The sequence below is a fragment of the Rhinolophus sinicus genome, linkage group LG12 (genome assembly GCF_036562045.2).
Source record: "Rhinolophus sinicus isolate RSC01 linkage group LG12, ASM3656204v1, whole genome shotgun sequence".
In the NCBI taxonomy this organism is placed as follows: Eukaryota; Metazoa; Chordata; class Mammalia; order Chiroptera; family Rhinolophidae; genus Rhinolophus; species Rhinolophus sinicus.
Genome location: NC_133761.1, coordinates 1,710,550 through 1,848,660, shown reverse-complemented (window position 1 = coordinate 1,848,660; position 138,111 = coordinate 1,710,550). Strand labels below are relative to the sequence as shown.

The following is a 138,111-nucleotide window of genomic DNA, read 5'->3' as shown; positions in this document are numbered from 1 at the left end:
TGAACCTGGCTGATGGTCATCCAGCACGGCCCCAGTTGTAATGGAGGAGAGGACAGGTGCTATGGGAGCGTGGGGCACAGGGGCCGCCTTTGCTCAGAGAGGGAGAAAGCTTCCTCGACACGATGGCAGCAAGTTGTGTCTGGGAGGATGAGTACACGCTCATAGGGAAAGGCAAGCGAGGAAGAGGGAACAGCAGGTGCAGAAGTGGGAAGGAACTGGAGTGTAACCGGGGGTGGAGATCAGACAGAGATTCATTAGACAGGCAGCCTGCCTGCCCTGGGCCCCCAGTCAGATGGGGAAGGGCCCAAGTCCTTCTGCAGGTGCCTGATTCTAACACGTGTCCCCAAGGCCTGCTCTCATTCTGCAGGGTGCAAGCTGAGCCCAGAGAGGGTGCCCACTCACCCTGCGTTACACAGCAGAGGAAGCTTGGTGAGATGGGAAAAGGCAGCGTTCTGCATCTGGCCTCACCACTATGGCCGCAGCAATTAAGGCAACTCCTATGACTGGGGGCTCCAGCCTGACACCACTCTCAAGTCTCACCAGCCTTGGCCCTCTTGGGTATCACGTGGTACCACTGGGATGGTGGGGGGTCTTCTGTGATGCCCCGAGAAATACTTCTAGTTTTTAAATGGAGGGCAGTGCTTAACCCAAGCATCGGTACTCTCAGGCCCAAACATCTGACCTGGTCCTTGGTGGCGTTTCCCGAGGCCCATGGATACTCATGCCTGTTTACTCACCGTAACTAGAAACCAGCCCCGCTCCCGTGGCTCCCCTGCTGAGGCTGGTCTGGGCTGAGCAGAGGTGAGAATTGGAGGTAAGGCGCACCCTCAGATCTGGGAACAATGGCCAGGTCTGTAATTAATATTTCAGCAACACTGATATCAACACTTTGCATCTCCCAGACTCTTCCTCGTCTGGTTTGTCCACTGTGCTGTTTGTAAGTGATGTGACCTTAGTCGCACCTTGACGAGGAGGGAGACACAGCTCGCTGCTCTCTCTAATCCGAGTCCCACCTTCTCTGCTGCTGAATCAGGAGCTTTAAAAGTTTTTAAAATTAAATTTATTGGGGTATCATTGGTTGATAACATAAATTTCCGGTGTACAACTTTATAATATGACATCTGTATACCCTATTGTGTGCTCACCACCCAGAGTCTGGTCTCCTTCCAGCACCATATACCGTGTTTCCCCGAAAATAAGACCCAGCCGGACCATCAGCTCTAATGCGTCTTTTGGAGCAAAAATTAATATAAGACCCAGTCTTATTTCACTATAATATAAGACCGGGTATAATATAATGTAATATAATATAATATAATATAATATAATATAATATAATATAATATAATATAATATAATATAATATAATATAATATAATAAAATATAATATGATACCGGGTCTTATATTAATTTTTGCTCCAAAAGACGCATTACAGCTGATGGTCCGGCTGGGTCTTATTTTCAGGGAAACATGGTACTTGACCCCCTTTACAAGGTGATCCTACAAAGTGTTTGCTAAAAATAACCCTGTCAAACATTCATAGATGTGGCATGCTATTGTAGACCTTAAATACTTAATAAAAATGAGAGCGTACCCCAAATAGATTTTCACAGAATATGAATTTTTTAAAAATCTGGTTTTCAGTCTACACAATATCCTGAAAGACCCAGGTGCCTGGGCCTCCACCATGCCTGCTTCTTGTCCCTCTCTCCCACCTCCAACTCAGCGTGAGCTCTGCGGTCAGCCAGGGCTGGGTGCCAGTCCCTGCCCTGCACCTTCAGAGCTGACCAGCTGGGGGCTCCCGCTGCAGTGGAGCCAAGCCGGACGGGCGGTCTGTCTCCCACCTAACCCTGTGAGCCCTGTGTGGAAGTGTGATTTCTCCCATTTTATAGAGGGGGAAACTGAGGCTCAGTGTGGTCCCCCACCAAGGCCCAGAGCAGTGTCTGAGCAGCAGGCTGGCCGACCCCCAGTGTTCCCACCCTCCCCTGCTCCCTGCCCAGCAAAGCTGAGCTCCCTCCATGCCGTGGACCACACGGGGCTTTCTGTCCCTCCCTACCCAGGGAGGGCTGCAGACCCAGGCCTTACAGTGGCAAGGCCCCTTAGGAAGGGACCAAAGGACCTAGGGGCTGTCCAGGGCTGGGGAGTCTTGTTCCACCTCTCTCTCTCTCTCTCTCTCTGTCTCGTTCCTTGTGTGGCCTCAGCCTCCTGAACCATGGGGTCCCTGAGGCCCCTTTGACTGGGAGGTGGGGGCTGTTCTGAGATGGGGAGCCACAGCTGGTCCTCAAAGTGCTGCCAGGCCCGGAAGTCTGAACGGAAGCCTACTTCCCAAGGAAGGGGGGATGCGATGGAGGTGGGAGGGGTGGGGGCAGAGGCAGGAGCCGGCATCAGTCCAGGGCAGGAAGCAGCCTCCAGGTCCGTGGCCCGGTTCCCCCTCTGACCACGCAGGGAACTTGGACCCACAGGCTCCTCCCCTCCCCAGCCTCAGCTTCCTCACCTGTCAGATGAGGTGGGCGATCCCTACCTCCTCACGGCTTGAACAAGATCGCAGGTGGCACAGGGCACTGAGACTCTACACTCTACCAGAAAGGACGCAGATGCGCTCCGATGCGGCAGCGGCCGGCTTCCCAGGCTCATGGCAGCGTCCCACTGGGTGAAGGGCTGCTTCCTGGGGGGCTGGGGCAGGTGGCCATTGGTAGGGGCCTCAGTGGTGCTCTCATCCGTGAGTGGTGATGGGAACATTCATTTATTTGAGTGGTTGGCGTGGCCCAGGGCTCAGAAGACAGTAGCCTTTGCCAAGGTTGGGCCACGGGCGCCAGGGTGGTGGCGCCAGGATGCCTCTCCTTGGGAACCTGGTTGATGTCCCTGAGATCTGGGTGCCAGGCCCTGTGCCCAGCTCCATGGACCCACCCTCAGGGAGTGCCAGTCTGACAGGAGGGAATGGGACTCACTATGATGGGGCCCCGGGTGGGTGGGCAGGATTTGCAGGCCCTGCCTGGGCCCTGGGGGCGCTGGAAGGGGCAGAGGCACAGCGTGGCCCAGGGCACGGAGCTGGAAGGGGCAAGGCCACGGAATCTGCCTTGGGGCCCCCAGAGAGAGCCAGCCCTGCTGCCACCTTGGTCTTAGGACTCTCAACCTCCGGAAATGTGACAGTAAATGTGTGCTGTTTAAAGCCACTAAGTTTGGGGCTGCTAACCGCAGCCCCAGGAGACAGAGCTTTCCTGGGCCCCTGCCCAGCAGCCATCAGGGAACAGGATGGGTCAGGCCAATCCGGGACCCCAGTGTTGGTCACTAGAAGCCCTTAGATGGTCCCACCCACAGGCATGGCCCACGGAGACAGGTGGACATGGGCTCAGGCTGGCATAGGGCTGGTACCCGCCCCCTCCCCCCACCGTTGCACTCAGGCACTTCTGGAGGCAGGTTGCCTGTGGCCCCCAGCCCCACGTGTGCCTAGGGTCCCTCCTAGAGTGGCAGGTGGGGGGTGAGGTGGAAGTAGCTGGAGTCTGCAGGCCAGTCACTGGGGAACTTTAGGGTCCCCCTGGAAACACAGCCAGCAGGGATGGCTGAGCCCAGCGGCTCACATAGAAGTCACTTTCCGGTGTTGCCTCACCTTTCAGGCAGCCCAGCCATTAGCACCGGGCTTGTCCGGAGGCAGTGCTGGGCGCGGCGCGTCACAGGTAGTACAGACTTGACGGTCACTCAGTCTCTTCAACAGTCCTGTGCAGTGTCATCATCCCTGTTTTCCAGATAAGGAATTTTTTAACAGGCTTTTTTATGGAGGCGAAATTCATGTAACATAAAATTAACCGTGTTAAGGTGAACAGTTCAGTGGCACATGGTAGAGCCACAATGTTGGGCAGCCACCACCTCTATCTTGTTTCAGAACATTCCGTCCCTTCGAAAGGACACCCCATACGCGGTAAGTGGTCACCCTATCTCCTCTCCAGCGCCTGGAAACTACCAGTCTGCTCTCCGTCCCTGTGGATTTGCCTGTTCTGGACATTTTGCAGAAATAGAACCATACAATACACGGCCCTTTGTGTCTGGCTCCTTTGCTGTAGCCTGAGGTTTTCAAGGTCCGTCCTTGTCGCAGGGTGTCAGCGCCTCCTTCCTTCTTACGGCTGAGTGGTACTCCAGTTTGTGGTTGTCTGCATCTGCGGATGGGTATTGAGCTGCTTCTGCCTCGTCGCTGCCGTGAATGGTCCTGCACAGGTCCTGAAGCAGCGGGGAGGGGACTGCCCGGAGCTCGGGCTGTTTGGCTGGGAGCCTGGGTTTGAACTCCTCTTTGCTGGGTCCGGCTGTGCTCTCTCCCGTACTCCTCGCTGCTCCAGCCTGGCTGGCGCCACAACTGGGGACCATGACCTGGTGTCTTCTGCACCCCCAGGGTGAGCCCCGCCTGAGTGTCGGGATGGGCTGGGGAGGCGTGAGCCAGCGTGGAGTTCCCTTCGCACGGTGTGAGCATGTGAGATTGTGCAGGGACTTCCTGCCTGGGGTAGCAGATTCATTAAGTCCTGCAGAACCCTGAGGTCTCAGAACCTGGGAGTCTCAGAACCCTGGGGTCTGAAGAGTCAAACACTGAGCGTCCAAGGTTTCAGGAGACAGAGAGTCCTGAGCTGGGGACGTGCCCCACCCCTGCGCTGCAAAGCCCTGGGACAGCCACCATCACCCGCTTGAGGTGAGGTCTGCTGGTCCCTGTTCTGCTAACTGTCCACATCCAGCCAACCCCTGCCTCCCTCCTGGCCTCCCATCCTGCACCCCTGTCCACGCCCACAGGCCCTTCTCTACCCCTCCTTCCCCAGCGACCCCTGCCCATCCCTGCTACCCCATCCCGTACCCGCCACACCAAAGCAGGCCTGGGGACAGCCGGGAAGGCCTGTAGGGAGGACCCCAAAGGAAAGACCCCGAAGGATGTCAGGGCGGGGAGAGGTGGCGGGGCCCCCCGGGTGTCGATGCCCTGCTCTAGGGAGGGGTGTGTGCTGCTCTGACTGGAAGGCGATTCTGTTTCTGCTCCTCGTGCCCCAACCCTGTCCTCCCACCTCAGCCTGGGAGCGGGGAGTCCTCTGTGGGAAAGGACAAGCTCTGGGCCTAGAAATAGCCAAGTGTGGACAGAAATAACCCTGGCCTCCAAAAAGAACATGGAAAATTAAATAGGGAACATTAGCATTTGCCGGCACTTTCCACAGCCATTGTCTCGTTGGGAAGGTGGCATTTTTATCCTCAAGTTTTAACACAGGGGAACTGAGGCCCAGAGAGGGGAGGTGACCTGCTCAATCTCCTTCTGCCAGTGAGCCCAGCCTTTGATCCCCGTGCTTCCCAGGACATGGACTGTACCTCCTTACCTCTGAGGCGCTACCTCCACAGTGCCTGCTGCCAGAGATGCCCTCGCTTGCTACTCTGAGAGGCAAACTCCTACGTATCCTTCAAAACCCAGCTAAAAGTCACTTCCCCTGGAAAGCCTTCCCCAATCCTCTGGCAGGCAGTTGAGCCCAAGCATGGATCCCTACCAGAGTCTCACCAAACTGAATTGGAGCCGTGGGCTCACTGAGACGGGATTTTTGCCTCATTCATTGCTGCATCCTCCAATTCTATGCCAAGGAGTGTAGTAGGTGCTCAGTAAGTGCTTGTCGAATGATCAATGGACTGTTGTCACTAACACGTGAGTGGTGGTAAGTTGAGTCCCTGTCCCCCTGCATTTTTATCACAACAACCTGAGAACTTGGCATTAGTATGGCTATTTTACTGATGAGCTCAGAGGTCACACAGCAACTAAGGGCTGGACCTGGGATTTGAACCGAGCCCCACAAGCATGGATCTTTCTGGAGAGCTCACTTATGTCTGGCATAAGACTTGGGTGAGACTCGGTGGGCAGTGCTTCTGGACGCCCAGCCTGTCCACTCCCTTCTTCCCTGTCCCTTGGGCTGGCTCTCAGGGGTGGCATCCGAACACGCTTCCTCATGCTCAGTACCCCCTCTGGGGTCTGACACCATCTGCTGAGGGCTCCTCCCAGGCGTGGGGGACATTTTCTCCCAGGAGCACCACAGCACACATCTCAGCAGGGATTCTGTGAAGTGCTACCTGCAGCCACTCAGGGGGACCCAGGAAAGGGAGACAAGGGCGTGGTGAAGCCGGCCAGAAGTCCACGTTTGCGGGACCTGGATGGCTGTCTTAGGGGGTGGTTCTGGGCTCATCTATGAATCACATTTGCCTCCCTCAGGCTGGCTTCCCGCTACTTGTCCCCTTTGAGGGGGTCCTTGGCATGCAGAGGCCTGAGGCTACTCCTGTGAGGGGGGCAATGGAGGTGTGGAGAGGCCACGGAGCAGAGAAGAAGGGAGTGTGTGGAAGGTTCTAGAGCCATCACAGTGAAGAAAGACGTAAGAGGATTTCAAGGTTCTGGTTTAAAAAATTAAGGTTCTGGGGCTCCAATGTTGTTGCCATCTCTGTGGCCACCCCAGTTCAACAAAGGCCTAGTGGCTGGGGAGGAGGAGAGCAGCTTTGGGGACAGGGACAGGCTGTGGCGGGGGACGGGCTTTGGTGGGGGATGGGAAGGACAGGATAAGCAGCAAGATAACAGCATCCCAGAGGGAGAAATGGGGCTGGAAGGTGCCCAGTGGATCCTGGCTTCTGCTCTGGGAAGGGCCCACTGAGAGGGTCTCAGGGCACAGCCGCCACACTGCTCCCTGGGGCACCTTGACGGGATCTTCCTGGGGTGCCCCAGGGAGCATGTGGGGGGAGGCCAGTCCCACCCGGCCACTCCAGGGATCCATGGGCTGAGCTGGATGGAGTTGGCCTTGTGCCACCCCACCCAGGATGCCCTCCTTAGGTGAGCCAGGGTGGGAGCTGCCTCGTGGACGGAAGGTGGGCCGATGGAACCATAGGCAGTGTCAGGCCAGGGACTATTAGAAACTGTCTCTCTCTCTGTCCCTACAGGCAAGGCCTGTCCCCTCTGCCTGATAGGACAGGCCAGGGACCACTGGGTGACTCATACCCAGTCCAGCTTCTCCTTGGTGTCCGACTGTCTGTCTCCTGCTTCCTCACCACCTGGTTTGGGGTAGGTGCCAGGGCTGCTGTTGGAAATTCAGGGCACTGCTTGTCAGGACATCCCAGCCCTTGGGCGTGTTTCTCTCCTGCTCACAGTGAGCGGCTCAACTCCAGGCTCTGTGACTCAAGGCAGGTGTCCGACCTTCTCTGGGCTCAGGAGATGGTGAATGAGGTGACGTCAGGCCCAGTCCACAGCCCATGAGGAGGCGCTGGCTCACCCTCCACCCTCCCCTCCTGTTGTGGTCACCTCACCCAGCTCCCCTCTGGCAGGTGGGGAGACCAAGTCCTGGCATGAGGGGCTGCATTGAAGTCAGCAGAGTGGGAAGGGCCTGCGTCTCCCTGACTCAGTGTCACTCTTCTCCCCAGGCAGGCCAGATCCTCAGCTCCTCCAAGCAGTTTTCCAGAATTGCCAGCTCTAGGGCTGCCCCTCCAAGGGTCAGGGGGCAGAGCTGAATTGAAAGGTCACTGCCTGCCCACCACAGTTTGGCCGCCTCTCCCAGGCCAGCAGCGCCACCTTGTGGCTTCAGGCCTCCAGACACCCTGGCCCAACTGGCATTCCCAGATCAGCTGGCTGGAGAGGCTGGGCCAGCCCTGGAGGGGCTCCCCAACATCACTGGCCTCTCTGAGAATCCAGGAAGCCTGCACCCAGGACCGAGCCCAAGATGTACCCCCAAGCGCTGTCCCTCATCAGGTGTGTGCAGGTTCCAGGGGAAGCTCAGAGATGGGGCTTAAGCTAGAGGAGTGGGTGACAATGGGGGAGGGTCTCAATCATTGAGACCATGTGGGGAGGGGGCAGATGTCCTGTAGGGAGAGAGACCTCAACTTATACCTGGCAGAGGGAAGGTAAAGGACGCTGTTGAACGAATGAATGTGCTGGGCCTTCCTGGGGACAGTTGTTTCCTTCCTTAGCTCAGTTTAATCACTAGAGCGCTGACTGAGCAGCATGTGTACCCCCCGCACACACGCACAATACACATGTATGCACAATGTGCACACGTGGCAGACAAACACATGCACACTCGTGGTTCATTCTTACAGCCGGACTTCAAGGTAGGTGTCAGTTATCCTCCCTTGACAGAAGAGGAAACTGAGGCTCGGGATGGCACATGTCTTGCTCAGGGTTGGAGAGACTGGTGTGGCCAAGGGGGCCCGGTGTGGGTGGGACACGCTGCTGCCCCTGCCTGAGCTCAGTGCCTGCAGCGCCCACCCTAGGCTGGGCTGTGACACCCTCTCCGTGAGCCTCTGGCATTAGGGTCCCAGGAGCTGCCCCCAGCAGCCCCCCTTGGCTTTGCTCTGGAGAAGACGGGGTGAGGTGGGACGTCAGACCCCTGGACCTCACCCACGTGCACTACAGCTTGACCCTCGACCCCCCGCAGGCCACTAGGAGGGGGCACCCATGGAAGGGTGGGATGGAGGACGACCCTCACAGGTCCCAGGACTCCATGAACAGGTCTCCCTCCTCCCCCCTCCTGCTTCTGGGCTGCCCTCCTCTTGGCCCCGGGGCCAGGCAGTTCTGGGTGGGGATTATAGCTTTTTCAGGTGGCGTTGGCTATCCTTGGCTTGGTTCCACTACATCTCTGAGCCCCCGTTTTCTCCTCTGTGAACTGGGAACATAGACCCCTCAGGCGTGGGGGGCCTGCCCCTTAGGGTGTGAGGACATGGTGGTCACTGACCCAGGAGTGTCTTCACAGCCTTGAGAGTCCCCCTCACAGCCACGTCCTGGGCTTCCCTGGCCCCCTGGGGGAGGGCCCAGAGAGCCTGCTGAGGGGACGGGAGGAATGTGAAAAGGCAGGGGGGCCACAAGTGTGGGACATCAGGGTGGGACATCCATCTCTACAAGGCGCCCCTCAGGCACCAGAGGTCTCCAGGAAGCCGGGGCAGGCGCCACTGTGACATTTCCTGCTATTAATGGAGCTTAATCTAAACAGGCCCTAATATTTACCTCCAGACGCCTCCGGCCTCAGAGGGTGCCAGACAGCGAGAGTGATGAGCCCGTCCCGTCAACGCATCCCCACCTCAGCTCTTCCCTGGGCCAAGGACGGTGCCCCAGCTGTGTGTGAGGCAGGAACTGGGGGCTAGAGGCCAAGGTTTGAGTCTCCTGGATACTCAGTTTCCCCACCTGTGAAATGGGGTGACAATCCTGACTTCCAGGCTTATAGGGAGGTGCAGAAGGGACAACTCAGTGACGCTCTGGAAGCCCACAGGTAGTGCTGCAGTCCTCCCTCTCCCTTGCGTGCTGGCTAACTGACCATCCGCTCCCTCTCCCTCCAGGACATACCTTTGGTGATACGACAGGACACTGTGGGCATTCCGGCTGCCCTGCCCACATCCATGTCCTCTCCCTGGGCAGGTGGAGTTGGGACCAGGATGGGGTGAGGACCCAACATTCTGCAGGTCTGTGCCCCCAGGGCTTGCACCCACACCCAGCCCAGAAGGCTGCCACCTGCACCCCCTCCACCCTCTGGGGGGGCATCAAATCTGCCTATTAGCGATGGCGAAACTATGAACCCACCACCCCAGCCCTTCCTGGGAGCCCCCGCCTGTCCACAGCACAGTTGAGTAGAGGGGGGCACACATGGCCCCCACCTGGCTCAGTGCCCCACCGTGACCCCTGCCCACCAGCTGAGTTGAGGTCACAAAGGGAATCAACAGGTTTAATTTAGGATGAGGACTTCTCGTTAAGGAGACTGTTTACATCAGATATAAATACACAGGCCGTCTCACGTCACTCGGGCTTTTGGAAAATCCGGAGGGGAGGCCATGAGGAGGGGGATGCAGAGATCTCACACCCTGGCCCCCGTGGGACCCAGGACAGTGCTGGCCTGGCCTCTGGGACTCAGGAGGAGGAAGCAAGCATCTGTGGGAGTGTGGGCGCCCAGTCTCCAGCAGCTGCAAGGTCAATGAGAGGAGTGGGGTGGGGGCACTGAGGCCCTTCTAGCGAGGGTTCTGCATAGGTGGCCATCAGACTGAGTTCTCAGAGGTGTGAGGTCGGCCCCATTTCCCACCCCAGCCCCGGAAGCTTGAATGGTAGAAGGCTCCCCCTGGGCTGGGTGTTCTTGCAGTCTCCAAGGACCCCAGGTTGGATGGTTGGATTGCAGACATGGGGACCAGAAGCACGCAGAGGCAATCCTGGAGTCCAGGTCAGAGGAGGCGATCAGAGGCCAAGCCAGAGAAGTGCTCCCTCCCCAGAAAAGGTGGGAGACAGGATGAGCCAGGTGACAGCCGCTGGCCAGAGCTCCTCTGCCCTGAGGGGAGAATGGCTCCAAGTGTGGGGATGGCAACCGTGGGCCCGCAGGCGTGAGTTTGAGCTGCTGTGTGTTTTTGCTCTTGGCTTTCTCATCAGTAGGATGAGGCCATGAGCCCTGCCACCCTCCTGGGGCAGCAGGCAGGGCCTCTGGGACCGTTCTTGGAGTGGGGGCTTTGGGAAGGTCTGAGCAGTTTCCGTGGGACAGGCACGGGGGTGCTGAAGGAAGTGGGACTGATTCTGACCCAGCCATTGCCTGGCTGTGGCACCATACTTGCTGAATATACCCTCCCGCACCGCAGAGGGGTGGGAAATCGCCTTTGTGGGCTGGTTGCACCTTCAGGTGTCACCCCAAATATCCAACTACTGGCTCAGAGCAAGGCAGCCTCTGGGCATCATACTGCCTTACCGTGTGACTCATGCACACCCGAGTGGGGGTCCTGCACTGAACCCCTCACGTCACTCATGTAACACTGTGTCCCGACATTTCCTTTCTGTCCTTGTTCTCTGTTTGTGGGGGAGGGATGAAGAAAGGGGAACAGGGGACAGGGAGGGGAGGTGACCTCTTCAAGTTGACTTTTTAACCCTCCGTGGAATCCCCAGTACCTAACACATCTTTGTCTCTTTTTCTGAGGACCTCTTTGTGGGGACAGAATGGCCCAGGCAAGGAGCTCCTGGTTACCCCTCTGAGTTTTCAATGGACACAATATATACTCTAGGGATAGTAAATAATCAGCATTCAGACCACCACAGCCCACCTAGAGCCTGTGGCAGACATTGCTAATCAAGCAAAGCACAGTGGCTTTAGAATCTCCCTAGCCATCACCAATTGATCAAGGTGAAACTGATTTGCCACCCAGGTAGAGCTGGCCCTGACCGGGAACGCTCGGCCCGGTCCTGACCTTTGGCCCCCTTGCCAGGTCCCGGCAAGACTACGCCTCAGGCCCGTTAGTCAGGGCCTGTGTGAGGGCGTGAGGGCCGGTGCTGAGGATGTGACAGTGGCCTGAGCCCTTGGAGCTCTTGCGCACGCTGATCACATCGCCAATGCCGGGCTCGCACTCTGTTTCATGCCGGCGGAAGAGGCCGCGGACGGTGGCCTGGAAGCCGCTGGTGACGAAGCAGTAGACAATGGGGTCCATGCAGCTGTTAAGGCTACTGAGGGTCACGGCCACGTGATAGGCCACCAGGCTGGAGTGGCGTGGCAGGTCAGGCCACAGCGCCACGGCCACCTGGCGGGCATGGAAGGGCGTGAAGCAGACGAGGAAGATGACGAGCACGGTAAGCAGCAGCTGCATGGCCCGCACGCGGCGCTGGCGGCCCTGCTGCAGGCTCGGCCGCGACAGCGCGCACATGATGCGGCCCGTGAACACGCTGATGACCAGCAGCGGCAGCAGGAACTCCAGCACGGTCAGCGCGAAGATGCGGCAGCAGGGCCCGCCGCCGGCCGTCACGCCCAGCACGGACAGGGTCACCGCGCCGGCCGCCAGCCACACGAAGGCACATGTGGCTCTGGCGCAGGCCGGCTGGCGCCAGCGGCGGGAGCCCTCGGGCCGCACGATGGCCAGGTAGCGGTCCACGCAGATGCAGGTGAGGAAGAGGACGGAGCAGTGCATGTTGAGGAAGTAGCCGAAGACGTGTGGGAAGGCACAGCGCAGGCAGCCCCGCGTGCCGTAGAAGACCGCGAAGCGCGTGGGCAGGGACAGGCCCACCAGCAGGTCGGTCACCACCAGGTTGATGGTGTAGATGACCGACGGTGTCTTGGCCCGGGTGCGGCAGCAGAAGACGTAGAGCGCCAGCCCGTTGAGCACCAGCCCCGCCAGGAAGATCACGCCGTGCACGGCCATCAACGCCAACCACAGGCCCGGGAAGGTGGCGTGTAGCTCCTCGTCCAGCAAGGCGAACAGCTGGAACAGGGCCGTCTCCGGCACGCTGAGGTTGGCCCACGGCGGCACTGCCACGGTGGCGTTGGAGGCCACACTCGGGGGCCCCGTGGGAGACTCGGAGGGCATGATGGAGGCAGGCGGGCACAGGCCCCGGGCCTGGGAGGAAAGAGATGGGGTTACCCTGGGGGTATTTGAGCTCTGCCTGCAGGTGGACCTGGGTGGTCTGCCCACCAAGCGCCTCTGCCTGGCCGGGCCCTGGCACTTGCCATGTTGTGCTCTGGCACAAGGTGAGGCCTCGGCACCTGCTCCTCCCTGTAGCAGGAGAGGAAAACCCTTGCCACCGTGCGGAACCACCACCAGGACTTAGAAGACAAAGGTGAGGGGTATGGCTCAGGTAGGAGGGTAGGGCCAAGTGTGTGCTGTTGCAGCTCTGATTCCACTTCCTCCCTTACTCTGTGCAACCTCAGGCAAATCACTTAGCCTCTCTGTGCCTCGTGTCCTAACCTAGGCATTTGGGACTGAGGAGCTGCGAGGATTCACTGAGCACAGCAGCACCCAGCACATACATGGTGTCAGATAAACCAGTGTTCTGCTCAGACAGAGCCTGGCCCATGATCACCCTGCCCCGATGCTCACCCCGCTGACCCCGGGCCCGTGCGTCACGACTGCTGTCCTCCAGGCCACCCATCTGCTCTTACCTCTTCCAAGCCTGGCACCCTGGATGAGCGTCCTCACAAGGGACTTTTCCCAAGGGGCAGGGATGGGGGGCTGAGAACCAGCCTCCCTGGGCGCCCCAGCTCCCTCCTAGCCCTGAGAGACAAGCACCCTTATCTTGGAGGCAGGCACAGAGCGGCTTGCGGGGGCCAGAGCCTGGAGCCAGGTCCCAGGGGCAGCAAGGCCTGAGTGGGTGTCAGTTAAATAAACGCTGTGCTCCCGGCCCATCCACTCCCAGTGGCCCAGACACTCTGGTGGGGGCGGGTTGGGGGCTGGACGGGGGCTTCCCACTGTTTATGTTCCTGCTGAGCTGTTTAACTTGCTGAGATTTATCCCTTTATTTATAAATGAAGGGTTAAAGGCCCCCAGCCCCACCCCGGCTGGGCCTATCCTCCAAATAAGGACATTTCTGGCTTTTTCAGGAGAAAGGAGAAGGCTTTGGGAAGAAGCAGGGAGGCGGGCTGCAGTGTGTCCTCCCCCACCTGCAGGGGTGGAGGGAAGACCCTTCCCCCTCCTGGGGAGGAGGTCAGTGAGGCACGTGCTGTGAACAGGACACTGCCCACTCCCCCGGGCCCGCTGCGTGGCCTCTGCTACAGGCTCCCTCTGGCAGCTCCTAGCCTGTGGAGCAGGGACTGAGTCCTGCCTGCTGGGGGGGCACCAAATGCCCAGCCTGCCGGGGGTCTGGGCACTAGTTGAGGCTCAGGTCCCAATCTGGCCTAGAGGGAGGCATGGGCAGGGCAGGCAGCTGCCTCCAGCCTTGGGCTCAGAAGGGTCAGTGCCTGCCCAACGTCACCCAGCTGAGCCTGTGCCTCTGCACCCTTGAGGCCGTGGGTGGGGTCAGGTGCCGCCCAGGCCTGTGACCAGCCCCTCCAGCCACCCCCAGCACACGCGGCCCAGGCCTCGGCTCACAGGGACCTCTGGGTGGGCTGCCTTCCACTGGGTACCCCAGCCCCTAACATACAGGGTGGACGGATGCAGGTTAGGGAGCCGGGGAGTGGGAGGGACACCTGGGGCAGGGAGAGGCCCCCTGGGGTGTGAGGGGCCACCTGACGAGGCTGGGCATGGGGGCTGGGAACCTGAGGCTTGGGGAGAAAAGGTCCCGGAAAGGAGAGGGATGACTCCTAACGTGTCCCTTCTCTACTATGAAAAATCCATGTGTGGCAAAACACAGGAGTCCAGGAGCCAGCCCGGGAGACGCATGGCACACAGTTTTTGGACTCCTTTCCACGTGCTTTTCAGTTTTCCAATGTGTCTGCACTAGGCCGGCTTCAGTGTCACAGAGACAAATAATAAATATCCCAGAAAGTTTCCTCTGGGAGAAAGGCCCAGGGTGACGCTGGCTGCAGGGACCCTGCCCTCCCAGAAAACTCCCCAGGGCCAGCCTTGCATGCTGGCCTGCAACTCAGTCACAGTGCTGGGGGTCCAGGCCAGGGCTGCTGGGGGCGGGGGCTACACAGGATGCTCAGGACACCCCAGAGGTGAAGAGAGAGATGTCAGCCAAGCACATGCTGATTCTCAGCTCTGAGAGTCTGAACCCTGACCCCAAACAAAGCTGACGCCTGATCTCAGTAACGTGATGAACCTTGATATCTGTGAGCCCGGACCCTGGTCACAGGCTGAGCCCTGATCCTGGTCACAGGCTGAGCCCTGATCCTAGTGACACAATCAGGTTAGTTCTCTGTCACACTCTGAGCCCCGATCCCAGTGACAGAATGAGGTTAGTTCCCGGTCACACTCTGAACTTCATCCTAGGTCATATTCTAAGCCCTGATCCTGGCCTCAGTGTGGCCCTTCCCTGACTTTCCCCATCTCTTCCCCTGTTTTCTGCTCTATCGGGCTCTAGCTCTGTTATAAGACCACTGCCACCCTACCCCATGGGGCCACCCACACCCAGCTATGCCCCTCATCTCTCACAGTCATTCGTACTGATTTAAGTTCAAGGACACCTCTCTGGGGCATCTACTCATGGCCCTTCCATTTTGAAACTGAAATGGGGAGACTGCAGGCCTGTACCTGGCCCAGGGGGCTGGGCCTTTCGGGCAGGTGGGCTGCTGAGAGCCCTGCAAACCCACCCTACTGGGCTCTCCCCTCTCCGGGGCAGGAAGAAGCAAGGTTGGGAGTGTCTGGGCTGAACAGCCCCCCTCCTGCCTACCCCTGCATGGCCTCTGGAAGGTCATTTCTTCTCTGGGCCTCAGTTTCCCCCCTGGTCTCCAATGCCTCAGCTCCTACTCCTCCACACCCCACAGGATGGCCCCCTACCAACCCCTAAATCTGCTTTAGTCAAGAATGTGCCCTTCTGGGGGGCCCTGAGCCCTGGGCAGAGGCCCCCATCACCTTCCACATTCCCAGCATGCCCCTGGTCCCTCCCCTCCCACTGTCCACACCCCCATGGGAAGGTGGGGCCAGGGCGGTGTGGGGATGTCACAGGCGGCCATGGCCAGGCCGTGGGTGTTGTGGGGAGGGTTTGAACAACACGAGGAACCAGAGGAAGTGTCACTCTAAGCCTCAGTCTCCCTGCCCGTAAGGTGACGTGATGACAGCACCTTCTCCCTGCAGTTTCCCAGAGGACTCACGGGGCTGGCTCCTGCGTAGTTGCAACCCCTCCCCACCCGGTCTCCAGACCTACTCCACTCACACAGGAGGAGTCTGAGGCTTTGGGAGGGACAGGGTAGGACTCAAACCCGCATCTGACTTGCCACACCCCATCTCTTCCCCATTCTCTGCTGAATACGGGGCTGTCTATCTCTGGACCCAGGGCACGGCCAGACCCTTGGTCCTGAAAGGCAGGTGGGGCACCCAGAGAAGCAGCCCCCTTTGCTGGCAGCACATGGGGGCACCCACTCCCCACGTGCCTGTCTCCCAATTGGCCTCTAAATACAGCCTGGAATGAGGGGCAACAGGAGAAAAGTTCTCCTCTGTGGGGCCAGCCTGGCGCAGGCCCACCCACCCAGTCTGAGGGGGAGGCGTGAGCCTGCCCTGGGAGCCAGTCTGAAGGAGCAGGAACAGCCCTGGGAGCCAGTCTGAGGGGGGTGGCATGGCATTGTTCTGGGAGCCAGTTTGAGCCCTGTCCACGCCCCTTCCTGGCAGGTGCCTTGGGTTTGGCCAAAGTGGAGCAGACTCGAGCTGGGGCCAGCGGCGGTGCCCAGTGGGCAGAAGCCATGCCCTTGTAGTGACTGGTGCGGTGCTGGGAGGCTCGTCACTTCACCAGCTAGGCACTGCCCACTGCCCCAGCCTGCTCTACCTATCCACACTCAGGTACTTCCCTGAGCAGAAAAGAGGGGTGTAGTCTGCTGTCCAGGGGCTCAAGTCAGTGGGGTAGGGAACTGGGTGGAGCCAGAGAGAGTCCTGGCCCCAGCCCGGACTGTCCTGTCCAAAGCCCGGCTCCATCTCAGAACTGTGTGACCTTAAAGCTGCTGAGCCTTGGTTTCCTCACCTGTCACGTGGGCAGAGCAAGAACCCACCTCTGAGGCTGTATGGATGCTTCCTCCTGAGAGGGTTTCAGTGAATGGGGGGATTGGAGACAGGGCTGAGTATGAACAAAGGAGGGGATTAAGGAAAGGGGTCCCCTTTGGAGGAGGGCAGCAGGATGTCGGCAGGGGTGGGCATGGGCCAGGCCTCGTAGAGTGGGTGCGTCCTGGTCCTGGGTGGGGCTGAACAGCTGGTGTGCAGCTGCAGGAGGGAAGGAGGCAGGGGCGCAGGGCTGAGCACCCGTCAGCCCCCACCGGCCAGCTGCCTTCCACTCCCCCACTGGTTTTTAGCTCTGTGGAGGCCCCTGTCTCCCTTCTTTCGTCCCCTCTTGTATCTCAGAGGACATAAGGAGTCTCAGGGGCGGGTCAGCAGCCTGCCCGGGCCTCAGTCTCTCCAGCTGCATGACAAGAAGATGACTGAGGGCACCTCCGGCTCTGAAGGGCTCTAAGCCCTGAACATCCCCGTACCTTCAGGACCAACCCTGGCAGCACTGCCTGTGTCTCTGGACCTTCAGGCACAAACCCTTAAGACTGTTCTAGAAGGCTCTTCCAGGGAGCAGAGCAGAGGGATAATGCTGGACTCCCGGGGGCTGAGGGGCTGGGGCAAGAGCCAGGCCCAGTGCTTCTCAGGGAAGGAGGAGGCCCTCCCAGACCTCAGGCAGGACTGCCCAGCCTCCCTCCACCTTTTGTGGAATAGTCCTTCAGTGGCTTGGCCCAGCTCACTCCGCGAGCCGGGGGCTTGGGCTCCTGCTACACTGAGCCCCAGGCTCCCCCCACCCCCGTCAGCTATCAGCCAGCCCGCCAATCACTACCAGCCTTGGGACTTAGCTGCTCACCTGGTGTGGGAGTGGCCCGAGGTGGAGGGCGGGGCAAGGGTGGAGGTTGGGTGCTGTTCGCTGCGGCCCGATGCATGGTGAGGGTGGCCCTGACCCCACCATGTGCAGACCTGGAGCCCCACACGTCACAGGCTTTTTGGAGCTTTGCCCACTGCTGCAGGCGACCGAGTCTGCCTCCCCCGTCAGACTGAGCACCTTGAGATGAGGCTGCGGCGCAGGGGCGGGGGAGGTGCAGAGTGCCATCTGTCCCGCCAGCACCCAGAACAGCCGGGGCACACAGTGGCTTCCGTCTTTCTCTTTGGCTGATGAACGCGAGTGAGCCAGTCAAGGCCTGCAGGGTGAGGCCCATTTCTCACCCTGGCATTCAGTGCCCTCCCCACTTGGCCTGGCCCCTGGTAGCCTGGTGCCTGCCTGGAATCGGCTTCCACCTCAGCTCCATCCTCACTACCAACCAGTCCTCCCAGCTGAGCCGGGCTGACACCTCCTCTAGGAAGCCCCCCCAATCATTTCCCTCCTCTCACCTTTGGTGCTCATTAACAATATTCGATTCAAGTCTCAGAGCCTTAGTTCCCTCACCTGTGATGCTGGGACTCATGTTTGTTGAGTGAATAACTGAGCAAACCAGTGAATGAAATCTGGCAGAGTGGCTGGAGTTGCCGGGTGCAGTATGTGAGAAACAGCAGATGTCCCCACAGAAGGGGCATGCTAATGATAGTAACAGTGCTAGAAGCTCGTGGTTTCCCCACCTGAAGAGAAGTCCTGCCTGGGCCCACCTGCCCATTTTGGGGGATAGTTCCGGGCATCCAGGGTGCTCAGTACAGGACTTCTGAGAGCCTCTGTGAAGCTCTCAAACCCAGGAATCTTCCCAACGGGGAAGAACGAGCATATTTTCCCAAGTCATTTGACCCTGTCCCCTCCTGGGGCCTCCTCTCTATCCAGCCTTATGGCTACACCAAATTGGGGGGGGGGGTTGTGCCCCGCTGCCTCCACTCACAGCTTGCTGGGTCCCTGCTGCGTGACCAGCAACGCAAGGCCAAGACCCTGGAGGCACAGGGTGCTGGGACCTGCCCACAGAGACTGAGGGGAAACCTGGGCCATGCTGACCTCACCTCCTTGGCAGGTAGGGGTGTGTCCTGACCTCTCCTTGGCTCCTCCCGAACCCCTCTCCCCATCCCTGCATGTTCTCTGTGGCTGCCCAGCCAATCCCACAGCTTGGCTGCCTCCCTTCCTGCCATATACAGGACGGCAAGGGAGCCTGGCCTCAGCCATGGGGCAACAGGTGGCTGCTGGGAGTCTGGCCCAGATCCCATGTGCTGCCTACAGCTGCCCCCCAGGGCCAGGAGGGGCAGGCATGGAGGACAGGCTCAGCCTTTCCCGGACCACGGGTCCAGGTGCCATGCTGGACGCTGTGCAGTCCTGGGCTCTACAGACGAGTAAGCAGAGGCCCAGAGAGGTGCGTGACATGCCCTGGGTCACACAGCATGAAATTTGTGGAGCTGGGCATCAAAGCCAGTTCTACCTGCTCCCAGGCCCAGGCAGGGGTGGGTGGGACCAGGCAGGGCAGATGGGCATCTCTAAACCTGGGGTTTGTGCACAAGGTGATTCTAGGGCACAGACTACCCATGTGTGCTCATGCCCCTGATGGGGTGGCCCTTGTGGCCTTCAATGGCTAAAATAGCCATTACTGATTGGGTGGTTGGGCTCTTTGAGACCCCCAAGAGGGACCAGGCTGGCCTGGGGTCACCCAGCAGGCCCCAGGTGGTGCCGGCTGAGATCTAGGTCCCCGTCCCGGCCAGGGCTCCCTTCACCCAGCTTGGGGAGAGGAGGCACTTGTGGGTGTAGGTGCAGTGCTCTCAGAGGGTCACCTGGACTCCGTCACAGCTGACTCTGCCTCACATTTTACCATCTGATGAAACGTGAGTTTCTCTGGGAGGGGCAGCCCCAGGCATCGCTGTCCTTGGTGGTCCTGTGGGTGCTCAGACAACCCTCTGTGCCACCTGGTTCATCCCTCACCTCGTCTTGACCAGGGCAGCTGCGGAACGCCTCCTCGCTCCACCAGCCCAGCCTGTCCCGGGGCAGCGGACGGGGTCCTGGCTGCACCTGCCTGGCCTCTGCCTGGCCCTTCTCCCGACAGGTCCTCAGCCCCGGACGCTCAGGCTTTGCACGTGCTGGTCCCTCTGCCTGGCGGGCCATCTCTGCCCATGTCACCTGCTGAAGATCCTTGAACCTGCAGTCACCACCCCACACACAGTCCTCCCTGAGCTCCTCTGACCTCCTGCTGCCCTGGACACCCTTCCCTGAGGCAGAGCCGGAACCCCACAATTCATTGTTGGCTCCGAGATGACCTCTTCCAGGGTCTCACTGACCCCTCCCCAGGTCCCCCCAAGTGGGTGTTGCCAGCCCCATTCTGCCCGTGAGGAAACTGAGGTACAGGGAGGTTAAGAGGTGCATCTGAGTTACCCAGCTGGGGGTGGGAGCTGGGGTTTGAGCTCTGCCTTGTGGACCTTCCGGCCTGCAGCACAGAGAAGGGATCAGAAGCCGGGGGCAGCAGCTGGCCCAGGCCTCAGATCCAGGAAGCCGCTGGAGGGGAGGCGGCCCTGGGCAACCCTCTGGCAGAAGCACTTGGGGGCCGGTGGGCAGGTCCAGCAGCATGCCCGAGGGCTGTGAGTCCAGCGGCCGTCCCGGCCACCCCGGCCACCCCGGCCATCCCTTCCGTTCCCAGTCCTGCCCAAGGCTGCACAGCTGCTTCTTGTCTATCCCGCCCCGCACCCTGGCCACAGGCCAGTTCCCAACCCTCCCGCCTGCCCCCCCTCGGGACAGTGTTCCTTCTCACAGGGCAGTTACAGCCAGCGAGAGGCAGGCAAGGGCAGTGCCAGCTCCAAGGTCCATGCTGGGGGCCGGCCGGAGGGCCCGAGTCTCAGTTTCCCCACCCCTAAAAGGGTGGTGGAAGGGCAGAGCTGGAGCACAGGGCCTGAGCTGTGGAATGGGAGGGCTGGCTCTCCACAGGGGGTGTGCCCCCACACACAGATCCTGTCCCCATGAGCCCCTCAACCCCCAGCCCTGCCCCAGCCTGGGGGAAGGTGGTGGCCGACGTCCCAGAACTCGTCAAGTGCCTCTGGGGTCCCCCATCCTTGTGCCTTGACAGGTGGGGAAATCAAGGCCCAGCTTTGGGCACCCAGCGGACGGTCACTGCTAGTGCTGAGTGAGTGAATGAATGAATGAATGAATGACATCCAGAGAAGGGGCTTGCGGGTCCAGCAGCACAGGTGGGGCTCTGGGGCAGGGGGGACACCGCACAAGCCCTTGGGAGCTCTCCCTCCCGCTCTCGCACCCAGCCTGGCCAGCTCTAACTGCCCTTCCCTAGGGGCTCAGTTTTCCCACCTCTACAATGGCTCCCCACTGTGCAGAACTCAAAGCCCCTTCCGCAGTTATCCGGCCCCTCTCCCCCTCCCCCTGCCTGCATGGGGAGTGAAGACACCGGCACTGACCAGCTGGGGAGGCCAGGCCAGCTCCAGAGGACTCACCTCACCTTCGCCCACCGGTGGCTGGAGACAGAGCCCGCGCTGCCTGAGCCTCCCGGGGCAGCTCTGTGGCTACTCGGTCAGGCCGCCCATAAGCGCCTTCCTGGGGCCTGACGTCAGGCCGGCGCCCGGGTCTCCTTTTGGGCAAAGGCAGCAGAGGTGGGGGCGGGGTGGGGGCGTGGCAGGGGCGTGGCGGCTCATTTTCCTGTACTCCCCCTCCCCAGGGCCCCCTGAAAGAGCTTGGGTCCAGGGCCCTAGAGGAAGGAGCTTAGGGGCTGCAGAGTCCACAGCCCCGCCTGGCATTGGAGGAAACTGAGGCACGGAGGGGTGGGGCCAAAGCTGCACCGCGCAGGAGGGGAAGGAGGAGAGCTGGGAGGGAAGGCAGCTCCAGCCCTGGCTCTCTGTCCCCGCAGTGACCTGTCTGCGGAGGCCGCAGGGGCCCAGGAGAGCACAGCTGGCACTCACTGTGGGAGGTGGGAGCACACACGGGTCCAGTTTTCAGCCTGTGGGACATGCTTCCGGCTGTCCCTCCAGGCTGCCCCATGCTGGTCTGGGCTCCCGCACTGCTCTGGGGGTTCCGTGATTTGCATGTTGTGGTCCTGGGTGTGCCCGTGCACATGGTATCTGGGCCTCCGTTTGTGCCCACTCGTGTGTGTCCCTAGGATGGGTGTGGCATTGCAGGAGCGCACGCATGCCTGAGTGTGTCTGTGAGGCTGGAACCAGCCTGGGACCGTGCCTTACCTGTGAGTGCTAGCAGCTCCGGGGGGACATGTGGGGGTCAGGTAGCTGGGAAAGACCTGGACCTGACAAGGGCTAGTGGGGTGTACAGGTCAGTGGCCTGGTCCAGGAGTGGCGCTGGGAGACATCCCTCCCTCGATAGACATGCTGACCAGGGTGAAGGCTGGTGGCCAGTTCAGGTGGGTCAGGGTTTCAGGTCTCAGTGAAGGTGGCTGGGGTGAGACGGGGTGGGGGCGCAGGGTCAGGCCCTCAGCCCAAGTGCCCTCCCTCCTCGTCTTCTGTCCCTCTGCTCCTGCTCACTCACACATTTAATCCTCCGACATCCTGACCACTGGGGACATAGGCACAGCTGCCCTGCCAAGGCCTTGGACCTCTGGGAGCTCAGTCTGATGGGGGCCGTGGTTGCAGTGTCACCAGCAGGAGGAAGCAGGGGTGCCCAGCCCAGGCCTGGCCCAGCCTGCTGGGGAGGGGCATGGTCAGGAGGGCTTCTGGGCACAAGGCAGAGGCGGGGTAACAGCGAGAAGGCGGCCTGGACGGGCGGCGGAGGGCAGAGAGTGGCCGTCTGGACAGCAGGAACTGCAGACTGGGGGTCCCCAGCAATGGAGGGCAGAAGGGAGCAGTGAGGCTGGGAGTGAGCAGGAGACATCGCACTGGGTCTCAGCTGGCCCTGTGGGTACCAGAATGCTGGACATGGCCCAAGGGCAGTGGGGAGCCATTGAGGATTCTGGGGAAGGGTGGTCCTTGGAGCAGCTTCCCTGCCCCCCAGGCTCCCTGCTAATGCAGGGCTGAGACCAGGGGTTACTGTTATCTCCTTAGAACATTGTCATAACTTTCCCAGAAAGGACCCCATCCCGCTCAGGGAGGTGCAGGAGCCTCTGGCTCACCCGGGCCCACGCCCCAGGTTGGCACTGACTCCTGGCTGGCAAGGCAGGGGCACCCAGGGTCTTGCTGGGGGAGTGTGGATTCTGTATTGGCCAGGATGTGGGTGGGGGCAGGAGGGCTGAGCCAGCGGAGGCTCACATTTTATGAGCTAGACACGGCCCCTGAGTCACAGGCAGGGCTGGCCAGGCCTTGTGCCCACCGTTGAGGGCCGCAGTGGAGCACCACGCAGGCTGGCTCCCAAAGAAATCTTGGGGAGTTTCTCCAGAAGACAACAGATGGCACCAGACTGCTTGGGCAGCTGGGTGACAGCCTGGGTGGGCCTCTAGGACCCCTCCCATAAGGAGGCTCTTCTCTGTAGGACCTAGGTTTGGGGGTGGGGAGGCGTTAGAGCCCAGGAGGCTTGAGGGAAGGCTTGGGTGACCCTCACACAGCCCTCAGGGGAGACAATGACACAGGGACAATTTCACCCTTGTCACCTCCACAGCCTGGGTGGGGCCAAGCTTTCTGTGGCTAGGTCAGAGGTCAGATGGTGGCTGGGTCTGGTGGGTCTGATTGGAGCCGTTAAAGGTGTGGCTGCCCCTCGGAGCCCAGGCTGGTGAAGAGCCCTCCCTGTGCCCCCTACTCTCAGGGCTGGAACTGTGGGGTTCTGTCCCCAGGACTCACAAACGACAGGAGTCTGCCGTTCTGAGGATTAAGCCACAAATAGCAGCCGAGTGGGGGCCGAGTGGGGGCTGGCAGGGTGGGGGGGCAGAAGCAGGGGACATTCGGTGACAGCCAGGCGGGTCCTGTCACCCTCCTGGTGCCTGTTGCTCCAGACCTCATTTGTCCTCCTGAGTGGCCCTCCGGGGAGTGTAAACAGTGCCAGGACCGTAGACACATGTCCTGCTGTGTGCCCAGAATGAGGCTGGCCGAGGGGGCCTCCTGGGGCAAGGGGGTGCAGGCCAGGTCTTCAGAAGGACTCAGCCCACTGCAAGGGGTACGGGGAGCCCCTAGCCCTGGGTGATCCGGAGAAGACAGGCGGCAGCTGGGGCTGAGTGGGCAAGAAGCCCCCCTGGGGCTTCCTGAGGGGGCCATGGCCACGTGCCCCTTCTGCATTCTGGACTCCCAGGAGGGGCCTCGGTGGGCTGGGGCAGGCAGGGCCTTTCTCTGCCCCTGGGGAGAGGTGACTCTGCATGTCTGGGAGATTGGGAATGGTGGGGCCCTTGGGCAGCCCTGGGTTTGAGCTTAGCTGGACCACTCATTTCTGTGCATGAAGTGGGGACAACAGGCTGTGAAAGGCCCCAGGCCACGTTCTCCTCCTCTCAGGAAGTACCTAGTCCTGCATGTCTGTGGGACACACATGCACACACGCCCCTTCCCAGCCTCCTGGCAGTCAAGTCCTCCAGGGAGGTGTGTCTGCAGCCCCCTTCCAGGCGGCTGGTCCAGCCTAGGCCACGACAGCATGAGGAGGACGTGATCCCAGGCAGGAGCTCACTCACGTGAGCGGCAGGAAGTCCTCCCTGGGTCGGTACCCCAGCTGGTCCTGGCTGAGGGATCGCCCTCCCAGGGCTCCTCCTGGTTCTGCCCGACTGGACCTCGGAGGCCCCCGAGTTGCCCTACCATTGCAGGGTGAGCAGACTGAGGCCGGAGTGGGGCTCAGGCCTCCAAGCTTAGCAGCTGCTTCAGCCCTTCTGGGCCCCCCAGAGTCTGGGCAGGTGCTCCCCTCATGGCCCTGGCTGCTCACCTGTGATTGGCTGGGCGGGCAGGGGTGACGTTGATCCTCCCAGGTCCCCTGAGCCCACCCACATCCCCCAGAAACGGCGGGTTTCCCCTGGGGCAGAGCGGACAATGGAACGGTTTAACTGGGACTCCCGTGTACCCGACTGCAGCTCTGCACCTGAATTAGCTCATTTCATGCTCCCATCCCCGCAGGGGGAAGGGGAGCCCCGCTGCCCCTGAGGACTCAGGATGGGGGTTGGGGAGCTCTGGGCCCCAGCCTTGGGTGCTCCTATCACCTTGGGACCTCCTAGACCTGGGGCTGAGGAGGAGACAGCACCTCCGGGTCTCTGCCATGCAGGGTCTGCTGTGGCGACCTGGTCACCAGGGAGAGGATGACAGGAGGCCTCTCTGGGGCCTGAGTCTGTCCCCTACCCTCCCCCACCCCCCATAGCCTTTTCTGGATGCTTGGGCCAGGCTGGAGGGGCTCTGGCAGGGCTGGTGCAAGTGCCGTGTGAGCGAGCAGTGGTCTGAGGGGCATCTGGCCTGGGGACGTGGTGGTGTGGGGCCTGCTTCTCCCCGAGTAAATCCCAGGAGCAATGATACAACCCTGCCCGTTGTGACCCCACTAAATGGATCCATGCTTGGTCATGACCTGTGATGATTGGAAAACACTGGTGTAGAGGGTCAGTCACTCAGCAAGTAGTAACAGTTGCCATTGATTGAGCACTTAATATGTGCCAGGCCCAGGGGAAGCACGTCAGGTGTTCCCCAAGCAACCCTCAGTGAGGGCACCCTTGTTCTCCTCTTTGTTTGACAGGAGTAGGAGGCCCAGAGAGGTGGAGTCACCTGCCCAAGGTCACACCGCTAGGAAGGGGTGGAGTGGGGTTTGGACCCAGGTAGCCCAGTCTGGCCTGCAAAGCCCTGAAATTGCCTTGCCAGGCTGGCCTGCTTTCTCTCCAGAGCTTCAGGAACCCATCCTCCAGGCACGGTAGACAGGACCCCACACCCTGGGAGCTCCTGCAGAGAGTGCTACGTTCCAGGTCGCTCCCAGGTCCAGGCCCCTGTCCTGGGGCAGCTGACCGCCCAAGTCCTGGAGGCCAAGGCCAGCCACCAAAAGCTGCCCAGGGCCAGGCTGGGCTGTGGTTTCCTCAGCAGAGCCAGACCGGCCCATCCAGGTCAAGAGCCGGCCACGTCCCCCACAGGGCCTCGGGACCTGCTTTCTATTTTAGAGTGTCTCGTGGGACCGGCACAGCCGTGCCTCTCAATGTCTGTCTGCACAGCAGGCTTTCGGGGCGGCCCTGCAGGCCTGGGTTTGCTGAGCTCACTGCCTCGCCGCCCTGGATGGGGAACAGGGTCAGTGAGGGCGTAGCGTCCACAGCGACCCAGCAGCAGCAGCTATGTTCTCTGCACAACCCAAAACGGCCTGGATGGGTACACCCTATCCCCGGGCTGCTGCGTGGACGTCAGCCCTGGGTGGGCAGTAGGACTGGTGACCTCTGAGGAGTGGGACCCGGAGATCCCAGGCTCTAGCGGTCACTGATTCTAAGATGTTGTGACTCCAGACTTCTAAGATGTTGTCCCTTCCAAGAGCCTGGGGTCAAAGTTTCCATGACAGATCCTCCCTAGGCATTGGCCACGCTGTATTCACTACCCTGTGACAGAAACTTGGCCCTGAGGCCTTTCCTCACTGTCTCTGGGGACACCCTGCTCGTTCCCACCTCCACACCTTTGCTCCACTGTTCTCTCCCCCTGGAATGCCCTCCTGTTTCTTTCTAGATTCAAACCCACCCTAGCTTCAAGGCTGCCTCTTCCATGAAGCCTGCCTTGACTAGCTTCTCTCAGCCCTGAATTTGGAAGGCAGTTTGGGCCTGGATCATTTGTCTGGATTTCCCTAGGGCCAAGTCTGTCTCTAACTGAATGTTCAGCTCCTCCTGGGCTGGGCCAGATTTTACTTGTTTCTTCCTCTCTGATGCTTAGCATACGTGAGGGTATACAGTAGGAGCTCAATAAATGCAAATGCCCACTCATTTTTAAAATTGCAAGCACTTGGACCCCTTTCCTGCCTTACAGGCTTCCCCAGAGAGCCTGCAGGTGGTCTTTACCTCTCTCATGAACAGGAAGTTCTTCCTAGTGTCTAACCTCCTTCCCTCTGGCTGCAGCTTTGACTTTTTCTTGGCCACTCACCCCACTTTCTCCTTCGAGGGGCCAGGTGGCCACCTCTTGGTTGGGGAAGGGGTTGGGGTGGGGATGGGATGTACCATCAATATTGCTCTCCCTGTACAGGGTGAGGGGACTAAGACCCAGAAAGGGCAGGGGCTTGAGCCACCCGGCAAGTGGGAGGTGCAGTCAGGATTTGAACCAGGCACTTGGGAATGTGACCCTACATTTCTCTGCACCGAGCCCCTCCTGCAGCTGATGAAGTATGGGGGTGTCCCTGGGGAAGCCTGGATTGGCCCCTGCCTCCTGGGGGTGCCCTGGACACATCCCAGCTGGTCTCCTTCCTGACCTTGGTCTGTCGATTTGGGCAGTGGGGGCCAAGCCCAGCCAGGATGGTGGGAGGACGTCAGGTCATTGTCTATGGAGGACCAGCCTCCTCAATGCCTGTCACCCTCAGGAGCGGGCAGCTGGTGGGAACGGGAGGAGGGAGCTTGTTTCTGTTGGCCAGGACGGTGGCTTTCCGGAAAGCTGGTGCCAGTTCTCTGGGTTGGTGGAGGGCACTGGGAATGGCATCAGGAAGTGGGCGGGCACTGCCAGGCTGCAGGCTGGGTCCCACGTGCCCCCACAACCCCCTACCCAGGATCCTGAAGCCCAAACTTCTCTGAGATGGGAAAGCGTGTAGGTGAGTTTGACACAAGCCCCTCTGCCATATCCATTGACTGGACTGGCTGGAAGGTATCTGGGATCTTTACGTATCCAGCGTACTGAGAATGGTCAGCATGCTTGCTGGAGCGGGGCTACATCACACACATCACACACGGCATGTACCTATATTGCCTATATTGTCTTTCTAAAATCTGAACCAGAAATGCAGGTGGCCCATAGGTTTCACAGAAGCGGCTGTGGATCTGACGTCACCTGCATTTTATGTGGTGGCGCTCTGGGGAGTGATGGGGTTAGTGGGGTGTACCCTAGGGACTGGGATGTCTGCTTGTGCCAGACCCGAAACTCCAGCCTTGCTGACGGGGCACAGTGTGAGGTTGTCCCCCACTAAGGGAGTTCCTGTCCCCAGAGTCGTGTGTTCTGTACTGAGCCGTCTTCCCAGAAACCTCCAGGGGAGCTCAGCCAACTACCCCTGCCAGGTATTGCTGGGCACAGACCCTCTCTGCTCTTGGCCCCAGGGCACGTGCCCAGGAGGACCTGAGCCCTCTCCCTCATGTGGCCCCTCCAGGGCTGGCCAGGCCCTTGGAAGCTTTGGTGGAAGAGAGAGTATGTCAGACTCAGAGTCCAAGCCCTGGGCTCAGGTCCCAGCTCAGCACCTGAGCAACTGTGGGAACCAGGACTGAGGCTTTGTAGCCCCGAGCCTCAGCTTGTCCACGTAGAGTAGGGAAGAGTGATCCTGCTGCCCGGCCAAACTCATGGGGCTACATGGCGGGTCAGAGGTGAGGCCTGAGTCAGTGCTCAGAGTGGGACCAGGATCAGGGCTCAGTGATGACCAGGGTCAGGGTTCACTGTATGACCAGGACCAGAGTTCAACATGTGACCAGGATCAGGGCTCAGCCTATGACCAGGATCAGGGCTCAGCCTATGACCAGGATCAGGGCTCAGTCTGTGACCAGGGTCATTCTCTGGCTGGAGTTAACACTCAGGGCACTCCGCCTGAGTACATGCCACCCCACCATCTGACCCTGGCACCTCTTAAGAAACGTTCAGGTCCTCACACATCACAGGTGGCCCTGTGAGCCCTGTGCCCTGCCCGGTCCCTGTCCCAGGGAGGTTTCTCTTTCCAACGAGGAATGGGGAGGTGCTAGAGATCCCTTCTGAGGCCCCTCCCCAGCTCCCCTCTTTCTCCCCATGGGGCTGGTGGTGTCTGGGATCCTCCAGTGCAGGGCCTGCTGACTACTTCCTGCTTATGAGACATGTCAGGAGGACAGAGGCCAGACCTGGAAGGTGTTTAGATGGGCGGAAGGGGCTGGGAACGGACTAAGCTGGGGGAAGGAGTGAGAGAGCCAGTGCGGGGGTCACGTCCTGCTTGTAGGCTGTCAGGGTGGCTGCCCTTGGTCAAGGGCGTTTTTGATGGTACGCAACCTGACCTGGTTTCCATGCCTGCCGGGGTGACCTTGGGCAAGTCAGTGGAAGGAATGAAGGCTGGGCTGGCCTTCTGGGCCTCGGCTGGGCTCTCCCTCCAACAAGCTGGACTGCGGGCTCTGGCCTCTCCTTCGCTGGCTCTCAGGAAATGAGCCGGTCCATCCTGGGGGCCCATCCTAGATGGTGCACTTCAGGCCCTTCTTCCTGGGGGGTGGGGTGGGGTGTGTGTGTGTGTATGAGAATCTTGGATCCAGCAGGGAAATGGGTCAACAGATCCACAGACGCAAATGGACGCGATGATGGTAGTGATGATGATGGTGGCACTGAGTGGCCAGTAAGATGGTGATCATAGCAGCAGTGGCTGGCATTCACTGGGCACAGCCAGAGCCCCGGCCAGCTGCTGGGTCCAGGCTGGCTCCCCACAAGGACCCACAGCACAGGTGCAGCAGTTAGGAACGCATTAGCTGCCAATGAGAGGAAGTCCCAAGGGGATGAAACAGCAGGGGGAGTGACAATTAGCACAGGGCAGGGCTGGGCAGGAGCCAGGAGCGGCTGGTTCGGGAGCAGCTTATGACCACCAGGCTCTTCTCCTGACAGGACAGGGGGCCCCTGGGAAGGCAGGACCTTGGAGACAGGACATATGTCAATAATGTCATGATAACTTTATATGGTGATCACTTCATAAGGCGTATACACGTTGAGTAACCTGAAACTCATGTAATATGGAATGTCAACTACTATAATAAAAAAAAATTCTCCGGAGAAGGAAGCTCTGAGAATCGCCTGTTCATTCAGCTGCGAGGCCTGTCCCACATCCGCTGATTCAGGGTCCTGGGTGGTCTCAGCAGACCCACGAACCCCCAGAATTTGTGTGTGAAATTGTCCGTTTGTATCATGAGGACCTGCCAGAATGTCCCAGGATCCAGGTCCATGCAGGTTAGAATATGGTGTGGTCTGGCCCCCTCTATGCGGGCAGGCAGCACCCCTGCGGTCACACAGGGCGTTGGAGGGCCACAGCCAGGACAGGTTTGGGAGCACCTCTTTGTCCCTAAACACTTTGGGGGCTGATTTCTGTACTCAGCCTGGTCCCCCAGGAGGTTGGGGAGACTGGGATGGGGCCTCAGATGAGTTTTTGACAGCAGTTTGGGATGACAGATTTGGACTCTAATCTTGGCCCTGCTGCCTCCTACTTGAGGCACATCACTTAGCCTCCCGGTGCCTCGGTTTCCCCACCTGCCCGACAAGGACAGCCATGCTTGGTGCTGCAGTCAGGAGCAAATGAGACGATAGGTGTGTTCTGGGGTCCACTCGTGGCTGTGTGGGGTTGGATGTGGGGCTGTGCGACAGAATCACCTGGGAGCTTTGCTCACATCCAGATGCCCAGGCAGGACCCTGCAGTGGCCGTGGTAAGTGGTCGGGGCAGGAGCCCAGCATGTGTAGAAAGCTCCCCGGGATCCTGATGTGCAGCCAGGCGGACTGTCACCGGACTGACCTTGGCTCCTGTCGGCACACAGAGCGGACACTGGGTTATCAGCCCGCTTAGCTCCCAGCTCCCAACCCAGACGCTAGCTTACACTTAGTCCAGGCCTCAGGTTAGTCTCAGGTAGGCAGCGTCCCTTTCCATCCATCCGTCCGTCCGTCCGTCCGTCCATCCATCCATCCGTCCATCCTTCCATCCTCACTCCCTCCCTCCCGCATCCTTTCCTCCCTCCATCCTCCCATTCCCAATCGCTCTATCCCACCATCCCCCATCCCCAAATCCCTCCATCCTCCCACCCCCCCACCCTTCAAGAATAAAGGGACTTTACTTTGTCTGAGGCCTTGTAGATAATTATTTTTCCCCTCTGTAAATCAAATCCTGTTTAAATCCCACCTTAATCCTTCCAGCCAGAGCCCCCGCCGCCTGTGCCTCGTCTCCGGCCACGCAGGTTTGTTTAAGGCCAGCTGACACTTCTTCTCCTGCTGCCTTGGCTGTTTACATTGGGGCTGTCAGTGGAAACTCCAGGTATGGGAGGGAGGCCTGGCTCTATTCTGGCTGGCTGGAGAGGGGTGGGAACTGTAGAGGGTTTCAGGGTGCCATTCCACATGGTGTGTTGGGCAGCCCTGTCACTGTCCCCATTTCACAGGTGAGTCCTCAGAGGCTCAGAGGTCACCTAGCAATCCAGGGACAGACCTGAGACGTGGCCCCACAAAGGAGGAGCCCAGGATGGCTTTCCAGAGGAGGTGACATCTGAATTGGTTGTCTGTGAAGACTGTGAAGGAGTAAACCGATGGGCGGTGGAGGGAAAGATGCCACCAGCGGAGAGAACAGCCTGAGCAGAGGGCATCCAAGCGGCCCCTGGAACTGGGGCTCTGACTCGCCGTGCTGCCCCCTGGTGGCCACTGCGTGCAGGTACCGAAGTTCTCCTGGTCTGCATGTCCTGGGTGGCCACTTGGTTCACATCCCTGAATGCCTGCTGCACCCATGGAGACGGTGGTCCTGGGAGAGGTCTCTGAGTCTTACGACCCTGCCGCACAAAGCCCCAGATGTCAGCCCAAGAGGGTCTGACCTTTCACCCTCAGCACTGGGGAGAGGCTGTTCTAATGCTTGGCCTACCCTGTCTGCCCAGTAACAGGGGCCTAGAGTGGACAAAGCCGAGAGCCCTCCTGGGCACAGTCCACAGTCAGGGGCTGCGGTGGGCATTAAAAGGGTCATTGCACCTGACAGGGGAGGGGGAAGAAAAAGTTCGTATGCAGGCGCAGGGGAGTACAATGCCTACGGAAGGAGGGAGGGCAGGACCACCAGGCTTCCTGGAGGAGGGAACATCTGCTCTGGGCCCTGAAGGGTGAGTGGGGTTAGGGCTTGTCCAGGGTGGGGTCGGGGGTCCAAAGGCCTGGAGGAAGGCAGTCACAGACAGGAGTTGGGCTGACTGGTGGGGGTTCTGCAGGAAGAACTCCAGCTGTGTCTCAGCAAGCTCACCCCCAGCGTAGACTGAAGTCTGCAGGGGGCAGGCTCCACCAGCAGCAGCCAGACTCTGGTGACTGAGGTGGGGAACGCCACCTGTCAGGAAGGGAGCAGTGAGGATTTGCCTTCCACCCGCCCCCCACCTTACCCGCCGCGTCCATGTAGCTTTGGAAGTGCCCTCTTTGGGTTGGGGACGGCTCCTCGCTGGCTGCCACATACTCTCCCTGAGTTCCTGGCAGCCCCTCGTGTACCTCTGATCAGGTTTCACCCCTGCCCCTTCATTTTCCAGGGGCCTCTCTTAGACCCTGGCAAGACCCACAGGGCTGAGAGCTGGCTCCACACTCAAACCAGGAAACCACCCCTGTCTTATCCTCCCAGATGAAAGACGGAGAGCGGAGGGGGCAATGAAGGGGAAGAGGGGGAGGAGGATGAAGGAGAGGAGGGGGGAGACAGGAGGGGAGGTGCAGGGGGGAGGAGAGGTGAGGAAGGTGTTGGTGGGTAGGAGAGTCCCAGAGTCAGCTGGGCCTGGGGAGGGCCCTTCGACATGCGCTGCGGAGTGGGCCCTGCCTACAGGAACCACACGGGGGCGCCCACGCAGCGTGTCTGACACCCAGTCCCTGGCCTGAGCCCAGAGGTGCCCACCCCAAGCCTTCTGGCCCCAACTGTCCTGTTAGGAATGCAGGTGGCCTGCAGTCGCCTCATGGGGAGCGGGCCCTCGGCGATGGGGTGGGTCCAGCCTCTGACGCTGGGCTGCAGCGTCCAGGTGGAGGGCACAGCTTGTGCAAAGGCCAGGAGGTGGGCTTGCTCTGGTGCTCTGGCGGCTCTAGGTACAGAGCCAGAGGTCCCCAACTGCGGATGGGCCCAGGGTCGAGCAGGGTTGGGTGGGGGACATATCCGGCCATGGCTGCCCTCAGGGAGGCCGTCGCATACACTGGAGAACTCTTCTCGGCTCACCTGCCTAGGGACTGCGTGGTCTGCTGGCCTCACCTCAAATGCTGATGCCCGATTCCCAGACCTGGCGGCCTCCCTGGTGCTTTTGATGGGGGGGGGGCTGTCTGGGTGGGCTCCCTGGTGCCAGTCTGCAGCCCCCCAGGGCAGCCTAGCACCAGCGCTCAGTTAATCTTTGTCAGAGCCACGAGGGGTGTAAGCCAGCATGCAGCAAACAGCTGGACGTTCCAGGCTTAGCCGGGGACCCTGCCCCCACAGGGATCCCTCTCCCATGCCCGGGACCTCCCACAGCCCACTCCATTGGCGGTCTCAGACGCCCGGCTGGCTAGCTCTCACCCCCGTGGGGCCTCTCCTTTGTAGCCCTCCAGTCTGGGGCCAGGCCTGCTGGGTTGGACGCTGCCTTCTGGAAATCCACTCAGCACTGACCTCCTCTTTGTTGTCCTCGGAGCTAATCTGCTAATCCTGCTGCCCACTAATCCTGCTGTGTGTCTGGACCCTCCAAACCCACCTCCTTCAGCATGCCCCCTCCTCAGCTGGGGGCCTCCGTTAGGCCCTGCTTCTGGAGGTGGTGGGCAGGCCCCATGATGGGGGGCGGGGAAGGGACCCTCCATCCCAGGGAGGACTGGAATTCCGGCCTGGACTCTGATTCTGCTGTCATGTCTGTGGCCCTCCTCCTCTGCAAAGGAGACCCCTTCTGAGCGAACCCCTCCTGCTATGAAATCAGGATTCATCCCATCTCCCCCGTCTGCCCCATCCATTCCACTCAGTGCAGGCTCTGCTCTCCCCAGACCTGAGTTCGAATCCCAGCTCTGCCTTAACTGAGCTTCACTTTCCTAACCTGCAGAATGGGGGTGCAGTGGACTCAGCGGCAAGAGACCGACATTTAGTGAACGTCTGGGGCTGACCTGCTGGATCACCCTCCTTCACTCCCCACTCTGAAGCCATGAAGGTGGAGGTGAAAGAGGCCCCAGGCTGTGCGCCCAGGGGCAGGCCGGGCAGCGTTCCCATCGGTGCCCTGCGAGGCAGGCCCAGGTCAGGGTTGAGTGGGAGCTGCTGCAGTGACCACTTTGCTGCCTGCCTGCCCCTGGGGTCCTTGCCAGCTGCTGCCGAGGCCTCGGCTGGGGGCCCAGGGAGCAAGAAGGGGAAGCTGGGGTGCACGTCCCTGTGCCCTCGCAAGGCAGGTGGTGGTGTGTCCCCTTGGACACGAGGACCCAAGCCTCAGGGCCTGAGGGCTTCTGTGGGTGTGGAGGCGGCTTGAGCCTTGTGGGGACCGGCGCTCTTATCCCTAAGAGATGGCAGTCCGTCTGGGTGGCTGGAATGAGAGTCTGCTGCCCTCGGCCCCCGCGGCTGGAGGGGCGTATAGGAGAAATTTGTCCAGCAACAGAGCGCGCCCCGCCCTGCTCCTTCCACGGCCCTGTGTCACTACCCTCTGCCCTGCCACCACCTTTATTATGCACCTACTGTGTGCCCAGCCCAAGCTCGGCTGAGCCCTGGATGGGGTGAGCTCCAGACGCAGGACCCTGGCAGGTCAGTGGGGGCCTGGTCAGGGCCCAGGGGGGCTGTGGCCGGCAGGGGGGGACCCCTGTGCCTGTGCTCAGGAGCTGTTGGCTAGATGAGAGACCGGGGGCACCAAGCCCGGAAGGTCGGCTCTGGGCCAGACTCAGCTGCTGGGTGACCTGGGGGTGGGCATCGCCACCCGGGTCTCTGCTCTTTGCTACAAGTGAGAGGCTGGATCAGATGAGGGAATGTCCTCTGGGGACAGGCACCAGGGGCTTGGGACTCTGAGGTGCACACACGTCCCCGGGAGATTCTATATCCCTAAGCAGGGAGCCATGGAACGTTCTAGAGCAGGGTAGTGGGATGGAACAGGTCCTGTGGGGGTCCGACTTCCCTGGGGTATGGTCTTAGAAGTGGGGTCTCAGGAGGAAGGCTCCAAGTGTGAGGGCCTGGGGGTCTCGGGTGCATGGCTGGGGCCCATGTGCTGGAATAGGACCCCAGGCCAAGGACCTGGGGGTGGATGCTGCTGTGTCCCCAGCGTCCTGGCCTGGGCTGCCCAGAGCACACTTAGTGGATGACAGGTTGGCTTCCGGTAAGCTCCTCTCTGGGTCTCAGTTTCCCCTTCCGCAGAAGGGGCCTTGGACCTGCTGTCTCCAGCTGCTCCATCCCCCCAGCCCCTCCTGGGAGCTGAAGGAGACTGTTCCCACGCCCTCGCTCGCCAGAGACCCCGGAGCCAGGCTGGCCCAGCTGGAGGAGGCGGGCTGGCGGGCGGGCGGGCGGCCCTGCCCTGTCCCCTTCCCATGGGATTCGTGCTCCCTGCTGCTCTCCTGGCCCCGGGGCCCCTCTTGTGACTCAGGCTTCCTGGAAGAGGCATGGAGGGTCCAGAGGACTCCCCGACGCGCACACAGGGTGCCCGTCTGCTCGCCCACCTGCGTGTCCCATCACCACCCCTGTGGCTACATGCAGCGGGCTTTACCTGCTTGTCCACTCTGTCCCCACCCCCTGGAACAGTCCCTTTGCGGCTGGCACCCCCAACTACCCCTCGGCTGCTGGTGCTGGGACAGCAGCCCCTCCTCTCTCCAGCCCTGGTCCTGCCAAAGCAAACATTTTCTCGCCTTCATCTCCCGGCTGGGTCAGCTGCTGAGTGTCCTCTGGGCTTCACTGCTCTCTGGCCTGCTGCCTTGGGGCTCATCTGCTGGGAATTGCCATGTGAAACACAGGGGGTGCCCGGGGGTGCCCAGGGCTCCCCACAATGACCTCGCCGTCCCCTCCACATGGCCCTAGGGAGTCCAGAGTCATGGGCCCAGCTCTGCCAGTTCAAACAGCCCGGGAAACCCATAACTGCTGTGCGCTCCGGGCTCCGGATGTGTCCTCGATTTTACAAGAGCAGGCAGCCCACATGTGTTATTCTGCATCTCACTCGAAATTTTCCTTCATGTTCTCTGTGGACCTTCTCCTGACCCCACCCGTGGGCCCAGGTCCCGGGTCTGGAGGGACCCTTGCTTGTTAGTCAGTACCCTCATGACGGACTCTTACCATCCTGGTCCCATAGGTGGAACCTTGAGCCACAGTGGGGGGTTAACCTGCCCGCCCTGCGTCCCTCCTGCCCCATCACCTCCATCTTGGTTCCTGCAGACAGGGGTGGGGGACGCAGAGTACTGCTCGGTCTTGCTTCTGCCGCCTGTGCCTCTTGAGGGGCTGCCCAGACCTGTACTGGCTTCTGTGGGGGATGGGAGAAGGCAGGGAGAGATTGTCCTGATCCTGAGAGGGTCCCATGAACAGGAGCTGTAGGAGACAGCAGTCACCTTCCTGGAGTGTGCGTCCCCAAGACTGAGGCTGTGGTGGGAAGGGTGGGCTTCTGGGAGGAGGTGGCACCTGGCCTGAGCTTGAAAGATGTAGGTATCACAGTAGCTAGATGGAGGTGCCCCAAGAAGGGGGAGCTGGGGAAAGGCAGGCTCCCCGGGGCCCAGGGCTTGAGGTAAGAGCACCACCGAGCACCACCGTCGTGAGCCCCCTGAGTCGGCGGGACCTCGTCCCGGCACCTCCGTCCTCACTCATCCTCACGGTCAGCTGCGTGGCAGCTCCTGTTGCCGGCCCTGTTTCCCAGATTGCGAGGCTGGGTTTTTGAGGTCGAGAGCCCTGCTCAGGGTGACAGGTTGGGAAGTGGGGCTGGACGGAAGGCAGGAGTGTCAGTGGCCAGTGCTGCCTCACCTGGGTTGTGCGGTCCTCGCCCGTGTCCCGGTTTACAGAGCAGGCCAGAGAGGAGCCTCCAGGTGTGCGTGTGTGGCAGCAGGGAGGGGACCCCATCTCAGCACAGCCACTGCTCATCCTGCCCCAGGAGACCCTCTGCTCTCTGGCCTCAGTTTTCCCTATCACTGAAATGGGCCAAGAGCAACTGCCTCTGCTGGTGTGTCAAGAGGCTGACAATGAAAGGGGCATCTGGTGAGCGGACAGGAGGTCCTGGTGTAATCGCTTGTCTGCCTCAGTTTCCCCCTCTGTGAAGCCCTTTTCTGGGAATGTTGGGAGGCATAGGAGGGGGCAGTGGCTCGGGGGACGCAGTAGGTGCCCTGTGGGTGGTTGATGCAGCCCCTCCTGCTCCTCCCGCCCCTCCCTGACTGTGGTGGCTGGGCTGTTCCCACGGCCGCCCAGGCAGGGCAGCCGCAGGAAGCCATCTGGAGGACTTGTTTACCCCTCCCCTGGCCTCCCTGGCAGGAAGTCACCGGAAGGGCTGTCCCCAGGGGGCCCTCAGGCCTGTGAGGACAGCCAGCAACTGGGGGTCCCCTGGCGGAGTGTTGGGGGCAGGGCAGGGAACGAAGAGGAGAGAGACGGGTGGAGCTAGGCACTCCAAGGCCCACGTGGCTGGAGCACAGATAGAACTGTTTGTCCAGCGTGGTCATCTGTTTGTCCACCCCGTTCGCCACCCCTGCAGCACACAGGCCCCGCTGAGGCCCAGTGGGGTCCTGGCCCACGAAGCCACAGCCTGTGGATGTGGACGAGGCCACTGCAGCCTCAGGCCTGCTCTTCTGTGGATATGGGTGGACGTGGCAGGGGCCAGGTCAGGGGACATGGCTGGTGACGGTTGGGGCGATTGTGGCTGCAGACCCCTTTCCCTCCACCCCCAGCCCCTCTCTTACACACACCCTCATCAGCCTGCAGGTCTGCACATGTCTAGAGCAGGAGCAGGGGCTGGGCTTCCGCCCCACGGGATGTGCCCAGCTGCCCACTAACTGGCCTGAGTGTGGCTGGCTGGGCCTGGGGACCATTCCCACGGACACTGCCAGCTGGGCCTGCCTGGCCTGAGAGGGATGTTGACTGCAGGGGGCCTCGTGTCCTGTGTTCTTGGCTGCCTCGTGCCTGCCAGGCCACTGTCCTTCAGACGGACCTGGTGGGCTCAGGGGTCAGACAGCCCTGCCCAGCCAGCCACGGGGAAAGCCAAGGAGCACCCCCAGCCGGTTCCTTCTTCCCCTCCCCTCCCCCTCTCCCCCCACCTTTTGGAAGCCTCTGGCTCAAAGTCCTCATGGGCAAAGCCCTCCCTGAGAGCTGGCTGGGGTTTCAGGGTCAGGGCAAATCTCCCTTGCCACCCCCAGGAGGAAATGAGCGTGAGAACCAGGGCTTTGGGCGCCGGGAGGCGTGTCCATTGGCCAGTCCTGGGCGAGAGCAAATGTTCCAGGGGCATTGGGGGGCTGAGGACAGGCGGCCGCGAGCATGTCCCAGGAGGGCCACTGGCTGTTTCCCAGGCGCTGACTGTGTGCCAGACCCACTGGTCTGTGACCCAGTTGCACAGCTGCCCTCGGGGCATGGGGACCCTGTTTGCAGAGGATCTGCTACCTGACCAAGGCAGAGCCAGGCTGACTCCAGGTCTGAATAGTGTCTGCCCCGCCCCACTGCCTTGGAAAGACCCACTAGGCGGACCAGACACGGAGGTGAAGGGCGGATGCAGCCTCGAAAGACGGCTGTGTGCGTGTCTGGCCAGCACCCTCCCCGTGCTGCTTAGTCCCTGTGGGTGAAATGAAAACAGACCTGGAATGACCCAGCTGTCCATCAGCGGGGGGGCAGGTAGCAAAATGGGGTCTCCTCCACACTGCGGACTCTTACTTAGGCATGAAAAGGCCTGAAGCCCTGACAGGTGCTACAGCCTGGATGGCCCCGGAAAGCATGATGCTGAGTGAAAGAAGCCAGCACAAAAGATGACATGTTGCCATTGATGTGAATTGTGCAGAACAGGCGAGCCCACAGAGACAGGAAAGGGCTCAGTGGTTTGCCAGTGAGTGACTGCGAATGGATACGGGGTTTCTTTTTGGGGTGATGGGAATGTTCTGGCATTAGATCATGGCTGATGCTTTACACAACACTGTGAATATATTAAAAAACCCCGGCGCATACACTTTAAAGTAGTGAAAATGTCGAATGTCATATTCTGTGAATTTTAACTCAGTTAAAAAAAGGAAAGTTAACACAGCTTGCCTGCCTGCACAATCTGGCCCGAGCAGGTTCTCACTTAAAGTCTGCAAAATTGGATCAACCCGGTTCTGCCCAGGGTTTCCAGCATGCAGGGACTTTATTAGCTCTTAGACAGTGACAACGCCTGCGGTGCTGGGACATGGGGGGGCCTCTAGGAGAGCTGGGAAACCAACTCAGACGGCTGTCCTCCTGCCTGAGCAGTGAGTGCCTTGCATTGTGAGTTTTGCTGAGTGAATGAAGCAGTGGGGGCTTAAAGACAGGCTGATGTTACGTGCAAATTCCCCCGCACCCCCTGCTTTGTGACCTGTGTCACCCCTGATGTGTGTGGCCCATTTTCCTATGTATGGGGGCTCTGTCCTTGGTCCCTTCCACCCTGGGGGGGTTTGCTTCCTGTAGATCAGAAGAGCCTGGGTGGTGGGGTGCGGGCACACACATCATGCCCAGGAAGGGGCTGCCTGGCTTGGGGCCACGCAGCCCCCGCCTAACTCTGCACCTCAGGTCCTTGCTCGTAAGGGGCTCACAGTCATCAAGGGATCAGATGGGGTGATGTGGGCATGTGCTTGGCCACTGCTAAAGCGTGTCCCTCACCCGTTCTGTCCCCACATACTTTCCTTCAAGGGAGATGGCTCAGGGAGGAAAGGCCAGCAGCACAGTGTCCCCCAGCTGGACCGCGGCACCTTGGGGGGAACTGCAAGCTCCTCTACCTTGCATTTTGGGGACAGTGCCCTGCCTCACTGGGCCTTGGCTGCCCCTCTTGCACTCGCTCTTTGGGGGCGCCGAGGGGCTGCGTCTTGCTGCCAGGCCGACCCAGAAATAGCTGTGACCTTCTGCACCCAGCTTGGCAGCACCCAAGATCGAGAGGCCTACGTGCGCCTGGCTGAGTCCTCACAGGGTGGTGGGGCCGGTTATTTTGGACGTGGCCTCCCAAGGCCGGGTCACAGCTCTTTCCCGCAGCTCCCGCAGGCCCCTCTGACGTGGGTCCGCCAGGACCTCGGCCAGTGGCCCTTGCTACCTTTGTGATGTCGTGCCCCCTTCCTGCCGTGGACCCTTAGTGGCCTTGGGCTTCAGGTGGGGCTAGGGAGCGCCCTGAGCAGAAGGGAGAGGCTGCGTCACCTGCCCGGTGCTGGCTGCAATCTGATGGCCCTTCCCCCACTCGGAGGGCCCTGTCACTGAGCTGTGCAGTGCTCCCGAGCAGGAGCCATAGCTGCTCCTCCAGGGAGAGGGCTAGGGCCCGCGGCCCAACTCTGTTCAGGCAGGTGCATTGAATCCAGTGAATCTGGGATCCTTGCTGCAGAGCAGGCTCAGTGGAGACCACCCACGATGCGTGCGCCCCATCCCCTGCCCTCCAGGCCACATGACACAGCTGTGGCTACCGCCGGGCTAGGTACCTATGGGGTGTAGTTCCTGTTTTCTCCCTATAAAGCGATGGGCCATTATTCCCACTTTGTGCTGGTGACTCAAAAGTCCCAGAGAGGTGAGGAGACAGCCCCTGGCACACAGCCGTGCAGCCACAGGAGGTCTGTCTCGTTGCCATGGGCATCCCAGTGGGCACTTGGCGCTGGCCTCGTCCTGTATTTGCTGAGGCCCCTGTGGCCCCCCCGGTGGGAGGGACTTGGTGGGTCAGCTCATCCTGGCTGGTGAGAGGGACTGTTGGGCCACATGGACCCTCTGTGAGGGCCACAGCCCCTACCCCAGTTCTCTGAGGCCCGGCCTGGGGCCCGGTTTGTGCCCCGGTGTTTCTTTGGCCTACTGAGGGTCCCACTGTACAGTGTGGGAGGGGTGGGGCGCCGCATGCTGAGCTGGGGGGGCCCTGTACTTTCGTGGAGGCTGGGATAGGGGCCTCCTGGGGGCCTCCGAGTTCCTGGCAGGACTTGAGCTGGGGGTCTGGGGGTGTGAGGGCCTCTCAGAGGCCATTAGCTCCAAGTGGGTCTTGAAACTCCACGTCCTGCTGGGATGGCACGCCCATTCTGGGCACCCCCTTTAGGGGCCTGGGAGATGTGGTGCACGGTGCCAGGAGTCGCTGCCAGTCCAATGGGGCCGAGGAGGAAAGCGCCTGGCACGGTGGGTACAGGGCTAGTGCTGAGGCCAGGACGGGTTTTAGAAGCTCAGCGCCTCTTGTCTAGTGTCCTGGGGCCGTGGAATTCCCAGCCCGACACCCCAAACTCCAGAATAACAGGCTCTGCTGGGGTGCAGGCGTAAGGATGGACTTCTTAGTGGCCTCTCTTTTCTGCCTCCAAGAAGTACAGTACTGGGGCTGTGCTGGGCTGAGATACCCAGCGCCCAGCCCGATACCCCATGGTGGGGGGGGCAAGAGGGCTCCACCCTTCCCGAGGTCACCATGACTGGGGCAGCATCCTGGTGGGGGGAGGGACAACTGACCCTGGCCCTGAAAGGCAGGAACGGCACCTCCCACACCGGTGGGGGGGGGCACCACTTCCTTAGTGCCGGAGCCCAGGCCTGGGTGGGGTGGCTAATTACCCCACTAGCTGACCTTATCCCTCTTCCTTGGGGAGGAAATAGCGGCAACAGGATGAACTGAATGCCTTGGAGCTCAGAGGGCGCTCTGGGAAAACCTGGGCTGCTACCTGGAAGGGAGATCCTGAGGCCCTCCCCCCGAGGGAGGGGAGGGCTGATGCTTAGGTTGGGGGCAGGCTGTTTCTGTGTGGACAGGTGGGAGTGCTAGGGGTGTAGTGAGCCACCCCCCAGCAAGCAAAGGGCCCTGGGACCCCCTTTCCAGCCTGCAGCAGGCAGGGAGACACAGACCAGAGACCTGGGAAGCCCCCAGACTGCCCCCCCATCAGCTGCAAGGTCTGGCGTTGGTGGCTGGACTCCCCTCCCCGCTGGCTCTGTGCCTGCATCTCCTGCCCCCTCCTGTCCCCTCCAGCTCTGGCAGGCTATGGTTACAGGGCCCTAGGGACTGTCCTGTCCCCTGCAGGCCCCAGAGCCCTTCCTAGTGGGGGAGGGGCTCTCCCTCCCTCCTCCCGGGGCCAGGGTGCCCGCTGAGACCTCAGACCCATGTTCCAGTCCCTTGCCCAGCTGCTGGCTGCTCTTGGAGGCGGGAGCCTTCAGGGGCTGCCCCTGCCCTCTCTCCCACCTCCCTGTTAATGTAGGGTGGGCGGGAGCCCTGGGGCGTTTGACGTGGGAGGGCGGGCAGCTGGGCAGGGATAAAGCCAGGCTGGGGTCCTAGCCACCGTGGGATCCTGGCACTTGGGATAAGGGTGAGTGTCTGAGGGCTCCCAGTGGGCTCAGCGGGCCCTGAGGTGGGGGGGCCGGGGTGTGGAAGGTGGGGCCGGCCAGAGGCCTGGGTGTGGCCACCCTTGGGGCAGACCTCAAGAGAGCCACAGGGCCAGGGGTCTCCAGGCTTTCCAGCTCATGCTGGCAGCTCAGCCGGGACCTCACTGGTTTCCTGTCAAATGGGATGAGGGAGCCTTTTCCTTCCAGAGCCCCAGTTGGACCATGTGGGAATGTACCGTCTCCTCCTAGGCTCTGTTTTGTCGTGGGCCCTCAGCCTCCCCAGGTGTGGGACAGGCCTCAGTGGGACAGGAGGGTGGCCAGGACTGCTGGCTGCACAGCCCCTTCTCGCCAGGCTGCACCGTCAGGAGGCAGGATGGGGTCACAGTAGCGTGGGGACCAGCTTGGCTCTTCTGCCCCTTGACAGTTATGGAGCCCCTCTGCCCACGCCTCTTTGTTAGATGAGGGTCGTATGCAGAGGCGGCACGACTGCCCATTGGTTGTCACGTTTGGGAGTAAAAGGAGGTGATGTGGAAAATCACGCCAGGACAACCGTGGCACGGGCTGCCTCAGGGAGCCCTGTCACCATGTGCCCTCGGTGGTGCTGGGGGCTGGGACCGGCCTCCACACATGGTTGGCGTGACCATTAGTCAAGATGCTGATTTGCCCATCTTGAGATCCGGCGGGCAGAACAGGTGCCTGCCTCTCAGACTCTAGTGTAGACTTTTGACCTGACAGCCACCTGTGGGGCCATGTTAAGCCCGCTTGTACAAAACAAATCAGTGGGGCTTCAGGGACGCAGACTGCCCACCCCTCCACAGATTACATGGAGGAGCTTCCGATCTGTTTGACCCCAACACTCTTTAGGCGCTACCAAAAAGCGGGCTCTCCAGAAGTGGTTAATTGCCACTATTACGTTTATTGTTAACAACTGACAGCTTAGATTGTCATCTGCTGTTATCCTGGTTTTAATAACCCCCTGAGGGGGTTGGAAGTATCTTTCTCGGTTGGTAACAATTGTGTGCAAACCAAGAGTCACAGGGCCCGGCTCATGCTACTGCCCCTGCGCAGCCATGAAGGTGGCAGTTACAGCTTTTGGGCCTTCGGTGGTGACAGGCTGGCCTCAGCAGGCAGGACACAGGTTGGCAAGTCAGCACCATGCCCCACAGGGCACCATTAAAGCCATGTGTGGCGAGGGCAAACCCGTGCAGCGCTGAGGGTCAGCAGCTGAGCTCCGGGGCGTGTCTTCTCCATCTCGAGATCCCGGCGGGTAGAACAGGTGCCTGCCAGGGTGGAAACCGCAGCCTGTTCCCAACAGCCCTGCTTCCAGGTCACAGCCGGGCACCGCCTTGGAAAGTGGCTTCCCTCCCTGGCAGTGTCTCCATTTATAGAGAAGGCCACGGGCCCCAGAGAGGGCAAGCGCTGGCTGCAAATCACACAGGGAGTCAGGGCAGCTGGTGAAGCCCTGATGGTGCAGTTCTGGCCACAGAGGCTGCCTCTCCCCTGCTGGCCGGCTCCTTCAGGAAGCCTTCCCTGACCATCTGATCCCCCAGATCTGCCTTCGGCAGTGTCTGCTCTGCTGGTTTATTCCATTCGGAAGCTTTCCTCCTGCTGTTCCCCATCCCAGCAATGGGCACTCAGGAGGCAGTAGAGGGAGGGGCTGGTAATTCGGGAGCTGCCCGAAGGCGGAAGGTGCTGCCAAGGAGTAGTGAGCAAGCTGGGGTGTGCAAACTGGAGATGAGACGGCGTAGGTGACCTTTGAGGTTCCTCTGGACCTCAGGGGCTGAGATCCCGTGATGGGTTCTGGGCATTTCCCAGATCTGGACCTCTGCCCAGAACGTTGGGTCATTTGTTCCTTCCACAAACAAGTGGGGGGCCAGCTTGGTGCCAGGCGCTGGGCAGCGTGGGATGGACAACCTCTACGCCCCTCCTTCTGGACATGCCTTCTTGGGGGCTGGGCCACTCCCCTTTCGGAAGGGCATGTGGCTGAAGGGAGAGGAGAGAGGGCAGGAATGGGGGAAGGGAGGCAGCGGCGCCTGATCAGTGAGGGGGCTGGACCCTCGGTACTGCCAGGTGCAGGGGTGGCAGGGCTCTGGGAGGGTTTCCTGGGGGGTGGGTGAGGGCTTGGCCTGCTTGGGTCTCCCCTCCCGGCAGTGTGTGGACTTGGGCTTGCTCTGGTAGGATTCCAGGAACAGCTCCTGCCCTGATAAAAATAGGCTTCTCTGAAGGGCTTGACACTGTGCCAACTGCAGCAGGTGCCCCCCCCCCCCCGGCCTGGCCAGAGTGGATACCCCAGGCGAGGAGCATGAGGATGCTGGGGCCCAGGTCTGCAGCCTGAGCAGCAGGGTGGGCTCTGCCTTGGGTACAAGCTCACTGAGCTTGATGGGACCTTTCACCTGGACGGACGAGCACCAGCTGATCGTAGAAGCAGCTCGCCCCAGAGGTGCTTGTCTCCCAGAGGGCCAGAGCCAGGGTAAACGGGGTCCCTGCAGGTCAGCGAAACTCACCCCCAACTGCGTTCTCCTGCTTCCTGACTGTGTGACTGGGTCAAGTCCTGAACTGCATCTCTGAACTGCTGTGTTGTATCCATACAAGGTGGCTGGCGTGTCCTGTTCATGATATGCAGTGTCTGGCACAGAGCCCGAGGGCACAGAACCGCAGTAAGCAGTAGACGGGAGATTGTGGGGCACTGCGTGCCTAGAGCTCTCAGGGAGATGCTGCTGGAATCGGGGAACGAAGAGCACTGGAGGGGGAGTGCAGTGGTGGCCAAGGCCTGGGTGCTGGGTGGTGACACAAGGGCAGGGGCCCTTGCCTGGGGCTTATGGCACTGGCTCCTTGAGCTGGCAGGCCCCCTGGCTTGGTCGGGGCGTGTCTGTGGGTGGGGCTTATGGCACTGGCCCCTTGAGCTGGCAGCCCCCTGGCTAGGTCCAGGAGTGTCTGTGGGTGGGGCTGCTTCGGGGCACCCTGTGCAGGTGTCCCGTCTTTACCTCTTCTGCCTGCTCACCTGCTTGAGGGTGGAAGGGTGAGAGGGTCACAGGCATGGCTCTCTTGAGGGTGTGGGGAGAGCCCTGGAGATGGCTGTATTCTCTACCAGGCCCGGGGCCAGCTCCCCTGGCTGCCCCTGGGGTGTTGACCGCTGATTGCAGGGGTCAGGCTGGCTGTCTGGGAGCTGGGCTCAGAGCAGGGTTCCCAGCGAGGAGAGGCCTCCAGGGACCCTCTGTGCCGGGGGGGTCTTCCGACCCTGCTTCTCCACTTCCGAGGGTTTCCAGGCTGGTAGGGCAGGTACAGCGTGACTGTGATATCAGTTCACTATTGGGGCTCAGTCAGGGGCGCATTGGTGTTCCAGACACGGTGCTCCCTGGAGGCAAAGCCAGGACCTTGGGGAGGGCTTTGCTTGGGAATGTCACTGGAGCTCCTGCTGGGGTGGGGCATCTGCAGAGCCTGGAGGCTGAGCCTGGAGGCTGAGCGGATGTGGTGACAGCTTCCTGGGTGAATCCCACCTTCCCGCGGAACCACGTGTGGGCTCCCAGTCCCAGCGCCTCGGGTTCCTCACCTGCACACTGGGGGTGGGGGAGGGTAACGGCAGCTCCCTTCCCCGGGTGCTGCGAGGATTCGTGAGGGACGGCAGCGTCTGGCACACAGCAGGTGCTGAGGAAGTGGAGGGGTTCTCAGACCGAGGACGGAGTCTGAGCAGACCGACTTCAGGGCTGGGCAAGGCCCGGGACCCTCGCCTTGGGGCTGTCAGCCTCGTTAGCCCACCTGGGCCACGGGCACCTTCCTTTCCACGTTCACAGTGGGAACTCTCCGTCCAGGCCTTGACCTGTGCTCAGGGTCCCCTGGGAGCACGTTTCTCCTCCCGCAGCCCAGAGCCCCCGTGCAGCCCCCTTGCTGTGGGGCCCTTCCCGTGCGATGCGGCCATGGGAGCCCCAGCAGGTTCCAGGGCAGCGCGCACACGGGTGCGAGGGAGGCGGTGCGCCGGCCCCCAGGGGCCCCGCCCCGAGCGGTCAGCGAGCGGCCCTCCCCTTGTATTTCCCCTTCCTCCGCGGCGCTTCCTCCGCGCTCGTTCCTCCACCGCCCCTTTGTTTGCCGGGCGCGCGGGCCCACGGTTATATTTAGGCGGCAGGTGTGGCAGCCACAACAAGTCGGGTCGCCTGCCGGTCACCGGCCACCCCGCCCACGTGATGCCCGGGCGCTATAAATAGCTCTCGGCCGCGGGGCCGGCAGAGCATCCGCGGACAGCCGGCGTCCGGCGCTCTGGGTCTCCCAGCCTCGGTCGGGTCTGGCTCCGTGCGATTGGAGGCGGCGGCGGGACGTCTGCGCGCGCCGGTGAGCAGGGCGACGCAGAGTGGGCGGGGGGCGTGCCGGGAGGACCCCAGCCCCGCCCCAGGGAGGTGGCCGCACCTCTCGGAATCAGCCCGCACGCGCCCCAGGCGCACCCATCACGGGGCCAGGCGGCCCCCACCTGAGCCCACCCGGGCCCAGCCCTGCCCGTTATGCTCCCGTGAGCCCGCCTTTCCTCTCCTGGGACCCCACGGAGCCCTAATTCTCTAGCCTCCCCCCATTCGCACCGAGTTCTAGGTCTGGAGGGGCTGGCCCTCTCGGAAACCCTCTGGATTTAAAGTCTTGCTAGCTCCATAGCCATCTGTGACCAGAGGTGAGGGCAGTAGCCTCCCTGAACCTCAGTTTCCTCCTCGGTAAATCCGTCTTGAGCTTGAGAAACCCCGAGCAGGGAGCACTAGGAAGGTCCTGTATCTCTTCCTGGTCTGTTTGCTCATGTACAGACGGGGCCGGTGAGGAGGCCTCCCCTGCTGGGTCTCTAAGGGGCGGTTGTTCTGGACATGGTAGACGGCTCAGTGCCCATGGATGGGAGGGGGCCAGCTGAGGTCCTAGGAGGGCGGATGTAGGCCAGTGGCAGGAAAGCCAGAGGGAGGGGCATTGGGCTCCTGGCAAGGGGGCTGGGCATGGGGGTGGTGGCTGGTGGACTTGGGTCAGCCCTGCCTGGAGACCCTGCTCAGTGACCTCACTGAGGAGGTGGTTAGGAGGGAGGGCCATAAGGCCAGGTTGAGTCACCTGGGGCACCGGGGGTCAGGAAGTGTGGGAATCATTGTTTGCTCCCACCTGAAGCTGGGAGACCTAGACTGCAGAGACAGCGGGATGTGTGGCAAGACCCCATCCTGGGCAGTGACCTTGGACCAACCTTGGCCCAGACCCCTGACCCCATTCTAGTCTGGGCCCTGACCCCTGAGCCCAGCCAGTCTAACCCTTGACCCCACTGACAAATGACAACTTCAGGCTCAAGTGGGCAGTAGTGTGGGGTGGCTCTGGGCCCCTCCCTGCCCAGCAACCTTCTGCCCTGAGGACCTGTCCAGGGATACTGGGCAGCAGAGCCATGCCATCTGTTGTTGCCCACAGGGTCTCCCCAGGTGCTCAGCGGCTGTGGGTGGCGAGGTGGTGGTGAGCCCCACACGGGGAGGCCTGGAGTCCTGTGGCTTCCTTGGGCCTTTTTTCTGTTTGCTTTCTGGTAAACACACACACGTGCACACGGGGACATCCTGTTGTCCCAGGAGGCACAGGTGTTTGTGTGCTGGCTGTCGGGGTGCCCAAAGCTGCCTTTCCTGACCTGCGCTCCCAGCAGAAGCTGGCTTTCGGACGGCGCAGGCTGGGCAGCTGAAGCAGGACAGGATTCCTTCTCTCAGCCTTCATCCTCCTCCGGGGGCAACACTCCCATTTAACCCTCCTGGGACCGTGGCAAGGGGAGGGGTGTGAGATGTGGTGCCTGCCCTGAGCCCAGGAGCGGCGGTTGAGCTGGCCCCTCGGTGTCTGGGGGTCCCAGGTCTTGGGTCCTTCCTGTATCCAGGTTGAGGCTGTAGGGCAACAGCCTGTCCGGCAGGCAGCTGGACAGCGGGCTGCAGGGCTGGGGGCAAAGGTAAGAGGTGGTGGGTTGGGACGTGGAGAACCTTGCCAGGTGAGCAGATAGGAGTGCCGGTGGTGGGGCTTGTGTCTAGTCCAGTGGCTGGAGGGGGCATCTTGTTTGGCCCCTCATTGTGCAGATGGGGAAACTGAGGCCAGTGACATGCCCAAGGTCTCCCAGCCTGTGCGGGTGGGAGTGAGGCTGGTGCTGCTGCGGCCTCTGGCCTGGGACCTTTCGGGCCAGAGGGGGAGAGACAGGTGTGGAGGTGCTTGATGGCTGCCTTGGTGGCCCGGCAGTGTCACTCCCAGGGGCCCTGTCACAGTGTGACCCCACTCCTGGCCACCTGAGCTGTCACTGCCTTGGCATGTGCCTGGCGGCGGGCCCTTTGGCTGTTGTGGTCTGTCCTGGTTCTCTGAGCTCCCGGCTTGTTTACCCTGTGCCTGGCAGCCCTGTGGCAAATGGTGGAGACAGCGGGTTGGGGTGGAGGCTGACCGGAAACAGAGGTTCCCACAGAGCTCCTGGGAGACGTTTACTGTGGTTCACGGTTGTGAGTGGGGCCTTCCTCCCTCACCCACTGTGCCCGGCACCTCGGCCTCCATGCCTGAGCCCCTTTCTCTGAGGACAGGCCGCCCCAGAATTACCTGGGCTCAGAGTTCCGCAGAGGACAGGGGGACTCTCCTGGGGTGCAGGTGGGGTATCTGCTGATCACAGGAGGGGTCGGGCTTAGGGTGCTAAGCCTCTGTTACCACAGACCGCCTGGACTTCCGTGTGTTGGGGTTCAGCTCTATCCTAGGATGTGTGTGTGTGTGTGAGACCCTAAAATCCTCCCTCTGTGCCTCTCCACTCCGTCCTGGTCGCTGTCTGGTCACTTCAGGGCCCTGGGTCAGCCTTGGAAGGAGCTGTCCTTCCTGTGCTCCCACATGGGGAAACTGAGGCCTAAGGAGAGTTGCTCCCTTGGCACACTCCCGCAGCAGGGCCCCGGGAAAGCATTGCCGTGACAGTGGGGGTCGGGCAGGAGGCAGGGGCTCTTGGTGAGCCCTGTTCTGTTCATTTCCTTCTGCCCTCCGCCCCTAGACGTTGCCTGCTGCTGACCGGCCTGGGACCCATGGAGAGGGCCTGGAGGGGCAGCTCGGAGTGCTGCCGCGCCCAGCATTGCCACTGCACCTGCTGCCGGGCCTGCTGCTAAGGAGGGTGCCGCGCCTCTGGCCCTCACCATTGCCCTCACCCGCCGATGGCCTCTGCCGCCCAGCCTGGGGCCGCCTGAGCCCCCTGCGTCCTGCCAGGACTCGCCGTACCCCAATGGGGTAACGTGACAGAGGCCCTTGCACGAGTCGCCTGCCTGCCCGCCTCGGCTGCCGCCTGTGACTCCCTTGCCAAGGCGGCCCTCTTGGTTCAGTTCAAGTTCATTTTGTTTGTTTGTTTTTGTTTTGCTTTTTTTTTGTTTTTTGGGGTTTGGGGACTGCCTTTGAGCGAAGGGGGCTGTCCGCCCATCCCTCGATGCAGAGAGTGTGTCCCCGGCGACAGACACCGTGCTGACAGTGCTTAGTGCGGCCACGACGGCCAGATTTACTCTGGGCTTTTTAAGGTTTTCTTTGTTGAATTTTTTGGTTGTTATTTTTATTTTTGAACCCTTCTAATTATTCGTCTCAGAGGCAGGAGCTTGGACGGGCCCATTTGACTTCTGGGGGACTGTGTCTTCCTTTTTTTTTTTTAATTAGAGTTGGGTTTTATTTTTTAACCATCCACACACCAGGCAGCGTCCTCCCCCCTCCCAAGTATTTGCACAATATTTGTGCGGGGTGTGGGGGCAGGTTTTTTAAAAGCATTTCCTCTCTTGGACAAGCACAGGGATCCCGTTCTCCTTTTATCTGGGGGGCTTGGGGGCTCCTGCCGTCCGTGTCCCCAGCGCCGTCGCGGGGAGCAGCCATGGCACGCATGAACCGGCCGGCCCCCGTGGAGGTCAGCTACAAGAATATGCGTTTCCTCATCACACACAACCCCACCAACGCCACCCTCAGCACCTTCATCCAGGTGAGTGGGCCGGCAGGAGTCCAGCCAGCCTGGCCACGCTACCCTCAGCCTCCCGAGAGATTTGTAGCTGTCATCCCAAGTTCTGGGTGGGCAAAAATGTCACCCTGGTTACAGGATCCCTGAAGGGGGGGACATAAGAATGTCCTGGGGAGCTCGGGGGTGAGGACTGTTGGGGGATTAGCTGGGGTCGCTGGGGGCTGACATGTGGACAGGTGGACTCCACGCTACGTGGGGAGAGGCCGGTTCAGAGCTAGGATGAGCAGTAGGCATTGCCCCGAGTCCTTTGCTGGCTGTTTGGCCTCTGCAGAGGCTGAGCAGGAAGGAGGAGGGAGAGGCCCCCTAGGGGAGGAACGGCTGCTGAAACAGGCTGGAGGCAGGTGGGGAGCGGGCATGGAGGCCAGCACCACGGCCAGCTCCATGGCCAGCTGCTACCTGCAGGAAGCCCAAGGGATCTTGGGGGAAGCCACAGGTTAGAACAGGCTTCAGGGCACAGATATCCTTATGAGGAGGAGCTGGGCAAGGGTCTGAGCTGGCCACGGCAGAGGGTGGCTGCTATACCCTGGAGAGTAAGCAGGCAGATGTGTGCTGCTCGTGGCCCCAGCAGATACGACCAGATGTGTCTGCAGAGCCTGCAGCTCGCCTCATGGCTTGGTAGAAGCCTGGCCTCTGCAGAGCTTCTTGCTATGCAGAGCCTGCAACTGTGTGTAGGGCCATTTGTGGCCTCAGCACCTCAGCCCCTTGTTTCTCCGATGTGCAGTAAGCCCCTGTAGGAGCTTGTTATAATTAAACAGGGACCGAGCCATGAGAGGACCTTGAAAACTGAAGAGAGAGGCAGTGGGCACTCTGCCGTCAGGGGACCTGGATCCTGGACACTAAGCCAGGTGTCCTCCAGAAGAGGGTTTATCCCCCTCACAGCTGAGACCCTTGAGATAATAGCAGGATCTGGGAAGAGATGGAGCACAGCACTCAGCGTGTGACCAGGGTCGAGTCAGCCTGTGACGAGAATCAGGGCTCGGCGTGTGACCAGGGTCAGGGATCGGCGTGTGACCAGGGTCAGGGCTCAGCGTGTGACCAGGGTCAGGGATCAGCGTGTGACCAGGGTCAGGGCTCAGCCTGTGACCAGGGTCAGAGCTCAGCCTGTGACCAGGGTCAGGGCTCAGCCTGTGACCAGAATCAGGGCTCAGCCTGTGACCAGGGTCAGGGCTCAGCCTGTGACCAGGATCAGGGCTCAGCCTGTGACCGGGGTCAGGGCTCAGCCTGTGACCGGGATCAGGGCTCAGCCTGTGACCGGGATCAGGGCTCAGCCTGTGACCGGGATCAGGGCTCAGCCTGTGACCGGGATCAGGGCTCAGCCTGTGACCGGGATCAGGGCTCAGCATGTGACCGGGTTCAGGGCTCAGCCTGTGACCAGGATCAGGGCTCAGCGTGTGACCAGGGTCAGGGCTCAGCCTGTGATGGGGATCAGGGCTCAGCCTGTGATGAGGATCAGGGATCAGTGTGTGACCAGGGTCAGGGATCAGTGTGTGACCAGGGTCAGGGCTAAGTGCATGACTAGGGTCAGGGCTCAGATGTGGATTGGGTGGCAGCGCCCTCTGCTGAAGGCACTGAGGGGTCTTGGTGCCCCCACAGTCTCAGAACGCTGCACCCCCTCCTGCTCCTGAATTCTCAGAGTAGCTCTGCTCTGCCCTCATTGTGTACGGTGTCGGTGTCACATGACAAGCGAGGTCCAGCAGCTGATTCCTCACCACTCCCAAAATAGCTGCTCGGAGCAGGTGGGGTGGGAGCAGCCCCTGCACGTGGCTGGTGGAGGGGACCCCCCTCCACGTTGGGTATAAATATCCTGGGCCTGGCTGCAAACTACCCTGACCTTTCCCTGGTAGCCTGGGGTTTTCCCGCTGGTGTGCAGGGCCTGGCTCCCTTCTGCTGCCACCTCAGCACGTGCCCGCTCTCCCTACTCTGAGGTCCTCTTTCCCACTGAGATCTGCCCCTCCCAGACTGAAGGCCACAGTGTGGGGTCTGGACAGACATGTGACTTGGCTGGACCATTCATGCTCCGGCTGGAAGGGCTGCTCAGAGCTGGGGTCACGCTGGGCCCACGTGTAGGCTGGTGGTGTCCTGTCTGTGCCTGGGGACTCAGGAGCTCTGTCTGGAAAATGGGGTCTTCCTGGGTCCTGAGCACTCATGAAGAGGGAGGTGAAGTGCTGGGTGGGCCAAGGCACAGCTGCCCCAGAAGCATCAGGAAAGTCTTTGCCTCTGGCAAGTGATGGAGCCCGAAAGTCCCCCACTGGCGGTTCCTGCTCTGCCTCGGTCTTTCTGTCTTTAGTGGGGCACAGCCCTGCCCGGTGGACCCTGGTCAGGGGGTCCCCACCCCTGTGCCCTGCAGCCCCAGCCCAGCCCCACCTTCTCCCTCCTCCCTCCCTGCCAGGACCTGAAGAAGTACGGGGCCACCACTGTGGTGCGAGTGTGTGAAGTGACCTACGACAAGGCCCCACTGGAGAAGGATGGCATCACCGTCGTGGTGAGGGCTGGTGGTGCTGGTGGCTGCGCTGCTGCCACGGGGGGAGGGGCTCTCGGCCTGCAGCGTGCTGTGCGGCAGGCATGCGTGGCCTTGTTTGTGCCGGGGTCTTGTCTGTGTTTGGACACATCTCGAGGAGGCCCAGGCATTGGGCCGTGTTACCTGGAGGGAGTCACCTGCTCCCTGCATGGCCTCCTTCCACCTCTAGAGCGGGTGTGCTTGTCCCAGGCTAGCCTGGCCCAGGAGGTGGGACCACATGCTGTGCTCACTGGCACAGCCCCGGCTTACGCAGCCAGGCCCTTGCGCGTGCCAGGGCTGGCAGATACCACGGCTTCTCAGCTGCAGTGCAGTCTCCCCGTGTGGCTCTTTTGTGGGGAAACTGAGGCTGGGCTCCTTGGCTGTCTGAGGCCACAGCCAGACGGCCGCAGACCTGGGACTGCTTGATCAGCGGCCCTTTAGTAATCACACCTCCTCCAGGGGTGCTTCCCCATCAAGGGGCTGGGGCTCGGACCCCAGCAGCCCTGCCTGGTGGGGACGACACGGCCTTGCTCTGAGGATGGCTTGAGACTCCATGGCCACTTAAGGTCTATGAGTGAGTGCAGGGCAGAGAAGGGCCCTGGGCGGCTCCAGGCTGGCTCCTCTGGGTCTGGGCCTGTCTCCAGGGCCTCATGTCTGTCCCTTGCTGCCTGTGTCTGGGGCCCTGTCGCTGGGCAGCAGGTGCTGTGGAGAAGGTGGGGCCGGTGCAGCTGGTGGGTCCCTGGGGCGGCTGTGGGGAGGAACCTGTGGGCCTGTTTCCTTGGCCCCTGGCCCTGGGGACCTGTGTCCAAGTGGAAGGTGGGTGGCTGTGCTGCCATGTCCCTGTTGGAGGGTCTCTTGGGGCCTCCCCAGCGCAGGGCTGCCCCGACTCCGGCTGGAGGCACAAAGGGTGCCCAGGCGTCCCCACCCAGCTCTCTTGAGCCTCAGCCACCTCTGCGCCAGAGGACCGTTAGCCACTCCTTTCCGTGCAAGGCCCTTGTCATTGGCAGGTGTCACTGTTGATAACTTCTGCTTGGCCTTTTGGAGTGGCAGAAGAAGTCGGAGTTTCAGACGCAGACAGGCCTGGCCTGGATCCACCTGTGGGCCCAGGTCCTCACCTCTAAAGTGTGGGTGCTTGGAAGAACTTGAGATAAAAACATATGCAGCGCCCCTTAGCATAGCGAGTCGGTGGCTTCCCTTCCCACCACAGCAGCGGGAAGGATCTGGGTTAGATGTAAGGCAGCCGGCAGAGCAGACTCATCCAGGTGTCACCATACCTGGAGACGGGGTGTGGATGCGATGGCCCTGGTCGGCCCATGCAGATCACCCCTGGGGCCAATGACATGGATTCTGCAGCAGTCCCTTCTGCCTGCGTGAATCTGCTTCACCAGGGCTTAAGTGTCTCCGTCCTCACGCAGTGCCCTGGGCTGGGCCCTTCCCCGAGGGCTCTCCTCATCCCCCCCAGGGCGCTGGGTGGGGTGTGGAGGTGGGCATCACAGCTGGTTTTCAAAATCAAATTAACCACTGGGAACCTCTGGAAAGGTCCCAGCTGTAACTGACTGTGTCACAGACCGAAGGGCCTCGCCCTGCAGCACTTTCTTCTCTCCTTCCCTGTCCCTGGGCCGGGCCTGCTCTGTGTGGCCCTGCTGAAGGCTGGGGACACAGAGAGGTACTGTGCCAGCTACGACCAGACCCCTAGGGCCTGCTGACCCAGGACCTCTCAGGCTGCTGAGGGTCAGCCTGTGAGCCCCGAGTCACAGTGGGCTGATGGAGAGGAGGGTTCCCAAAAGAAAGGACAGCATGCTCAGGAAGGCGTCCTGGAGAAGGGACAGCTGAAGTGAGAGAGGATGACCAGCGGCTCACCCCTCTCGTGCCCAGCCAGCTTTCTGCCCCGGTGCCTGCTGCCCCTCACCCTGGTGGGCTCTTGGCACCCTCTGTGCTTCTCAGAGTGCCCTGTGCTGTGGGGCTCTGCCTGTCCCCCCACCTTCGGCTCGGGGTCCTCACGGTCGGCTTCCCTCTGCAGGACTGGCCGTTTGACGATGGGGCGCCCCCACCTGGCAAGGTAGTGGAGGACTGGCTGAGTCTGCTGAAGGCCAAGTTCTGTGATGACCCTGGCAGCTGCGTGGCTGTGCACTGCGTGGCCGGCCTGGGACGGTGAGTCGGGGCGGGGGGCGGGGGGCTTGCTGGCACTTGGGGATCTTGTGGCCCGACTTGCTCTCGGATGTGGGTGCTGAGCCCACATCACACATGACCTCCTTCCAGAGGGTACCCACGTGGGCTTCCACAGCCTCGCAGGGAGGAAGTCCTTCCTGAGGTCTGACCCCCACTCCCTCCTGCTGTGATTGCAACTTTGTCCCTGCACTATAGCAGGATTTGCTGCCAGGCCCCACCCTCCCCAGACACAAAGACCCCACCCCCACCAAACAGCCTGGGTTTCACTAAAATGATCCCGGTTTGCAGAGGGAAGACTGGCCAAGTGGGTTTGATAGCCCAGTGTCAAGTTCTTATTTGGGGCCAGACCTGAGCCCAGCAGAGTTTGCCTGGCGCACCTGAGGTCACAAAGCAGGGCTAGGAGGGAACTAGATTTGGACCCAGGTGGTGGAGCTGAGGTCCGAGCCTAAGGCCTCTACAGGGGAGCGAAGGGTTCTGGGACGGTCCAAGTGGCCTCTGGTGACGGGTGAAGGCGTAGGCCCTGCGTCTTCAGCAGGTGGCCTGTCAGGGGAGGGGTGGGGGTGCAGAGGCTTGGATGACCCTGCTGTCTGTCCCCAGGGCTCCGGTGCTTGTGGCACTGGCTCTCATCGAGAGTGGGATGAAGTATGAAGACGCCATCCAGTTCATCCGACAGTGAGTGGCCGGCCGGCGGGCGGGCGGGTGGGTGGGTGGGATGGGCGAGCAGACAGTTGATGAGCTCCTGGGGGGTCTGGGTTTAAGGGCACTGCCCACCCTGCAGCAGCCCAGCATCCTGCCAGCAGGCCCTAGGGTGTCCTCTGAGGTGTCCCCCAGTGCCATGTGCCCTCTCGGCCCTGAGTGAGGACTGCTCCCAGGGGTGAAGAGTGTAGCGAGGGGACACTATGGTGAAGGCCGGGCTGGTCCCCCCTCCAGGGCCTGTTCCCTCAGCTCGAGGCCGTGTGATTCAGGACAGGCTGTGCTGTGCTGCAGTAAGAAGCAGGCCCCAACCCCAGCGCCTGACAACCACACAGGCGTGTGCTGTCATGTCACCTGTCCGTGGGGGCAGCCCCATTTCCAGCTTTGCCAGAGAGCCCTTGTGGAGCTGCACAATGGCTCTTGAAGCTTTGCCGGGCAGACGTCTGTCTGTTCTGCTCACACTTCAAGTCCATGCGCACACCTGAGGTCGTGGGCAGGGAACGGATGCCCTCCAGCAGGGCTTGGTGGGTAGCCCTAGGTGCCCCCTCATCCCGAGGCCCTCCCCGTCCCTCGCTGCCCTCCCTTCCTCTCAGACAGCAGGTATACCCAGCCGTACCTTGGTGGTCCTCTAGGACCCCTGGCCTGGGGATGGGGTGGGGCCTTGGAAGGGTGGGGACTGTGGGACTAAGGAGATTAGGGAGTCGGCCTGAGGAAGTGATAGCCAGGTGGATTGAAGGCCATCAATGAGGACAGCAGGTGACCGGGAAGGGTGAGCCTGGCAGTGCCAACAGCTCAGCAAGGCCCGGAGGTAGGATGGGCTCTGGTGACCACGAGGCCCTGCTTCAGCCCTGCGGGACTCTTGGGCCTCTAGCTCCCTGGGGCAGGGCAGGTGGCCACGCCTGGGTCCTGCCTGACCCCACCCTGTCCCATTTCCCCAGAAAGCGGCGTGGAGCCATCAACAGTAAGCAGCTCACCTACCTGGAAAAATACCGGCCCAAACAGAGACTGCGGTTCAAAGACCCGCACACGCACAAGACCAAATGCTGTGTCATGTAGCTCAGGACGTCAGCTGCCGGGGCCGTCGGGCCTCCATCTCGCCTTTTTCTCCAGCACCTCCGTGCACCTGCCTCCAGGGGTCCACTCCACCCACCGCCCTCTGCTGTCGCCGTCTCCCTGTGTCTGCCCGCGTCGGCCTCTTTTTAGACCCATCCTTCCCTTTGTCCCATGCCCTGGGTCTCTGTCTCTGTGTCCTCTGTGTGTCTCTCTGAGGCTTAGTCGGGGGCCTGTCCCTGGCCTTGTGCCATCACCTTCTCTGTACCACCCCAGCAGCTCCCCTCTCTGGCCCATTTGTTGGGGGGAGGAGGCAGGTGTACTTTTTAACCACTAGGCCCAACCCATCCTCTGCGGCCCCTCCTCCTGACCTGTTCTCAGCTCCTTAAATGATTCTGTCTGGGGGCGGTGGTGGGTCCAAGAAGGGTGAATCTCATGCCCGGGGCACAATTAAGGCATTTGCTGAGAACTCATGTCCCCTGGGGCAACTGTCCCCCTCCTGGGCTCGTTCTGCTAGTACTTGATGGGCCCTGGATGGCTTGGGTGGGCTGTGCCTTGCTAATGGCCCTGGGCAGGTGGCCACTAGGCACACAGGCTGTGTCTCTGTCCCCGGCTCGCTGTGGCTGGCCTGGCCGTGAACTGTCACACTGGTACCCTTCATGGGACAGCTCCCGTGTGCCTGGCTAGGTAGCAATTGCCCCCCACCCCCCCAACACACTGGCAGACGCAGCTTCTCTGAGTCTCAGTTTCCCTGAGCGTCTTGTCCAGTCACTGTTGGCTCCAGGGACCCATCAGGTCCAGGCCCACCCAGCTCCGAGCTTTGACTGAGCCAGACTTTCTGGAGGGAGACTGGACTGGAGGACAACAAGGAGGTGGCCTGCCGCCCCCGCCCAGGGGCAGCTGACGGGTGAGACTGGGGAAGCCCCCCTTTAAGGGGAGGTGGCTCCTACCCAGACCGCACCCACTCGGCTGACCACGGGGACCCTCCTCCCCGGCCCCTTGGTCCCAAAGGAGCACAACCCCCTAGCCAGGGGTTAGAGTAGAGGATCGGTGGGTGCCCGTGGAGGTCAGGGGACAAGATGGGGACCTGCAAAGAGGCACAGTCACCTCCTCCTCCTCTGGGCTCCTGGGTGGAGAAGGGGCTGCCAGCCTCTCCCAAGTGGTTACTTCCTCCGTCTCCCAAACATGTCTGAGGATGCAAGTAAGTGTGCATGGTCCACGGAGCTCGCTGTTTGTTTAACCCACCATCCCAGTGTGGGGCTCCCCGCTGCCAGCCCTGTGCGTCCCTGCCCCCAGGGCTCACAGTCTGTGGGGTGGGGTGACAGGTTAAGAGTTTGTCTAGTGTAAGGGGGGGACGCCCAGCCTTAGGAGGGGCTGAGGGCGGGTGACACATAGGCTGGTCCTCGAAGAATGGGGCGGTGTGGAGGTCCTGAGGTGGGTGAGGGTGGAGAGATGCTCCAGGGGGAGGAATGGCTTGATTGAAGTGCGGTGGGGTCAGTGTGGGCACCGGAGAGAAAAGGCAGGTGAGCAGGCTGGTGGGGTCAGTGTGGGCACCGGAGAGAAAAGGCAGGTGAGCAGGCTGGGCTGGAGCACGCTGTTGGAGGGGCGGCCAGCTGGTCTGGTCCCAAGGGTGACAGCCTGAGGATGAGGCCAGGGAAGGGCCCATTTCACATATGTGAAAACTAAGACTGAGAGGAGGAAGGACCGGCTAAAGGTCAGGTGTGTCGTCAGGTGGCTGCTAGGGAATTGGGGACCCTGCCAGGAAGAGACCTACTCTGGGCTCAGCCCTCTGAGAGGCCTTGGGAGGAAGGTCTTACTACCCATTTTACAGATGGAACAGCTGAGGCCGCACAGCTCATCCAGGTGGGCCAGGCCCCACTGGGTAGGTCTGACTCTGGGCCCAGGTTGGTTCTGATGCCAACCCAGGTGCCAGCCCTGACTGGACTCAGGAGGATAGAGGTGAGGGTGGAGGGAGACATCGGGGACCCCAGGTTGAGGGAGACGTGCCAAGGGATTCCTTCCTCGTTGTCAGCTGCTCAGCGACTACAGACCTCTGAGCTGGAGACTGGGGGGAGTGCCTTGGTGAATGGCTCCATTCAACTGTGAGCTCCAGGGCAAACGCTGCCCCCCTGCTGTGCCCTCTCAGCACCCAGGACAGTGGCAGGCGGTGACTTGGGTTCCAGTCAACGCAGTGCACCTGACCTCCGTGAGTGGAGGGTTTGTCATTTGCAGGGCCTCAGACAGATTTTACCTGCCCCATATCCCAGGCCTGTCCCTGTGCCCTAGTCCCACCAGTGTCTCCTGGGCTGACTTCGGTCCCCTGGGGGCCCATGGGAGAGTGGGCAGGGAGGCGACAGTTATGATAATTCTTTGTTGAATCTAGATCTTTCTTTCAAATGGAAAAATGTTATGCAAACAAGCTGTATGCAGACAGGGCAGGACTGACCAAGCGGTGGGCACAGGGGAAGCAGAGGGTGAGAGAGGATGGCTGGGGGTCACTGGGGTCTGGCTGCCAACTCCTGAAGGAAGGAGAACTGCTTGGTGGCGAATTCCCGGATGCCAGCCTCCTGGTCTTTTTTGAGAGCTTCGAAAGCTTCAGGAGAGGAGGGACCAGTGAGTCAGAGGTGACCCCACGGCCCGACCCAGGCAGAAGAGGGGGGCATGCTCCCTGGGAGCAGCCCCTTCATTCCAGCCTGGGGTGGGGTGGAGGTGGCAGGACGGCTGAGGCCCTACCTCCTCCCCCTTCCAGGCCGTGGGGGGGATTCCTGTCCCCAGCCCCACCCCCTCATGACCCTCACGCTTGGAACCCCCCCACGGCCTCACTTTATTGGAGCCTCAAGCGGAGTGGGGAGCCCCCTCTCACAGGTGCCCGAAGTGGGGTGGGAGGGTGTGTGCGGGGCTGGGGTGGTCGGGGCTGCTTACTGCACAGCAGCAGCTTTGTGTCTGCGTCATTCACTGTCTGGGACACGGCCCGGGGGTGGTAGCAGATGGTGTAACCTGTGCAGAAGGAGGCACAGACGGATGGAGAAGCACGCTGGCCAGTGGATGGGGCCGTGTCTTCTTTGAGGGTCTCAGGCCCACTGTGCCCTTCCAAGGCCCCCCTCCCACCACCTCCCTTCTCTTGCCAGTGGGCCCTGCGCTCCAGATGCAGACGTGTGGCAGGCATAGGTGGCTGGGCCAGAGCCCGGGAGGGGCAGGGGCTCAGGCGGGGCAGCTCTGGGGGCACCCCCGAACCCGCCAGCCCCGGTCACCTATGAAGAGCGCTGCCCAGGTCTTGATGTGGCAATGGGGGCTGTGCAGGTAGCTGAGAGCCTGCGCCAAGTGGATGCTGAACTTCTCCTGGCTGTGGGTCATCTGGTTGGGGGACAGTGTGCCTGTCACTCACTCGTCACTGTGGCTGGTAGACCAGCTCCCCCGCCCTGCCTCCGCTGCCCAGGTGCAGCCCAGTGTCCCCGGCCACGCCCCCAGGCCCCTCACCAGGCAGGTCCAGAGGAAGTGGCGGGCACTGAGGCCCCTCTCCCAGGCCAGCGAGCAGAAGAGGGTGTGCCGCAGCGGCCAATGGAGCAGCACCGCACAGCGGTAGAAGGTGAACTTGGCCTGCTGCAGGGCGGCAGGGGAGGGGTCTCTGAGCCGAGGACCACCCGTGGGGCTGGTGCAGCAACCCAGCTCCTTCCCACTGCGGACTGACCGCCTTTTGCCTGACTCTCCTTCCCTGTTGCTCTCTATCTAACCCACCCTCAGCTCCTACTTATTGGCCTGTGGGGAAGCCTTGCCGCCTGGGCTGCAGCACTGGCTGAACTGAAGGCAGCTCTCCGGTTTGTTTTAGAACTGGCCGCTTAATGTCCATCTCCCCGATGGCCAGAGCCCTGGAAAGGCTGAGCAGTGTCTTAGTGGTCGGGGAATGGCTCACAGGTTGGCACAAAGTAGGGCCGGCACACAGTAGGACTTGATCCACATTTCTTTAGGTTTAATGAACAACCTGAGACCCCACCATGTGCCAGTGCTGGGGCCACAGCAGTGAGCAGAACAGACTAGGTTCTGCCCACACAGATGGCACAGCTGCATGTGCGCATGTGTGTGTGCGTGTGTGTGCATGGGGAGGGCAGATGATTGTGTGCTTGTTTGTGTGTGCACACGCACATGGCGAGGCAGACCGCGGAGAGGGAAGCAAATGCAGGAGCGAAACCCGCTGCCCTAGGGGCACCCATCACCCTGAGGCAGCCCTACTGCTGTCTGCAGACCCCCAGCCTCCTGACTTCCCCGCCACCTGTGGGACCCACGGAGGCAAAGGCCCGTCAGCAGGCACTGACCGTGACGACGGCTGGACAGCGGTCCTTCAGGTGCAGGAGCAGGGGCACCATGCTCTGGTACACCTGGGTTCGCAGGCTACTTGGTTCCCTGCCTGCCATCGCTGCTACCAGGTCCCCAAACAGTGCCATGGCTGCTGCCCGTATCCTGTCACGCTCCTGCAAGACAGGGGGCTCAGAACCGCAGCCAAACCTTCCTGGGGGTCCCCACCTCCACCTAATTTGGGAACCCGTGCCCCTTTGTGGGGATGGGGCTCAGGTCCTCAGCAGGACCCTTTCACCCAGGCTCAGGGCTCCCAGGGTAGTGTTGTGCCTCCCCCCTCAGACAGGGCTCCCAGGCTGCGTCCCAGGCCATCCTCAAGGACCTAAAATCATCACTCCATCACACTCAAAATCACACCCGACAACTCAAGTGTCACATGTGCAGTTGGGGCTGGGACTTAGCCCCTGATTTTCCAGGGAAGGGAGAACAGTCCTTGTAATGGTCACTCAGACCATCAGGAAGGGCTGGAGACTGACTGCTGGTGCTGACAGCCCCGTGGAGAAGGGCTGTGTGACACCTGGTGTCCACGCATCTGCCCCGCCCACCTGTGCGGGCACACATGCCGGTAGCGCCCGGACGTCCATCTCCCACCCTAGTATAAGGGTGGCTGGGGTCCTGCTTGCCTTTGAGGAAGGGGGCCCCAGGATGGGCACGAGGAGGGGGTGCCCTGCCTGGCCCAGGGCACACTCACGTCATCGAAGAAGGAGCGGGCGTTGATGGCGATGCTGAGGCTCTGGACCCCCACTCCGCAGGCGCCCAGGCGGTGCAGCACGTCGGACACGGTGCCCATGATGTGCTCCACCACCGGCTCGCTGTTCTGGAAGAAGGCGTTGAGGAAGGGCGGCAGCTGTCCATGGAGCAGGCTTCCCTGGGGGTGGCAGGGGCGGTGGGACGAGGGCTCCAGGACCTCGCTCCCAGCCTGCGTGTGGCCTGGGCACCTGCACTGCCCCCGAATACCTGCCCAGCACTGTCTCCCCACCCCGCTGGGGTCCCCACAGCGGGACCTGTGCCTCTAGCCCTGGTCTGCATGCCAGGAGCTGTGTGCCCTGGACAGGGCTCGCCTCTCAGCCCCTTGGGTCCTCGGGGGTCCAGGCAGTATTAACCCCATGCTACTTGGCTCCTGAGTCCTTCCTTCTCCTGTCCCCATGCTGGCCAGAGGACCCGTCGCCAAGCCTGGAGACCACCCCTCCATTCCTCCACCCCACCCTGCCTTTGCCCCCATTCCTGGCCCCTTCATGGCTTAGAGGGGACCTGGGGGGCTGGATGAGACAAGGGCAGTCAGCCGTCACCCGCTGAACTCAACGGTTGCTCGCATCACAGGTTGCTGGGGACACCAGTGGCAGCTTCAGGCCTGCTGGGTTGCAGTGACCATTTTCCATTTTTATACCACTTGATAAAAAACGGAATTGATTTTGGCCAATTCTGTCTGTTCCACTTGCTTGCAGTGCGTTCCTGAATTGTTTAGATGAACTGTGGGAAATCAGTGTGTCGGCCAGTGGATGGTTCCTGCCGTCCGGACCCTTCTCAGTGACTTGCGTGCAAACCAGGGCGACTTTTTACAGTTTTTAAACAAGTTTTAGGCAAGTTCGTTGGCTTCCTAAGCTCTGATTGGTTTTACATTAAATTTGTTTTCAGCAAGTGAATCATGTAGCAACAACAAACACTTTCGGAGCACCTACTGGGCGCAGCCAGCAGTGGACAGGGCCACAGGATGGAATTCTAATGGGAAGGGCCAGAAACTAAACTAAACACGCACAGCATGGTGTGTGTCAGAGGGTGACAAGTGACAAGAGGGAAGATAAAGCAGGAGGGGCGGTGGGGGTGGGACAGGCCAGCGCAGAGGTGGCAGTGGGGGCTGTTGTAAAACTTTAAGATCAGAAAAGATGTCACTGAGAAGGTGACAGCTGAGCGAGCTCTTGCAGAGGTGCCGGAAGAGCATTGCAGCAGCGGGAGCCGTGCGGACAAACGCCTGGGGAGCAGCACACCTGCCGTTTGTGGGCACAGGAGGCTGATCACTCGTCACAGGTGCCCACTGGCTCGGGGGGGAAGGGGGGAGAATCACTGAGGAGGAGAAAGGAACCAGGGAGGGGGTTGCAATGGTCGGGTGGGGCGGATGCTGGTGCCTTCAGTGGGGGCAGCTGTGAAGTGGGAGAAGGGGTCGGGTGCTGGGTGTCCTGTGGGATTTGTTGGTTGACTGGACAACCCCATGTATGGGGCTGAAGCAGCTGGAGGGGGAGTCGCATCGACAGAGATGGGGGCTGCAGGGGAAGCCTGTTTCAGGGCACAGAGTTCAGTCTGAGATGCGGCAAAGATCCGAGCAGGTAGGTAATCGAGGCTGGAGTTCAGGTCCAGGCGGGGATACAGATTTGGGAGCAATCGGGCAATAGGTGGCACTTGAAGCTTGGAGGAGACCACCAAGGGGAAGAGGAATGGGGAAGGGGCCCAGGGGGTGATGGAGCACCAGAGGCCAGCAACAGGAAGGGACACCTGTGCTGACGAGCAGGCACTCACCTTCAAGTGGTGAGGTGTCCTGAGGCCAAGTGGACGGAAAGGTCACCCAGGCACGTGGGCTGGGCAGTCTAATAAGATGAGCGGAGTGACCACTGGGGGAGGTCACAGGTGAGCTGGACAAGAGTGGTTTCAGGTCGGTGGCAGGGGTGAGGCTGCTCACGGGAGGCTGGGTGCCTCACTTGATAGCTACATTTGCTCCGTTTTCCACTGAATATTTCATTCATACACACGCATTACGCTGATAGCATCGTCAAGAAAAAAAGCACAATTTCCAGCAAGGACAAAAAAGGCTGGGAGGCCTGTGGGGACGGAGTCCCAGAAAGCAGTTTTCAGGTTCTCGGCCTCACGTGGAAAGGTGCTGGCTCAGGTACTAGATGGCCATCAGCTGTGACTGGTTGGCCATCAGCTGTAACCTGTTAGCCATTAGCCACTGATATAACTGCCGTGGCTGAGCTAGCAAGTGCAGACTGCAGTTAGCAAGTGGGGTTAGCAAGTGTGGCTGGCGGATTGCGGATTGTGTGGATCCTACTTCCTGTGTCTTGCCCGGCCGCCAGCAAGACTGGGGTGCAGGAAGACCCCTTGTTGGGGTACTGGCAGATGTTTGCTTTTGTGTCTCCAACCCAGCTGTCAGGGAGACGATAGTGGTATGACTCCCCCATCCATGGCTCTGTTGGTGTCCTTTTCGGCCTCCCCATATCCTGCGTTCTGATGTGGGGAGCGGGAGCTGAGTCCCCGCATGACAAGGCCATTCTTGAAAATCGCGTCCAGATTTTCAGTGTGATTTTCACATGACAATGGGAAACCAAGACTTTGGACTAGGTGTGCAGACCCCTTCTCTCGAGGAGAGTGGCAGGACCACACTGGACACCGTTGGGTCCATGCCCAGCTGCCCCTTGTTCCTTGTAAGACGATGCCTGCTGCAGTGGGCACAGGGGTGCCCAGAAAGAGATGGGTCTCAGCCTCCGTGGAGCTGCGGATGACCCTTGGCCAACGGCACTGGAGCAGAAGTGAGGACAAGTTGTGGGGGTGCCCTTGAAGGCTGGAGTGGACTGCTAGTGGCCCCTGAAGGTGAGGGCAGCACGCTGGGTAGAGGGCAACAGAGGAGGGGCTGTTCCCCAAGACCACTAGGCAGGGCGGCCATGCGGCTGGGACAGGAGCTACTTCTGTCTTGTTTGAGCCCAGGTCGGTTTGGGTCCTGCCTGTAGCTGCACTCTGGCCTCCTCATACGCTCACTGTGACCCAGTTTGTGCGGTGTGTTTGACGGTGGACAGAAGTGGCTTTGAAGCTGTGCACCAGTCAGTGAGGGGCACAGTCCTGGGGGCCGTGTTTTTCTGGGTGCCAGCAGAGGGTGCCTCTCTGGTGTCTGGGGCAGTGACCGTGGACCCTCCCTCAGCTCCAGGTCCTGCTCCCTGCCATTCGGTTCTGCCTGTCCTGTGCCCACGGCGGCAGGCCTCCCTGGCTGGCTCTGCCTGTCCCCCCACCCCCCCACTGGATGCCATCTCCCCCAGCCTAGCACGTGAGGCAGGCACTGTCCCCACACCCATTTGCCAGATATGGCTGTTGAGGCCCAGAGAGCTGGAAAGTGCTGGAGTGAGGACTGGATGAGCTGGCTTACAGGTACAGCACCTGTGCACGGACCCCAGACACCCACAGCAGGGGTGATGTCAGGAATTCTTGGGCCTGAATTAGGGGCTGCTGGAGGGGCCTCCTCTCCTGCCTCCAATGATGCCTCTAGCTGCTCACTATGGGATGTGGGCTGTTATAGTGACAGGATGGAGTTGGAAGGGAATGGAGATGATGAAGCAACAGTGGACTGGGGGGATCTATCCATATGATTCTCGGGGAGGTGTCTCCTCTGTGGGCCAGATTTGGGGTGTCACCTAGTCGCCTGGTGGTCTGTAATAGTGTTCATCTTCTCGACAAATGGAGGATACACTGGTGGAGATCATCCCTTCTCCCACAACCCTGAGGCCACCTGTAGCCCCATTCTACAGATGAGGAAACTGAGGCCCAGAGAGGAGAAGTCATGTGTCCCCCGTCACATGGCTGGAAGGGACACAGCCAAGACTCCAGTGCATTGGCCCTTGTCCACACCTGTGTCCTGGCTGCCCTGGAGGTCACGGGTGTGTGCCAGCCACGGCATCCTCGGTCTTACCTTGTCTGGGTGGAAGAGGACGTTCCCTAGGCCCTGCAGGCTCAGCACTCGGACCTCAGGGTTTGGGTCTCTAAGGCTTTGGGCCAGCACATCCAGGACATCCTGTTTGGAGAGCACCTCCAGGAGGGCGGGGCTGTAGAGGAACTGGGTGACCCCACAGGCAGGCAGGTCAGGCGGGGCACCCTCTCGCAGGAGCGGAGCCCAGGACCAGGGTCTGGTGGGGGTTCTGGGCTGGGGGGGGGGGGGTTGACCAGCACCCTCTGGGTATCGTGGTTAATGAGTATTGGAAACCCCCCTCCAAGCAGGTTCCACCCTTCAATGTATAGATGGAGAAACCAAGGCTCAGAGGGGCAAAGGGCCTTGCCTGAGTCCACACAGCAAGGCTAGGGCCAGTGTCCATCAACAGCCGGCTCATAGGCCCCCCCCGGGACAGAGCCCCGTGGCAGGTGGCCCAGACATTCCTGAGAGTGGGGTGGGGTGGGGTGGAGGCAGCACCAGGCTGATTTGGGTTTTCCCTCCTGACATGCATGATGGAAATGACACACGTCCCCCCTCCCTGCCCCTCGCTCACTGCTGCCAAGTCTGCCACACTTAGCACCTGTGCGCTTCTACCTGCCCATCCCCTTTCAGCTCCACAGTCCCAGCGGTGGGAGGGAGGAGAGGCTGACCTATACTCAGGGCCCTGCAGGCCTCAGGCCAGGGAGGGCGGGGCTGTGGGGACCCTGAGAGGTGGGGGACCCAGCCAGGAGCCCCAGAGTGGGGAGGAGGGATGTGAGGGGTCTGTCTGGGCGGGCCTTCCCCACGTCAGGTTGTGGTCCTGGTGTGTGTCCTGACGGGGCACTGAGGCAGCTGGAGAAGGGGTTCAGATGGTCTCTGAGGGGCCCCCGTCTGGCCAGGCTCTACCTCAGTGAGGATGAGGATGGCCACCTTCCTCTCCCGCTCCTCCTGGCTCTGCAGGGTGGGCAGCAGCTGGCTGAGCACCACCTTGATCTGCCTGCAGTGGTTCAGCACCATGGCCCTGGGGCGGGGCGGAGGGCGGGCAGGGCCTGGGCTCACAGGAAGGTCCTGGGCCCCCCTCCTGCCACCACCCCATCCAGCTGGAACCAGGTGGCTGGAGGTGTCACTGAGTGTGGGTGGGCACCACCTCTCAGAGAGAGCTCCCACCCCCTCTGCACCCACTGGGTGCCAAGCCTGGGGGAGACAGAGGAGCAGGTATGGCCCTCATCCCCCGGGAGGCCTCAGGCCCAGGTGTGGCCTGAGGGAGATGCCTACACCCACAGGCCCCCAGTGTGTATGTGTGACCAGGTGCGGGAGGCAGGCACCTTCCATGCCTGAGGGCCGTGTGCGGACATGCGTGAGTCCGTGGGGCTGTGCTCACAGGGTGGCCATGGGGATCATTGCAGCCCATACCCCCAGCTTCTGGACATGTGGCCTGACCCCGCCCCTACCTGGCCAGGAGGGTGACGCCCTGCGGGTAGGTGGGGATGGTGCTGAAGAGCTCCCAGGTGCCCTGCAGCTCCAGGTGGGCGAATTCCTGCCAGTGCCCCGTGCTGGACAGCAGGCTCTTCAGTGCCTCCAGCGATGTCCTGCGGGGAGCAGAGGGGCTCAGGGGCCAGTCCTGTCCCCGGGGAGGGTGCCCAGCTGCCCAGGTGATTCCTGCCCTTGTTAACAGAAATGGTCAGGTTTCCCGAGTCACAGGGTAGAGAGTCCTCGCCGAGCCTCGGGGGACAGTGTGTGGGGCTGAGTACAGAGGGCGTAGCAGGGAGGAGGAGAGCAGGGCGTGTGGGTGGGATCATAGAAGCCCAGAGAAGGCTCCACCTGCAAGTCCAGCTCCTGACACTGCTCTGCCGCTGGAGGTCTCAGAAAAGGCAGGACAAGCCCTGAACGTCGTGTGTAACAGAAGGAATGCCAGCCGTGAGGCATGGCCTCTGGACCAGGCGTCACTCTGGGCGCCTCCCATGCACCGGCTCAGGTGACTTTCTACTGCCACACTCTCAGAAGGAGGAAGCAGCCCAGAGAACTGATGCCCTGTCCTGGTCGCACAGCCCGGCCAGGGGCAGCGGAAGTGGAGTCAAACCAGACCCCTGGCTCCAAACCTGCCCTTTGATGTGGCTGCCACAGGCTCAGGGCTGCCCCAGACCCTGCAGGACACAGGTGGAGGGCCCGGGATGCAGGCCCACGGAAGGCAGGGCAGCCTTACTCTGCGGCCTGTCCTGAGTGCACCCCACCCCGAGTGCACCCCGCCCCTCAATGCGGCTGTCATCTCGGACCAGGCACGTTCTGAGCGCATTTGCAAAACCAAGTGTCAAAGGATGGAAACGCAGCTCTGTGATTGTCTCCTATGACTCCAACCCAAATGCCAGCTGGTTTGTCATCTGGCCCCAAGCAGTGCCACTAAGGCTGCGTTTTCCAGGTCACTGGTCTCAGCCACAGATGATGATGGTTTGAGGAGAAGGGGACTGCAGGGCGGAGCGGCATGTTGTCCCCTCTGTGATGACTCTTGGAAGCTTTGGTTTCATAGTCACCTGCCTGTCCCTGCAGCCACACCAGGGCTTCAGAAAAGAGGAGTCAGGCCGCTTGGTCATTCTCGGGACTCCTGTGGACGCGGTGAGTGCTGTGAGCATGCTGGGGGGGCGGTGGGGGCAGGCAGAGCATGGGGGCTGGGGAAGCACAGGGACCGAGGCCACACATGGCAGCTTTCTCCTTCTCTCCTGTGTTCTGGGAGGAGGACGTTTTATTAGCTTATTAGGGAAGATTCATGCATTTTGCACGGTTGATCTGAATAAAAACGGAACTTTATGCACATTCGAATTCAGAAGCAATATGAGAAGTGACATTTTTTTTTCCAGTGCCGCGCCTTGGGGAGAGCTGTTAAAACTGACAAATTGCGTGAAGCACATCATAATACAAACAAATGAAAAGAGCCGGGCCCCCGCGGTTTTAAAGACTAGCATATTGGATTTCTCAAGACACAACCTGGCACAGAAGGAAGATGGGGCCCCCAGCCCGAACCACTGCCGCGTGCAGGGGGTGGGACCCTCCCACACAGGTCCCGTCCAAGCTGTCAGATAGGGGCTGGAGGCCAGCGACCGTCCACGAGGTCAGCACAAAAATGTACCGGTGTCCAGTGACATGTGCATGGGGACTGCAAGGCTGTCTGCCTCCAGGGGCTGGTGGTGGCCAGGCAGGTGTCCCTGCTGTCTTATGGGCTCTAGCTCAGCCACGCGGGACATTCTGTGGGGCTCAGGGAGCCTCTGACCCTCTCTGAGCCTCACTTTCCTCATCTGCAAAATGGGAAAGACACATTCGCCTCAGACTCCCTGCAAGGGCCACACTCAGGGAGGATATGGCGTGTGACAAGTGCTGTCCCGTGACAAGTGCTGCCGAGCCCCCTTGGGACACACACAGGCCGCTGAGTGCTGTGCTGACCACAGATAGGATTTAGATGGTTGGGTCATGTCCCCCAAGAAGCTCTGTCGAAGTCCTAACCCCGGCGCCTGGGAATGTGACCTCATTTAGAAATAGGGTCTTTGCAGATGGAATCTAGTTAGGATGAGTCATTAGGTGGCCCTGATCCATCATGACTGGTGTCATTATAAGAGGCAGGATGTTGACACAGAGAGACACAGGGAGAAGGCCACGTGGCGACAGAGGCACAGCCAAGGCACACCAAGGGTGGCCGGGCCCCAGACGCCGGGAGAGGCAGGAAGGGTCCTTTCCTACAGGTTTCAGAGGACACGGCCCTGTGGACACCTTGAGTTTGGACTTTAAGTCTTGAACTGTGAGAGAATAAATGCCCGTTGCTTTAAGCTGCCCAATTGTGGTGCTGAGTTTCTCAGCCCCGGGAAACCGTTCCTGTGGGCGGCCTTAGGCCTTACCTCTGGGGACTGGGCGTGGATGCCTCTGGGGCCTGCTGGCCGGGCTGGGGACCTGTGGGCAGGCTCAGCTCCAGGATGTAGTGTATCTGGGTGAGAAGGGCCAGGAGCAGCTGCGGGTAGGCCTCCTGCACGGCCTTCTTGAACTCTTGCGTGATCTGTAGCTCGTGCAGTGTGTTCATGGCCTGTCCGGGCAGGAGGGCATGCTGAAGCTCCAAGCCCTGCGGCCTGCGGGCCAGGCCTGCTGACTGACCCACTGCCCAGCAAACCCCATGTGGGCCACACCTCCTGCTCCCCGCTCACAGCCTCCCAGACCAGGGCCAAGTCCCTGAGACCCTTCCCTCCTTCCCTCCTTCCCTCCTTCTTTCCTTCCCTCCCTCCATCCCTCCCTCTCCCCTCCCTCGCGCCTGGCTCTGTCTGCTCACACCACTAAGTGCCTCCATGCCTGTAGTGGCATTTGGTCCAGAATGTTCTCAGGGTGGACAACAATTCTGAGCAGGGATGACAAGGGGAGGGCAGGGGTTTGGGGCATGGCTGGATGCAGGGAAGGCTACCTGCTGACCCCACGCTGTTATATGGTCTCCCACAGGGAGGCTGGCTTCAGCCTAGGGCTGGGGTTGTCAGGGAGAAGAGCAGACTGAGGGCCAGGTGTGAGGAGAGTGTGAGGCTTCCCGTCTGCCACCATGTTCAGCTGTCACACACCCGTGCTGTAGGCAGCAGTGTGTGTAGGGGGCTCTCAGACTGGAAAAACTAGGGTCACCGCTGCTGCCTGGTGAGCATTCAGCCAAAGAGGTCAGGTGTGGCTGTGTTAGGTAGTGAGTTCCCGGCTTCTGGGGCTGTGCAAGCAGGGCCTGAGCTTGTGGGGAAAGCTGGGGCAGGGTAGGCTCCTCCAGGAGGGTGGGGGCTACAGGACACAGCCTGTAAGCTTCCTCCAGAATCCACAACCCCCAGAGCCCCATACGGGTACTGTCTCCATGCCCTTCCTCTCTGCCTGAACCTGTCCCAAGGCCTTCTCTCTGAGGCCGTCCACACAGCAATCCGAGTCCTGGACCCACACTGTATGCCTAATGACTTCCCTAGTCCTGCAGGCTCACCACTGTCCCACTTCACGGAGCGGAGACGGGCTCTGGAGCAGTCCAGAACCCTCGGCCAAGAAGTGGGAGCTGGGCCTGGGCCCAGGGCCTCTGTGGTCAGCCCCTGGCTGGGTGGTCCTGGAGGCCCCCTCCTCCAGGCTAGGCTGGGCAGGGATGGGCTTCCCCTCTCCACAGGGCCTGGCACACCATGGGCACCCAAACACCGCTGATATCTGACTGAATGCCCATGTGAAGTCCCTTTAGCCCAGTGGCAGTGGTGGTGGCAGAGACTCACAGCCAGTGAGCGCAGGTAGGTCTTCTCCTTGGGCTGGGGGCTGCTGTCACTAGCCTCGATCGGCAGGGGCCGTTCCCGTAGCAAGGCCAGTAGCACCGCCAGCACCCAGCGGCTCACAGGCTGCTCGGCCCCCAGGGCCCTCCACAGTTGGAAGGCATGGCTGTGGGCAGAGAGGGGCCGTGAGGGCTCTGCCATGCCCGTGTGCCACCATGACTGGGGCCTCGGGGGCCTGGAGTGGGGGCCAGGCTGGGTTCTGAGCCACACCTGGCAGGGTGGGAGGCCTAGGGGTGGATCAGGGTGTCTCCAGGTGGGGGCACAGGGCGTGAGAGCAGCACAGGTGTGTGTGGCTGGGGGGACACAGGAGATGGGGCCAGCTGACCCTGGTCCCTGCTGCAGGGTCTCCTCACTTTCAGGGTCTCTCCTTCAGGCCCCTCTCGCCCCAGTTGCAGACTCTGACTCTGTCTGTGACCTTCAGTGGCTCCCAAGTAGTGGCAGGACATGTCCAGCTGGCAGTCAAAGCTGTAACCTTCTGACCTCTGCCCTCTGCCCTTTAGTCCCTGTCTGCCCTCCCTCCTGTCCTGCCTCTGGGCCTCCACACATACTATTATTCATTGTGTTTGGAGCACACCTCCTCACTGGGCTAGTTCCACTCAGCCTTTATGGCTGGCATAAAGTCTCTTCCTCCTGGAAGCCTGCCCTGACTACTTTCTCCTAGACCTGGGTGTGCTGGGGTCCAGCTTCCCGAGGCCCAAACTGAGTCAGGTTAGGGCCCATCACTGGTTCATGCAGAACTTTGTAGTGTCCTTGTGCCCATTTTGCAGATGGGGAAACTGAAGACTGGGGAGAGAGAGAAGGAAAGAGAGTGACGGGGAATATGCTCTGTCAGGGCTCTCTCTGCCTTGTAACTGGGGAGCTGGGACTGGAAGCCTGGCCTGCCTGGTCCTATGGCTCTGGGACACCTTGGGGAGGCAGGGGGCATTGGAGCTCCCCACGTAGGTGACTCTGATGGCTGTGTTCTGGGCTAGATGGCCTTTGGGCCTGAGTGCTGGTGGAAGGAGCTGGAAGGACAGGAGGGATTTTGGAATGTTGGGTGGGGGCTGGGAGGGCCACAGTGGGGCCTCGATGAGCCCCTACCCCCAGGTTTAAGACAGACCCAAGGGAGACCACCCTTGAGCCCTGGGGAAGCCACCCCGCTCCCATCAGACCAGTGGCTGGGTGGGACAACAGCTCAGAGGACTCTGGGAAATACCCAAATGTGGTCACTGCCCACCTGGAAAGAATGGGGCCTTTGGAGTCAGAGGGTCTGGGCTCAAATCCCTGCTCTGCCTCGTGCTGGCTGTGTGCCCTTGGGCAAGTCACTTTCCCTCTCTGGGACAAAGCCTGCCTTGAGAGGATTAAGTGAGATGATTCTCCAGGAGTGAGGTGCCCAGAGGGCCCAAGTTTTCATTTTGTTTCCTGTGGGCATCTGTCACTCAATCAGCATGTGTGTGCTGAACACTGTCATATGCAGGCAACCTTCCAGAGGACCTAGCAGTGACAGAACTGGTGACTAGGTGGGAATGACGCCCTAGAGTTTGATATGGGCAGCACACGAGGGTGTGTGGGATGCTAAGTATATAAAGTGGGGGCCTGGGGAGAGGGGAGGTGGGGAAGGGAGGGGAGGGGACAGTGAGAGGGCGAATCTGGGAGTCGTCAATTGTAAGTAAGGCAGTCAGTAAGAAAGGGACATGGGCACAGACCTGAGGCTGTTGGGGGAGAGCCATGCAGCTCAGGGGTGGGGGAGAGCCTTCCCCCAACTATACGTATGTAACATGTTAGCATGCGTACTAAAGACATATGTGGAGAAAAATACAAGCCAGAAAATAAGAGAATATTGGAAGGGTACAAACTACACAATTCTGTTTATACCACATTATTTAGGACACACACCGTTATGTCATGGACTTCTAATTATCCAAGATGGGAGTGTAACCCCATCCTAAAGCTGGGACCCCAAGGGCTGCTTGTACATTGCAAATGTGATAAAACTAAATAAAAGAAAATGCTTGCTGTGCAAAAGGAAACAGTAAGAAAAGCTGCATGCCTCAACCAGCACAGTGGGTGGAAGGAGAATGGTTCTTCTGAGAATTTGAAACCCAAAATCTGTTCTGGGGTCTGATTCACACCACCAGTGTGACCCAAAGAAACCTCGAGCAGAGAGTTCAAATTGGAAATGTTCTCAGGCTGCTAGTTCCCCCATTAATGTCACATGTACTCCCATTTCATAGATGTTGAAATGTGAAAAATGTGCTTCTCAGAACGGAGGAGATCAGATGTAAATTCTAATACAGATGAAACTGAATGATAGACTTCTAGGCGGCGGAAGACCACGGTGGTTGTCTGGGTCCCCACCGCTCCAAACTTCCTTGAAAAACAACACAGAGCAAGAAGAAGGGAAGACTAAAACGACACAAAAAGCGGACTTCACAGAATACCCAAATTTCAACGGTACTATAAGCAGAAAAATGCCAATCCCAGCCTGCCATCCCTTCTACTCCACCCATCTCTGCTCCAGCCTGAGGTGGTGGCTGATAATGGCAGGAAAGGGACTGAAAAGCTTGTCCAGTGTGAAGGACAGCCTTTAAGATGTACAGCTTTGGGGAGAGAAAAGAGAGAGAGAGAAAAAAGAAGTGTCCTTTTGGAAATTAAGTGGTGAAAGGGAAAGATGCAAAAGAGAAAAATTTAAGGGCCTGAAAGAGAAAAGAGAATCCGAAACACTGGAAAACATGTGACCCTTTCACCTACCACTCACTAAACCAAAAAATTTATTAAATTACCTAGACTTTGCTATACTGACAGAAGAGGGTGCCATTGAACTTGAAATCCTATAAAACACACCGAGAATGTTTTACCTGAACAGAAGCAAAATTAACAGATCCATAGAATAATTTTTAAAAATTAGACAACAAAATCAACACACATCAGTGAAGGAACTCTCCCCTGAAACACAACCATTATGCAGAAAAAGTGCAAGATGAAACTCCAGATTCAGTTAAATACACTCAAGCAATTGTGTAAAGATATGAGAATCCACCTTGAATTATAAATTCAAAAAGGACACACACACACAAATCTTCTAATAAGAAAGAAAAAAAGAGTTGATTGAATTCAGGAAAGAGATGGAAGAAATGACAAAATTATTTCAGAAAAAGAAGAAATACAAGGTGCTCAAGAGAGATAAGACTCAAGTGAAAATTTAATAAGGGGCATTGAGGAAAAGCAGTAAAACAATCAAGAGAATGGAAGTGAATTTAAGAAAGAAGTAAAAAGGATCAGGGAGAAAGTAGTGGAAATAAAAGACAGGTAATAATAGCATTTGAGTCTCTGAAGAAGAAAACAACAATGGAACACAGCTAATAATACTTAAAACAATAACCAAGAGAACGTTTCAGAAACAACAACAAGAGGAACAACAGAATACTTAAAGTACATAGTCAGAGAACCCACCAGGTACCTGGGAAAATGAATGATCAACTCTGAGACATTTCTTAGTAAAACTGTTAAACTTCAAAGATAAAGGAAAAAAATCTCCAAGGTCTTTAGGCAAAAGGATCACACAATTTGCAAAGGCAGAAAAATGATTGTTATTCGACTTTTCAAAGTCAAAACAAAACTACAATTGAGCAGCATTTAAGAAACACTTAATTAAAGAAAATGTGAACCAAAGATTTTATATGTAGCCAAGCTGTCCTCCAAATAAACAACTTGCAACATAAAGAACCTGGGAGGGAAGGGGGTTCTGAAGCCATGAGCCCTTCTTGAGGAATCAACGGGAGGATGAGTTTCATCAAGATGACTGGATAATTTCAGCAAAGGGCCTGGCGGTGACTGTGTGTGGCACACACAGAAAACAAACGTGGGGAAGAGCATGGATGACTACTTTTACAAAGTAGAAGTTTGCAACTGAAACAATGGGAGGAGAAGAGAGAAAGAGGAAGATAATCTCACTGATGGTGATATGGGCAGTGATGGGGGAGTTAAGGAATAACAATAATAATAGAAGAAAACAGATATTAAAATGGTAAATAATAAAACAAGTGACCGGGGCATTAAAATAGGATAGCAATACAAAGGTAACAACCAGAACAAAAATAGAACCTTTTCTAAATTAAAAAGCCCTAACGATCATAGATTACACACCTCATAGAAAAAGAAACATAGCAAAAATACACACAATTGCAAAATATTATGACAGAGTTGAGACTCAACATATCAGTCATATCAATAAACGTGGATGGACTTAACTCACCTATTAAAAAAAAAGATTTTTAATTTGGATCACAAATCAAGACCAAACTATATGGTGTATATAAGATGCCACCTAAAACAAATGGATTTTGCAATGTTAAAATAAAAGGATGGGTAAATGCATACTGTAAAAATGGGGGAAAAAAAAGAAAAAGAAAGCAGAGGTAGTGATCCTGATAACAGACAAAGTGGAATTCAAGCCCTCAAAGCATTGAATGTGAAAGGCAGGGCACTTTTTAACGCTAAGAGTCACAATTCATACAGAAGGTGTAACACTTATGAATATGTATGCACCAAATAACGTGGCAACCACCTTCATGAAGTAAAAACTACAGAAGATGGAAGGAGACATTGACAGAAACACATTAATAATAAGAGACTTTAACACACCACTCTCAGTACAAGACAGATCAAAGTGGACATAAACTAAGGAAGGATGTAGGAAACCTAAATACAATCAATAAAGTAACTCTTGTGGATATACATAAAACTCTACATCTGATAACAGAAAATACACCTTCTTCTCAAGAGCCCACAGAACGAAGATTCACAGAAATTGTTTAAAAGATCAATCCACTTCATAAAGCAGAAATGTTACAGATGACATTCTTTGAACACAATTCAATAAAACTAGAAATTACTAACAAAAACAAAAGAGACCTTCCACTTGGAAGTTAGAAGTCTTTCTGGAAACAAGTCTCGGGTGGGGGTTGGGGGCTTGTGGGAGGTCTCTTTTGGTGGAGTCTCATTTTCCAGTGGAATGGAAGCAGGCAGGCATCTAAGCGTGGGGAGTGGGTGGAGGTGTTGGGAGAGGGGTGGCCCGGGGAAATGCAGCGGGATGCCAGCAGCCCTGAGGGGCGTGGAGGTATGTGGTTGGAAATTTAAAATGTGATGTGCTTTTCCCTGTATAAGGCTGCACAGATGCAGGTGTGAAGTCAGTGAAGCTGGCTGTACCAGAGCTGGGTTTTGCCAGCTGAGTATGACACAGGGAACAAGGGACTTGGCACGTGTTTAGGGAGTGACCGTAACTTTGGAAGATGGAATCTACGCTGGTAAGGACAGGTAAGGGATGAGGACAGGTAAGGGATGGAGAGAAGACGGGTGGGGCAGTGGACTGGAGGTCCCGGGGGACAGAGACTTGTTGGGGTGCCAGAGGGAGTGAGCTGTGAAGGTGGGAGGTATTTGAAAGTGTGAGAGATGCTTGAAATTGGAGATGACCGAGCCGAGGGGATGACCGTGGGCGTGGCTGGCTGAGGGAGGGTGGCGGACAGGATCACAGGGAAGAGGAGATCCAGGTATCGAGACGTCCGGGTGAGGGAAATAGTGAAATCCCTGAGATCAAAATGGGGTGTAAGAGAGAGGGTGTCTGTGACCAGGAGCCACATCTTGAAGGACCGAGGGGTGACCCAGGGCAGGAGCATGGTGGAGGGGTCGCAGGTGGTACAGACTGAGGACCTGGATTCCGAGCTGAGATTTTAGGGAGGAAGATGACCCCAGCCTGCCTCTCAACTCAGGTGCGAGGGCTGTGGGAGAGAGCCAGGCGCCCCAACGAGGGCTGTGGGAGCCACTGGGGAGCAGGTGGGAGGCGGAGGGGTTCCTTGGAGGAGCAGGAAGGATGATGAGGTGGTGGCATTGGCACTCAGGGTCCCAGGCCCTCTCTCCATCAGGTGACAAGTGGTTGAGGCTGGGCAGGGGTATTTTATGTGGAACACAATAGAATGAAAGGGTAGCAGTGCCTCCCCCAGGCCCACCCAGGACTTATGCAATAAAAGAGCAGGTCCGTGGGCCCCCTCCCTGCACCCAGGCCTGTGGGGGTCCCAGGGGGCTGGTAAGGGACAGGCAGGAGGCCAGAGCTGAGGCTGGAGGCCCTGCCCCCTGCCTGGGGGAGGATAGAGGGTAGACGGGGGCAGTGAGGGAAGGTGGGGCTGGGTACCTGTCCAGGGGTGTGGAGAAGTCCAGGAAGGTGGCCACCAGCTCGGGGGTGTGGTTCCGGGCCAGCAGGGTGATGGCATGCAGGGCATTTTTCTTGGCTTGGGGGAGGCGAACAGAGCAGAGCTGCAGGTGGATGGCCTGGCCTAGGTTGGCAACCTATGGAGGCAGCAAGAGTGCAGGGCAGAGGATTGGTCTGAGGAGGGGGGCCAGGCCCTCTTCTGTGAGCCTAAGGGGGAGGGGTCCTGCCATGGTGAGTGTGGACCCCTTCAGCTGTGGTCCTCCCGAGGGGAACGTGTGAAGGGGGAGACACGGGTCTGCCCAGGGAAGTATGAGGGAGGAGACACAGCCCCATCCTGGACACCTGGTCAGAAGTCCCAGTCTGAGAGGGAGGCAGCCCCACTACTTTTCACACGGCCTTTGAGGTCTTCCAACTCTGTCCAAATGTTTCCATCATTGGAAGTGTTAGACACACCCACCTCATTGTCTCCTGCACATACCCGTTTGGCACACGCTGTGCCCCGAGCCTGGAATGCCCCTGCTGCGTCCACTTTTGGGTCTCTCTCACTCATCCATTCATGCTGATCCAGTGTCACCCACCTGAGCCCTCCTTGTCTACAGGCTTGGTACTAGTTACCCCCTTTCTGGGGGCACCTGCCCCACTGGGCACCGTCCTTTGCCTCCGTGTTTCCTCTGCTGTCTGGTCCTTATCTGCCTGGTGTCTGTCACCTCTGTTAGACTGAGAGCTCCCGGAGGGTCAGGGTTATGCTGCACCTTCTCCATTTCAATCAAAACGTTTGCCCCATGACCCTGCAAACGCCAGCCAGGGCCCCAGCACACCTGCTTGGGCATCCCCTCGTTCATTCCTTCATTCACTGGAACAGAGCAGGGTGGGGTCTGTGTCTCCCTCCAGCTCAAGTACAGGGACATGGCCTTGGCCCAGAGGCCATAGCCCTGGGTGCTGCCTGCTGGAGCACCCCTCTGACCCCTGTCCCATCCTGGCCGCCCGCAGAGGTCCCCAGCCCCTTACGGTCTCCAGCTCAGCCCCGTGCTCCTGGATGACAGTGAGCAGCATGTTGGCGGCTGCCTGCGCGCGGAAGGTGCTCGTGGAGCCCAGCCCATCGATGGTCGTCCGGATGAGGTGGCCCAGCTCTGCCAATGTGAGATGCTTCATGGCCTCCTGCAGCAGCGAGTGGAGGCGGCATCACCTCGGGCTGCCTGTGCCCCGGCCGCCCCCGCCGCTGCTCTTATTCCTTTGCTCCAGGCACCCCAGTCTCTGAGCATTTCCACACTTCTGAACCTCACTCCTCCGGCCCCCCACCATGTATACCCCGTTTTGCAGGTTAATCACCTGTACATTTCTCTGAGCCGACCAAAGCCTAGGGGCCAGGAAGGAAGGGACACAGCTCCCTTCCTCGTTCAGACCCCAGTGCTGGTCCCAGGACCCTGGTGGCCGGGCCAGCCTCCTCCCCTCCCCTCCTCTGCCCTGCCCTCACCGCATGGTCTTCCTCAGCTGCTGGCCTTGGCCCAGCAGGGGTGCTCCCCACGCCAGGCCCCAGGCCCCCACCTATCAGCGTTTTAATTTAGAGCAATTGAACTTGAGCACAGAGAAGGATCTTCAAGGTCACCTGGACCAACCCCAAGACCCAAAGGTGTATGAGTCACCCTCACATGTGGGTGGGGCTGGGAGGGGCTAGGCTGAGTCTGGAACCCAGGGCTCCTGCTCCATGGTCGGGCCTCCCAGGAGCCTGACTCTGCTCTCTGTCCACATTCTCCCAGGAGCTGCTCTAACGGTTCAGGGAGGTGGCTGTCACCTTCAACCCCAGACCATGAGCTACGCGGGGTAATGAAGAGGCTGTCAGGGAAATGCAAAATGATAGGTGGGATGCCTGCTCCACAGTCACAGACCACAGTCTCTGAGAGGGAAGGCTGGCAGCATGGGGCTACCCAGGTAGAACCTTTGGGAAAGATTTAGAGCATCATGACCCAATATGGTAGCCACTAGCTACACGTAGCTATTTAAACTTAATTAAGTAAAATTTAAAATTTAGTTCCTCAGTTGACTAGCCATATTTCAAGTGCTCACAGCCACAAGTGGCCAATGGCTGCTTTGGATGGTGCAGCTATAGACACTTCCATCCTCCCAGAAAGTTCTATCGGAAGGCTGTGACGCAGAGCATCTGATAATGAGACGAAGATAGAATGCTGGTGATGGAATAATAGGAAGCCTGATAGAAAATTATGTCTGCAAGGATATTAAAGATGATAAAATGTTAATATATTTGTTGAAATGTTTGCAAGTCTGTTAGGATGTTTGTATGTATATTAGATATAAAAATAAGTGCTAAATAATGGATGTTAGAATATTTATTAGAATCTTACTCTAAAATTTTGGTAACATTTTTGTGAGAATGTTAGGTTGTTAGTTGTTAGAAAGGTAAAATAATTTCAATGGAATATTTGTGGTTTATAATAACTTTTAAAAAAGAATTTAGGTTATTACAAATCTGGTTAGAACATTTGTTAGAAGATCAAATTTAAAATTGTTTTCTAAAATGTTAAATTTTGGTTAAACTTCTGGTATTTAGAATGTTTGTGAAGAAATTCAACTTGAAATGGTAGTTAGATTCTCAGAATCCTAGAATGCTACAATCTCAAGGTTGGTAAATACTTTTGAGATGTCTTACTTTAACCCAGGGCATGAATAAATATAAGATAGAGGTGGCAGTGATGGTAGAATCTGTGGGGGTGATGGTGGTGATGGTGATGGTGATGATGGTGATGGTGGTGGTGGTGATGGTGGTGATGGTGGTGGTGGTGATGATGGTGGTGGTGATGATGGTGATGGTGGTGATGGTGGTGATGGTGATGGTGGTGATGGTGGTGGTGATGATGGTGATGGTAGTGACGGTGGTGATGGTGATGGTGGTGATGGTGATGGTGGTGATGGTGATGGTGATGATGGTGGTGGTGATGATGGTGATGGTAGTGATGGTGATGGTGGTGACGGTGGTGATGGTGATGGTGATGGTGGTGATGGTGGTGACGGTGGTGATGGTGATGGTGATGGTGGTGATGGTGGTGATGGTGGTGATGGTGGTGACGGTGGTGATGGTGGTGATGGTGGTGGTGATGATGGTGATGGTAGTGATGGTGATGGTGGTGACGGTGGTGATGGTGATGGTGATGGTGGTGACGGTGGTGATGGTGGTGATGGTGATGGTGATGGTGGTGATGGTGGTGGTGATGGTGATGGTGATGGTGGTGATGGTGGTGGTGGTGATGGTGGTGGTGGTAGTGATGATGGTGAGATGGTGATGGTGGTTGTGGTGATGGTGATGGTGATGGTGATGGTGGTGACGGTGGTGATGGTGATGGTGATGGTGGTGATGGTGATGGTGGTGATGATGGTGATGGTGGTGATGGTGACGGTGATGGTGGTGACGGTGGTGATGGTGATGGTGATGGTGATGATGGTGGTGGTGATGATGGTGATGATGGTGATGGTGGTGACGATGGTGACAGTGGTGATGAAGGTGTAGTGTATCCAGACCACATGAGGAATCAAGGACAAACTTAGGAATAGAATCCAGGTCTGTTCTCTATCCCAAACCTTCCTACATCTACCACCCATTGATTAGCATACCCTTCCTTCTTCTCCCCTCCTGCACTCTTGTCTGTCACTGTCTCTTGGCCAAGGAGGGCCAGAGCTGAACACCCATTCTCTGTGTTCAGGGACAGCACACGGTGGGGCAGACTGCCGATTCCCAGACACTGTGCTCCCAGTCACTCAGCTCCCCTGATGGCCTGCATGCTCTGGGGTCCCTTCACCACTGGTCCCCAGAGCTGGTGGCCAGTGGAACCCTCCCTTCCTGCCCTGCCTCTGCCCCCAGTCCAGGTTCTTTGGCATACACTGAAGCCAAGCCAGGTTTTCCCGTGTGGGCCTGGACAATTGATACGCTGGCCACGGGGCTTTAGATGTTCGGTACTCAATGTCTGATCGACCTCAGCACTGACAGCGTGCTGCAGCTGCAGAGAGCACAGGTTCTGGAGTCAACCAGGACCAGATTCTGAACCCCTGGGCCTTTATTAGCTGTGAGCCGCCAATTCGTCCTCATTTGGTTCAATTTGGTTCAACTTAATGGGTGTTAACTGAAGGCTGGCTCTCCGGCCAGGCCCTGTGCTGGGCCCTGGAGGGACTCAGTTTGTGGCCTGGAGTACTCAAGGTCTAACGGAGACTGACAAGCACGCTAAGTACAGGGTCTGCATTCACCATAGGTCCAACACCAAGAATGGGCAAGCTGAAATCTCCATGTCGGAGACATCGTGAACTGACCACTCAGAACAGGAGTCTCCAGGCAACACTGCCTGTCCAGTGTGTGCCGGCATCCAGCCTACACCCTGTGCTCAGCCTCGCCCATCTTCAGAAGGAAACAATCCAAATCAGGTATTAAATGTCACAGATATGGGATTTCTGTGGTAGTGAAAGGAACATTGGGGAACCGCTGGACTCCCCCAAGCCATTGACCGAGGAGCCGGGCAAGGTAGACCAGATGACAGCAGGAGAGGGGAGTCATGCTATGCCTTCAGAGGAGGAGGTTTGGCTTTCAGAGGATTAAGAGAGGCCCCTGGGAAAATGGGGAGGGTGGGAATATTTCTGCAGAGTGGTCCTCCTGCAAAAATCAGACTCAAAAGGAAGGATGTCCTCTGGTGCCTCTGAGAACACCTACCATGACAGCCACCCTGAGAGCGCCATTTGTTGTGTGCTCATGGCAGTATCACTGCCCATTTTACAGAGGAAGACTGAGGCTCAGAGAGAAGGGGCTATCCAAGGTCACACAGCAGTGAGGGACAGAGTAGGGACTCTAGCTTGGGCTGCTGACCCCAGAATCCGTCCCCAGCCCTTTCCTCCAATTTCCTCTCCCTCAGCACCCGTCCCAGGCCAGGGGCTTCTCCAAATACGCTCAGTTAATCACCAAAGATGCAGGCAAGATCAGTCTTGGTTTTAATACTCAGTGTGGCGCTGACCACCTGGGTTCAGCGAGGCCACATCAGCAGCTGGAATCCTGTCAGAGGGGGCGGCAGTGGGGGTCAGAGCAGAGCATGGCCACATCCCCCCACCCAGACCTGCCCACGCGTCTAAAGGCTTTGACCTTGATGACTTGGGAGCTGCTGTCCTTTGAGAACGCCACCTTCCGGGGGCTGGGGGGAGTGGCTTTCTGGTCTCCGCTGCTCCAGAGTGGGGCTTCATCCTTGCTAGCCTGGGAAAGCTGCTCGGGGGACAGTGCTTCCACCTTCAAAGCTTCTGCTGGCCAGGGGTGGCATTGGGCAGGGGTGAGGGTGGTGCAAACACAGGCTTGGGGTCTACGTCGGGATGGGTCACTGGTAATCAGGATTAGCCCGGTGCCCAAGTTTGGGGATGGGACTCAGAGTGGTTCTGGTGTCCAGGTGAGGCCATCGCAGGCTATGGTTGAGGTTAGAGGTGGGCTTGGGGGCCGACTGGGGGAGGAGTTGAGTTCAGGAGTGCTGGTGTGGGTTCAGTGAAGGCTGTGGTTGGGGTAGGAGTGGGTCCGCCTGGTGGCCCGCAGAGGCTCACCTCTGTGGCGCAGCAGAAGCTGGTAGAGATGGCCCAACCCTTGCAGGCTAGAGAGCTGGGTGGCCCTGTCGGGGTCCTGGCACAGAATCCCCAGCATGCCCATCAGCTGCCCGATCTGTTTGAAGTCCTCTTTTGGCTGTGGCAAGAGAATAGGGGGACCCCTGATGGTAGAACTGAGCCACGGAGCCCCCAGCCCAGCACGACCAGCAGCAATGGATCCCCTCAAATTGTGTGGGAGTGCTGGGACTTGGGTTTGGGTAAAATTGAAGGGGGGGCCAAACCACACAGAAATCAAGAGAAATAATATTTTCATGTAATATTTAGAAAATGAATGGCAAAAAATGATGGTGAACAAAGCCTCACGCTTGTAAACAAAGACAGATTCCCACCCTATGTTTCCATGACCTTGCGTCTCCCTAGTCCCAGACCTGGTTCCAATCAAGCGTTACTTACAACAGGCAGCCAGCCACGGGCCATAGCTTGAGAGGTGATTGTAGAAAACACCACATTAAATATCCTTGACCTTTTGCACAGTGTTTTGGCACCCCCATAAAGGTTGTGCCCAAGGCGAGGGCCTCCCCCCCTCCCCCGGGTCCTACTTCTGTGTGGGGCCACGAGAGCCACTTAGAAGCCCTCCCGAGGGGTTCCCCTTGTCATAGGAAAGCTGGAGTCTGTGCAGTGAGCTTTCCCTTGCACAGCAGTCCCTTGTCCCCAATATCGCGGCCTCTCCCCTTCATTAGAAAGGCATGTTCGCTGGGCATCAGGCTGAGGAACTAATTTCCTCCTCTCCCCATGGAATTAATGAGGCTCCCTAGGGACTGAAAGCTGATTTTGGCTGTGAAACGCAGAACCGCTCGCTCCCTGAACACGTGCTCGTGTTCATTCAGCCCATGGTGACAGCGACAGATGGAGGTTAAGCTGGGAACCATGAACCCACCGGGGTGGTGATGGATAGAGGGCAGTGGGCATGGACCGAGGGCGGCAGGATAGTGGGAGCCCCCGCAGTAACTGCTTATCCTAGTCTGGGGCAGGGCCATGCATGTTACGAGCCCTTCACGGCCCCAGTCTGGTTCTCTGTACCCCTCTGAGGGGAATCATTTCTTCCCATTTCATGGGTGAGAAACTGAGGCTCAGGGTGGGGCTTCAGGGTGTTGACAAGAGCCCAGCTGGGAGGATTTGAAAGGTCCTTAATCCCCACCCCTGGGCTGCTTCCTCCGGTGTAGAAACGGGGTTACCTCGCTGGGCGCAGGGCACTCAGGGGTGCATCCTATCCTGGTGGCAGGCCCAGGGGAGCCTTGGAACCCTGGCAGGCTCTGAGAGGAGGGGCCGGGGCTGGGACAGCAGAGGATTATGGGGCCTGGGGCCGGCCAGCCAGGTACTCACGTCCAGGTAGTGGTTGTGGCTCAGGAATTTGAGGAGGGCGGTGCAGGTGTGCACAGCCCGCTGCCGTTCGTGCGCCTTCTCGGACACCAGCCAGATGTACAGGTGCTGCGGTGGCAGGCAGAGGTGCTGTTGGGGGGACCCCAGCTCCGGCCCGGCTCCGCCCAGCCCCAGGCCCCGCCCCAGCCTTGGCTCAGGCTCCGCCCCCTCAACCTCCACCATTCCCGGGTCAGCCTTTCTAGGCCCTTCGCACCTTTGGGAATCCCTCCGACCCAGGAAGCCCCGCCACTACAGGAATCTTTTTCTCCTTTTGTAGCTGGACCTCCCTTGCTGCTCAAAGCCTTTGAGGCTCCTGGTTCTTAACCTGTCTCATGCGACGACGCACCCCCCCTTCCAGAACAATGCTTTTCCGTGCACAACATAAATGCACAGAATTACAAGGGAATACCAAGGCACAGGAAACAGGTAGGGTGGACAGTTTTAAATCACATTTGAGTCTCTTTGTTCAGGCGATATATGACTAGTGATTCTGAAGTCTGAGGAGGGCAAACGGTATTTGGAGATTCTGTGACCCAGTGATGTCCTGTGACATCTGTGACTTCCGTTAGTGGCAGACAGCTACTGTGGCACTGCTGTGGTTTGTCACCAACCTTCCCGGGGGAGGAACGTGCTACTTTGTAGCTCAAGGTGAGTGAAAGTGCAGATGACATTTCTTCCTAGCTGTGCTCACACACCCCGACGTCCATCTGTGGCCCCCAGCTCAGGACCCCCTGCTTCAGCAGCCCCCTTCACCTCCAGGAATCACCAGCCTGCCAAGGTCCGGCCCCTGCTGGCCTGACCTCACCCCGTACCCCTGCCCCCACCTTAGCAGCCCGGCCATGCATACCCGCTCTCCATTCTGGCTCACTTTGCCCCTGTGTCTGCTTTCCCTTGTCTACCCAACGACCTCCGACCTCCGTAATCTTCACTTGGTGAAGCCCTGACCTCCTTTCGACCCTTCCAGCACAGCCAGCTCCCCTGTCTGGGCCCTCTCCTGCTCCTGCATACTGTCACTACCTGGTCACTTCTTGTCAAAGGAGAGCCCCTGGAGGGCAGGCGAGAGTGGGGGTGGCGGGCTCATGAGACCCCCTCACAGCTGGGGACACTGCTGCAGGGGAAGTTCTCTGGTGGGTGAGAGGGCAGATCCCAGCCAGGGCCACGGCCTGTGTTGTCACCAGCTCCCTTTTGTGTGGCATTTGAGTCCCATGGACCAGCTGCACCTGCCGCCTGGGCCCCTCTTGCCCCCCAGTTGTCCCAAATCACTGTGATCCCTAAGCAGGTCAGCCCTCAAGCCTCCTGGGCCACTCCCTGCCCCCACTTCAGGCCCTGCCTCACCTGGGACATTCTCCTTTGTCACTGTCTGGCCCAGCCCCACCCTTCGCTGCCCCTCTGCCCTCACCGACAGCAGGAAGTGCAGCTCGTCCGCCGTGGGGTTCTGCGTGATGAAGGTCTGCAGCATCTCATCCAGGGCCTCTGAGGTCTTGCTGTAGAGGGTCTGTGTGGGGACAAGGAACCAACCGATCAGGGCCCACAGTGCTGGTGGGTGGGACAGGGCTGAGAGCTGCGCGGGCGGAGTGCATTGGCCTCAGGGCTGCTGGTGCCCACTTCCTGCAGAGCCCCAGCCCAGGCTGCCCACCAGCGAGCTCACACGTGCCCAGGAAGGGCCTTGTCAAGATCCCCATTTGGCAGGTGGGGAGCCTGGGCAGGAGGGCCGTCTGGGCCTGCCTGAGGGAACAGGTTTCTCAGTGGCCGAGGCAAGTTCGTTTCTAGCAGGGCTGGTCATGGGTGTGCAACCTGCACAGCACCTGCTGTCAGAAGGGCCCTGTGCTCCATCTGATGCTCTGCTGTCCCATCTTGAAATTCTTAGTAGGTTTTAAAGAAGAGCCCCATATTTCATTTTGCACTGGTCCCGGCAAACTATGCAGCGGTTCCCATTCTTGGGTCTCACACACAAGGCCCCCAGTCTTCACTGCTTGGCTCGCTGGGCATGCTCCGGGATGGAGGGGGCCACAGAGAGGACCCAGCCCACCTCCCATCAGAGTCCATTGGAGCAGAGACCTGGGGCACTGGTCATCATCTTCCTGGGTGCCCTGGGAGCTCGCTGCAGCTCTCTGAGCCCACTGCTGCCACCTGAGAACTTGGCGTGGAGGTGGACACTGGATGGCAATGAACAGGGTCCCCAGTCCAGTGCCTGTCACCAGGTCACGCTCTCTGGGTGGGGCACTTGTGCTGTTGTTGCCTGGTAATGGGGGCACTCTGGACTCTTCTGGGATTGGGGTATAGGAAGACGCCGCCCTTCTGGCTGCTGGGGTGTTGCCCTGGGTGCTCACCCGCACCCGAAGTGCTTATTTTTCCAGTTACAGCCTGAACCCAGCCTTAGGGTGTGGCATGAAGACGGGGGAAGGGCTGGGGTTCAGCCCTGACTCTCCCACCAGACCCTTGGTTTCTTTGGGCTGACTCTCAGGACAAATTGCTGCTGGGCAGGTGAGCTAACGAATATATAGGGCCGGGCACGTAGCTGGTGCTCCGTGAACACCAGCTCCCTCTCAAGCCACGGGCAGCAGGCGGAGCTGGATACCCTGCCTGAGGGCCCCTCTCGGAGAAGGGGTGCAGGCCCCCATTTCACACCTGTACGTTGGGTGGCTCCAGAAAGAGGCAGGTGTGTTTCTCCAGGACATCCAGCAGTGGCAGGGCCAGCACGCTGTGGAGGCAGATGGATAGGAGCCGTGATTTCTTCTCCGAGTCCAGGGGTGGTCTCAGCTTACTGTTTGGGGGACACAGGGCAGTGAGGGTGGGGCTCAGGGGCTGGGGGTAAGAAGGGACCACATGCCAGAATAGACAAGAGCAGGCGAGCCCTGAGCAGAGGTCTCTCCTGGGACTCAGGCATCACCTCCCCTCTCACCTTCTTGCATTGACCAGACACTCGTATATACGTTTCTGCCTCCCCAGCCTTTCCCCTCCATGACCTGTGGCAGGCCTCCTGTGCAGGCACCTTCCACCAGGATTTGTAAGGGACTCACTGGCCTGGCTAGGGGCGGGGGCTCGCGAAGTCCTGCACCCCGGGCTCCCCTTTACTGGGCAGACTGCTCTCGCCCCAGCCCTGGTTACACCTTGGGGTTTGAACGTGGGCTGCCTGCTCTGGGGAAGGCCTGGCCAGCTCCACCTGCCACCTGCCACTTGCTACCTGCCCAGTGCAGTGCTGGGCCGCAGGATTCATGGCTGCTGCCTGCACGGTCCCTCTGCCGTTGGAGAGCAGGCAGCTCTGAACTCCCTGGGGCTCCACTTCCAAGTCAGCCTCACCTGTCCTGGCCAAGGGAGGGAGGCCAGGTACCCCTCACCCCGCCTGTAGGTGGACGGCTAACTCAGGACCTGCTGCCTGCACTGGGGCCCCCGAGCCCTTTGGATTCTAGCGAGTCCAGACTCCATTTCCCTTTGCGCTTCCTCGCCCAACTGCTGGAGCCTGCCCTGCACTCCTCCTGTGGCTGGGATCTTGCCCTGAGTGGCCAATCTGACCTTGAGTGTCTGGGGGGGGAGGGGGCATCAGGTCAGTCTGGGGAGTGGCTGTGCCCCCAGACCAAATGCTCTGGCCTCTATGAGCTGCCCATCCCCCAGCCCCCATGGCCACCTTCACCCTGCTTCTGGCCTCTCCCTGCCTTGCTGTCTTGCTGGCACCACCCCCCCTGACCTTCAAGTCTGCTGTCGGATGCTGAGGAAGGCCCTGTGTGGGGCTGGGGAGCCTACCAGAGGCTGGAGACGATGTGGATGGTCTGCTCGCGGGTCGACGTACACAGTGTATCCTGGGGCTCCTCGCGCATCAAAGCCTGCACATGCGCAGGTGAAGGCAGAGTCACGCATGCTGGGGCCCATCTCACTCCTGACACCACGTCTCGTCTCTGCCTCAGTGCCTGGCACCCACGTGACCCCAGCATGACGCTCTAGCTCCTCGCCCACCCAGGGGTGGGGTGGGCTCTGTGACCTGGCCCCGTCTTAGAGAACTAGAGCATGGACGATGGCACCAGACAGGTCATGTCTGAATCCTGCTTATGTACATACCAGCTGCATGACATTGGGCAAGTCTCCGAGTGCTCTGAGCTTCATTTGTGCAGAAATGCCACAGCATCGCACACGTGTTTTGCATGAAGCAAGGCATGTAAAGCACAGTGTCTGAGTCACAGCAGGAGCTCAGTACGTGGGAACTGCTATTGTTATTACTATTCCTTTTGTAATTGTCCATCACTCGTGTTTCCTCCATCACCTGTGGGTTCTGCGGGCCAGAATCTCTAGTAACTAGTGGTCTGAGCTAGGTCAGAATAAGCAGAATGGGCGGTCTTGGCCTTTCTGGGCCTCAGCCACGTACCTGGGCAGCTGCAGGGAAGTGGAGGACGTGGATGTGTTTCCAGGTGTGAAAGCCTGGGATGCTCTAGAAATCCAACGGCCCACCCTTCCCAACGGGGGCCTCTCCTGAGCGCTGCTGGTCCGAGGGGGCGCCCCCACCCCTTCCTGTGCCCCAGAACCTTGTGCTCACCATCAGACACTCGAGGAGCTGGGGGAGCTGGGAGAACTCGTAGCTGTGGGCGCCCTCGTTGCGGCTCACGGCCCCCACCAGCATGAGGATGGCAGTGAGGAAACTCTGCTTCAGGGTCTCGTCCTGGCAGGAGGTCAGGCCAAGCGGGAGGGCCCGGGAGGGGACGGGAGAGAGCGACAGCCTCGGTCACACACGCAGCAGGGCTGCTGCTGAGAGGGACAGGGGCGGCCTGGCCCGGATGGCGGACATACCCAGGTGCTGCCGTGGAAATAGAAGATCATGCGTGACAAGATGTTGTCCACCCACGGGAGGATGTGGGCTTTGGCCTTGACCGCCATCTGCCCGTAGGCGAGGAGGATGGTGCTGGTGGCCCACTTCCACTGCAGGTCCTCTGAGGTCTGACCCGGGAGGGGCAGGTGGGGAGCCTCAGCGTCCTGCTGGACCCCAGCCCCGGGGGACTGGAGACGGGAAGGACCCCAGGTCCTAGCAGGAGACTCGAGGCAGGGTGTTGAGGGGTGACAGGCGTCCGCGTACCTCAGTAGGAAACTAGGGAAAATGGTTCTGCCCGCGGGGGTTACTCAGGGTGGCTGCTCTGTCCATGTGCGGGGACACAGGTTGACCTCTGGCCCTTGTCTCATGTTTCAGAGGACACACATGGTCAAAGGGCTATGACTAAACATGCAGGCGCCACCACAGCCACACCTGGACCTGTCGCAGAGCACTTCCCAGCACTGCTCATTCTCACCCCAACAGTTGGGGAGGGAGGAAGAACTTATTCAAGAGGAGGAAACTGAGGCACGGGGTCACCCTGCAGGTGGGTGCAGAGGTGGGACCGGACTGGAGGCCAGAACACGTGGTCCAAAGCCTATGCCCCTAACTCACCCCAGGAGACCCGGCTGGGAGGCTCCAACCTGCCTGGAGGGTGGGGTTCCCAATATCTCAGCCCCTTCCTGAGGCCCTAAGGACCCCAGAGCCAGTTACCTTTGGGGAGAAGTTGTGGAGGCTCCGCTTAATGGGTGCGCTCCGGCCAAACTGCTCCAGGACGGCCCACACATGGTCCAGGTGGCGGGCTGCGGCCAGCCCCACAGTGAGAGCAATGCCCTAGGGGTGAAGGAGCAGGGTCACCACGTGGGGTCCCAGGACCAGGCCTGGCCCCTCACTGGGGTGTTGACTCTGAGGCCAGAAAGGGAGGGACTTGTCTGAGGTCACAGACATCTGCCTCCCACCCCCACACTCTTTAGGACATGCAACCCCAAGCCCAACCCCGTGGACCTTCTCCTGTGGGGTCTGGAGGAGGGGGCACAGGAGGGAGAGGCTATTCCCTAGAGGCCTGTTATCCCCTCCACTCGCCAGCTCTGAGCAGGCCTGTGCCAGAGGTAGGAACAGGGTTCAGAAAATAGGCGTGTGACAAAAAAGAGGACCCAAGCTGTGAATGGGCTCAGTCTGTGACGAGCAAGGCTCAGAGTGTGACAAGGCTCAGTGTGTGACCAGGGTCGGGACTCAGCCTGTGACCAGGATCAGGGCTCAGCCTGTGACCAGGGTCAGGGCTCAGCCTGTGACCAGGGCTCAGGTCAGGGTCAATTAGCTTTGTGATGGGCAAGGGCTGCGTCCTCACCTCCCTCTGCTTGGCCCACTGGTGGGACGTCTCCAGGAGGGTTCGCAGGTGTGTCCGGACCACGATGCTGTTCTCCTCAGCTTGAAGGATCAGCCCATAGTAGAGGAACAGGAAGGCCTGGGGGAGGGTTCAGCTTCCTGTCCTAAGCCTGACCCACCTCTGTCCATCCCTGTCCACCTGGATGGCCTGACCAGGCTCCCTTGGCCCCCAGGGCTCCTGCAGCTGCCCTCACCACCCTCAACTCCAGGGACCGTCAGCCTCGTGCCTGGTGGTGGAGCTTTAAGGGTGTGGCTTCAATCCTGCTGCCTGGGCCCCTCCCCTCTGTTTCTTTCAGGTGCATCAGTTTCTTTCTAGGGCCCCAGGCCTTGCTCCACGTGTGCACCCTAGGGACGGGCAGTAGGAGCCGCTCTTGGGGAGGCAGGGTGTGGCCCACCTTCTCCGGGGGCTGCTCATAATGTGTCCGGTCAGGCTTGCTGAGTGCCCACAGCAGCTCCTTTGACCACACATCTGTGTTCAGGAACTGGACGGACTTGACCGCTATCTGTGAGTAGATGGGGATGGGCAGGGTTGGAGTGGGTAGGGCTGGACTCTCCCAGGACACTGGGACCTGCACCAGCCCCGCAACCCTCGCCTACCACTCAGGGCCTGACGGCCTTGGTCTCCTGCCCCCTGCCCGCTTGAGAATTTGTAAGAATTGGTTTCTTTCTTCCTTAACTGTGTGATAGAATTAACCAGTGAAGTATCTGAACCTGGAGTTTTCTTTGTGGGAAGGTATATGATTATTATTCCAATTTCTTTGACACAGGACTACTCAGATTTTCTGTTTCTTCTTGTGTCAGTTTGGCAATTTGCATCTTTAGGAAATTTTTGTCTGTTCCATCGAAATTGTCTAATTTACTGGAATCTCATTTCACAATTACCATTTCATGTGTCAAGGATATGTAGTGATATTCCTTCCTCTTTTCTGATACTGGTGCTTTGCGTTTTTTATTTTCTTGATCAAGGAGTTTATCACTTTGACAATCTTCTTTTGAATAACCTACTTTGGATTTTATTCTTTCTCTATAGTTTGTCCCTTTACAAACTTTCTTTGACTTGTACTCTAGTTTTTATTATTTCCTTCCTTCTACTTACTTTGGGTTTAATTTGCTCTTTTTTGAGAGCTTCTTAAAATGAAGGTTTAGATAATAGGTTTTATCCCTTTTTTTAATATAGGCATTTAAAAATATAAATTTCTAAGCATTGCTTTTTGTTGAACCCCTCCCGTATCCATATGCTGTGTTCTCCTCATCAATCAGTTAAAAATATTTCTCAAGTCCCCTTGCGATTTCTTTTTTGACCCATGGATTACTTAGAAGTGTGCTAATTTCCAAATATTTGGAATTTTTCCAGATACATTTTTGCTATTGATTTTTAATTTATGTTCTGGTCAGAGAATGTACTCTGTTTGATTTCAGTGCTTTTAAATTTATTGAAACTTCACACATGGCTCAATAATGATGTGTCTTGGTGAATGTCCTGTTTACATTGGAAAGGAATGTCGATTGGATCAATTTGGTTAATTAGGTTGTTCAAGTCGTCTATACCCTGAGTGATTTTCTGTCTAATTTTTCTATTAATTACTTGTATTGCTGCTGCTGCTGCTGGTGTTATTTCTACTAGGTACCATTTGATTACGACTTATTTTGCTGCTGCTATATGATGATAATATCATTTAATGAAGCTTTCCTGTGTATCACGCGGCACCAAGCCCTTTATACGAATTATTTCCTATAATCGTCACCACACACATTTGAGCTCGGTACTCCCATCGCTATTTGACAGATGAGGAAACTAAGGCATGGAGAGGCAAAGTAGGTCATCCAGGTCACACGGCTGTGGTTGGTTAAATTTGGACTTGAATCCAGGTCTGCCAGGGTCCTGCGTCCCTTCTCCCAGCCACATCGGCCCTCACATGGTGGGTGGTCAGAGATGGACATGCACGACACCACGACTCAGCTGTGGCAGCTTCAGTCTACCCCGCCCTGTGTCCTGCCTGCCCTGTTCTCAGATCGTCTGTGGCCTCCTCTGTCATGAACCCAGCCTCCAGGATGGGTGGGAAGGGCCTTGTATGTTCTGAACACCTGCCCTGTGCCAGGCTTCTAGGGGCCACAGTTCAAATCCAAGCTCCCCTAGATACCAGCCCCAGGACCGTGTCAAGTCCCCTCCCCTCTGTACACGTGTTTGCTCTCCTCCTAGGGCTGAGCAGGTGCCCACCCATGTTGGTTTGCTGCCTGCTCCCCCATCCTGTTGTCGCCACAAAAGGCCCGGAAGGCCGGTCCCTCCCTACCTTGGTCAGCTGCTCTTCCCAGCGCGCCTTCTCTGCCGGGTTGAAGAGCTTCTCTGTGGGAGAGAGCGGTCACTGGAGGCCAGGCTGATGTCCACAGCTGGGGCGGGACGTCAGGCTCCATCTCCCCACCCCTAGGACTCTGTCCTGCCTCTGCCTGTCCCAGCTCCAGGCTGGAAGTGAGCTCAGGGGACTGTGAACCATGCTTGAGCTCGGCATCCAGACCTGGGCTGGAGTTGTGGCCCTGCTGGTCTTGCTGTGTGACCTCAGGTGGCCATGTAGGCTCACCAATGGGGAACGGAGGGCTCCCTCTGGCATGGCCCTTTAGGATTTGCTGGGGTCCCCTCAAGATGGGAAAATCAGGGTCAGGGGGGGCACTGTGAGATGGGAAGCCCAACCTTAGAGGGAGGGACTGCTTTGAAGATGGCGCCGGGGGTCTCAGAGGTCACCCCAGGCACAGAGGGATCACCACCCAGCCTGCCAGTCCCAGGGCACGGGTGCAAAGCCTAGGCAAGCTGGGGCCAGCTGGCCTCCTCCCAGGCCTTAGCATTTAAAGTCCCAAGCGCGGCCTCCTCCATTGGCCTAGAGGCCTCCCCTGCCCAGGTGGGCCACCCTGTAGATGGCAGAAGCTGCCACACTTGCGTCCTCCCACTGCCCCCAACCCCTCGCTGACGCTGCTGACTAATTCCTCCCTGAGGCCCTGAGGCATATACACCATTCCGTCCTCAAACTCCTACTCATCCCTCAAGACACAGCTGAGACTTGGCTGCTTCCTCTGGGAAGCCTTCCCTGATGACCACCAGGGCAGCCCAGTACCTCCCCAGCTGGGCAGCAGTGAGCTGCTCGTGCTTGTGAAGGAACGAATGGGTGACTAAATGAGAGTTGGCGCGTGCCTCCCGGGAAGGTCCTGATGGCAGGGAGCCTGGCACATGGCAGGTGCTTAGTCAGCATTTGCTGTCTTGCATTAGCTCAGCACTCATCCTGGCAGGACCCCAACTTACAGTCAGAATGGGGCAGCCCAGTAGGGCAGTGTCACCCTTTCACAGCGGTCCTGACCCAGCCCGGGCTGGCCGAGGGGAGGTGGGCAGTGGTTGGCCTCTGCCATGAACGTGCTGGGTCTCTGTCCACCCCCGCCATGCTGGGCTGGAGGCAGAGGGCGGCCTGGGGGTGCCTCGGGACCCAAGGGCAGGACGTACGGTCAGAGGTCAGGATGCCCATGACGTGGAGGAGGCTTCGGTGTGGGAAGACGCCCGTCAGCACCTCGGCCTCCAGGTGCTGGGTCACCCTGTGCCACGCGTGCCTGCAGACGGCCACCAGCATGTTGCTGGCCGTGTCCTGGTACTCCTCTTCCAGGTCCTTTGCGGGGGGAAGGCAAACAACGGGAGTGGGCGCTGGTCCAGCGCTCTGGCACCTCACACCCGTGGTCTGTTTCGGTTGGGCGGGCAGCTATTGACAGCCATTCATTGGATAGAAGACGGAGGCCAACGAGCCAAGAGCACAGCTGGCGGGGGAAGCTCAGGCTTTGCCCCAGGCTCCCACCTTCATCTGCCTCAACATCCCTGCTCCTCTCGCGGCTCCAGAAACCCGTCCTCATTCCTCCGCTGCTGAGCCTTTGCTCATGCTGCGCCCCTGCCTGTGACACTGTTCCCACTCGCCCTGGCTGTACAACTCCCGGTCCATTTCTAAAGCTCACTCCGTGGCCCACACTCAGGAGACACGTCCTGAAGGCTCTAGCCGCCGTCACCTCCCCTCCCGAGCTCCTGGCAGCTGAGGACAATGTCACGTCCTCTGGCTCTTCGTCACTACGAATGCAGAACCAGCCTCTGCTCCGCTCCGGAGTTCTCTGGCCTGAGGAGTCAGCTGAGGGTCAGCTGCTCGGGACAGAAGCCCAGCTGGCCGGTCCCCTGGCCCGCCTGTGACCCTGGCCAGGCCCACCCCTGTCTAATAGAGGGGGCAACCTCAGGCAGAAAGGAACAGCCTGTGTCCTGGAGCCCGGCTCTGTGTCGCCACACCTGCACTTTTCTCAATAAGTGTGTTGGAATTTCTTTTGGTTTTGCTCCAATTTGGGTTCCTCCCTTCTCCATTTCTTGGTGGGAGCCACCGGGTGTTTTCCGGGGCTGTTAGCATGAAGGAGGTGTCACAGGAATATCGCTGGGCGAAGGCTGGCGGTCTGCCCTGCAGTTGGTGGCATCTCAAAGTGACGGTGTCTGCGTGCCCTGTGACCTTTGAATCATCACATGAAATCATCATGTCCTTTGTAATTTATTGAAAGTGTGGCGATCCGGGTTTCTCCTTAAGATGGTGGACAGAATCTGATGTCCCTCTTTCAAAAAGAGACTTCAACTAAACTACATTAGGAGAACTTTTAAAAGGACAGTGGAGTATAAGAGGAGATATTTACAAAGGACAGCAGCCACCACTTCTGGAAGCTGGAAAGCAGATGGATGAGAGGTCACCGGGCTGAGTGCTGGGCCAGCAGCAGGACAAGCTTAGAACCAGCCCCGCCCACTACACGAGCTCCCCATTGTTTGGTGGAAAACCGGAAGGGTTGCATCTCCCAGACCCCTGCAACTGGGATGCTGGGGATGGGAGTGAAGTGCTTAAGAAGTGGTCATTTGCCTGGATGCCCTCCGCTCTCCACACACCTGGAGCGTCCAGCATGGTCTGGAGGCGTGGTGTCTGGAGAGGGCAGCGGGCAGGCCAGGCCCTCCACAGTGCTGCCCAGGGCCTCAGCCTCCAGGCCGAACACTAGACCAGGGTCTTCTCTGGGAAACCTGGACGGAAACCAGGGGAACCAGGAGGGAAGACATAGAGGTTCTGACATGGAGCGTAGGCAGGGGGCAGTGGCCTCTCCTCATTATTCCACAACGGACGCCAAATTCTATCAACCCCACCCCATCAACTCCTAAGCACTGCAGACAGCCATGCTGGAGAAGGCCTGGGACGTGGGAGAGAAGAAAACCCACAGCCACAAACCTGATGAAACGCAGAGCAAAGCAGCGCGGAGGAAACAGAGGCTGGACGGAGATGGAAACGTCAAGCAAAACCCTCTTTAATATCCTCTGAGAGATAAGGGAAGATACTGCATCCGTGAGCGTATGAACGGCATGATACAAGAGAGGAAGATTCCGAGAGCAGAGTCAAGATCTCCTGAAAGTTAAAGACGCGAGGACACAGGTGGGAAGCTGAATTAGAAGGTTCAGAAGATAACAGCACATCTTTAAAGAGCAGAACAAAGGGCAGAGAGACGGAGAAGGAGAGGCAAGGTAAGAATGTAAGGATTCGTGGGACGCGCTGCGTCTGGGGGTTGGGCGTTCCTGGAGCCCAGAACAGTCACACAGGGGCATCAGCAGCGAGTTAACGGAAGCCATTTTCCAGAAAGAAAGGAGCTAAGCAACCAGACTTCAAGGACACATGATTGCAAAGCCTTGTGGCTAAAAACAGACCCAGAGCGAGGCACACCACTGTGCAACCACAGTGCGTGCAGGACAAAGAGAAGGTTCCAGAAGCCTGCCAGCAGAAAGGCAGGCTGTGGATGAAGGACCCTTGTTCAGAATGGCTCTGGAGTCTGTGCAACCGCACGGGGGTGGGCAGGAAGGCAAGGGGATTGCCAGCTTTCATGCTTGGTCCACAATGAATAGAACAGATATTTCCAGGAAAGCATGGTCTCCAAGTTGTGCTTCCCAAGCACACTTTCTCAGGAAGAGAGAGAGAGTAAATGGGAAAAGAGGAAGGCTTGGGGTACAGGAGATGGGGGTGAGCAACAGGAGTCCCAGCCTGGGCTTAGACACAGATGCAGGAAGGTGTGCTCGGCCCGTCTGGACCTGGGTGAGGACGTGCCTACTTTCCCCACAAGTCCTGGAGCAGCTCGTGGCACCCACACACGCCTGCCCCAACCCACGCTGGAGACGGCCCTCTGCCCTGGCCCGGCCCCGCCTTAGGCTGACCCAGAGGGGCTCTTGGTCACCCTCGGGGGGCTGAAGCCGGGCCACCACCCAGACACTGGTGAGCCTGCCCGTCCTACAGTCTCACCTGGGTCACACCTCCCTCCACCATAGCTCTTTCTTGGTATGTAACTATACACAAATGTACATTTAAAATACGCCTGACACACTTCACGATGATGAGCTACATGTTTTTAAAAAATTTAAAAAAGACTTTTAAAAAGAAAAGAATGTAGAGGGTGTGGACCGTGTTCCGTTTTTCTCTGCTAATCACACTAGAATCACACACGACGTCTTTGCAGGGAGAGTGGGACTCCGCCGTGTCCCAGCTGGGCCATGACTGCAGGCGCGGCTCCTAAACACAGCCCCTTGGTTGGGCCCGCCTTCTGTAAACGGGGTGCCAAGCACCGTTGGGGTGTGCAAGTAGGCCCCTTCTGGCTTTGGAGTGCCAGGGCCTGGACCTGCCGCGGTGGGCCTGTCGATCAGCCCCGCTCTCCGACATGACTCGTCGAGTGTTTACCGACTAGTTCCCTCTGGGGCTGCCCTAGGCTGGTGCTCTGAATAAAATCCATGGGCCCCCATGCCCTTGGAGACATAATCAACTGAGACAGTTGGCTGGCACAGGGCAGCCCCTGGACTGCAGCCTGTGGCGGGGACAGGGTGGGGGGGAGGGGAGGGCGGTTCAGGTCTGAACCTGTAATTGTCGGTGAGGCAGGCCCTGAAGGTGGGCCACCAAGGGCCTGGGAATGGGTGAGACTGGCAGAGACTTCCAGAAGCTGGGGTGTGGCAAGCAGCAGTGGGAATGGTAAGGAAAGTGGTGGAGAGAGGAGATTCCTGAGCCCACCACAGGGCGGAGACCGCCAGGAACCCGCTCACAGGCCCTGAGGTCTTAGACAACAATGAGCTCCCTGAGCCTCACCTTTCCCATCTGCAAAATAGGTGCATGAGATTGTCAACCTCTCTGAAGGGGCTGGTGGTAAAACAATGAGAAAATGGGCAGAAGCCGCTTGGTTAACCACAGGCTGGGCAGTCCCAGCATGTGTGGATCCTGGGGCAGCTGCCTGCCTTTCTGGGAGCCCTGGGGGGAGGGGAAGCCCACCGTGGACTTGGTCATGTTCTCCAGGGCCAGCTTCATGAAGATTTCCGTCCATCTCTCCTCCAGGGACTCACTGGCTCCAATGACCGTCTCCAGGACTTGGAGCAGCCGGAGCTTGTGCCGGTTGGAGATCTGAGGGTGGCAGGGTGGACAGAGGCTCAGGGACACGTAGGGCCTGGTCATGTGGGGCGGTCGTGGGAGCATCGGTGAGGAGAGGGTGAGGGGGCCCGAGGGGAAAGGTCCCAAGGGGCTGCGTTTGGCCACTCCTCTGATAACCATTTAGTGGACACCTGCTATATGCAGCCCGTGAACCAGGTTCTGCAGACAGATGAGTATGAATTTGTCCCTATACTCAGGGAGCTGCTGTGGGATTTTAAAAGCATTCCGTCTGTAAAGCCAGTTCGTTGACTTACTGCCTTATTCACTCATTCATTAAAACTCAGACAGATCTCCCCCCACTCGTCCACCCATCATCCACCCGTCCACCCGTCCGTCTCTGCCACTTAATGGCTCTGTGACTTTGGGCCTCAGTTTCTGCGCCTGTGGGGCTCATAATATCTGTATCATGAGACTGTTCTGAGGTTGGTCAGTACACGTCGGTCCACTTTGCCTCCTCCCACCCCACAACTCAGTGGACGTATGAGGAGTTTGACGTGTCCCGCGTCCTGTGGCTGCTGTGTGGAGAAGCCACGCGTGAGCCCTCCGCTCTGCTCCCCGTGCCTCCCCTCAAGGGCCCGAGCCGCTCCCACCTCCGGGTTGTCTGTAAAGTAGTGATAAGTGGTTTCCAGCACCAGGTTGGGGGCCCCATGAGCCATGTCCTTGATCTTGTGGATGATGTGCTTCAGGCGGTGGGGGTCCAAACCGTTCAGGCCTCGGAGCGCCTTGAAGCAGATGGCTAAAGCAGACGGCAAGAAGGTGTGAGGGTGGGTGGGCATGGAAGGCCGCCTCGCGCTGCAGGCTGGTGGGCCAGGAAGGGGTGGGGCTCGGGTAAACGAGGACGGGAGAACTGAGCATAGTGGGAAATCCTGGGCCTCCCGACTGTCCAGTCTGTCCTTCTGGGCTTCAAGGAAGGAGAAGGAGCAAGATTGCATACAGGCCTGCACACCTTTATTCACCCATGCGTATTTCCACCCATCATTGAGTCAACTGCCCTTTCATCCATCCATTTATCCATTCGTCTGTCATCCCCCTATGCACTGATCCATCTGTCCATCTACCTGGACATTCATACATATGTCTGTTCAGTCCATCTATCTGTCTACTTGTCTATCTATCCTTACTCTCACCCACCAACCCAACCGTTAATAAATTTATCCACACCCATAGATCCATCCATCCATCCATCATCCATCCATCCATCCATCCATCCATCCATCCATCCACCCACCATCCACCATCCACCATCCATCCATCCATCCATCCATCCACCCAATCCACCATCCATCCATCCATCCATCCATCCATCCATCCACCATCCATCCATCCATCCATCCACCCAATCCACCATCCATCCATCCACCATCCATCCACCGAATCCACCATCCATCCATCCATCCATCCATCCATCCATCCATCCATCCACCCAATCCACCATCCATCCATCCATCCATCCATCCATCCATCCATCCACCCAATCCACCATCCATCCATCCATCCATCCATCCATCCATCCATCCATCCACCCAATCCACCATCCATCCATCCACCATCCATCCATCCATCCACCATCCACCATCCATCCATCCACCATCCATCCATCCACCATCCACCATCCATCCATCCATCCATCCATCCATCCATCCACCCAATCCACCCAATCCACCATCCATCCATCCATCCATCCATCCATCCATCCATCCACCATCCATCCATCCACCATCCACCATCCATCCATCCATCCATCCATCCATCCATCCATCCATCCATCCATCCATCCATCCATCCACCATCCATCCATCCATCCACCATCCATCCATCCATCCATCCATCCATCCACCATCCATCCATCCATCCATCCATCCATCCATCCATCCACCATCCATCCATCCATCCATCCATCCATCCACCATCCATCCATCCATCCACCATCCACCATCCATCCATCCACCATCCATCCATCCACCATCCATCCATCCATCCATCCATCCATCCATCCATCCACCCATCCACCATCCATCCATCCACCATCCATCCATCCATCCACCATCCACCATCCATCCATCCATCCATCCACCATCCATCCATCCATCCATCCATCCATCCATCCATCCATCCATCCATCCATCCATCCATCCATCCATCCATCCATCCATCCATCCAACCATCCATCCATCCATCCATCCATCCATCCATCCATCCATCCATCCATCCATCCATCCATCCATCCATCCATCCATCCATCCATCCATCCATCCATCCATCCATCCATCCATCCACCATCCATCCATCCATCCATCCATCCATCCATCCATCCACCATCCACCATCCATCCATCCATCCATCCATCCACCATCCATCCATCCATCCATCCATCCATCCATCCATCCACCATCCATCCATCCATCCATCCATCCATCCACCATCCACCATCCATCCATCCATCCATCCATCCATCCATCCATCCATCCATCCATCCATCCACCATCCACCATCCATCCATCCATCCACCATCCATCCATCCATCCATCCATCCACCATCCATCCATCCATCCATCCACCATCCATCCATCCACCATCCATCCATCCATCCACCATCCATCCACCATCCATCCATCCATCCACCATCCATCCATCCATCCACTCACCCATTCATCCATAAACTCATCTATCCACCCATCTACTCACGATTCATCCATATAGTCATCCATTCATGAATTAATCATACATCCCTCTATCTCTCCATCTATTCGTTCCTTCATCCCCTCACCCTCCATCCAGTCCTCCAACGTTCGATGAGGCTCACTCTGGGGGGTTATAGGGCTGTGAGTAGGGTCTGAAAGAGGAGTCAGGGCCCAGCTCTGTTCTGAAGGTGCCTCCAGCCCAGCCCAGTATCAGTGGACTTTGGTTCTGTGGGGTAGTTGTGTAAACGGCTCTGGGCACACAGAGAGGGCAGAGGCAGTAAATCCTGACTAAGGCGGAGAAACAGTAGGGACTGGCTTCTCAGAGGAGGTGGAAACTTGCCTGGAAGGATGAGGGCAAGTCACCCTTTGAAAGGGGAAAAGCCTTCCAGCGAGCGGGCCAGGCCTAAGCTGAGGCTCTAAGGTCTGAAAGGTGTGGGAGGAGAGTGAGGTGTGAGAGGGGTGTTTTTGGGCTTTGGATGGCACCTCGGAGGCATAAAGAGGCTCTGTTGCAAGCGGCACTGTGTCCACACCCCTGCCACCACCGGTCCCAGAAGGTGGACACCCCCGGCCCTCATCCCCAGCACTTCCTTGCATGCAGGGCCGTGGTGTGCTGGAGCCCGGGTCCAGGGCGGGGGGTCACCTGTGTTGTAGGCTTCCTTCAAGAACATGCTGTGGTCCTGGGGCCTGAGGGCGGCCTGGGTGCTATGCGACTTGCTCAGCAGGATGGCGGTGGGGTGTGCCGGCCTGTCCCTGTGGACAGAGTCCTGAGGTATCTTCCTGCAAGACAGGTCCTTCATGGATTCGGAGGTTTGGGAGGAGATTCTGAAATGGAAAAGGGGTCTTGGGTGTTTGCACCTGGGCACCTTGTTGCATTCATGGCTGTGAGTACCACAGATACTGGGGGCTGCCGTGGTCTGGGTCAGGTGTGGCCACATCTTTCCCTTCGCCCACCCTTATGTTCAGTGGACTGGCTGAGCCCTGGCAGGAGGGCAGGGGTCTCATGGCCTCAGGAACACTCCTGAGTTGGCAGCATTGTCCGTGGGACTTCCCAGCAAGTGTTGGTGGGACAGTCATGGCTGGTACGGCCTGGAGGGTTACAGGGTACAGCATCCCCAGTTCCAGCCCTCGTACTGACTTGGAAGAGGGGCCAGTCTTTTCAGGACCCCACGTGACCGCCCTGGCTACCCACACATCACTGGTGGGGTGTTGGAGGGAGGTCAGAGAGCCTCAGGAGAGGGTGGGGCAGCAGCCATGAAGCTGGCTGTGCTGTACCAGTTCCACCTGTGCCCCAGGCCCCACCATCCTGGTGCTTCAGGAGGCTTGTTTGCAAGAGACATTGAGGAGAAATGTGCGACGAGAGCAAGGATGGCTATGGTGCCCCTTAAAGCTGCTGTGTGCCGTCTTCTCCTCTTCTTCCTTCCTATTTCCTCTTGCCTTCCTCTTCTGCTAGTGTGGGGACAGGATTCTCTCTGACTGTGTTCATTGCCACAAGGGGCCAAAAAAGCAGGCATCCTTCATTTTCAGGGTTCTGCCCAAGCCGGGCGCTCCCACAGCTCCCTTCAGGGGAGCCTCCGTGGCAGCAGTGGGTTTTTCCTCCACCTGCTTCACGACCTATTGCTTGTTCACACTCAGTTCCCACTTCCCAACTACCTGCCACGGGCGAGATATGCTCTCTCTAGGCTCTGGGGATAGAACAGTGAGCAAGATGAAAAACAAACAGCAAATCTGATAGGCACGTTGTGTGTCATACTAGCAGGAAGTTCGTCTCAATATTTTATCCATTTATCTGTTCCGCCGTGTACAAAATGTGTCAGATCACGTCACTCAAAATCCTCTTGAGGTTCCCCACACAAAAAAAGGCTACTAGAACTAAAGAGCGAGTTCAGCAAATTTGCAAATATAAAGTCAGTATGCAAAAACCAGTCATATTTCTAGATACTAGCAATGAATAATTGGGAGATTAAATAAAAAGTTACCCCATACAATAGCACTAAAAATCATGACATATTTACATATAAATCTAACAAATAATTGCAAGATCTACAGTGTGTCCCCCAAAATAAGACCTAGCTGGACAATCAGCTCTTGTGTTTTTTGGAGTAAAAATTAATATAAGACCCGGTATTATATTATATTATATTATATTATATTATATTATATTATATTATATTATATTTATTATGTTATGTTATATTATATTAAAGACCCAGTCTTATAGTATATTAATTTTTGCTCCAAAAGACGCATTAGAGCTGATGGTCTGCCTAGGTCTCATTTTCGGGGAAACACGGTATGTACTGTAAAGTACAAAATAATGATGAAAGGAATTAAGGAGACATACACCATGTTCATGGATTGGAATACTCTAATACAATAGTCTTAAGATACTACTTTTCTCTAAATTTATCTAAGTATTTTGTACAATTCCAATAAAAATCCCAGCAGAATTTTTTTTGTAGTAACCAACAAATGCTTTCCAATTTGTATGGAAAAGTAAAGGAACGAAGATAGCCAAACAATTTTGAAGCAGAACAGAGGTGGAGGAGCGACACTACTTTTTAAAGATTTATTATGAAGCTGTAGTCATCAACACAATGTCGTTTGATGGAAGCATAGACATATGAAGTAATGGAACAAAACATGGAGTCCAGAAAAAGACCCACGCCAATAAGGCCAACCAATATGTGATGAAAGTGCAAAAACAGTTCAATTAAGAAAGGATCAACAAGCAGTGCTGCAATTATTGGATATACAGGTGCAAAAAATCCCAATTTATGCCTCGAACTATGTACAAAAATTAAAATAGACCTTTAGACCTAAAAGTAAAACATAAAATTCTAAAACTTCTAGAAGAAAAGGTAGGAGAAAATCTTGGTGACCTTGGGTTAGACAAAGATTTCTTAGCTGTGACACCAAAAACACTACTCATAAAAGAAAAAGTGATAACTTTGGTTTCGTCAGAATTAAGAACTTCTGCTTTTGAAAGACATCTGTAAAAAATGAAAAGATAAGCTGCAGACTTGGAGGAAATACTTGCAAATCACGTATCTGATGGAGGGCTATGTGCAGGATATACTTGTATAAAGAACACAGGACAAAATGAAGCAAAACCACAAACAACCTAACAAAATATGAGCGATTTGAGCAGACCTTCCACCAAAGGAGGTCAACAGATAGCAAATAAGCACATGAAAACTGCGTGACATCATTCCGCATGAGCGATGCAAATTAAAGCCACCGTTGAAACATCATTACGCACAGACTGGAAGGGACTCAGGAAGCTGGAAAATGCCAGGTCCTGCTGAGGTTGCAGGGTAGCTGGATGTCTCGTACGTTGCTGGTGGGAATGCAAAATGGGACAGCCCCTGCGGAAGATAGTTTGGTTTTCCACACCTAGGCGTGTACGCAACTGCAGTGACAACTTCTGTCCACACAACAATCTGTACCTGAACGTTTGTAGCAGCTCTACTTGTAATAGCCCCAAATGGAACACATCCAAATGTCCTTCAACTGGTGAGTGCATCAACTGTGTTACAGCCATAGAAATACTGCTCAGTGACGAGAAATGAATTTCTGTAACTGCAACCACACAGGTGATTCGTCAGTGCATTGTGCAGGTGAGAGAAACCAGACCCCCAAAGCTATGCAGTGCCCAGGGCAGAATCATTCCTTCCTGCTGTCATTCATTCAGTGGGTGTTTATAAAATGCCTACTGCGTGCCAGGCACTGCTCCGTGCCCTGGGGTTTCATCAGTGAACAGAACACATAGAAACCCCTTCCCTTGTGGCGCTCACATTCTTGGGGGACAGACACGATGGACAGACAAGCGGTGTACTTGTGTCACCTGGGGACAGTGACATGGAGGGAAAGCAAGCGGGACAAGCTGTGGATAAGCTGTGGGGGACAATTCTGAATGGCCTGTTTCGGGGAGGCTTGGCAGAGGATGCGCCCAGTGTGTGTTGGACGGCTGAAGAAATGAAGGCGTGATGAATGAATGAAGGCATTCTGGGAATAGGGCAGCTCCCCCGAGGCGAGCACAGCTTCCTGCCGGAGAGCGATGGCGCCTCCCTTCCTGTCACCTCACCTCCACTGCCACGTGTTGGGCGACTGAACCCGCCCACAGTCCTCACACCAACCTCACGAGGTGGCGGGGCGCAGAGAGGCTCCCTGACCTGTCCCGGGTCACACAACCTCTGCAGGACGGTGCTGGCTCAGACCTGGGCCCCGACCCCGAAGCTGCATCCTGGGAGCTTGACTTTACACATGAAGCCTGGGTGGTGCCACCTCTGTGGGCATCTCACGCGGGTGGAGCCTGGCCTCTCTCTGCGCCCAGGAGGGGCCTCGGGCCAGTCGGCGTTGGCTACAGGCATGACTGAGACCCCTTATCTCGCCCCAAACCCGCGTCCCAGCCCTGCCATGACCAAAATTGAATGTGTTTTGAAATACATAAAAACTATAGGGACAGTTAGGCACGCAGCTGCAGACTGGAGGACGTCCTAGAAGCCATCTAAGACATGGCAGAGGACGAGTGAGGTCGGACACACACACGGAAACAACGGCCTGCAGACCAAAGAGCAGAATTCACAGGCAGGCACAAAGTTGTTTCCTGGAATGGCCCACAGGCAGGGGATCACAAACCAGACAGCTCTGGAACTGCCCAGGGACAGCCTGGGAGCCGGGCCTCTCTGTGCCCCCACAGAGGGCACCCACCGGCCTGGCAGTACGAGGAGGCAGGGGAGAGAGCCTGCCAGCTGGGAGGGTGGAGCTGCTCCTAGTGCCCACTCAGGATGCTGGGGACACTGGGACCCAAAGGCCCTGGAGGAACCTTCCTTGAAGAAGAAGCTGGGACTCAGGGAAGCAGGCAGATGGTCTGTCCACTCATTTACACGCCAGGCGACTGTGGATGTGGCCAGTGACACTGCTCGTTGTCACAGGCCGTCGGCAGCCACCCGGCCGTGCAATGGCAAAGCCTTCCTTTGAATTCAAGTCCCCCCCCCCCCCACCGGCTGCCCCTCCACCACACCAAGGACTGCAGGCGGGGGCCCAGCCCCACACCCCCAGATGCTCCTGGCTGTAGGACCACTCCCTCCTTGGCTCAGGGCCTGGCTGTCAGTCCTTGCTCCCCACAGAAAGAGGGAGAGGCCAGGCACCCATGAGAAGCAGGGCTTTGGGGTCCCCTCCTGCGTTCCCACACATCCTGGCCTGGCACTGGGCTGACCTGGGGTTCTGGGACATGGCTGATGACGCCCTATCAGCCGTGGTGTGGCTGCGTGGCTTTTCTGAATGCTGTCCGTCCATGTGGGGATGTGGATTGGAGAACCCACAGGCACCAGCCGCTACTCTGTCCTCATGCCCGATGGGGCAGCCCTATCTCTAGGCGTGCCCTCCCCCGCCCTGACCTCACCCCTGAGGTCACAATGGTTCTAGTGTCCCTGGCACCTTTCCAGGACAGTGTTGTGGAAGCAGACACTGTGTGTCTGGCACAGCGTGATACGTGTGTGTGAGTGTGTGTGAGTGTGCACGCATACTTGTGTTCCCAAAGTGGCCCTTCCCCTCTGGTTCTCAGCTGTCCCCATAAGACCCAGGAACCCAGCCCCGCCACCTTGACTGCAGCCTGTGGGGACCTGGGACAGCAGACCCAGCTAAGCTGGGATTCCTAACCCAGGAAACTGTAAGATAGTAAATGAGTGTTGTTTTAAGCACTAAGGTTGGGGTCCTTTGTTACTCAGTAATAGAGAACTACTACATGTTCCGCGTCAGGAAAAGGTGGCAGAGTCAGGATTGTGTGTGACTTCCCATCACACTGGGCCATGGCCCAGCTGCACGGCTGCAGAGTGGAGCTGGGTCCAGAAGGCAGGTCACTCTGGAATGGAAGGGTCTGCACATAATCTGGTTTGCCTGGAACCCCCTTCCTCGAGTTCTTTCATCTTCCCTTCACCACAGAGGGGACTGGACAAAAACTGGGTCCATAAATCCATTCATGAGGGACAGTCCCTGGGAGGCCTGAGCCTGCAAAGCTGCCAGAACAGGCGTTTGGAGAGCGCCCCTCCTGTGAGAACATGCCCCCGCCATCCTCGGGCCTGCTCCTGCCAGTCGTTTTGCCTGGTGGCTTCGGCCAGTGGTGTGCTGGAGTCACCCAACAGGCTTCATGACCCGTCCTTAGCTTTGCAGCAATGTTGAGAGCTGGTTGTTAAATGTAGCCATAGAAGCTTGTCGTTAAACGGATTATATTAAAAACAGGGAATAAATGCCGCACACTCACAACTTCGCGATTATTTGTATTTCACATTACCTTGGCCCTAGAGGTTATTTATAACGAGGCATATACGTATATGTGGTGAGCTACTGTGCATGTCTGCTGGCCTCCGCGTGCAGGGCTGTCACAGTGGTAGCAGGAAATCAGCCGTGGTGGGAGATTTACACCATGGAAATAGGCTATGCTACAAGTCAGGGCCTTTTCTTTTGGAGAGCTCCTCGCTAAATGTTTGCCAGGCTGATTGGGCAAGGTGGACCCACGAGGGCCCTCCCTTGGAAATCTGGAATTGGGGCCAAGAGTTAGGCCTTGGGGTAGGGAGTGGGGTCCCCTCCTTAGGACTCCAGGTAGAAGGGAGGTGAGAGAGGACGGAGTACAGAGAAGCTGAGGCCTGAGGGGGACGAGCCCTGGGGGTTTCAGAGGGCCTGGCCCAGACTTTCCAGGCCTCCATTGGCCTTGTGGGTTCCTAGAATATCCTACATAATTCATACCTCGGTTATGATGAGGCAGATTTTCTGTAACCTCTTTCCCCAAGTCCTGGCCGGCCAAACGAACAGGCTGCTCTGGAGGCGGGGGCCGGGGAGGCTGGATGTCAGGGGATTTGAGTTTCACATCAGGTGGCTGGGAGCGGATGACGCTTCTCTGTCAGGGGTTTTCAGGCAAACCCACCTCGGCCTATTGACACGTGGGATCTGACCCTGTGCACGTCGTCCTACCCCTCACTGCGTTTGACAATGGTGCGATGACAAGGTCCAGGTCCCTGGCATGTCTCCCCATCAACTCAGGAATTAGGAAGCTGTCAGCACCAAGGGGGACACCTTGTGCTGGGTATGGGCTCCCAGCCTAGTGGCCGCTTCTCACAGCAGCCTGGGAGCCTGGTGGTGTGCTCACCACTCTGAACCTTGACGCTCAGAGAGGGTCAGGAACTGGCCAGAGGTCACACAGCAAGCAGTCAGTGGTGGAGCCAGGTTCAAACTCATGCTCTCCAGTACCAGTCCAGGATAAAGATGAGGTCCATGGACTACCTCACATTTGACCCTCAGAGTGCCTGCTCCCCCCCCCAGTGCCTCCGTGTCCCCAGGGTATGAGCCCAGAGGGCCAGGTGTGCCCGCCAGCGCCTCCCCTCAATGCCAGCAGATGGCGCCATGGGCCCAGGCAGGACTTCCAGCAGGGGCTGCCTTGGCAGGATGGAGGAGGGGTTCAGTGACATGCCCTCCCCCACACCACAGCCCACCTGAGCCCAGAACGGCAGGTCAGGGTGTGTGGGGGAGGGGACTCTGACATCCCACTGCCCAGGGATGGCCCCGGGGGTGCAGACACTGGGAGGCGGCCGCTCTGGGAGAGCCCCATCTGGCTCCCACCTCCGTGCCTTTACAGTCCATTCCCCTGCCTGGGCTCCCTCCGGCTCCAGCTGCAGCTGGAGACCATACAAGACGCTGCTATTGCTGCTCCAAAGAGAATGGGCCTGACTCAGGGCCCAGCAGCCCAGCCCGTGCCCTGCTACGCAGCCTCCCCTTCTGTCCCCTCTGACTCCTCCCGCTAGAACTTTGCTGCCTGCTCCAGCTCGTCCCCCTCCAGGACTTCTTGGCTCAGGGAGTCACTCTTCTCTCTGGGCCTCCTGTGGGGTGGCAGTGGGGCACCAGCCTGACAGACCCATGTGGTCCTTGGCCCCTGGGGTGAGTCCCGGTCCTGCCCGCCCACCCTGTTCCGTCCACAGCGCAATCCTTGTCTGCTGGAGCCCGCCCTGCCCTTTGCTGAGGGCCCCGCCAGGCCTGCGCCCGGCCCCCAACCCTCAGCCTGGAGTTCTGATGCAGACAGAAGAGCAGGAGCTGGTGAGAGTTAGGACCGCACAGTTCCGGTCTGTTCACCCTTCTGTGTGGGCCTGAAGCAAGGCTCTCCCTCGCGACAATGTCATGCAGTTCATTTTGGGGGGTGGGGGTATTTCTGCCCTACCACCTGGGCTCTGCTGGTAAGATACGGGCTCCCACCCATATGGGGGCTATAGAGTTGTTGCGACCGGGCTGCTGATGGCCCTGGACCCTGGAGAGCCCGTGGGATGGGAAGGCTGTGGTCAGGAAGGGTGGCCAGCCTCTACCGGGCCCCGGCCTCCCCTGCCCTGTGAGCACTTGTAGGATGGGGGATGGGGACACTAGAGTGACCTAAGCAAAGGGAAAGTAGGGTCATGGGGATTGGTGGGGTGGGCAGAGGTCTCTGGGTGCCAGGGTGGGGTTGAGACGGATCCAGAAAAGGGTCAGGTGAGCTGCAGGGGTGCAGGGAGGGGCCACTGTGCCTGCTGACCCTTCGTAACCCTCCACCTCCCAGCCCCAGCCCACTTCCAGGTGGGGCCCCTTTAAACACAAGGTTCTCTCCTCCCCTGGGAGGCCCCTCCCTCAGTCTCCTGGGCAGCCAGGTAAACAAGCTTGACCCCAGACTGCTGACATGGCCTCCCCTTGTACCAGGGACCACAATCCCGCAGGCCTGACCCCTCCTCCTGTAGCTACTCCAGGTGAGACACATGGTGGGGGGAGGGCTGGAAGAGAAGGGGGCGTCTGTGGCACTGGGGCTCTGAGAATGCGGGGGAAGAAGCAGCCACCCCAGCACCTCTTCCTGGGGTGAGGCTCAGCCCGGGCCCCACGCCCTAACAGTCCCTTCGAGGAATAGCTGCCCTGAGCTCTCCCGGGGGTCCTGCCGCCCTCGCCCCACTGGGCCTGGAGGGGGAGCAGAGTCCTCACTCCTCAGGGCTCTTTCCAGATCATTCTCTGAACCCCCATCGCCAACCACCTCCCTAAAACCCCACTGCTGGATCCCAAAGCCTCCAAAGTGCACACCCACTGCCCCTACCGGGGAGGAGCAGTCATCCACCCAATCTGAGGTCACTCTCCCCTCTCCACCACTCCTTGAATTTTGGACGATGGCCACTGACCTCTCTCTGTCCTGTTGTCATCATATCAGTGATTTCTTCCCTCCCCCTGGCCCATCAGTCCCCCAGGCTCCTCTCCACTGTCTTGTGCCCCACCCAGCCACCCACACTCGGGTCATGCCCCGACCTTGTCAGCATGAAGGCTGCAGCCCAGCCTGGGAGTCTCACCCCAGATCAGGCCCTCTGGAGAGGACTCCTGCAGGACTCCCCCTGTGGAACCTCAGTTCACAGTTCCTAGCATGTTTCCACCTCCTCCCACCTGTCCGACCTCCCTCCCTGCCCACCCCCTCCCTCCTGGCCCTCTCTTGTTTTGTTCTACCAGCCTGGCAACCCCCTGCCTGCTCCCCACCTGGGCCCATGCAGCTGAGCAGAGCTGGGATAACTCAACCACGCTAATGCTCTTTCAATACCTGACTGCCAGCCTGAGGGGGTCTCCAGCACACTGGGTCCCACTGCTTTCCTCCTCTCTCTCCTCACTCAGCTGCTGGCTGGGCTCCCTCTTTCAATGAGAAGCGAAAGCCATCAGAAGAGGACTCCTGTGGGTTCCTGGCACCATGGGCACCCGCCCACCTGCACCTGTCCCCAGGGCTCTGTCCTCCCCTGCCTGCTCCCGTGCATGACCCATCCCTGTTCCCAGCCAAGACCAACTTTGTGCTTATTCCATTCCTTTCCTCCTGCTCACGGCCCTCGCTCCAGCCATGCTCCACCCTCCTCTGCTACATCAGGACACTGTCTTCACTAGATCTTCCCAACAACGCGGAAGAATGTGGCTCTTTATTCCATCATCTCTTGACCCCACTTTTCCTTTTAGCTAGATTTCTCTGCTCCCTATTTATAGCAAAACTCCTTGAAAGGTTATTTATACTTGTTGTTTCCCAATCTTTCCCTCCCATTTGCTCTTGAACCCACTCCAACCAGCCCTTCCTTTCTGGCACTTCACTAAAGCAGCTCTTCTCCGGGTCACGGATGACCTCCACGCTGCTAAACACGAGGTGAGCTCTCAGGCCTCATTGGATGGGACCCGTCGGCAGCTCATGGCTCAGTCTCCCGCATCTTTGCTCGGCTCCTCGTTTCTCTCCTGCAGCTCTGCTGGCTCCTCTCCTCTCCCTGACCTCACCCAGGTCTGTGGCTTTAAACACCATCTTCCAGGTGTCTGTCTCCATCCTGGAGCCTTCATCCCAACCGTGGACCCAGAGCCAGCTACCCTCTGCTGCTCTTCCCAGCCTGGTAAAGGCCCCCACCTTCCACAGTTAGACTCTTGGCTCCCACCCCACCTGCTCCTCTCTCTGCTGTCCCCATCTCAGCAAACGGGGCCACCTTCCTTCCAGCTGCTCAGGCCCCAAACCCCAGTGTCTTCCTCCTTTCTCCACTCCTGCTCCTCACCCATCAGCAAATCCTGTGGGTTCTATTTTCATGACATATTCAGAATCTGAGTACTTCTCATCACCACCCTGGCCGAGCCAGCAGCCTCCCTGCCCTGACTCACTGCCCTGGCTGCCTCACAGTCTCCCCGCTGCTGCCTTTACTCACCCACCGGTCGGCACCACAGCAACCACACTCACCTGGCTAACTGCAAGTCAGATGCTGTCACTCCTCTCATGAGCGCCTGGGCCCTCTCCTCTCCTCTCCTCTCCTCTCTTGGGGGCCCCATCCACAACTTCCTCTCTTCTCTACCGCTGTCTCTCTCACCCCCAACCCACACCAATACCTCACAACCCCTTCCCTGACTGTCCTCCCGCCCGCTGGGACTGAGTTCGAGGCCAGGCCAGGCTCAGACACCAGGGCAGCCCTGCACCTCCAGCCGTTCGCCCTGAGGCCTGCAGGGAGGAGGTGTCCTTGAATGGAGGCAGCACCCTTCAACGCACTCTGGTCCGCGGTCCCGCGCTGCGCCTCGGAGCTGTCCACGGTGCTGAGCGCTACACGTCCCCAGGCGGCCCGCTCTGGCATTGTCTCCGGGCTGAGCTAGGAAAGTACTTTCCAGTGACAAGGCAGGTTCGCCAATGCCTTCTCATTTGTGAAGGTGGCAGAACAGGTTTGATTGTTCCTATTTTCTAGAAGGGGCAACTGCGGTGCAGGGAAGTTAAATGACTAGGTAGGACCTCTAGCCCAGGTCTGCTGGTTTCTTGCCCTGGAGTGCGCAAGGACGCCTGGCACACTGCTTGTCTGGCACACAGGTTCCCAGGAATAGCTGTGTGAAGGGAAGGAGAATCATTATCGGGAGGTTCTTGAGCCAGAGGGTGTGGCCAAGTAGAAAGGGGTCACCCAGCTGGGGTTTTGAGTCGGGCTCAGGGTGTGGGCATGGATAGGCTTTGAGGGTGCAGGGACCCCTAACCAGGGGCAAAGTGCTGTGTTCACACACACGGGATTTTCTGAAAGTGGGTCCGTGGATTTCACCAGACCCCCCCCCCCAGGATCCACACATGACTGTCTAAGAGGACAGAGACCTAGAGACTTTGCCATTTCTCCTTCGACCTGCCCCCAGGTGGAAGCGCCAACAGAGAGAGCACCAACTCACCTCCCAACCTGACCCCTCTACCCGTGCGGCTGCTCCTCCCCTTGGGTCCCAGGGCTAATTGTGCCCAGGCTGTGACCCACACTGCCAGCCTGGGCTCCTCCCTCCCTTGATTTACAAGGCCTGGCATTTGGCCCCCCCCCCGCTCCCCCCCCAGCTGAGCGCTTCTCCTGTCCTGCCCTTATTTCATCTCTACCTCCATCTCACCTGACCTCTGGGCTGGGCCCCCGCAGTCCAATCTCTGCACAACCCAGCATCAACTTTCAGCAGAGAGCAGCCAGGTCACCCCCTTCCCGTCACCTCTGTCTGTGGGATGAACCCAACACCCCGAGGTAGGGTTGTTTGGTAGGCCCTGAGTGGTCAGCCTGGCCAAACTATCCAGACTTCCTCCCAGTATGGAACTTTCCCCCCTAATAATATTTAGTGGTGTACACTCTTCCACACCCTTTGGGGCTTTTCCACCCTTCATAGCTTGTGGATGCTGTCCCCTCTCAGCCACCACATGCCCTCACCTCCACCTTTCCAGGCTCAGCCATATGGCACATCCTCCCTCTTGCCCCCTCCCATCCCCTCTGGTTTGGGGGCACTAATCCTTATCACTCCCGTGACCCGGTCCTGCAGGTGCTGCTGTCTCCCAGGAGCTCCCCTTCCCAGACATTTATGGCGGGGACGCTCAGCTCTGGGAGGCACACTTCCGCGGCATCGGGCGCGCTTACCGGGCTCTGGGGAAGGAGGACGACTTCGCCATCCGAGTGCTCACGGAGGACTTCACGCTACCCTTCCCATTTGCCTGGCCAGCGGGACCGGACCCGGCCTGTGGGCCGCTCTTCTATGACCCACACGACCGTACCGGCTTCGACTTCCTGCTGCGGGGCCCAGGCGCCCTGCCCCCCGCGCTGCTGCGGCCCCTGCACCACACGGCGCAGGCTGCCCTGCGCAAGCGGCGCCTGGAGCGCCTGGCGTTGAGCTATGCGCGTGCGGGTGCCGGCCAGCGGCCCGGCCTCGTGCTGCTGGCATCTGGGGCTGCCACCAGTGCAGCTTTCCCAGGGTCCGTGGGTCCCGAGCCCGACCCCCCTTGTGGGGGCACCCCCAGACGGGGCTAGCCTCTGTGCCATCTCAGAAAGTTAATAAAGAGTGTCTCTGCTTCTCCTGCCGCCTGCCCCCCGACGCTCTGTGTTGGACACCCCTGGACAGGCATCTGGCTCCAGCTGGATTCCTGAAGCTGGACAAAGTGCTGGGCCCTGATCTCAGCTGGGTTCTCAGGTTAGGCCTGGTCAAGAGTGGCACGGGGGCCACATGGGTCTCGGATGGATAGGGAGTGAAGGAGTGAAATCAAAATGGCAGGCGGGTCAGGCGGGTCAGGCTGACCAGGCACCAGTGGCTGCCAGAGGGAAGAAGACCTGGAACTGGAGGCTAGTGGGTGGGCCTCACAGCGCCTGCCCTCTGGGCCTAGCCACAGCCCTGTGGTGGGTATGGGTGTCCCCACCCGACAGCTCAGGACACCCAGGTCCTGGATCCTCCAAGGAACAGCTGGGATCTGGTTCCTGCTGTATCTGACTCCAAGTTCAGCAGTTTTCACATTTTCCATGATGGAGGCATCGGGATGTGGGGAGACGCTGGAGAGGCAGAGGGACGGGCAATAGGTGTCAGAGCAGAGAGAACGGGACACAGGAGCTGAGAGTCCAGGGTGCGTGAGAGAGAAGCTATGACGGGAAGGGCAGGAATGTCATGCTGCACAGCCCAGTATGCCACTCCCCTGCTGCCCCATTGCTGGCTCTGGGTAGAAGGGGTGCCTTCTACTCCCCTCTTTGGGGCTAAGAGAATCCCTGAGCTGGGAACGGCCACTAGTGAGCCGGTTGTCATCTTGTGCGTGTCTGCCTCTGCAGGTGACAAACCCAGGCAGAGGCCTGTCTACTGTGGGCTGACGGGCGGCAGGGCAGAGCCACTGCGTGTGTGACTCCGCTGACGTCCTCCTTTGCCTGCCAAAGGCCCAGGTTTCCTCTTGTTGGGGTTTGGGTTCCAGGTGCGCAGGTAAGGTGGGTGGGCTGGCCGGGAGCGTTCTCACTCCAGTGCAGATGGAACCAGAGCTTTTTTTTTCACCTTTTCTTTTAATCCAGGAGTTATTTATAGCTTCTCAGTAATGAGCAGAAATGGTTTTTCCAAAGCCTTGCTTGGTATGTTGGAGCAAAGCTCACCTCTGGAGGAGAGGGAGGCCTCAAGACTCTGGAAGAGATGTGTCCATCTTCCTCTCCTCCGCCAGTGGCCCCATGAGACCCTTGGCTACCACTCCAGGCTCCTTCCTATCCACGGAAGGAAGGAGCCTGTGTCTCTCCACGTTTAGAGAGAGATGCACAAGACTTACAGTGTAATAGTTATACATGAATTGTGATGGGGCCACAGCAATCATGACACTCGGTGTTATGTATTCTCTCTTGTATATTGTTTGGGTCTCCCCAGAAGCAGTCTCTACTCATGGATTCAAGTGTAGGAGGTTTATTTGGGAGGTGACACCTGGAAAAATGGCGGGGGAGTGAGGAAGTGAGATGGAAGGAAGGAAGGCAGTAGTGGGCATGGTATACAGCAACTTTCCCCTGTGGGCCACTGGAGGTCGCCCTGGGGACCCTAGGGGACAGTGTGGGGTGTGTCTCAGCCGTACCACCCCAGGGACGGGAAGTCGAGTGTTTAGTCGCTGCTTCCCCGAGACACTGACTCTCTGGCAGATGCACTTGCAAGACATTGAGCACACACGTCTCTCAAAAACAGAAATGGGGAGTAGCCACTCGGAAACTTTTATAATAAGTTGACAGAGTAATTTCATGACTGTAGAGTAATAATAACTCGGGGTTTATATTTAGAATGTTTCTTTAAGTAGGAATTTTTTCAGAAACGTATTTTTATGTATTTTCTTAAGTAGAAAATTTTCTAAAAATGCATTTTTTAATGTAGTTTATAAAGTATTGATCTGTGACAGATTGAAAATTAAAAAAACCATTGGTCCTTTACCATCACCAGTTGGAGAAGCATTGACCTAGGGAACAAAGACCCAAATGAGTAACTTAATAAAGAAACAAACATGATAAAAAAACAAAACAAAACACAGCAATAAGTACTATGAAGAAAGTGAATAGGGACAGACCCTATTTCCAACAAGGTGGTCAAGGAGGGCCTCTCGGAAGAGGTGGCATTTAAGTAAGATTGGAAGAATGAGGAGGAGCCAGTCACGTGCCTATTGGGGGAGGGGCTCCAGGCAGAGGGGACAGCATGGGCAGGTCATAGGAGCAGAAGCAGGGGCTGTGAGTACTCTCTGGGGTGAGGCTTTGGGGGATGACAGACCTCGGCATATTGGGTCCCCCACCCACTGACTCTGCAGGCTTCAGCCAACCCGTCTTCCAGGGCCTGGGGTCTGAGGCGCAGTCCCAGTGCCTTCTCATGGGTCCCTGGGGGACGTGGGAGGTCTCATCAGTCAGGCCCATGGACTTGACATGGCACGTGGCGAGAGCCTGACACAGAGAGAGGATTGTCCTCTCTCCCAGGGGCTGATACTGTCTTCTTGTCTAAACCAAGTGTGGCCACCCCTCCTCTGTCCAGGGTCCTGATTGTCCCCACCGGAGCTGGGGCGGCCTGCTATTTCTCCCCCTCAGCCCCAGAACACACCCCTCCATTGCCCTTGCTGGGGCACCAACAGCCTTGGCGGCAGCTAGCATCACCGTCAGAGCAGCAGCCCCAGGAGGGCAGGGGGTGACTTATTAGCGTTCACTGGGGAACCCCCTGCTCCTAGGACACTTTGTGAAGGTGCGAATGTGACCGGGATAGACGTTTGCTGAGCAGAGACTGGGTGTCGCAGGGTCCCTTTCCATTCTGGGCTCAGGCAGAGCCCTGGGAAGAGGGTTGGACTCTGGGGCGTCGGCTCAGAACCCCGAGGCTGGGTTCTCTCTATCTCACAGCCACCACAGTTTTCCCAGGGACACAGGAGACATTAAACCTCTCAGTATTAGAAAGGAGATGACTTCCCGTTTGATTCCTGGGCTGGTGGGAACAGGGGCCGGAGGGGGACCCTCCCCTCTGTTCCAGTTTCCTCAGGAACAGGCTCTGAGGAGCAGCGAGGATGTTTAATTAATTGCAATTACAATCTTCAAAGGAAGCCAAGAGTTGAAAGTTGTTCCTAATTACTGTGTTATGATGTCGGTCGTCTCCCCAAATTGATTGTGTTAGAATTTCTGATGGGGCATTAATTGAGTTGCTGCGAGGACCCACTTTGGGTCCGTCCCCCTTAGCTAAAGCCCATGTTCAACCAGGCAAAGGCACGGGGCCGGAATGGCAATGAGGGCTGGGCCGGGGCAGCTGCCTGGATGAAGATCTCCATGAAAGGTCAAGGCCAAGGGCGTCAGGTCTGGAGTGGAGGCATGGGATGGTCAGGTGGGCTCTGTGTGGTCACCAAATGTTTCCCATTCCTGCCTTCTGGCACTGCCCAGGGCAGGACTGCTCCCTCAGCCCCTTTAGGCTGGGTGGCGCCAGTGAGCAGTGCTGGCCAATGAGTTGTGGGCACTATGGCTTCTGTCACCGCTGGGCCAGACCATCTGTTGCCAGTGCAAGACCCTCTAGAATCTTTTTTCTCTGTGCCACGTGACTGGTGCACTCAAAACAGTGGCTCCTCCACCAGGCTGAGCCCAGGAGGCACCTGCAGCGTGAGTGAGAAATCACCTTCCGTTGCCCCAGGCCCTGAGGTTTGGGGATGGTTTCTTCCCACGGCATAATCTGGCCTCTCCTGACTGCAGGACCGGCTGCAGAGTGTGCAGGCCCAGTGTACGTGGAGCGAGGGGCCCTGTTCACAAGTTAGTAAGAATTCACAATGGTGACAGCAGAGCGTGAAACCAGCACGGCGTCCCTTTGAGCGCGGGTCCTTGTGTGACTACTGCCCAAGTCACCTGTCTTCAGACGTGGTTGAGTTGCCTCCTTTCTTTCCACCTCAGTCTCTTCATCTGTGACAGTTGAGGACTGAATAAGGTGGAGGAAGGCTGTGAGTGCGCGTCAGGACAGGCGCTTCTGTGGGCCACGTGGCAGATGGCCCAGTCTGGCTGTCTCCGTGCTCCTACGGGGCTCGCTCCCCTCCTGTCTTGCCCAGAAGCGCCTCTAAACTCCTTCAATAGGTAGTGACTGAGCACCTGCTGCTCTTCAGGCATCTGTGCGCTGGGACCAGTGGAGCGAGGCCCAGGAGCCCCTGCACTCCGGACGGCCACAGGCATACGGGGGTCCATGCTATGGGGTGTTAAGTGGCTCAGCGGGCCAGGCAGGCTGGGTGGGTGCTATTTCCTGTAGGGCCAGGGACGCCACTGGAGACGGGAGATTTGAGCAGAGCCCTTAGGGAAAGGAGAGCGGGAGGCAGACAGCTGGGGGAGGGAGCCCAGGTGGAGGGGATGGCAGATGCCAGAGCTGGGGCTGTGGGACCAGAGCCCAGGTGGGGCCAGGCCCGGGGTCTTCAGCTAGTCCCATGGGTAGGTTTGGAGGAGAGAAATGACGTAATTCCTTGAATGCTTTAGAACATGCATTCCTAAGGGGGGAATGACATTGCCCCCAAGGGGAAAATTCAGTTCTTGGGGGATGAAGAACTCTTGCTCTTTATGTACGAAGCACAGATGCACGTACAGTAGACAAGCAGATGCACAGCTCAGCTGTGGTATTAACATTTTGTGGAGGGCAGGTTAAAAAAAAGTGCTTGAAAATGTCCTTAAGTGTGTGTGGGTGAGATAAAGAAAGAAAGGTTGGGACACACTGGTCTGGAAGGATCAGGCTGCTGCTGTGTGTTCAAAATAGATTTGGGGTGGGCGTGAGTAGGGGCCGCAGAGGTGGGGGCTGCTGCAGAAGTGCCGGCGAGCGTGCTGGGAGTCCCATGGTGGGCGGTGCAGCAATGGCTTCCTGACAGGAGTCTGGGGTGCCCGGGGCCTGGCTGGAGCATCCTGCTGAGATGGGGAGTTGGGGGACCCCTGGCATGGTGCACGTGCTGAATGATGAAGGCCTATGGGCACACAGGCGTGTTGGGGACACAGGCTCAGCACAGAGGAGGACGTGTGTGGGGGTGGCTGAGGTGCTTGCATGGCCCACTCGGAGCCCCCGACTTCTCATCTGTGAAATGGGCCCGCTGACGCTTGGCCTGGGGGCCTGTTCTCCTCTGTGGGGTGGAGACTGTCCCTGGCAGGAGATGCTGGGGCCCATTTCAGGCCCCAGTGCTGGGCTGTTGCCGGGCAATGAGTGCTCCCCCGGCCCTTTAATTACTGAGCACTAACGAGCCCTGAAATTAAATTAAGAAGAGGAGCTGACGGCTTGGGCATACCTTCTCTTCCCACCATGGGAGTTACTGAGAATCTCGGGGACAGATGGAGGCCGGGGAGGGGGTGCTCAGTGCAGCAGGATGTGCCCAGTCCCACTAGGAGGGTGGGGGCCCTGCAGGTTTGCAGGGTGTTCTCAGGGATGCTCAGGCCGCCACTGGGCCCCAGGAGAAAGGTGACTGTGGGAGGCAGGGCATGCCTGTCGGCATCCCAGCCCCAGGCCAGCTGGGTCCCATCATTTACCCTTGTCCAATTTGGGGAAACTGAGGCACGCCACAACGGTTTGAAGGAGAGGACACGTGTCCATGGTCTCCCCAGGGCCTGGCTCAGGCTGCAGAACTGACCACGTCTCCCCCAGCCATAGAGGTCTTGGGCCTGGAGACTCAAAGCACCTGTGTCTGTGACAGGTGGGGAGTCCCCGGGGTAGGCTCAGTCCTGTGACGCCAGCCCTGTCACCACTCATCTGCCATGGTGGGTCTCGGCTGGTCCCAGGCTGAGAGCACTGGAAAAGGTGTCAAGGAGCTGCGTCCACTCCCCTTAAACACGCAATTGTTGCAAACCCACATCCATGATTGTCCCCCCCCACCCGCCCCGGGGCTTTCTCATTCCTGCAGCCAGCCCTACATTAATCACGGCTAATTGCTATCAGGAGTCATTTATGTCAAGAGCCATTATTTCTGGGAATGAAGCGAAATAAAAGATGGTTCCCTTCAGAACGCCTGGCATTGCCAGGAGGAACCAGCCCATGCCCCGGATGAGGCCCCAGCCCTCCGCCGGCCCACATCCCGTGGCTTCAAACCACATGTGACAAAGGGGGGGCTCTGGCCTCTGCTGAACGTTCAGGGAAATGAGCACATCCATCACGTTCACGCGTTTTTCTCAAGTTGTTGTGAGTTTCCTTGAAACCCAGGAGGGTTTATTTTTCCCCTTTTTTTAGCAACAACAGCTGGGAACAAGTTGACACTTTCTAAAAACTGCCACTTCTTGCTTGAGAAGGGTGTAAGGGAGGGTGCCCCATGCTTGCCAAACCCCCAGGCCCCAATCTGAGCTCACACACCAGGAAAGGACCTGTCCTGGTTTTCAGGTCAGTGGTGGGAGGTCAGAGTCTGGGAGAAGGGGGATGGGCATCACCCTGGGGGTCCTGGGGCGCGGTCACCTCCCAGGACCCAGAGGGCAGATGGAGGGGGCGGGACAGTAGAGAGCAGTTTCTGCTTGTTGCTCATTTTCAAGTTTCCATGTTTTCATTTTGATTGGAACAAGTCTCAGATCAGTTTATTAAGTGGAATATTTGGTTATTTTCTCATCATTGGTATCATGTCTGATGTCTGTCAATCCTGGCCAACGCCACACCTGTGAGAATGACAGGCGTGCAGATCTCCGAGCATCGTGTGTGTGCGTGCATGGGTGTGCACGTGTGCACACGTGTTCACCTGCCTCCGTGTGCGCCTGTGCTTGCCAGTGTGCATGTGTGTGTCTGTCAGGACACACGTGCACATGTGTGCACATGTCTGTGTCTGTGTGCATGTGTGTGTGTGTGTGTGTGCATGTATAGGCACCTGTGCCCACTGTGTTTTTTGTACACAAACAACACGAAGGCCTTTGCAGTCCCCTCGCCTGTCTCTGTCACAGTAACTCTCTGAGTTCTGTGACTTTAGACCCATATACTGATGAGGAAACTGAGGCTGAGAGCACTGACCAGACTTGCCTGAGGACCCCAACCTGAGGACTACCCCAGTGAGGACGTCTGCGTCCACAAGTCCCACTCAGAGGTGCAGAAGTCACCCCTCCCACTTCCCCTCTCAGAGGGCAGGCCCCCCCACTTCCCACTCAGAGGGCAGGCCCCCCCCACTTCCCACTCAGAGGGCAGGCCCCCCCCCACTTCCCACTCAGAGGGCAGGCCCCCCACTTCCCTCTCAGAGGGCAGGCCCCCCACTTCCCTCTCAGAGGGCAGGCCCCCCACTTCCCTCTCAGAGGGCAGGCCCCCCCCACTTCCCTCTGGCTCTCCCTCCCCTCCTGGCTGGTCTCTGCTGTCTCACCACCCCAGCCCCACTCAGCTGGCCCTGGCCCTGTCCTCTCTTCAGTCCTTCTCTGGTGCCCCCACCACAGCACCCCCTTGGCACACTCACCAGCACTGTTATCAATCTCCCGACTCTGAGCCTGTTCCTGGGTGTGCCCCACAATGGCTCAAAGGTGACCTGCGGTGGCTAACGGCCCTGGACTGCTTCCCCACTGGCCCGTCTCCTGATAGCCCTGGGGAGGCTCTGGCTCCTCCCGTCTCAGACTCCACGATGGCCCCACCAGACACAGCCGCCAGGGGCAACCCCTTTCCATGTGCCTCCCATAGCAGGTGAGGGAGCAGACTTCGCCCTATCCCCAGAGACAAGGTCCAGGAGGTGGTGTCCCTTCTTGAATGTCCTGCAGCCAGACAATGCCAGCCCAGCTTCTCCCATGCCCTCTGTCCCTGCCTCCGTTCTTGGCAAGGCCACCTTACTCCTTCCCTCTCATCACCCTCCATCCTCCTAGGAGAGAACCTGGGCTTCCAAGTCAGAAAGACTCAGGCTCACACCCAGGCGTCATCTCTTATTAGCTGTGCCAATCTGGGCAGGCGTCTCCAAGCCTCTGCTCTGATTCCGCGTCTGCCAGGTGAGATGCTGCAGGACGAGGTGAGGTGAGAAGTGTGTGGCTGCAGAGTGGGACCCCCAGAGGCTTTGCGAACTTGGTGGGAAAACCAATCTTGCCACTCGCTGGGAATCTCCAGGCCTGTGCGTGCTGGGCCACCTCCGCAATGCTTCGGAGTCTCAGCTAAGGACCAGATGGTGTTTTGAGCATTTTAATAAGAGCTATTTGCAGTGTTGCTGCCATAAAAAAAAAATTTCCTGCTTAATGAGCAAATGCATGTCGGTAGTGCGTTAAAGGCACTTGGATGTTTTAAATATTATGTACGGGGTGTTCGTGTTAACAAACCTGATTTTTAATTACACCTTCCCATGCTGCTTGGCTGGGCTGAGGGTAGGGGAAGGGAGAAAAAAATTTAGGCAAAACAAGCGTGGTTTGCCGTCAGAAGCGACAGCCAGTTTCTCCGAATCTCCCTCTTGCAGACACTGCACTTGATGACATGCAGACACTGGAGCTCGGCAGGAATTCCGGGACGGCTCCACCCTTGCTAACCCTCATCTCGCAGCCACACACTGAGCCCTGCCCTGGTTGGAGCCCTGAGTCCTGGTGGAACATCTAGCCTGAGCTGGGCATGTACTGAGCCCTGAGCCCTGATTACAGGCTCACCCCTGACCCCGGTCACACAGTGAACTCTGACCCTGGTCAGAGACTGAGCCCTGATCCCGGACACTCCCGGAGCCTTACAAACTTAGACCTGTCCCTGGTCACGGTCTCAGCCCCGATCCCAGCTACGGACTAAGCCTTGGTCATGTTCAGAGACGAAGCCCTTAGACGTGCACTGATGACCTCAGTTCCCTTCGCGGGTGCCTCAATGGGAAGCAAACGTGGTGGGTCTGAGCACACAGGGAGCTCTGTGGGTCCTGGAGTAATCATATGGGAAGGCGGTACTGGGATGCCCTGCTTTGCTGATGGCTGCGACAGGACCCCCAACCTTCTGGTCCCCCAAGTGTCTTCCCCTTCCCACATTCGGCCCGTTTGCGCCCGCTTCCCGGCACGGACTCGGAAGTCCCTCCAGGACTTTGCAGTCTCCAGTGCCTGTTTTGGCTGGCCCCTGCATGTGTATACTTCTGCTCCCTCCAACCACCTCAGGCAGGTATTATCGACTCTCTCCCTTTCACAAATGACAACCTGCGGCTCTGGGAGGTGAAACGCACCCATCGGCACGGCTGCTATCACCAAGCTGGCACATGGGGCAGAGGAGTGGCTCCTGGGAGGCCAGACGAGGCAGCCTTGGGATGGAGCTATGCAGCGAGGAACGAGCCACCGGAGGCACCTGGTCCTTGGAGGATGGGCCCGGTGGCCACCGCCAGGGTTTAAATGTCCAAAGCCACTCCCACCTGCCCCACACACCAGCAAATCTCTGTGTAAAGTGGGTTAGTAATTCACCCAGCAAATCGCTTCTAGATGCCAGGCACCGTTCTAGGAGGAGATCAAAACGCAGAGACCCCTGCCCTCCTGCAGCTGGTACCTTAATTCATCAGTTCTCAAAGTGTGGTCTGTGGAACCCCAAGCGGGCTCTCCAGGATGCTTTCAGGGGACCCAGAAGGCCAAAACCGTCTTCACAAAAACGTTCAGATGTTGTCTGCTTCTTTTGTGTTGACATGCACAGAGAGGGCAGAAGCAGTGACGGGTGAAGTTTGAGCACAGATCAAAGTGGTGGCACCAAGCTCTGTGGGCTGTCACCAGCGCTTCAGTGCCACACACTTGTCATGCAGAATGCCTTGGCGACGCAGGGAAATGCTTTCCCGACTCTTGGCCTGGAGTGCACGTCTGTGTAGGATTCTGCGTGAGGAGGTGGGAGGTACACGACGATGGGTGTCTTGAGGAAAAGCACGTGGGCCATTGTTGTGAGTTACAAACCCAACGAGCTGCTTTTCTGACGTGAGAACTGCGGCCCTGCTCATCATTCCTGAGCATGGCCTCAGCAGTCTGGACGTCAGCATGGCTCTGAGACCCTCTGTGGGCCTCCTGGGTTTGTGTGCAGGGACCACAGAGGACAGGCGAGCTGGGAATAAGACGGAGCTGGGGACAAGGTCACAGCCTCCGAGGGACCTGTGCTGAGACACAGCTCTGCCCCGCAGGCTGGTGGCTGGTTGGTCCTTCACTTCCCTGAGGCCTTGTCTGTCATCTGGAGCATAGGATAGTTATTCCTTCCTCAAAGGTCTTCTTTGAAGGCCAGAGAGTGTTTGCAAAGTGCCCAGCATTTGCAGAGGCTCTGAAAATGGCCCCAGTTATCTCTGGGAATGATAACTTTCCCGCAAACCTTATGAAATAGGTCGCAATATGTCTGCTTTCAAGAGGGGGAAACGGAGAGTCAGAGAAGGAAGCTGACCTGTCCAGCGTCCCATGGTCAACAAGGATTGCGGCCAAGCCTGCATGATGACCAGGGCTGGCCGGTCCACTCCTTCGGGCTGCCTGGAGCCCCTTCCTGCCAGCTTTCCTCAGACCCATGGGGTCTTCCCATGCCGACAGGCCCACCCCGGTCTGCAGCTCAGGTCTCTGTGGAGCGGAGTTCTTGGGTGACTCCCCCATCTGGCTCCCTGGCTGTTGTCATGGGAACTGCCTTCTGGTTGCCACACGCACTGACTGGGGAGGCTGCGTCAGATGGACAGAGGAAAGACTGGAGCTGAAGAAGCAGGGGTGAGAGGCTGGGAGAGGAGACAGCTTCCGGGTGGGTCTGGATGGGCTGGTCGTCTCTGCCCCGTAGACGGGTTTGCAGCAGGCACTCGGGGGCTCCTGCTCGTCTTGTGCCAGAGAGGAGCGGGGGAATACGGAGCAGGGCCACGGGGCTGGCCTGGGACTCACTGGTTAGCATGGTGCTGATTTCATCCAGGGGCCCAGGAACACCCAAAGCTCACCTGCCAATGACCCCACACACTCACCCTCCTGCCCCATCCTGCAAGGTATCAAGTAAGCTCAGGGGCATGTGGGGGGCTCCCCAGGAGTGTTTTCACCAGGCCCTGGGCTCAACTCTCAGCCTATAGCTCTGGGCCTGGGGTCGGGGACCTGGGAGGATGGACAAGAGACTTCAGTTCGGGACACCAGTCCAAGGTGTCAGGTGTGTTGCTGTGGAGCTGAGGCCAGCTGGCCCAGGACGTGGGCTCCTGCATGGTGTCCCAGCCTGGCCCTGCCCTTGACCCTGGGAGTCACCTTGGACCCTTGCTGTCCTCTCAGCATGGCCACCTGCTAGTGAAGAGCCAGAGAACTCCCCCAGCCTCTGTCTTCTGGGATTTCGAGACGTCCAACTGTCCCTCCCCCTGACTGTGACGGCGCAGGGCTGGCTTGTCCCTGAGTGCGGGAGCTGCTGGGACACATACTGAGCAAAGATAGCAGCCTGGCACCGATGAACATATGCTGCTCCAGGGGGGCACGGGGAGGGGCTCAGAGCTGGAGGCCTTGAAGCTCGAGGGGGAGGGTTTCTGTGTCACTGGTACCAACATGGGGATGGCAGAGGGAGCTGTTGCTTATGAGGCACCTACTGTGTGACAGATGACACCACACATCGTCAGCTGCTTCCCAAGGACCCGCCAGGCACATGTTGTCTCCTCCCTCAAGTAAGGAAACCTAGGTGGGGGAGAGGCCAAGTGACTGCTGGGTCACACAGAGGAAGGGTCAGAGCCAGGCTGGTTGGTCTGACCCAAGGGAGAAGGTGCTGCTGTTGGTATATGTGGAAAGACTCACTCCTCCACCCACCCACCATCTATCCATCCATTTATCCACCATCAATCCATCCATCCATCCATCCATCCACCATCCATCCATCCATCCACCATCCATCCATCCATCCATCCATCCATCCATCCACCACTCATCCATCTATCCACCCACCCAGTACCCACCCACCTATCCATTACTGGGCTAGATGCTGAATTCTCACCTCACATTAGCTTGGCTTGCTGTGAACCCTAGGCCATGTCAGGGGTGCTCGCCGGGCCTCAGTTTCCTCATCTATGATATGCAGGAGGTTTGGTCAATGGGCCCTTCAGCCAAGGGCCCTAAAGAGCTTGCATGCTCAGGCTGCAAGAATGAAAGTTATCCCGTGAGCCCTGACCCCCACACAGGGGGCAGCCCAACTCCGTAGCACAGATCCAGCACCCAGTGGTACTGCCCTGCCCCTCTGTCTGTCACCCTCCTCTCCATTCACACCTTCCCTGCGTGCTTTCACTCCAGGGGACCCTCCTGTTCCTGAAGGCTGCCCACAGGACTGACCATGAGGTCTCTTGTCCTCCATCCCTCCCTCCATTTTCCTAGCGTAGGGTTTCATGGCACAGACTCTGAGCCTGCTTGCCCTGCTTCCTGGCTGCATTCATTGACCTCCTTGTGCCTCAGTTTGCCCATCTGTGAAATGGGGAGTCCCCATCTTAGCAGGTGGTTAGGAGGATTCAATGCGGCCATGGATCTAACGTTCTTGTAACAGGGCCTTGCTCACGTGGGAGCCAAGGTGTTGGCTGTTATTATTATGCTCCAACATTTCCTGGGCACTCACTGGAGCCCCACTTGCTAATCTGTGTGGGGCTGGCAAGTGCACCTTAGGATGGCACCCCTGCCCCAAGATGCTGCCAGCCCAGCCCATCTCACCTCGCCTTCCTGGCCTTCTTCCCCAGTTAGTTCATTAGAGACAAATGCCTTTCTGGAGAGGGAGGGGGTGCTGGGGGGAGGGCAAGCATCGTGTGATCCCCCAACTCCCAAGTCTGCCCCATCGCTTCACCTCTGCTGGGGTTGGGAAGGTGGGCGGGAAGACCCACCGAGGAACCAGCCCATAGAGGACGTTTCTCGTCTTGTCACTTTTCTTTTTAATCAGCCAGCTCCATGCTGGCTGGGGAGCCCCTTTGAGGGGCAGAAGCACCCCCAGTGCCCTTTCAGAAGCTAACACGGTTGGAAGAAACTGGAATCCATCACTGGGCATGGACATCGTTCACTGCTGGAGACCAAGCTGCCAAAAATGTAAATTCCTAATTAAAATAGAAATTAATCCTCTCCCCCAACTACCTGCTATCTTCAGCTGGATGAGCAACTTTTACGCTGTTAATTAATGTCATCACCCGTTAGCTTTATTTACATAAGCAGATATAATTCATACGGCTTTGGAGAGACTGATGGGGAAACTAAAAGAAAAAGTTTTCTTTAAGTTAAAAAGAATTAATTACCTTGATCCTCCCCTTGCATTCTAATCACAGATTTGCAGGGTCCCTCTTTGGCTCCCTGAAACCCTGGGTTGGGGCCTTCTTTGATGAACTGGGAGCTTGTTCCAAACAGAGGGAGAGAAAGTTGAAAATTCTCGTGGAGTCACTCAGACGTCTGTCTGCATGTGGAATGCGCGACGGATGTGATCATTTTTTACGGTTTCTGACTTTGGGTGTTTTTGTTACCCAGTGAAATAGACTCTAAACACCACATTAAAATCTCGAACAGCTCCTGGCAGGTTAATAAACTATGTGAACTGCTGGCATTCAGCACATTTTTTTGGGGGGGGCGGGGCCTGTGTCTCTTGAGTGACTGTCTTCAGTCGTTTCCTGGAGGTTCCACGCCTGGGGTCCCCAGTGGGAGGAGCAGCTGAGGTGATTGGCAGCAGGCAGCCCAGACCCCTCCCTCCCGGGGTGTGGCTGAGGACACCGCTTAGCCGGGCCCTTTACTGGGGGAAACTGAAGACTCAAGTTCACACAAGCTGCCAGGTGCCTGGTGACTCTTCAGTAGTGTTCCGAGTTGTGTTCTCGGCCTGCCCCCTACCCTGGCAAGTGCAGGGGTGGAGGGTTCTAGCCAGCACCGGGCACCAGACTTTGGAGAAGCCACTTAGCCTCCCAGGCCTCAGTTTTCACACGTGTGATGGGGAGGTGGTGCACCCGTCCTGTGTGCAGGACTTGGGGAGGTGGCACACACGGTGAAAAGGTGCTCACCCGCCACATGGCTCCCTGGACCCCTGCCCCCACCTCTTTATCTCCTGCACCGGGGAGGAGACCTGACCGTGCCTGCCAGCAGGTGAGTCAGGGGTCAAATAGCACCTGTGATCTGAGGCTGGGGCTTCTACAAAGCCCAGGCGGGTGAGAAAGGACCAGTTTCTTTCAGGGGACGAAAGTTGGCACAACTTTAAAGGACCATCCTCCCGGACACGCAGAGAACAGCTGTGCAGAGTCTGAAAGAACTTCCCCCACAGAGATTCTGGTGTGCGTTTCCCCTCCTTGAATGAAGGAAAGAAATGGTGCTGAGTACAGAGTAATTACACGAATTGAGGCGGAAATCAGTCATGAAAGGGAGAGAAATGAAGAGGCCCAGCCAGGAAACGTGCTCCCTCTCCTCCTTGAGTCCCCGCTGCTCTGTCTGCCGGCTGCCTCCTGCCTCCCTGCCCCGTTTCAGAAGTGGTTATCAGCTCTGGTGGCCTGTCTCTTTACCCCCCACCACCCCGCGAGGGCTCCCCCAGGAGTTCTCACTTTCCTGCACCCAGAGCCTGGCAGAAAAAAAAATTCTCAGCCTCCTAGCATCATAAAATTGAAAAAAAAAAAAAACTTAAGTGGTGAAGACGTTTAATTCTTTTCTTCCCCTCTTTTCAAAATTATACTCTATTATTTCACCTGTTGAACGGGGAACAATGAGATGACATGCGTGGGCAAAAGACAGAGGAAGGAGACCCACCCACGTGCGCTCAGAGGACCCCGCGGCACGTGGTGTGTCCTTCCCGTCTTGTCTCGTCTTTCAGAACCAGCCCCTCAAGCCAGTTAACTTCGAAGAAAACTGCTTCACTTTGTTGTCTTTGAAGAAAGCTGTTTAAGACTTTAAAAAGTTTTCCTGATATACAATTCACATATAATTCATCAATTCCAGCATACAGTTCAATGGTTTTCACATAGTCACAGAAAATGTGCGACCGTCACAACTTTAGAACACTGTCATCACCTCAAAAAGAAACCCCACCCCCCTCGTCAGCTGTCACCTTGTTAACTCCCCGCTCCCTGCCCCCATCCCCTTGGAAACCACACAGCTGCTTTCTGTCTGTACAAATTTGCCTATTCTGGACACTTCATACAAATGGGATCATATAACATGTGACCTTTCATGTCTGGGTCCTTTCACGTAGCATGACGTATGTTATCGCGGTTCATCCATGCCGTGGCAGGTGTCAGGGCGTCGTTCTGTTTTTACGTTCGAATACTATTCCGTTGCACGGACAACCCCATTGTGTCTGTCCCTGCATCGGCTGACGGACATTTGGGTGTTTCCGCCTCTGGTGATTATGAGTCCTGCTGGTGGGGACATTTGTGCGGACACAGGTTTTCACTTCCCTTGGGTGCTACCCAGGAGTGGAGCTGCTGAGTCACAGGGTGATACTATGTTTAACGTTTTGAGGAACTGCCAGACTTTTCCACAGTGGCTGCGCCATTTCCAGTGTGTGGGGGTTCCAGTTTCTCCACCTCCTCGCCAATACTTATCATCTGTCTTTTTGATTCCAGCCATCCTGGTGGGTGTGAAGTGGCATCTCATTGTGCATGGAACGTTTTTAAGCCAAACTGTTACAAGCTTGTTTGACCTCCAAACCCTTCTCTGAGGGACCAGGATGTCGTCCAGCCCCCACATGCTGGCGTCCTGCAGGGCTTCTTGGGAGGGGGTGGGGAGGAACCATGGTGAGGTGACGTCTGCGTGTGAGTCTAGTGCGCAGGGCGTGGCACTTAGTGTGGTCACGTAAACTCAGGAATGAATAGATAAATGAGTGAGTGAATCAGTGTGTGGAGACAGAGCCCCAGAGAGCAGTTTCCAGGCTCTTGGCCTCACATGGAAAGGTGCTGGCTCAGGTAGTAGGTGGCCATCAGCTGTGACTAGTTGGCCAACAGCTGTAACCTGTTAGCCATTGGCAACTGATATAACTGCCGTGGCTGAGCTAGCAAGCGCGGATTGCAGTTAGCAAGTGGGGTCGGTTGGCAGAGAAGAAGATGGCAGGTTCCACATCGTGTGGCTCCTGCTTCCTGTGTCTCCAACCCAGCCGCCAGCGAGACTATAGTGGTATGAACCCCTATGTATGGTTCCATGGGTGTTCCTTTTTGGCTTCGCCATATCCTGTGTTCTTGTGCGGGGAGCAGGACCAGAGACCCCGCGTGACACAGTGGATGACCTGAACCTTCACTATGACCTCCTGAGGTTGGAAAGAAAGATGGGCGCTAGAGTGGGACCACTGGGCAGATGGGGAATCTGAGGTGCAAGGCCACGTCTTGGCCTGGGGAGAGCTGAGGTGCAGACCAGGTCTGTCTGGCCCTTTGGCCAGCAAGCTTCTCAGATGGCCCCCAGGTTTGCCCCTCCCGCCACCATGTCACGTGCGCACTGCGCTGGGGCTGTGAACGTGGTGAGCTTCATGCCCTGATTCGGTTATGTGACACTGTGACACGGCACAGCTGATTGACAAAGAGGAGAGTACGTTGGGTGGGCCTGGCCTGATCAGGGTCTTTGGGGAGGGGTGCTGCCCCCACTGCAGCCTGCGACACGGAGCTCAGAAAGCCGTCAGGTAGTTTGACGGCTCAGAGTTCACGCCTTACAACTTAATCGTTTACGAGGAAAAGCGGAAAATAACTCTGGTTTATTGAGGCGCTGTGTCCTGAAGCCCCACTGCAGAGACCTAGGATGTGTAACTGAGGGAGGGGGCCAGGTTGTGGCACCCGTGATGGTTTATTTGGTTTTTTGAAAGACTTTGAATTTTTAGAGCAGTTTTAGGCTCACAACACAGTTGGAGGGGAGGGTGTACAGAGGGTCCCCATTGGCCCCTGCCCCTCACGTGCACAGCCCCCCGATGTCCACCAGAGTGGTTCCTTTGTTACGACTGATGGACCCACACTGACACGTGGCTGTCACCCCAAGTCCATAGTTTAGGACTTGGGGTTCACTCTTGGTGTAGTACATTCTATGGGTCTGGACACGTGTATGGTGACGTATTTCCATTATTAGGGTGTCGTACAGGGTAGTTTCACTGCCCTAAAAACCCTGTGCTCATCTGTCTCCCTATCCCCTCAATCCCTGGCAACTGATGACTTTTTTCCTGTCTCCATAGTGTTGCCTTTTGCAGAATGTCCTGGAGCAGGGGTGTCAAAACTGCGGCCTGCAGTCCATTGTTCATTGGCCCGCAGCAAGTTCCAAAAATATATTTATAGTTTACTTAAATAAACCAGGTGAGGCAATACGTACTTCACCTTGAGTGAGTGGCCCGGCTGTTTGTGTATTTTACCGCCTATGGCCCTTGGTGAAAACGTTGAAAAAAGTTTGGACACCCCTGTCCTAGAGTTACCAGCACGCAGTGTGCAGCCGTCTCAGACGGGCTTCTTTTACTTGGTAACATGCATTTAAGGGTCCTCCGTGTCTTTCCATGGCTTCACAGCTCATTTCTTTTTAGCGCTGAATAATGTTCTGTTGTCTGGATGGACCACAGTTTATTTATTCATTCACCTACTGAATCCCTGATGACAGTTTTCCTTGAGGCTCCTGCCACCTGGCCAAGCCTGACTGTGCCTCCAGTTGGCGGTGGCGGGGGCGGTGGCGGGGTGGGGGGGGATGGCTGGATCCAATGAGGCTCACGGTGAACGCTCGTTGAGTGAGTGAGAGATGGACAGACAGCCAAGAAGGTGCCTGCCTGACGCGCCACAAAACCCTCACCTAGAAGGTGATCGTGCTGAGGAGCTAGACCAGAGGGAGCAAACAGTTTCAGGGCGCAGGCAGAGCATGGTGCCGTCAGAGGCCAGCTCTGTGACTGTGGGTGCGTCTCTTCCTCGTTGGAGCTCCCCTTCCCTTGTCTGAAGAATGGAAGAGTGAGGCCCTGGTGCAGCTTAAATGAGGTCACAATGCGAAGGGTGCAGGCAGGATTTGGGGGTTCCAGAGGTGGGCTTACCCCACTGCTTCCTGCTCCTGCCCCAGCAGGAGGGAGGGAAGGAGAGGACGGAGGGAGGGAGGGCAGGGGGGTGGCCTGGGAATCTTGCCCTGTCTCCTATCTGCAGCCCTGGACCCCTGGACCTAACTCCACGCCACACGGGGTCAGGACTCATATCCCCGCCCTGACCCCACCAGTGTCTCCATGTGACACCCCGAGGGCCTCATACCCAACCTGCTGGCCTCTCCCATGCACTGCAGGCAGCACACCCCTCTCCCTTCTCCTACCCTTTGGGTTATCTGGGGGTGCACCCCCCAGTCCTGACTGTGGGGTCCCAGGGAGCATCTACCCTGTAGTCCCACAGGGCTTCAAGGAGAGGGCCGGTGTGGGGACCCGGAATTGCAGGAGTAGGTTCAGGGCCCAGCTTCCTCCTCTGCTCCTGATTCCTGAGGGGCACCAGGGCCGCTCCCTGCACCCCCTCCCCACTGTCAGCAGAGGTGGCCTTCCTTCCGGAGAGCCTGGGGACCCCCAGCTGTCCTTACTTAGAGCAGATGCCTCATGGATGCTGGTGGGAGAGGCAGGGCAGGACCCCACTGGGGAGGCCAGTGGCAGCCTTGCCTGCCCAGGTGTACCTGCCATGCTGGTCTGGGCTCTGGACAGTCAAAGGTCCTCTGAGTCAGGCCCCGTACAGATGGTCTGAGCCCTTACCTTACAGTGGAGGGTGGGAGGGGGCTCCCTCGAGGATGCAGGGTCTCTGATCAGCGGCTGGGATCTGGGCTCTGAGAGGAAAGGACTTGCTTCCGGGCTTTGGGGCAGGGAGAGTCCTGTCCCTGCCTCAGAGAAGCAGGGGCGCAGGCCTCACCTGCCTTCCTGGTTGGCTACACCTGCAGGTGGGGTGGAGGTGAGGTAGGGAGGACTCCACTGCCTTCACTGCCATTTCTGTTATGGCCTCCATCTGCCCTGAGCTGAGCTCCTGTGGGGTGGGGATATGTCTCTGCTGGTGGGGGGGCACGTCCCCCAGGGCTCTGGCTGGGTGCACCTCACTCCAGAAAGCCTCCTTCTCTGCATGTCCCTGGCTGACCACTGGTCACTGAGGCCTCAGCTGCATCTCCAGAACCAGGGCTTTTAGGAGAGAAGGCGGCATCCTGCACAGGCCATCTGTGGGGTCTCCATAGTGGGTCCAGAGGCCCCCGGGTCACTGGGTGGCAGGCCTGTGCCCTCTGCAGCCAACTCAGGTACCTGCACCCTGTGCTGCTGTCATTGAGAAGCACCTTCCTTCTCAGGGTCCCCTTCACAGCACCATACCCCAGGCGCTTTCTCACCCCACCCATCGAGGCTCCGCCCTTCTGCTCAGACCCTAGCGTGGGTTCAAAGCCCAGGTCTTGCTCCTCCTCCAGTTTCTCAGTGGGCCCCGCCCCGCCCCAGCAGTCTGTCAGGAGGCCACGCCCCTCTCCTCTGCAGCCCCTTGGGATGGTCCAAGCTTCCGCGCCCAGGTTTCGTCCAAGCTCATCCCTCTGCCCAAAGCACTGTCATCCCCTGCGGACAGAGACCAGCCTGTGAGACCTGGTGCCAAAGTCCCTTCGTCGCAAGGCTTTGTCCTGGCACCTGCATTGGTGAACAGGTCCCTGTGTGTCCTGCGGTTCACAGCGCCTGGCCAGTCACCCCCAGCAGGGAGCCTGGAACAGTAAGTGGCCCTTCCCCGCTGATGCCACAGCCTTGGCTTTCAGTGCCCGAGGGCTGAAGCCAATCTTTACCCATCAAATTCTGTGTGTCGGGCGCTGACCCAGGAGCTGGGAGGGCATGCTGGAGCAAGCAGGAGAAACAGGTGTGTGAGTGAAGCGAGGATTTCTCAGCAGTGGTGGGTGCAGGGAAGGAGAGCACCAGGTGAGGAGGGGAGCATGGGGGCTGGGTGGTCTGCGCCCACTGAACATGATGAGCACGCACGTAGTAGGTGCACAGGCAAGTCTGTGGAGTGCAGGGCTAAGTGGGCGAGTGCGCCCTGCAGGCTGAGAGGCCGCTGGGCCCAGCTGGGAGGGCCTGCCCCTCTGCCCAGCCCAGGCCAGTCCCCTGTGTTCTGGGTGGCCCTGCCACCAGGCCCCTGCCCACTTTCCTCCTGCAGGCTCGCTTCCCTGGAGTCTGGGCCCTGCCCTGTCCACCTCAGCTCAAGGAGGTGGGCTTCCAGGACAGCCCAGAGCCGCACACCCCTACCCACCTCTGGGGTGTAGCCCTGACCCCCTCCTGCTCCACTGTGGGGTCCCCGCTCCTGGCCCTGCTTCCTGTCTCTGAGTGGCTTCTCTGCCTCTCCTTATCCCTCTGGCCCTTCCATCTACTGTGGGTCCTAGAAGACTCCAGCCCCAGCTCCTGGCTTTGCAAAGTTCCCCTCCCACCCGCCCCCTGGAGGACGGCTGAAGCCCCACAGGGAGCCAGACCTAAGTGGGTTGCCATGTTCAATTTTCCACTGACTCACGCTCTGACTTAACCTCATCACATCTGGAGGCGAGTCACAGAATGGCTTCGTGGGTTTCCTCTGCTCAAGGTGACCCCACACGCGTGACTCAGAATACAAGGACGAGCCGCAGAGAGCACATCCAACTCCGAACCCAACGCCAGCCCTCCTTTGTGTGCTGCTGATGGCTCAGTTCCCGAGCCGCCTCCCCTCCCCCAGCGCCCCCCTCCGCTCTCTTCCCCACACAGGCTGATCACCCACTTCCCTGACTCAGCCAGCTCCTTCGGGGGCAGAGGGGACAGTGATGTCCTGCTGGCAGGACTGCCATCCGGGCTGTCCCCTTCTGCCCACACCCCAGGGAGGCCGAGTGACCCTGGCTGGGCCTCCAGGATTCTGAGTTGTGAGCACAGGTGGCGTTGCTTGATCTCAGTGGCAGCCCCCAGGCGTCTCAGTCATTCAGTCACTCAACAAACACCCATTAACCTCTTGCTAAGAACCCCCAGCCTCCCTTTTTGGCTCTGGGATGCCCTGAGGGAAATCTGCTTGTTCTCTGCAGTTGGTGGCCAATTGTCTGGGGATGCAGGTGGCTGGGTGGCTGACCCATCCGGCTCTCCGAGGGGATCTCTCTCAAACCGTAGATAAGATTAAGTGCCTGAGCTGGGCCCACCTGTGTAGGAACTTGATGGCTAATGTCAATTTGTAGAATGTGAGCAAACCCAGCAGGGGACAAAGAACCCAGCAGGGAAAACGGTCTGACAACCACGCGGCCACAAAGGCTTCCATTTGGCACCAGGGCTGGGGGAAACCAGGAGATGTCGTCTTTCTCTCTCAGGGCTAGACACTGGGTTAGCACACAGGGCAGATATTTGTGCCATCAACAGAATCTTGGGGACCATGTGCAGGACTGCCATGTACAGTTGCTTAGGTTGTGCAGCTCACAATTCGATTCTGTGAATAGCAACCCTGTACCATGTGAGTTTATTTTGCATGAGGTTTGAAACCAAGGGCTGGCATGGCTTCTCTCCCCACACTGCTGTGCCAGTAAATGCCTCCTTTAGGTCCTGCTAGCTCAAATGTCCACACGTCTGGGAAGCCTTCCCAGAGTCCCCTGGGTGAGGTTAGTTGCTGCCTTCTCTATGGAGAGAGACTGCAAAAATGGCCACAGAATCCCCCCCACCCCGTACCCCTGCCCCTTTGCAATGTGACCTTGCAGCTCCTCCCAACAAGAGGCAGAATCAATTTCATCTCCCCCCAGAATGTGGCCTTGGCTCTTTGGTCTGCTTTGGCCGATGGGACGGTAGCAAAGGGGACACAAGAGACGCTTGAGAAGGGCTTGAACATTGGGCATTGCGATGTGCCCTGCCTTGCAGCTCTTGGGAACCTAGGAACTGCCACCGCGTGAATGATGGCAGCTTGGGCTAGCCTGTTGAGTGATGACTGACACATGGCCCAGGGACCACTATTAGCCCTGGGGACAGCCAGTCAGATGCAGCCGTGCGAGTGAGGCCTGGTGATGGCACACACACCGCCGCCCCGACGGCACCATGTGGGGCAGAGACAAACCATGCTGGCTGAGCTCTGACCAAGTGGCCAGCCCACAGGACTGTGAACAAAGAAATGGTGATCGTTTGAGGCTACTTGGTTTGGGGACGTCGTTATGCAGCAGTAGCTAACTGAGAATGTCACGTGATCCCCACATCACTGTCACCGCTTGGGTAACTCTTGTGGTACTGACATGACACTCTCTGTGGGGAAGGGGCTGCTTCAAACCCTGCCCTGATTAATCCCGGCCTGTGGCCTGGCCTGGGTGTGTCACTTTATGTGTCTGCGTGAGGCCCAGATGCCTCCTCTGAAAAATGATGATTGAAAAGGGTAGATGCCACTGGGTTATTGCAATGATTCAACATATATGAGGACGTTACAGTCTTCACACAGAATCGTCGCTCTATGGCAGCTAGCACCCTTCCAGCTTGGGGTGAGACCTCCCCCTGCCTACCTACCCCCCACCCTGTGGGACCCATGCATCTGAGGAGTGCTGCTCTGCCGTTATTTCTGGGAATATTTTAATTCATCGTTCAACATGGCATTTATTGTTGATGTTCCAAGAATAGGCAAACAAGATAAATGTCCCCTGTGCGGGACCACGGGCATCTTGCCTCCCCTTCTGGTAAACTCAGGTCTACCTTTTGAACAGTGTCGGTGCCTGTGCTGGGGGCCTGGAGGAGGGGCTGCAGGAGCTGGCGTTGCCAGGGGAACCGCAAGCTGCTGTAGGGAGATAGAGCCCTTCCACCGGATGTGATCACACTGCCCTGGGGAGCCTGGGGCTCTGGCTCCGCCTGCCCACGTGTGGCTGTGCCAGCCTGGGCCACGCAGAGCCTCGGGCCCCTGAGGTAGCCTGTGGCCACGGTGAGGCACCCTGCCCTTGTTGCTGTATTATTGCTCGTGTGTTGTATTATTGCTCTGGCCTTGGTTTCCCTTCCTGTCAGATGGGGCGGGGGTTACTGCTTGCACTCAGCAGTGTCCTCTAAATGTGTAAAAGATTCTGGGGTCTTTATGAACTGCGCTCCATCAAAGGGAGTGAGTTCTCTGTCCCTGCAGGATTTCACATCGGCTAGAACCTGTACCAATGTTGGAAAACAATGAAGTAACTGGGGTTGTCGCTGGGGCTTTGAAGGGTGGGGAAGATGTGCGTGCGTGTGTCTGCGTGTATGATTCTGGGGTCCAGTTCTCTCCTCAGTCTGCTTCCTCCACTGCTCTGGTCCATCCCCCACCAGGGAGGAGCAATTCTATGGCCTAAATCCCAGGGCCCCTGAGAGGAGACGGTAACCTGCTTGCATACTTCCAGGGCCAAGAGTCTCACCACCTTACAAACATGTTGCTGGAGAGTGAGCAGGTATCTCCTTAGACTGAGCCAAGCCACACCCCCTCCCTGCCCCGGCTCCGCCCACAGGAGCCACAGTTGGCGACTCTGCCTGGGCCTTCCTCTGACGAGCCTCTCAGCCTCCTCTCTGGTCCCGGTCACCTGCCTCCAGGAATGATCAGATGCGGGCCCAGCCCTGCCCTCAAGGAAGCCCCTGATTTTACCAGCACCTTCCTTCACCCACCACTCACTCTGGTCTGAACTAGTGGTGTAGAAAATGCACTTGTACACACACACACACACACACACACGCACACACGTGCACACCCAGACCCACACATACACATGGACGTACAGCACACACACACAGATACACACATGCAAACTCGTGGACACTGGCACAAACGCGCATGTACACGCACCTCTGTGTGGGACAGAGCGGCGGCCATGGAGAGCCAGGAGGGAGCCCTGGCTGGCCCTGAAGCACCAGTCCTGTGCGCCATCTCCCAGCCTCAGCTGGGGTAGCTTTTCAATGAGTTCTTTGGGGTGAGGGTCCCTGCAGCTGCCTCTGGCCTTTCCCCCTGCGCATCGCTGGTTAAACATTGACTCTCCCATACCTGCTGACTGTCCACCTGCTGCTCAGGACCCACGGGCACAGGACGGGCGTCCTGCAACCTCGGAGGTGGCTTTTCTAGCCCCTCCCACCCCCGCTGCCGGGCCCTGGGCCCTCGCCAAGCCTGGGCTGGTGCAGGCTGGCAGCTGATGTGTTTATTTGCCCGGCGGCGGGGGCGGGCGGGCAGGCGCGGTGGTAATTGGTACATTTTGTAAGCAATCATCTCCTGGCACCTTCTGCCGCAGCGTGTGGGCCGCCCGGTCGCGTTCATCACAGCCCGTGGCCGGGCCCCTTGCCTGACAGCCTCATTTCTCTCCCCTGGAAGGATGGAGCCATTCTGGCCCTTAATGGTGTTATCCGTTATTCCTGGACACACTGCTCTTTCCTGGCATGCGCCAGGGCCCGTGCACGGCCGGCAGGTGGGCGGGCAGGCGAGGGGTGGCAGGCAGGGGGCACTGACAGGGCCTGCAGCTGGCCAGGCCTGGCGGGTGTCAGGAACCTCATCTTGGTTGATCCCGTGTGGAGCAAGGACACAGGCGGGAGAGGCTGAGGCCCCATGGATGGTCAGGAAGCAGGAGGCAGGCTGGGCTCACGGGCTGGGACGGGCCCAGGCCTTCCTGTTATAGCCACCTGTGGTCAGAACAAGCTGCAGGGTTTGTGGGACCCACTGCAAAATGAAAATCAAGGCCCATTGTTGAAACATGATTGATCATTTCAAGAGGGTGACAGCAGAGTGTGAAAGCAAGCAGTGGGCCCTTCTGTGAGTACACAGGTCACACATGCATGAAGCTGCCCTAGCCACACACGTATGCACACTCACACGTGTACACGTATCACTCATGGAGTGCTGCGGGGTCACAGTGAGTGACCCAGACTCGGGCCTCACTTACTCAGAGGTCACAGGCAACCCCCTCCCTGCCCTGGTCCCTTCACCTCTAAGACAGACCCAGGACAGAGCCCAACACCAGCGCTGCAGTGGGGTTCAGTGGGGGCAGGGGAGCACATCCTGTGTCGTTTAATGCTGTCCTTAATGACGGACACGAGGGCCAAGTATGGGAAAGAGCAACAAATTAATCCCTACTCGATTAATGAGCAGTGCAAGGTGTGCCGGTGGGATTAGTTCCAGCGTTTACTGTAACACACACACACACACACACACACACACACACACACCACCCACTGGGTGCCAGAGCCTTACAGGGTGCTGACTGTCTTCCCAGGACTCCACCTAGGCTCACTCAGCATCTCCTACCAACCCCGCCATGTATGTAACACCCCCCACCACTTCCTGACCATGTGACCTGGGCACGGGGCAGCCTCTGAGTGGTGGTATCCCATCTAGGAATCGGGCACTCGCTACACCTCCCCAGGACGAGATGGCCCCTGTGGAAACACCAGGCCCCCTGCCGGTTGTGCAGGCCCCTCAGGAGCTGTTAGAAGTGGTGGTCTGAGGAGGGAGGTTGCCAGGTGAGAGGGACCCCAGGGAGGGAGCATGGGACCGCCTCGTCCCTGCCCTGTGGCCCGGTCAGTGTGGGCAGAGCTGCTCTGCAGGAACCGGTCTCAGGGGCCACGCCTGCCTGGATAGATGATATGGCCATGCTGACTGTGGGGTGGGGCCCGTGGGCAGATGAAAAGAAATGCGGCTGCCCTCTTAACGACAGTGTGGCTGTAGCAGGAAACATCAAACACGCAGGACATTTATGCACCCTCATAAAACCGGGGCCATAATTCTCTCCCCCGGACAGAGCTTAGGGACGTGCGCTTTCTGGTCACTTCTGGGAGGAACAGTTCCTCCTGGGAGATCTTGGGAGCCCGCACGACCTGGAGGGCTGGAGACTCCAGGTGAGGTGGAGTGGGACATGTCGCAGGTGGCAGGGTCAGGAGCCCTTAAAGGGGGACAGTCTCAGGAGGTCACAGGAATCAGTTGGAATGCTGATTTGGGGAGGGGCCCCTGTGGATGGAAGAGGAAGTGCTCAGAAGACACGGGGGCTGGGACAAACCTGCGAGGGGACAGCAAACTCTGCTCCTGGCTGCATGGCCTTGGGCCAATCCCCTTCCTGAAAAAAGTGCCAGGTCACCCTACCCCGCTGATGAGCTCTGGGTG

General features: G+C 58.3%; 4 protein-coding genes and 1 long non-coding RNA gene across 9 annotated transcripts; 3 read left to right on the top strand and 2 right to left on the bottom strand.

Moving 5' to 3' along the window:
- Nucleotides 1-9,683: 9,683 nt before the first annotated feature.
- On the bottom strand, nt 9,684-20,837 carry GPR20 (G protein-coupled receptor 20). The gene is made up of 2 exons (XM_019713920.2): nt 20,706-20,837; nt 9,684-12,320 (listed from the first exon to the last, which is right to left on the bottom strand). Exon 2 carries the CDS (start codon nt 12,288-12,290, stop codon nt 11,214-11,216), a length of 1,077 nt encoding a protein of 358 aa, XP_019569479.2. The 5' UTR covers nt 12,291-12,320; nt 20,706-20,837; the 3' UTR covers nt 9,684-11,213.
- A 22,799-nt stretch (nt 20,838-43,636) lies between these two features.
- PTP4A3 (protein tyrosine phosphatase 4A3) lies at nt 43,637-56,143 on the top strand. 5 transcript variants are annotated; one of them, XM_074316361.1, is made up of 7 exons: nt 43,688-43,838; nt 43,942-44,006; nt 48,332-49,288; nt 51,714-51,806; nt 53,842-53,972; nt 54,588-54,662; nt 55,622-56,143. In XM_074316361.1, the coding sequence occupies exons 3-7, from the start codon at nt 49,184-49,186 to the stop codon at nt 55,737-55,739; spliced, it is 522 nt and encodes a 173-aa protein (XP_074172462.1). In that variant the 5' UTR covers nt 43,688-43,838; nt 43,942-44,006; nt 48,332-49,183; the 3' UTR covers nt 55,740-56,143. The 5 variants fall into 5 exon arrangements, with proteins under 5 accessions (XP_074172463.1, XP_019580251.1, XP_074172462.1 ...); XM_074316362.1 differs by lacking the exon at nt 43,942-44,006 and having other exon boundaries at nt 43,637-43,789; XM_019724692.2 differs by having other exon boundaries at nt 43,638-44,006.
- Nucleotides 56,144-58,228: 2,085 nt separating this feature from the next.
- Nucleotides 58,229-104,867, bottom strand: LOC109434701 (maestro heat-like repeat family member 5). Its single transcript, XM_074316417.1, has 30 exons — nt 104,788-104,867; nt 100,210-100,391; nt 97,479-97,624; nt 96,733-96,861; nt 92,886-93,045; nt 91,693-91,745; nt 89,797-89,904; nt 89,364-89,480; nt 88,730-88,849; nt 88,000-88,146; nt 87,749-87,871; nt 86,965-87,044; nt 85,852-85,987; nt 84,623-84,784; nt 83,188-83,292; nt 81,805-81,940; nt 81,362-81,516; nt 77,239-77,388; nt 76,213-76,367; nt 69,993-70,152; nt 68,628-68,809; nt 66,198-66,353; nt 65,653-65,767; nt 64,750-64,893; nt 60,775-60,951; nt 60,044-60,199; nt 59,211-59,333; nt 58,985-59,087; nt 58,656-58,730; nt 58,229-58,326 (listed from the first exon to the last, which is right to left on the bottom strand). Exons 1-30 carry the CDS (start codon nt 104,865-104,867, stop codon nt 58,229-58,231), a joined length of 3,933 nt encoding a protein of 1,310 aa, XP_074172518.1.
- On the top strand, nt 75,197-91,130 carry LOC141567822 (uncharacterized). The gene is made up of 5 exons (XR_012490673.1): nt 75,197-75,341; nt 80,487-80,655; nt 83,501-83,649; nt 88,394-88,562; nt 89,698-91,130. It is a non-coding gene; the product is annotated as an uncharacterized LOC141567822 (long non-coding RNA).
- A 3,394-nt stretch (nt 104,868-108,261) lies between the features above and the next one.
- Nucleotides 108,262-112,357, top strand: LG12H8orf90 (linkage group 12 C8orf90 homolog). Its single transcript, XM_074316909.1, has 2 exons — nt 108,262-108,340; nt 111,876-112,357. Exons 1-2 carry the CDS (start codon nt 108,262-108,264, stop codon nt 112,355-112,357), a joined length of 561 nt encoding a protein of 186 aa, XP_074173010.1.
- The last annotated feature ends 25,754 nt before the right edge of the window (nt 112,358-138,111 follow it).

What these genes read in the sequence shown, in the direction of transcription:
- PTP4A3 (XM_074316362.1), top strand. Translation starts at nt 49,184, where the DNA reads ATGGCACGCATGAACCGGCCGGCCCCCGTGGAGGTCAGCTACAAGAAT. An exon ending in TGCGTGGCCGGCCTGGGACG is followed by an intron (nt 53,973 to 54,587) that starts GTGAGTCGGGGC and finishes GTCTGTCCCCAG; the next exon opens with GGCTCCGGTGCTTGTGGCAC. An exon ending in GCCATCCAGTTCATCCGACA is followed by an intron (nt 54,663 to 55,621) that starts GTGAGTGGCCGG and finishes CCATTTCCCCAG; the next exon opens with AAAGCGGCGTGGAGCCATCA.
- GPR20 (XM_019713920.2), bottom strand. Translation starts at nt 12,290, where the DNA reads ATGCCCTCCGAGTCTCCCACGGGGCCCCCGAGTGTGGCCTCCAACGCC.
- LOC109434701 (XM_074316417.1), bottom strand. Translation starts at nt 104,867, where the DNA reads ATGGACGGACAGCATTCAGAAAAGCCACGCAGCCACACCACGGCTGAT. An exon ending in ATGAGCAGCCCCCGGAGAAG is followed by an intron (nt 89,481 to 89,796) that starts GTGGGCCACACC and finishes ACCCTCCCCCAG; the next exon opens with GCCTTCCTGTTCCTCTACTA. An exon ending in CCATCCTCATCCTCACTGAG is followed by an intron (nt 64,894 to 65,652) that starts GTAGAGCCTGGC and finishes GGGGTCACCCAG; the next exon opens with TTCCTCTACAGCCCCGCCCT.
- LG12H8orf90 (XM_074316909.1), top strand. Translation starts at nt 108,262, where the DNA reads ATGGCCTCCCCTTGTACCAGGGACCACAATCCCGCAGGCCTGACCCCT. An exon ending in TACTCCAGGTGAGACACATG is followed by an intron (nt 108,341 to 111,875) that starts GTGGGGGGAGGG and finishes CCGGTCCTGCAG; the next exon opens with GTGCTGCTGTCTCCCAGGAG.